At 43.6% G+C, this 144179-nt stretch overlaps 1 long non-coding RNA gene across 2 annotated transcripts; it reads right to left on the bottom strand.

The window, feature by feature from the left end:
- Positions 1–32936: 32936 nt before the first annotated feature.
- On the bottom strand, positions 32937–109670 carry LOC134943474 (uncharacterized). 2 transcript variants are annotated; one of them, XR_010181559.1, is made up of 5 exons: positions 109482–109670; positions 89209–89280; positions 40368–40459; positions 34642–34744; positions 32937–34284 (listed from the first exon to the last, which is right to left on the bottom strand). It is a non-coding gene; the product is annotated as an uncharacterized LOC134943474 (long non-coding RNA). The 2 variants fall into 2 exon arrangements; XR_010181560.1 differs by having other exon boundaries at positions 32937–34162.
- Positions 109671–144179: the final 34509 nt, after the last annotated feature.

The raw sequence follows: 144179 nt of genomic DNA, 5'->3' as shown, positions 1-144179 counted from the left end.
CATTTCTCATTGTTATTGTAAATCAGGCTCTTATGTTAAAGGAACAAGGTATATTTGCTTTAAAAAAAATATAACAAAAATTTGCTGTAAAATCCCCCTCTTCCCACACTCACCCCGCCTGAGCCACGGCTGGACAAAAGGGGGTGTGATCTAATTTAAAGGGTGTGTGGCCTCGTGGGTCTCCTCTTCTTCACTCCAGGGGGTGTATCCAGCTTCCTCTGAAATGCTGGCTGCCCCCGGAGACTGGGCAGCGTGCAGTGCCGGTTTCTTTTCTGTGACAGGAGCCGAGTGCTTCAGAGGATTATCACACTGCAGCACTCAGCTCCTGTCACTGCAGAAGAGCCAGCCCTTGGTGTCACCCCTTCCGTGGGTGATACCTGGGTGCGGGCCGCACCCCCCGCACCCGCCTTCTGACGCCACTGACAACTGCTATCGGCATTTTGCCTTTCAGTTGGTGCATTCCCAGACAGTATCTGAAATATTTGAAAGAAATCTTGTTTATGTTACCTAAGAGGCATTGAGGAATCATCATAGTAGCATATCTGGGGCGCTAAAGCACTTCAAATACATTGAAGAAAAATGTCTGACTGGATGCAAGCTTAGATGCGCCAAGAGAAAAATGATTCAAATCTTTTTTTTTTTTAAAGCTGTAAATAGAAATATGTTTAGTGCAGCTTTAAGTATCTTTGGTATAGCCTTTAAAAAGTTACACCACAGTTCGAAACACTTACGGAACCAATAACATTGAAATGCACGTTAACCCCATTCAGTGCAAAGGGTGAGTGTAACTCATCCACTGAATATGCATGAAAAGTGTGAAAAAGGGTAGAAGGTTACATCACCGAAGTCACCCCCCGCTGCTTGAGGGGGTGGGTAATGTTATGGCGCCATTACGCTCCACTTCCTTAAACCACTACACTACACTACACTACACACTATTGTAAAAACTCAGGATTGAGTGTAAGTCACTGAAATCTGCCCCTCTTTGTAGCAGGCACATCACTACTTTGTAGTTATTGTCTGCTGGTCAATGTGACATAAATCTTTATGAAGTCCAGGAATTGGGAGGATCTTCCTCATCCTGGATTGAAAAAACTCAAGTGCAACCTCATTTCAAAGAAGGGTGTCCCTTTTTTCAACTGATGTTGCCCTTAGTAGTTATTGTGTGGTGATCACATGTGACTTATTGCTTCATTACATACATTTATAAACTTCTTATTATAAAGCAGAGAAAAAGACTGAATGGGAGCATTTAGTTTCTGTGCCATGTGACCTCCTATGCACATTGCACAACAGATTGAACAGAGGAAGATGGAGTGCATTACCATAAATGGGGAGATGTAAGTGACGTGCAGTACATATGGGGATAAAAAATGCAGATTGTTTTAAATATGCCCTTTAGGATTATTGTTTTTGTCGCAAAGGAGTAAAGCATAGGGTCTATTCATGAAGCAGTGAAAGTGTGGAGAAGTGAGCAAGTGGAGAAGATGCCCATGGCAACCAATCAGCATTGAAGTAACATTTATAATTTGCATACCATAAAATTATACAGAGCAACTGATTGGTTGCCATGGACATCTTCTCCACTGGCTTACTTCTCCGCTCTATTCACTGCTTCATGAATAGGCCCCACAGTCACAGATTGCCGCATGACATGGCTAAGTAGCAAAGTACGTGGCTGACAAATGGGGCTATTTCATGTGACATGTGGATAGATGTATGTGAACACATCTGTATATTATAGGTAACTGAATTTACCAAGTATTGAGGGGGTTCAAATGCAGCTAATAAAAACAGCTATACAGTAGATATGGACGTGACTAATAAACATTGAAATTAATATGGCTCTTTTTTGTCGATGATTGATTTTTGGGTGAATAAGAGAGATCCTGATCATGAGACACTCCAGGGCTTAAAATAGTTGCTGTGCTTACTCTACATGCTGTCCCTAAGGAGTGACGGTGTTGCTAGCCATTTGATGTCCTTTCCTTCTGTGGTCTGATTGCTGGGTGTCTCCTCTGTCAGTCAGCAGTAATTATGGAAGAACATTGGCAGGTCTTTGTTACATTTGATGCCACAAAGGCTATGTACTGTACAGTGAATGCAAAGTATAGCTCAACCAGCATGTTTCATCTTTTTATTGCCAACACAGGAATCAGACACAAGAATTTTACTCATGGCGTATAATACTTCCACTGATAAAGAGGTACAATAGGATGTTTTGCATCTCTATTTTTTTATCATAATTGATGCTGCAGTTATTTTTACTTCCTGTTCTTAACATTTACTGACAGCCTTCTTTGAAGAATGTTATTGTTTTGGCTTTGTTATAGCATTGTTATATTTTATTTTTATTTATAATATCAGCCTGCCAATAGATTTACTATAACAATAATTCCATGCACTTAAAAAAATGGAAAAATATGTGCAAAGTTACACATGTACAGAGTCACCTACTGACACTTACCGACACGCTACAGTATTGTTTCATTGTTTAATAGACCGATATTATTTGTGCAATGCATCCACAGTTTGGATAACCTAAAAATACAGGCCAAAAGAAATGACCCCTGGCAAATATCTTTTCCTCCAGGCTATTATTGTAGCCAGTGAATACATGTCACTGTGAGGCAAATTCTTTGTGTCTGTAAAAATGATCCACAATTGAAGATGGCAGGATTAAAGTGATGGCGACACACGGTCAACTCCATTGCCTAGGTGACCAGCTATGGATGTTTGTGTGTGTAGTGCTGTTGAAGTGACCAGCTGCCGTGTGTTTTAAAAGTGTGGAAGATTAGGCTGGAAACTCTGAGTCCTCTGTGCCTTATCTGTGAAGGCAACAGAAGAATAGTGTCCAGAAAGTCGCAAAATTGAAAGAATGAATGTGGAGGAGGTAAACGATGACATAAAAAAACATGGCAATCCAGCAACACTCCATGATCTGATGGATGCAGTTCTCACTAAAGGGCATATTAATAATCCATGACATTATGGGCCCGTTAAACTAGCATTTCTGCATGTTTTCTGTTACCGGCCCATTCATTATTAGAAGCCTGATGACAGCGGCATAGCCAGAACTTTGTGTGCCCCATAGCAACATTTTGAAAGGGCCCCTGTCCCAATGATTCTAGAGAGACACCTCTACACAGCAGTTTATGCCCCATAATTGTGCCCTAGTTAATTTTCTGTACCATAGTAGTGCCTTAGTTTTCCAGTACACATTATGCAACACAGTACCCCCAATTCACATTATGACATACAGTGTACCCAGTTCATATTATGTAAGATGATAATGTCATCTAGTTTATTTTAAACCACATTACTGTGAGCAGGTCCAGGGGCATCACCATATATACAGTATTGTAGACCCCAAGGCAAAAGTATGTAAGGGCTCATATGTAACACCCAATGGTGAAAGATGCATAGAACACATGTCACTGTGACAAGGAAGCTGGGCCCCTTTCAGCTCTGGGCCCCATAGCAGCTGCACTCCCTGCACCTATAGTAGCTACGCCCTTGCGTGATGGGGCTGCCTAGTATTCAGTAAACTCGGATTCAGAAAGTTTTAAGAGTTTTCTTGGAAGAATAAACACCATCCGGCCCCTGTTAATGAATAATCAGGATGCAGTTACCAGGTCAGTAGTCATAATATCAACAGCATAATGTCGACTGTTATGATGCAGACATTGTTGCATATCCACTTGTGACTGGAGGGGTGTATCTGGGTTGTAGCAGGGTAGTCTCACATAAGTAACGTTCAGTGTTGGTCAACACAACTACGGGCTATGCAGAGTTATGTAAGAGTCTTTATGATGAGTAGTAACCAGCCATATGGATACGGGGTGTTTTGTACACCAAAGATGGATGCAACTCTACATATAGGTGAATATGCATGTCTTTTATTGTGCACATAATGTGGGATCATCTACGGCCTATTCTCATTCATACCTGTGTCAGGCACAATATGAGGCCCAATACTTGTATTACATAAGACCACACAGATTGTTCACTAATACTGCTATATTTACCTTTCTTGACCAGAAAGATTAATTGAAGTCCTTCCCCCAACTCCCCAGGGACAGACCTATGTCATATGAAAGGCCGCAACCAGGGGCATAGCTGGAACTTTGTGAGCCCCATAGCAACATTTTGAAGGGGCCCCTGTCCCAATGCTTCTAGCTAGACACCCCTCTGCAGCAGTTGTTCACTGTTTGCCCCATAATAGTGCCCTAATTTATTTACTGAACTATAGTAGTGCCTTAATTAATGTTACCTCCATAGTACTGGCCTTGTTTATTTTATAGACCATAGTATATCACATTATAGTACTGCCAATACACATTATGCAATACAGTACCACTAAGTCACATTATTATATACAGTGTCATCAGTTCATGTTATGCCACACTATAGTGCCACCACTTCATGTTGTGCCAAATTACGGTGCCCCAGTTCATATTACTGTGCATAACATTATAATGCCCTCCAGTTCATTTTATACCACAGAACTGTACAATGAGTAGTTCCAAGGGTATAACTATATATATTGTAGGCTGATAGGCAAAAGTTTGTAAGGGCCCCTATGTACCACCTAATGGAGGGAAATGTGTATAACGCATGTAACTATGACAGGGAAGGTTGGCTTCTCTCAGCTGTGGGCACCATAGCAGCTGCTCTCCCTGCACCTATGGTAGCTACCTATGCCCTTGGCAGCAACATCATGCTTATAGTAGTTTTAGCTGAACATGATGGCAGTTCCAGGCAGAACAGAAAGAAAAGTAAGGGTGAGTACACTGTACACATCAGGCTGATATCAGGCTGAAATTGAGCATATCATCTTATGTGTATGCTCAATTGTGCGCTTTCCGTGGGTCGCATGTGACATCTTCTAGTCAGCCGTACTCCATGGCCATTCAGATGATATTGCATTAGGTACTGTGCATATAAATAAAGGATAGGATGTCATATCAGTCAGTCGTTCATTAAATTGTCTGATGTGTACGGCTGATTGGGGATAGTCCGGGACAAAGGAAAATTGTCCTGACTATCTGCCCGATTGGCGGCTGTTCTGATGTGTACCCAAGCTTAGAGTAGGAAATGCAAACTGCCAATGTGAGTCTGTGGGGTTGATCTATCAAGCAGTGAAGAAAGTAGAGAAGTGGACGAGTGTAGTTGTTCATTGCAACCAATCAGCATCTACTTATAATCTTTTGGAATGTACTTGATAAATGCTACCTCGATGGTGATTGGTTGCTATAGGCACTTCTCCACTGCCGGAAACATCAACCAGTGTGTTCCAGACACTGTCATTGTGACTCTATGGGGAAATGTAATAGACTGTGAATTACTTGGCTGTCATTGTGAGTCTATGGGGTATATGCAATTAGCGGCAAATTATCGGCCGTTTTTCAATTCGACATAATTCGACAGTCTAATTTCGGCAAGTGGGTGCCGAAATTGACCATATGCAATAAAAAACGGATTCGACAGTACCGCTGCCGAAAAACGGCCGATTTGACGGATTTGTTCCGTTTTTTTAAAAACGGGTAAAAACGGGAAAAATCCCGGAAAAAAATGGCGTGGGGTCCCCCCTCCAAAGCATAACCAGCCTCGGGCTCTTCGAGCCGGTCCTGGTTCTAAAAATCCGGAGAAAAAATGGACAGGGGATCCCCCGTATTTTTAAAACCAGCACCGGGCTCTGCGCCTGGTGCTGGTGCAAAAAATACGGGGGACAAAAAGAGTAGGGGTCCCCCATATTTTTTACACCAGCATCGGGCTCCACTAGCTGGACAGATAATGCCACAGCCGGGGGTCACTTTTATACAGTGCCCTGCTGCCGTTTCATTAAATATCCAACTAGTCACCCCTGGCCGGGGTACCCTGGGGTAGTGGGGACCCCTTCAATCAAGGGGTCCCCCCCAGCCACCCAAGGGCCAGGGGTGAAGCCCGAGGCTGTCCCCCCCATCCAAGGGCTGTGGATGGGAGGCTGATAGCCTTGAGAAAATGTAAAGAATATTGTTTTTCCTGTAGTACTACAAGTCCCAGCAAGCCTCCCCGCAAGCTGGTACTTGGAGAACCACAAGTACCAGCATGCGGGAGAAAAACGGGCCCGCTGGTACCTGTAGTACTACTGAAAAAAAATACCCAAATAAATACAGGAGACACACACCTTGAGAGTAAAACTTTATTGCACACCTGCCGACACACACATACTTACCTATGTTGACCAGCCGACTGCCACGTCTCCTGATCCGACGATCCGGGGTACCTGTGAATCAAATTATACTCACCTCAATCCAGTGTCCAGATATAAATCCTCGTACTTGGCAAAAAAAGAAAACGAACAGCCGAACCAGCGGACTGAAAGGGGTCCCATGTTTACACATGAGACCCCTTTCCCCGAATGCCGGGACACCACGTGACTCCTGTCACCGAGGTCCCTTCAGCCAATCAGGAAGCGCTACTTCGTTGCACTCACCTGATTGGCTGTATGCGCGTGTGACCTCAGACAGCGCATCGCAAAGCCTTTCCATTACTTTCAATGGTAGGAACTTTGCGGGTAGCGGTGGGGTTACCCGCGGTCAGCCGCTGACCGCGGGTGAACTCACCGCTGACGCAAAGTTCCCACCATTGAGTATAATGGAGAGGCTTTGCGAGGCGCTGTCTGACAGCTCAGACGTGCAGCCAATCAGCAGAGTGCCAGGACGTTGCGCTCGCTGATTGGCTGAAGGGACCTCGGTGACAGCAGTCACGTGGGGTCCCGGCATTCGGGGAAAGGGGTCTCATGTGTAAACATGGGACCCCTTTCAGTCCGTGGTCCGGGTATGCGGTTTGTTTTTTTGCCAAGTACGAGGATTTATATCTGGACACTGGATTGAGGTGAGTATAATTTGATTCACAGGTACCCCGGATCGTCGGATCAGGAGACGTGGCAGTCGGCGGGTCAACATAGGTAAGTATGTGTGTGTCGGCAGGTGTGCAATAAAGTTTTACTCTCAAGGTGTGTTTCTCCTGTTTTTATTTGGGTATTTTTTTCCCAGTAGTACTACAGGTACCAGCGGGCCCGTTTTTCTCCCGCATGCTGGTACTTGTGGTTCTCCAAGTACCAGCTTGTGGGGGAGGCTTGCTGGGACTTGTAGTACTACAGGAAAAAACAATATTCTTCACATTTTCTCAAGGCTATCAGCCTCCCATCTGCTGCCCTTGGATGGGGGGGACAGCCTCGGGCTTCACCCCTGGCCCTTGGGTGGCTGGGGGGGGGACCCCTTGATCGAAGGGGTCCCCACTCCCCCAGGGTACCCCGGCCAGGGGTGACTAGTTGGATATTTAATGCCACGGCCGCAGGGCGCTGTATAAAAGTGACCCCCGGCTGTGGCATTATCTGTCCAGCTAGTGGAGCCCGATGCTGGTGTAAAAAATACGGGGGACCCCTACTCTTTTTTTCCCCTGTATTTTTTGCACCAGGCGCAGAGCCCGGTGCTGGTTTTAAAAATACGGGGGATCCCCTGTCCATTTTTCCCCCGGATTTTTAGAACCAGGACCGGCTCGAAGAGCCCGAGGCTGGTTATGCTTTGGAGGGGGGACCCCACGCCATTTTTTTCCGGGATTTTACTATTCCATCTAAAAAAAAATAAAAAAATATATATATATTTTTTAAAATATATAAATAATACTTGTGCCTCCCAAAAAGACAAACCAAGTACCTAATCCCTTCTAATATAAATAGATGTGCTATTACCAATAAAAAAAACACCCAAAAAAACATGTTTTACATTTTTTTTATTAGATTCACCCACCAAAGTGTGGCGGATTGAAAATGATGAATTTACTGTCTAAAAGCACTGTTGTCGAATTTCCAAACTTCAATTGAATATACTTTTGTCGAATTGCCGCATTTGTACCATTGCAGAAAAGTCGAATTTGACAAATGTCGAATTTCAAAAAGTCGAATTTTGAAAGTCCGTTTTTTTGACGGAAAGTACTGAATTGCATTGTCGATTTTTTTTATTTGGCGAAAAAGTCCAGTTTTTCGACAATTTCGGGAATTCGACCGCAATTGCATATACCCCATAGTGTGTTTCAGTAACTGTTAATGTGAGTCTGTGGAGCTGATTCTGCGTTGCATGCTGCTGCAACCATTTTAGTGTAGTTTGCTGTAGTCGTTTCTGTGACTGTATGCTAATGTGACTGTATGCTAATGCTAGTAAAAGCACTTTCCCTGGTATCTACTTGTACCAGCCCTTTTGTACTCCTTGTCACCACACAGCAATGCCCAATATATTTTCAATACACTTCTGCTTGTGTGCATATAAAGGTCCTGATTCAGAGGGATATGCAGAAACTCACCTCACCTCAGACTCTACGGCTGTGCGAGGTCTCTTCTGCATTTGCAGAATGATCCTTGCTATGTGGCCCATAGTTCTCCTCTGCCACTGCCTGACTGATGGGCAGTGGCATTGAGGGGGAGGGGATGGGGGTGAGGGGAAGCCTGCATTCCTGGAAACGGGGGGGTGTTACCCCGTTTTATGGGAGGGTGAGCCAAGGGCCTGCGTGACCCCTCGCAGACCCTCTTTCTGTTGGTCAGCTTACTCTGCTGGCCATCTGTGTGAACATTGTGACTGATGGTTGTGATGTTGGATCCCAGCTTGCGACATCAGTTAAATGCTGTGATCGTTGCTACGTGCAGAAGGCGTCTCTGCTACTAAGATGTCTCCTGCATGATCCTCCGTCAAATCAGATGGAAATTGAAAGTTGCTTATAAACAGCTTAGCATTTCCATCCATCTCTGAATCAGACTCCGTCTCTACTGCTACTGTGAACGAACACATGGGGTCATTCAGACCTGATTGCTCGCTAGCGTGTTTGCAGCACTGCGATCAGGTCAGAACTGCGCATGCACCGCAATGCCGCATTGCGCGGGTACAAAGTGGATCGTTGCTGTGCGATGTGTTTCACGAAGAATCTATTTGCACAGCCGATCACAAGGAGATTGACAGGAAGAAGGCGTTTGTGGGTGTCAACTGACCGTTTTCAGGGAGTGGTTGGAAAAAACACAGGCGTGTTCAAGCATTTGCAGGGCGGGTATCTGACGTCAATTCCAGCCCCGGACAGGCTGAAGTGATCGCAGCGGTTGAGTAAGTCCTGGGCAACTCAGAAACTGCACAAAGTTTTTTTGTACCGCTCGGCTGCACATGCGATCGTACACTTGCACAGCTAAAATACACTCCCCGGTGTGCAGCGACTATGCGAATGCAGGACTGCAAAAACCAGCTAGCAAGTGATCAGGTCTAAATGACCCCCCACAGTCTGGATATATGCACGATGTGACTTAGACGCTTGCTTAGTGAAAAAACTAAAATGCTCAACTGCATCCAATATCATCATAGTGTGAAACTCCCCTGTGTGTCACTCATTATGGGGAAGATGCATCAAACCTTGGAGAGAGATGATGTGGAAAGAGATAAAGTACCAACCAATTAGCTCCTGGTACTTTTCACGCACAGCCTGTAAAATGACAGAAGCTGATTGGTTGGCACTTTTTCTCTCTCCACTTTATCTCTATCCAAGCTTTGATAAATCTTCCTGCAAGTCTTGAAACATCTCCCCCCATTGTGCATCTGTGTGTAAATCTCCAACATTTTATCCGAGTTTGTTTTTCTAGATCCATCAATGGTTATTTGTACTTTTACACTTTTTTGGTATATAACCCCAAGTGAACCTTAGTGTTATGGACCTAGTCATTGATGTTTAGATATTATTCAATATTTTGTCTTTAAATAATAAAAAATTTAGCCAAAAAGGTGGTTTCCCGCAGGACAAGTGACATTTTGTACTTTGTTTTTCAGTAAAGAAAATAATCTCCTAAAAAGAAGCGAGTCTTTAATGCAATTTTCTCACGTCTTTTCAGTGCAGAGGTTAAAAGCATGCAAATGACCTGAATTATAATTTTAAATCAGCAATTACTCCCTGTATTATCTTGTGCAGTGAAGACGTGTGTCCTAAACTACTTCTGTTTCAAAGTTGCTTCCCAATTACCGGTATCCAGCCGTCCAGACGAGCAGACAACATGGAGACTAAACAAAAATAGCGCATTTTTATACCCTTTAAACTTTGATGTGGTAATAAAACACTTGCAAAGCGGTTTGTGGATATAGAACTCTCTAATTATGGGTCAGTGCACTGGACAGGATACAAAGTCTTCTCAGTCTCCTTGGCTACAACTTGCCATTTTCTTATCACAAGTTATTACTAACACTGAGCTGCAGGTGACATTAATCTAGAAACCACGGTGGTGACATCACATTTAATCAAACCACAGCAGCAAATAAAGCACCTTACGGATACGTATAGATCATATCGTATGGGCCAATATTAATGATTAGCTGATATGGTGGAGAGCGAAAGAAAAGAAAAATACATTTCTGATAACTTGAGGTTGGCGGATATCATTTAGTACAGTAATTAAAAATGTTATTCATCTTGCCAAATTTGTTATTATGTGATTGAAGCAAACTGTTTCTGAAAATGATTCATATGGCAGGTGATTATTGATATTTCATTTTTTTTTTAACACATTAAGGCACAGCGTTATCAAGCCTTAAGGCGATCCGCCGCCGGGCTGCCCAACGGGCGACCCGGTAGTGGGGGGGCAGTGACGGGGGGATTGAAGTTTCTTCACTCCCCCCCCCCCCGTCCGTCACCCAGCTCCATAGCAGTGCAGACAAATATGGACGAGATCGTACATACTGGCCTGCATGCACAAGCAACGGGGCACTGACGATGAACGGGCGCAGGGTCGCGCATCGTTCATCGCTGGTGCCTCCGCACTGAAAGATATGAACGGTATCTTGTTCATTAATGAATGAGATCGTTCATATCTTTCAGTAATATCTCCGAGTGTGTAGGGCCTATTAGAGAGTGATAAATTGCAGAGTGCTAAAGTTCCAACCAATCAGCTCCTAACTGTCATTTTTCAAACACAGCCTGTAACTTGGAAATTAAAAGCTGGTTGGTTGGTGCTTTATCACCGTGTAATTTATCACTCTCCAAGGCTTGATAAATCTGGGCCTAAGTGTAAAAGAATGGTTAGCCAAGTTTTCAACACACAATATTTCTTTCTCATGTTTTCCTTAAATTGTATCCATGGGGAAATTTCATACAAATATAGTATTGCAGCAGACTAGGCCATTTTGTAGAGATGTGAAGCTCAGCAGTTACTGTACAATTACTTATTCTGAGTTGGGATCAAAGCAAAATACATTAAGTACCTGTACACATTGGCCTTGGCAAAACATGCTGCAGGTGGGGCAGATGTAACGTGCAGGAAGATTTAGATTTGGGCAGAGGCGTAGAGAGGGAGGCCAGGCCTGGGTAATATAGGATACTTGGCCTAATCACTGGAGCCTGGCCATGTCCCTTTAAAAAAAATAATACAGGGGGCACCATTTGCTCCTCAGCCAGCAGCCAATCAGTGCGATTGCATCCCTCCACCCCCCTCTCTCAGGAAGAAGATTGCTGTTGCTGAGCTGCAGCAGCCTCCCCAGACCCATGCAGCCCAGCACACAGCAGTACTGCAACCAGGGGAGTGTTGTGGTTGGGCGATGTCCATGGGTCCGGTTAATTAGTATCCCCACTATCAGCGCCTCTGGATTTTGGAGGGGCGTCTAAATTGCATTGTAAAAGTCCTGCATTTGTTGGGTACATACATGCAAAATCAGTCAGTATTAACCTGTAAGCATAACAATAAATGTATTGCATTGCAACATGGTTTGATTTAACATATCTTGGAGAGAGAGATAAAGTAAGTCTTGAAGTAATGAGATAAAAAGGGACAGATTTAACAATGCGTGATATTCTTGTTGTCACTCGTTCCGAATGATAAATGTTGCTACAGCCAATCAGTTCCTGTCATTTTTAAAACACATGACAGTTAGGAGCTGATTGCCGGGAGCACCCTTTAACATTCGTAATGAGTGATAAAAGGAATATCACTTGTTGTTAAATCTGCCCCAAAGTACCAACCACTCAGCCCCTTAACTGCCATGTTACAGGCTGTGTTTGAATAATGACAGTTAAGAGCTGATTAGTTGGATAACTATCTCTACATCTCCCCATGTGTGTCCTTGGGAAACATATCCTAAGAAATAATACATATTTACATGCTTATAAATAGGAGAATATGGCCAATAAAGACTAGTGACGTGCGGTGTGGTAAATGGCTGGGGGGCACTGACTAGTATCAGAGCCAGACTTGCACACACATATATGAACCCGAGGGTTCATGTGGTCATTATGCAAAGGTACAGCAGCATATACTGCTTGAAATTTGGTGAGTTTTGACAGAGATGTACAGAAAAGTCAGGCAGGTGAGGCATTGCCTCACTTGTCATAGACCAGTATACTGGAGTATGACCGGAGAGGCTCTGCCTCGCCTGCCTCACTGGACCACATGTCGCATGTTGCCTTTTTCTGGCGATTTTCTCTAAAACAAATGGGTTAAATGTGGAGCAAGTATGTCGGGGGAGGGGAGGAGGGAGTTGTACTGATGATAGGAAAGAGTTTTTTTCAAATTGTCACTGGGACTTGCAAGTGTTTTTTACATATTTTAGACAGACTTGTATATACCCTAGAGATGTACATAGACCTCCATGTTTTGTTTTTGGCTCTGAATCATCGTCATGTTTTGGTTTTGTCAAAACCACCCTTAAGTGTTTTGGTTTTGGATATAGATTTCTTTAAAATTGATTAAAACAGCTAAAATCATGTGATTTGGACCTGTTTTTGTTTCTATGGTATTACTGACATAAATTACATTCATACCAATGTGAATATATATGAGAGGGACAAAGTGTAAGGGGAAGGGTCCGGTATTCTAGTACATATATGAGTCTGAGTCAGGCGCAAATTGAAATGTGGGCAAATCTTTCAGGTATCTGCATACAGTACATGCACCACATGCAGGTAGCGTATGTCCATTGAGAAGCTTCTGTAGAATAAGGGGCTATTTTCTTAATCTAGAAGCCTGTTGGAGACATGCCTTAAAAAGGCTTGCAGGAATGATGATGCACTGGTCTGTGCCCAGTGCTCTTATCTCCTCATCTAACAAGCTGAGCACAGGTACAGTACCATGTTGGCAGCAGCCATTCAGTCCCATTGGCCTTGTGCCTTGGGTGGCCCTGCCTGCATTTCCATGAAATCTCCTAAACAAGATTTTCCCAAACAGTCCTCAAGGTACCCTAGCAGTCCAGGTTTTAAGGCTATCCAGGAATTGAGTACATTTAGTTATATCAAAGTAACTCAGGTACTAAGTAAGGACCTTATTCAGTAAGGATTGCAGATTCTACTTTTCAACAGAATCTGCAATCCTTGCAATCGCATGCTGGGGCTTCCCATCACAGGGCAAGGCCACCCAGCATGCAACCCGCTGCCCGCCCACTGTCATCACACTGTAATTGCGATTGCAATGTAATTTCAGCGTGGTTGTGGAAATTGTGTATGCCACCTGCCAGCGCAGCCTGTCTGCGACGGCAGGAGTCCCGCCGCTATTTTCTCGATCGAAGCGCCTGCGTGTGATAACACGCAGCCACCCCTATAATGCTGCCGACATGCCCCCGTTTCCCCCGACACTATCCCAAAAACGCTCGTTCACCATCCCCAGCCCGCCCTGCGATCGCATCTGCCTGTCAAATCAGGCAGGGTTGTTCGCAGTTAATGCAGGCTGACCGCTATAACTGCGGGCGCATGCGCAGGATGGGACCTATGCATGCGTACGTGGGTCCCATCGCTGATTTAGTGGCGTTTGCGATGCGTCTTGAATTAGCCCCTAAGTTACAAGTGCATATGCAGCGTGGATAACCTTAAAAGCTGGACTGTTAAGGTGCTTGAGGACCGAGTTTGGAATTCATTGTCCTAAGCAACACATACAGTAATTCTTGCTATTTTTGTTTTATTTTATGTTACTACAGAAATTGTGAAAACAGTTTGCAGCATTTATTTGCATCAGATTTAGTTAGGCTAATTGGCAGCATTTGACTAATTTATATGCTAATTTAGAGGGAATAAAACATTTTAGTGACCACACTACATTCCAAGAGTGATTAATTCATGTGATTCCAAAATTCCAATATATTTTTTACCTGGAATTTCAGAAAAATAAAATGTATATTATTTTGCAGATTAGAAACAATAAAATAACTAAGTCTAGTTTTTTTTTTTACATTTTCAGTTGAGATTTTCTTTGTGAATATTTAATCAAGTGTTTGATTCAGTTTGAGGCAACAACTCAGATTTATTATTATTCATTCATGTCCGATAAATGGCCAGAATTGACATTTCAGATGTTGAGACAATTAGTAACATATCATCAGCAAATACAGTAATGGCAGTTTATTTTTGCAGTTTACTACTTGAAGCCCAGAATAGAGCTTAATACCCTTCAGGACTTTGTAAGTGTGTTTGTTACTTCACAGAAATCCTCAAAAATTTAATTGGGTACCAGAAATGTGCTCAAGGCAACTCTAACTGATCTAAATTCCCAAATGGTATCACCACACCAAAAACAATATATCCAAACAAAAAAAAAATAGGGAAACAAGTTCTGTATAAGCGCCATATTAATACAATTTAAACAAGGAAATGATTATATACTGTACATTCCTTATATTCTCCTATAAGCTCTTCTTATCCAAACGTTCTGATGTCTTGATCAGATGTATTCCAGTCTCAAGCGATTTGTATGCAAAGACATATATAAAAGGAAATAATGTGTAGTAATGTTTCAGAGAAATCCGACCTCTACTTCCACCAATTGAAACTGGAGAAGTGAATGTGACTAGATGACTAAATTGTATCAGAAGGGAGCATACCCCAACTCACAATAAAGCCTCAATTTTGACGTACAGTATGTAAAGGTATCTTTTATTCTTCTATTCCTTATGTGACCACCACCAACATACTGGAAGAACAAGATAAGTACCAAAGGGCAGGATGCGTACCCAACTCACTTTAAGAACTCTATAAGTAGTGCCTATCAAGGTTTCTTTACTTTTACATCTGTGGTTCTTATAGGGATATGCTTACCACACTCACGAGTTCAGTGGGGACAGGACTCCTTTCTGGGTGGATTAACCCTTGCACAAACAGTGGATTGAAAGAAACCAAGACCAAAACTTGTTTCCCTACTTTTTTTTATTTTCATAGAAACCCTGTTTGGTTACTATTTATGAGAATTATTTTCAATCTCTACATTAGAATCTTAGCAAGTATTTCATAATCAATATCTATGAGCAATTTTTAGGCATATTCTGGCTTTAGGCAAAATTTATATTATTACCATATTGAAGTGCCTTGGAATTACAGCATATTTCTGAATGGAGTTAAAAATAAAAAATAAAAAAATGTTTTACTTTCTTATATTTCTGTTATATATGTCTGGCCCTTGAGAGTCAAAGGATTTTGTATGTTTCCTCATCACGTACACAGTAAGTTTTTGTGATATGTGCAGGGCTGGATTATGGGAGGGTCGACAGGTGTGAGTGTCCTGGGGCACCCACACATTAGGGATCCCCACACACTGCTTTTTGAATTGGAGAATTCTCTCTTTCGGCGGCTCAGCTGTTCATTAACAGTGGCCGCTGAGGAGATCCTCTATGCACAGTCCGTCTCCTGGGATAGTGACGGGAAATCCCATAAGACACTGACTGTGAGCCGCCTGCATCTGCTGCTCCAGTGCGTTGCCCTCCGTGAAGTCCAGGTAATGGAGAGTGTGTGTGGGTGTTGCGGGCGGGGTGGTGGTGGGGATTTTGTAACAGTTTTTAGTAGTGTGGCACCCAAACATTTGTTGCCCTGGGCCCCCACCAGCCTTTATCCGGCCCTGGATATCTGTATATAGAATAGTAATTCTATAGTTGTCTTCTGAATTGGAGTATAGTACTCACACTCTTAAATCTTCTTGCATTGTTTAAATTAAGTCTTTTTATATATACTGTAAAGTTCTGTAAAATGTCACTGTATAATATAGTTTCCTTTAATATTTTAATTTCTCTCTCTTTCATTTTTTAAATCTGCAATATCAGTATTTACTTTGTCTCCCATTAAAAAATTACAGTAACCTGACAGATTTATTTCTATATTGGTAAAATTGAAACCTACAGTTGTGTATTATTTTATTTCCCTTCTGAAATACACCACTGTCCAATGACGGATTTTACATATGGGCTGGACTGCAGTCCCAACCCCTTAGTAAAATCTGCCACCTCCAGTGAGCTGGTTGCAGTACATGTGCACTGGCTACACTGGTAGTGACTTCCCATGGGAAACACTATCTGCTAATCACACACAGGATAGGCAGTCGAAGGTGGAAGTGTTTTGTTTTACTGGGTTTGCCAATCCAGAATGCATTACATAGAGAGCATGCTTCCAGTGGGAAGCCACTCCCCTATCTTGCTGCCAGGCTTACCCAGCTCCTACGGACTGCAGCTGATGCAGATATATCTATCTGTACAGGGTGTGTGCCCAGTGCGTGTTCTAGGTGGCACTTTAGCAGCGATACTGACTGCAGTTACAGACACCCTGCTAGCCCGATGCTGGGGTCATGGGGCAGTGATGGTGAAATCCCCAGAGCCCTGGGCAACAGCACCACTTGCACACCCCTGGTACCAGGGTTGGACTGGCCCACAGGGGTACAGGGGAAACCCCCAGTGGGCCCCACTGCCTGAGGAAAGGGGGGGCGGAAGCACCCCCTTTTTTTCTAGGGTTCAGGTTTGGGACTGTATGCTTGAACTATGCATTATAAATATGTTATATTATACTGCACAAGACTATGGTGAATTTTATACAGTGCATTGCTGTTATTAATCTGGTAGGTTATCATGCATGGACCAGCAGTATTTACTATATACAGTATATTTATCAGGGAGCCCAGACCATGCACTCTGTAATGGTTAGCCAAACTTCTGTGGCAGCTGACCACACACCCCTGGAGACTGGTAACACCCCTAAACATGGGCCCCTACCACTGCATACCCCTTGTGGACCCTTCATGCCCCATTTGACACTGCCTGAAACCTGCCCTGTTAGTCAGCGTCTCTGGCAGAAGCATGTCCCGGTGAAGCAGTCTTCCGCAATGTTATAGTGGTTGCTATTACTTTACTGCCAGTACAAAACAAATCTATAATAACCAGGACAGGAGGAGATTGGAGTGTACTGGGGAAGGATCACAACATCTAGGTGATCCTTTCTCTATTACTTTGTATTATTAGTTGCGGAAATGTATTTGAAGTGTAGCGCTATTGGGTTTCTCAATTACTGAACCGTATGTTTTATATCTGTGGTTGTTCAATAATACAATTTATTCCTATCTTACAATGACATTTGTGATTATGCAACCAGGCACGGACTGGGGCTGTGAGGCAGTACTGGCTGATCCCTATGCACAACAAGAGGGCATGGCCATGGCTGAGGGTGGTGTGCCAGGAGTCAGCTGGGCCTGGCCTCGCGGCATGCCCCCATCTATGTGTATTTGCCGGCTACAGACAAGTGGGTGGGCGGGCAAAAGGCGTGCCGGGAGTCTCTGGCCCAGCAGACATTTGTCAGAAATGCTAGATGACCAGTCCAGCCATGCATACAACCCTACATAAAAAGATCTTCCTGCACTTTATCAAGCAAATAAAAGCTTGAGATGACATTACCCTATACCCTATGTGGGGGCTTGTGAAGCAAAATCTTCTTAGGGTCAAAGCACTGCAGGGTTCTTGCACGGGGAAACAAAAGAAGCCCCAGTTTGGTAAATACAACACAACTTAAATATGTACTGTATTGATGTGAACAGAGGTAAATATTTTAAGTCTGCACGAGGTCTTCAACACATACATCCCAACCCCTCATTAAGTCGGGGCCTGGTGCATGTGTCCAAAAAAGGGGTGTGGCCTCAGATCGGAAGGCAGTCCCCTGGCTCACCTCCATGTACTGTTTAGATGCGCTCAGCATCTATTCGGGTATCACCCACTGCTTTACAGAGCAGCAGTGATTAAATACTCCCCCAACCTCTCCCCCCATTTTGGAACACTGTAGACCACGGGAGGGAAAGCGGGACAGTGTCCGAATTACGGGACTGCCCCTCTGGAATCGGTCTGTAAATAGACCCTTTAGAATTACAGTACAAGAGGCATGTGCTTATTATAACTTGCTCTGAACACTAGATGATTTCCTAAAAAAAGAAGTATAGAGGTCTTCACCTATCGTAGGCTGTCTTTCCCTTATAACATTTTATGTACATAGATTTCTTGAAGACTTCAGGCTCAGAGCTGCAGAGAGATATCGGTGCTAGCTAATGCAGGAATATATAGTCCAGCAAAAGATACAGGAGATGGCAAAAGTGTGTACTATATCTTAGAAAATGTAGCCATAGGTCATGAGATGTAGCAAGTAGCAGATATTCAGTAACATTACATAACCAAGGTCAGGATAGGCTGCAGTCAGAGAATTTGTAATAATGTAGCCGATGACAGTACAGGCGGGTGGTCTTCAGTATGCCGGCTGTCGGGATCCCGGCGCACAGTATACCGGCGCCGGGATCCCGACAGCCGGCATACCGACACTTATTCTCCCTCGTGGGGGTCCACGACCCCCCTGGAGGGAGAATAAAATAGTGTGGCGCGCGTAGTGCGCCACTGTGCCCGTAGCGTGGCGAGCGCAGCGAGCCCGCAAGGGGCTCATTTGCGCTCGCCACACTGTCGGTAAGCCTGTGGTCGGGCTCCCGGCGCCGGTATGCTGGGCGCCGGGAGCCCGACTGCCGGCATATCGTAGTGAACCCGTACAGGCAGCCGACAGAGAAAATCCAGTCATGTAGCTGAGGTCAGGATAAGCAGCACACACCACACAGAATTTTCCCAGTGTGTTGGGAGCAACACTGAAAAAACACATTCACCAACAGGGAGGTTATGCATTCTATACACTTTAATTGTGAATACACCAATCAGAATTGCAAAAAGAGTGTGGTCATGTGACCACTAGTTATTCGTCAGCTGTGTCCCGGATGTTAGGCAACACCAAATTAATCTACAGACTTTCACAGCGCTAACATTTTTTTCATAGCATATTCAGTTTCTCATGTTCTCTCTTTAGTAAGTGTATCTCTCGCAAACTAGTGAATCAGCCTGCATTTTTATAATATATGTGATCATTTTCCAGTTTTTTTCATAAGTGAATTATGCCCCCTACCTTCCAAGAAGAAAAATTCAGTCTGCTCATCTCAAGTTTAACTATAGTCAAATTGTCTGTGAGGATTTTAATTATTTAATGATAATATGCATATTTATACATTTCTGTCTTCCTCAAAACCTCCCATGCCACTCCCCGTAGTCTCATTCCAAAAATGTTTGAAAAAGGACTCTGTTAGACTCTGCTGGCGGTGGACGTCTCTTTTGGCAAAATTGCATCTTAGTCACAATTAAGATATGACTGGGACGCACCAGGAGACTGTGCTGATTAATTTGCTGTATGACACATATCTGTGTGCGATTGGGTCTCTGATTCTGCATATGAAGAGCTATGATGCAGCTGCCATGGCTTTTTTCCATGCCTAGTTCTGTTGTGTTTCGTATGCAGACTCAGCTGCACTCAACTGCTCAATGTCATGATTTGCAGCATTGGACAGCGGGAGGCAGGGCCCCAAAGATGCAACTCAACGCAAATCTAGTCATCAAGACTGCATTGTTGAGTCTGGTCTGTGCTCTTGGGAATCTGGGAGACCTCCCAGTCTCCCAGGAGAATAGACAAATATGGGTTAGGTTTTTTAATTTAACAAAGAGAATCAATCATACTTGCCTACTTTGCTGCCCCCTCCTCCGGAAGGTGGCAGTGTGGTAGGTGCATGGGGGTTTGGCTGGAGGCAAGGTGGGCTGTCCGGGGGTGTGCCTGGTGACAAGATGGGCTGTATGGGGGCATGGCTGGTAGGGAGGTGGGCAGTTCAGGGGTGTGGCATCATGATCGCGTTATCGTGGCTCTGCAATGTATAGCGGGGGGCTTTACAGTAAAACAGGCATTGTAGAGCAGGGGGCAGAGCTACGATGACGCAAGTCGGCGCCAATTGCGTCATCGGATCTCCTCGGACCGCCCATTTGTTCTCTGCTGTGGGCAGCAGAGTGGGGGTGTGGGGGGCAGGCAGGGAAAGCAGTAGACTTTCCCACCTTTCCGGGGGGCCGGGAGGGCCACCCGATTTTCGGAAGCCTCCCAGCCATTCCAGGAGAGTAGCCAAGTATGAAATCGATGGATCCAGAAGTCTGATAAGATCTATCCAAACTATTATATACAATAAAATATAGAACTAGCTGGAGGTGGAGGGGTCAATACTTGGCTGTCCCTGTCCCAATGCCCCTTCTTTCTGGAGGCCATTCACTATGCTCCTATTATAGCACATAAGAGGCCTTGCTTTGTTCCTGTGAGATCAGAGTGAGGGGCCTGGGAGGCTAGGGAGGCTAGAGCAGCATAAGTCCCTACCACCATTTTCCATAGAGTTTGGCAGTGTACTGTCCCACCCCTGTTTACGACTATATATTTTGTTTTTGTGCTGTATGGCTGCATTGTTTATGAGTGCAGTGCTTTGTATTTGCATTAGGAAAATGCATGGCACAGCATTTGTATTACTATTTTAATGTAATGTCACACATAATACAATGTTACTCAGACTTCTGGGAATATTGCAATCTGTTATCTCGCACTACTCACTACAGTGAAAGACGCCATTACTTTAGTAATGATGGGAAATAAAATTTTGATTAATCTTTTCCTTTTCCCAGCACCGTTTGGCACAGTGTGTTCATGTCACTGTTTAGTTTCAAAGTCCTGTGTGTGCTGTCTAGGGAATTTCCTATAAATATTGTGGATTGTAACACGTGGTAGAGCGAGTCCCTCGGAACTCATACACTGCTGCTGAAAGGCATATATCACTCAATCACTCATGAGCCTGTAAGTACAGATTTGTTATTGCGTTTCACTATGCTGTGTATAAATATTAGTGGATTGTGCAAGATTTTTTCAATGCTTTATTTATGGGTTCTGTTTACTAGATTGTTACTTTACATTGAAACATTCAGAATTTTGTTAAAATATAAAGAACAGTAAAAAAAATGGTTTTGCATTTAAACATATTTGCAGAACTGTATAAAATGGGGCCATTGTACTGTATATATCACAGTGCATACCACCCAACTGTCCAGATTTAGGTGGGACAGTCCCAGTACAGTTAGGAGATGAATCATGGAAATGGGCTTTGTTGATGCACGTGGTATTAAAAGAGCCTTCTGCTAAAATAGCATGCAGTGCTTTATAGTTAGGATGGCTACATACAGGAATTGCACTTGGCGGCTATTTATTTATTCATTAACAGTTTCTTATATAGTGCATCATATCCCAATTCATTTTACAATTGGAACAACAGTAATAGAACAAAATTGGGTAATAACAGACAAACACAGAGGTAGGAACTTGAGTAAAACCGAGTAAAACCGAATCCGCTCATCTCTAGGGAAGGCCCTGCTCACAAGCTTACAATCTATAGCTACAAACTGTAAGTGAAATGTAATGATGTTCAAGGCACTACATTTAATAGTTTTTGGAATGCTTCTCACCATGGACTTTGGAATTGAACTTTGAATACAGTATTATTTGCTGTTCAAAAAATTGAAAAATACTGTACAGTGTAGCCATTAAAGTTCAAATAGGCAAAATTTAATAATTCAGTGCCTTTTATTTTAACAATAAGCTACAACTTAAAACTTTAAATGCAAACTTTGAACTGTGAATGGTGGTGACTTTCAATCCCAAATCAAGGCAGATCAAAAATCACGATTGTACTGCAGTATCATACCTCCCAACATTCTCGGTTCAAAAAGAGGGACTCCTGCGCGCGCAAAAGGTGAGTGGCCTAACCGAGAGGGGGCATGGCCTCGCGGTACTGCCATGATTGCGAGTCACGCCCCCGTTTTTCAGCACTAAAGGGGGCATGACCAGCGCTTTGTGAGCTGCTGGCATGCCCCCCCTCCCTCTCTTCACTGAATGCGTCGGTGTCTATTCACTGCTGCTTAGCAGAGCAGCGATGACGGGAGCCTCCCAACTGCCCCTCCCCTACCGCGGGACACTGCGGCCCGCGGGTGGGACAGCGGTACAGTCCCTTAAAACCGGGACTGTCCCGCGAAAATCGGGACAGTTGGGAGTTATGCAATATAAATTTGTTCTTAAATGGTCCACATTGCACCAAATTTAAATCTAATTTGAATCTAATCCTTAGTATGGTTGTATGCAGTGTGTTTTGAAGTAAGACCCATTACTGGACAGTATTTAATAACAATTGCATTTCCGTGATCATTGGGGGTAATTCAGACCTGATCATAGCAGCAGATTTGTTAGCAGTTGGGCAAAACCATGGGGGTCATTCCGACCCATTCGCACGCAGCGGTTCTTCGCTGCGTTGCGAACGGGTTGGAAATGTGCATGCGCGGAGGTCACATTGCGCATGCGCGATGCTGCCTAGCGACGATCGTCACCGGGCAACGACGCCACCAGCGACAAATGTGATTGCAGTGGCGATCACAAGAAGATGGACAGGCGCGAGGCGTTCCGGGGCGTAACGCAGATGTGTCGAGGCATTTGGAGGGTGGAAGTCTGACGTCAGGACTGGACCTTCATCGCTGCGTCCGTCGCACAGGGTAAGTAACTCTTACCGTGGTCTTGTTTTGCAGGAAACCTTTTTTAGCATAGCAGGGCTGCACAAGCGTTTGCAGCCCTGCTATGCTAAAATACACTCCCCCATAGGCAAAGATTAGTTGATCGCACCAGCAGCAATAAGTTGCTTTGTGCGATCAACTCAGAATGAGGACCCATGTGCACTGCAGGTGTGGCAGATATAACATTTGCAGAGAGAGTTAGATTTTGGTGGGTTATTTTGTTTCTGTGTAGAGTAAATACTGGCTGCTTTATTTTTACACTGCAGTTTAGATTTCAGTTTGAACACCCCCCACCCAAATCTAACTCTCTCTGCACATGTTATATCTGCCCCCCCTGCAGTGCACATGGTATTGCCCAACTGCTAACAAATTTACTGCTACGATCAGGTCTGAATTAGGCCCTATGGGGGTCATTCCGACCTGATCGCATGCTGACATTTTTCGCAGCGCAGCGATCAGGTCACTACTGCGCATGCATATGCACTGCAATGCACAGTCGCTTCGTACGGGTACAAAACGGATTGTTGCTGGGTGATGGATTTAACAAAGAATCCATTCGCACAGCCGATCGCAAGAAGATTGACAGGAAGAAGGCGTATATGGGTGTCAACTGACCGTTTTCAGGGAGTGGTTGGAAAAACGCAGGCGTGTCCAAGCGTTTACAGGGCGGGTGTCTGACGTCAATTCCGGGACCGGACAGGCTGAAGTGATCGCAATGGCTGAGTAAGTTCAGAACTACTCAGAAACTGCACAAACTGTATTTGTAGTGCTCGGCTGTTCAGGTGTTCGCACACTTGCAAAGCTAAAAATCACTCCCCTGTGGGCGGCGACTATGCGTTTGCACGGCTGCAAAAAGTAGCTAGCGAGCGATCAACTCGGAATGACCCCCCATGTTTCTTGACTCATTAGCAATCAGCCCTTGCGTATCATGGTTATAATTATTAGTGACTCACTATGCACATAGCTCAACAACAGCAGCAGACTACACACGTAGGTGATAGGAGAAAAGTCGGGATGGAAAGGTTTTGATAGGGGAGCATGATGCAAGCAACAGCCAGTAAGTTTCAGCCCTCAAAAATTGGAAGATTATAGACAGTTATTCTTTGATGCACAGTACAAATGTATTATAGAAAACACTTTAATATTTTGAGTTTATTCCCGATACATTTATACCCCATTCACACTGCTCAAAAAACCCGGTATTTTGCCGGGTCGACACGGGTCACTGTGCAGTGTGAATGGGTCCCTGTGAATTCCAGGGTCGCTTGACCCGGTAATTCAACCTGGGAATAAAGAAGGGTTATTCCCGAGTAATTACCATGTCATATCTGCCCCCCCTGCAGTGCACATGGATTTGCCCAACAAACTTGCTGCTGTGATCAGGTCTGAATTAGGCCCATAGTCTCATCTCTTTTAGCAGCTTTTATTTTCTGAGAGTTCTCTGTACAGTGCACTACTTAAACGATCTGCCCTTTTATCACCCTGATGATTACACATGGACAGATATTAGTTACACTGGGCAGAATTGATGCTTAGCAATCAGTGGAGTCTTTGTTTTTTATGCATAATACTCACTTCTTGAAAACTTTATTCTGAAATTAAACAACTCACAATTTTTATCCTCTCTTGTTACACACTGACATAGTTGATGTGTGCTTAATTTTCAAGGGGTTGTCCACTTTTGGGAAATCATCTGTTAATTTAACATGTCCCCCTACCTTCCTATAGCAAATAGGGGTCTTTTTACTTCAGACAAAACAGAGGATTTGCATGGGGGTCTCCAGCTTCACACTTGGTAATGTAATTAAAATGTAGTTATAGAAATTCTCTCTACAAATAATCCTACTTGGCAATTGTTTTCCATGAGATGCTGGTGGGGGAGGTCCATGGTCTGTGGCCCTGTGTATCACACCACTATGCAGCAGATAAGCTACAATGACATGATTTGCTGCAAATTGCGTCATTGATCCCCAGACCACCCACTTCTCTGAGGAAGTCCATGGAGCGGGGTGGCTGGTCTAGTGTCTTGCAAATCTGAGAGTGTAGGCAGGTATGCAGTCAGTGCAGTGGGACATAGCCGTGTTAGGGGCATGGCCGTATCCCACTGCACTAATTGCATACCTGGTCAGACTAGTAGGGGTAAATCTAGTGCTTTAAATGTATGAGCCCCACCCCTTACCCAAGCCCCTGCAAAACGTACTTTAATTGCCACCTTCAGCAGAGGTCTTGACAGCCACATATCGTTGTGTAGGGACCTATTGCCTACTTTCCATTGTGACAGTACAAAAGCGCCAACCTCGGAACCGAGGAGCAGTTCCCTCAAATCTGGACTGCTCCATCAAAATCAGGACATTTGGAAGGTATGGGTTGTTGGTACTCCCTGCAGTGGAAATTCATATTAACTGGTCTACCCAGCATTAGGTTTTTGTGCAAATGCTTCATATACTGTAATAATGCTGTAATAATCCTGTAACATTCCCGTGCCCTTGCCTATGTAGTTGGTAGTTTACAGTTTTGCATAAGGAGGACCAACACTTAATTAAATCGGGGACATTTTTTGACATAAAAAGCAAGCATAACAGGAATATTAAAACAAAATAAGTTAGGTTTAAGTATTTCCCCACAGCAAAGTAGCGTTTCATCTGGTAATACAATTTTTAAGATCCATCAAGTAAACTTGATATAAGGCTGTTTTTTTCAGTCAGTAATAAGATTTTACGGAAAGCAGCAACAGCTCAGTGCAAGGAAGCAGCGTTAAGTTTACAATCTCCATGTTTGGGAAAAGAACAAGTGTGAGACATAATAAATGTTGGGTGCATGTGCCAGGCGGGTTTTGCGAGCCATTCAGCAAGCTTAATGCATGCATTTGTTTTTCTGTGAGAAAACACTGGGGAATATTAAAGTGGCATACTTTGCTAAGGAATGGTGGCTTTTTATTCTGGTTGCAGGCTAAGTAATCAATCTTTGCATAATTGAAAATAATTTGTTACTGGATAGAGTTGGGGAATAATGGGAATAGCTGGGGTCGGGAGATCATATTGAGTTCAATGTTAATCTAAGAGATTAATAAAATAACTTTTGGTGATCTCAGAACTTTTAATGGTTTCACTTAAACAATTACCGTATATACTCGAGTATAAGCCGACTTTTTCAGCACTTTTTTTTGTGCTGAAAAAGCCACCTCGGCTTATACTCGAGTCAGCTTTAGTGCCAGATATGCCCCACAGTGCCAGGTGTGCCAGATATGCCCCACAGTGCTAGATACTTACCCTCCGTCGCTCCCGCACTGTCTTCTGAAGGAGGGACACAGAGAGCGCAGCGCGCGGCTCTCTTGTGTCCCTCCTGCATCTCCAGCGGCAGCGGCGTCTGAGTGGTAAAGGAAGTGCATGAACCGGCACTTCCTTTAACAAACGCCGCTGCTGCCGGAGATGCAGGAGGGACACAGGAGAGCCGCGCGCTGCGCTCTCCGTGTCCCTCCTTCAGAAGACAGCACGGGAGCGACGGAGGGTAAGTATCTAGCACTGTGGGGCATATCTGGCACACCTGGCACTGTGGGGCATATCTGGCACACCTGGCACTGTGGGGCATATCTGGCAGACCTGGCACTGTGGGGCATATCTGGCACACCTGGCACTGTGGGGCATATCTGGCACACCTGGCACTGTGGGGCATATCTGGCACTGTGGGGCATATCTGGCACTGTGGGGCACATCTGGCACACCTGGCACTGTGGGGCATATCTGGCACACCTGGCACTGTGGGGCATATCTGGCACTGTGAGGCACATCTGGCACTGTGGGGCATATCTGGCACATCTGGCACTGTGGGGCACATCTGGCACTGTGGGGCATATCTGGCACTGTGGGGCATGTCTGGCACATCTGGCACTGTGGGACATATCTGGCACTGTGGGGCATATCTGGCACATCTGGAACTGTGGGGCATATCTGGCACTGTGTGGCATATCTGGCACTGTGGGGCATATCTGGCACATCTGGCACTGTGGGGCATATCTGGCACATCTGGCACTGTGGGGCATATCTGGCACTGTGGGGCATATCTGGCACTATGAGGTCTGTGTAAGGGTAGAGCTGCATTTCCCACCCTAGGCTTATACTCGAGTCAATAAGTTTTCCCAGGTTTTTGTGGTAAAATTAGGTGCCTCAATTTATATTTGGGTCGACTTATACTCGAGTATATACGGTAGATTTTTTTTCCTCTTTAAAAAATACTCTTTGCAAAGGATACATTTATAGTCAGTTTTTTAGATTAACAGAAATACATTAAATTAAACTTTTTCAGGTTTTCAAACACTGATATTGGCACCAGAGGCACAGAGAATGTGAGCGTGGGTACTAATTACCTGATACAAGACTTGATTGGAGGGGCCCAGGTCATGCCCCCTTCTGGTATCTGTCCCTGTCTGAGGAGCACACATCGTAATGACCATTACGCATTAGGCCACACATTGTAATGCCCATTCCACATTCTTCCACATACTGTAATGCCCGTTCCCCATTATTCCACACACCGTAATGCATATTACACATTATGCGACATGCCATACTGCCCATTACAAATTATGCCACACACCGTAATGCCCAGTAGACGTTATGCCACACACTGTAACGCCTATTATAACTTATGCCACACACCTTATTGCCCATTACATGTTATGCCACAAACCACAACGCCTATTACATATTATGCCACACACCGTAATGCCCATTACACGTTATGCCACATACTGTAGCGCCTATTACAATTTATGCCACACACAGTAATGCCCATTACATGTTATGCCACACACTATAACGCCTATTACAACTTATGCCACACACTGTAATGCCCATTACACATTATGCCAAACACCATAAAGCCTATTACAACTTATGCTACACACATTAATGCCCATTACATGTTATACCACACACCGTTATGCCCATTTCATATTATGCCACACACTGTAATGCCCATTACACGTTATGCCACACACCATAATGCCGCACATTATGCCATACACTGTAATGCCCATTACATGCTATGCTACATTCAGTTATGCCCCTGACACAATTTTATGCCCCACACACAATAATGTCCCTTACAAATTATGCCCCACAGTAAGGATTCTAATTACTTTTAAACTACCTGCTCGTTGCCAGGATTCTGATGCTTTTTGCCAGGGGTCTCATGCTCGTTGTCAGGGGTTTTATGCTTTGGATCCATGCTTGTTGCCAGGGGTCTCATGTTCATTGCCAGGGGTCTCATGTTCATTGCCAGGGGTCTCATGCCTATTGCCAGGGGTCTCATACCCTTGCATTGGGTTTCATGCTCTTTGTTTACTGCTCATTGCCAGGGGTTTCCTGCTAGTTGCCAGGGGTTTTTGCTCATTGCCATGGGTTTCCTGTTCATTGCCAGGGGTCCCGCCTCCCCCATCACCTCAGCTACAGTAGGTGCCATGGGCTACATGGGTGCCCGCTGCAGACAACACCATTGACAGAGACACTCAGAACCTAGATGCTCCACTTGACCTCTAGCATCTGGAGGAGAACAGGGAGACAGACGCTAGAGGTCAAGTTGGACCTCTATGTCTGACTGTTTCCCTCAATGCAGTCGACTGGTGCGGGCGACCATGCAGCCCATGGTGCCTGCTGTAGTGGGGGGTTGGGAGGTGGTAGGGTGACTGTGGCCATGCCCTCTGACCGCAGCACCCACCCTGATTTCCCATATTTAGAACCGCTCCTGCTCCCATTCTCTGTCTAGGAATGTCCCTGACATTTCAGCATCCAAATCTGTACTTGGGGCTCTGTATGTTCAAAATCAGGATGCGTGTTGCTACTCAGACACATGTGCAGACATAAACATTGGCTAGGTGCGTGAATATCGGATTAGCGGCCAACTCAGACTCAGGCCCTATGTGAGCTAAATTACATGTTTTCCTTTTTTTTTTATTCTTAATGCATTTATAAAAATAAAAAAAAACCTTTTGAAGTTACTTAATTTACCCCGTCAGTGCATCTACTGCAATTTCCATTATTCCATTTGTATATCTATCATTTCAACTCGGTTTCTTTTCTTTCATGTAAATATTTAAGAATATGTCCCTGCTGTGTTTGAGAGCTTTTTCTACAATGTGACCTGTCAGACATGCTGAAGTACTTAGTGACTCTGTTTGTGTTCTTGATTCCTTTATTTCCATTTTTGCCCTAACTAAATGGCCTTTTATTTAGACATTTAGCATGCTTTATGATTATGATTGGTATATCGTAGAAATCTTTTAGAGTAGTGCTTTTTGTTAGCAAACTTTGACATGAATGATTTAACAAAAACAACAGTTACCTATTAAATTATTTTGTATATTTTTTCAAATATATACAAAATGCACTTTAATACTTACATTGCACATACACTTATTTACTTGCTTACCTCCTTTCTCATTGTCAAATGGTTAATGGCTTTATCTGTTAAATAAGGGGACACTTAACATGTATTGAATTGTGGTCAAGATGAAGAAAGTGAGGATAAATGAATCAGAACAGCTGATTCTGCCAAGTCTATGTTAAAGTGTAAATTGAATATTCAAATAAACTTGGAAACATGACTGTTCAGAGTCTCCATAGACTGTACAGTTTCCTGAATGCTGGGCACTTAGATGTCAAGTAACAAATACATTTTTATTCTTGAAGAGTAATTGGATTTAAAATGATGCCTTTCCACAAAGGTCGTAGGAAGATAACTGTATAACAATTGCTAAATCTTTACTCTGCTGCTATACAATGGATAGTACATTGTTACTAAAATCATACTATTTGTTTATTATCAGCTATAATTTCTGTTAAATGTAGGAAATATCTGTTTATCTAAATAAAGGGATACGCATGATTTTTTTATTTATTTAATTAAATAAAACAATCCTGTAGATGTGTTTAAACTGCACAGTTGTACTTTATCCACAAGATAATAATGTAATGATAGAAAGGCTGCATAGACCGGACCTACACCCTGATTACTTTACAGATATAGGGTTTCAATAATAATTATTTACTGTACACGTCAGAAACTAAATGATTGCAGAATAATTTACACTTATTTTATATAACTGGGATCAGGGAAGTTGAGGGGTGAGCACATACAAAGTACCCAGCTCCTGAGCTGCCATGTAGGGCACATAAAGTGGAACCTAGTAGTCACAATGGAGAATGGATACACCCCACATTTGGCCCAAGCCCCTGGATAGGATACAATGGTTATTTGGACTATGAAGACGTACAGGAAAAAGGATTTAAATTAGTGCCTTTTAGTGTCATAAAGGTTGAGGCATGTTTTGTAGACACTGCTTAAGGGCGATTGCCCCCACCACACCCCCACCGAAACACACACAGACATTGTAACAGTAAACCATTTCTTTTGTAACTGATAGCAACCACAAATATACCTACACTAGACTTCTAGGAGGCTTTGTGTGGAGTATGGACTTTGTGCCCTTCCATGCTCCCACCAGTGGTGCTGCTGTGTGTTCTATTTATACCTTTCCACCACAGTAATAAATAATTGAATCATCCAGCAAGTGCACAACAACAATAATATTGATGATAATCATAATACAATTATTATTATTTGTAGTAGTAGTATTATGATTATTACTATTGCAAAACTTTTTTTTTTAAAGAATTATTTTTATTGGAGAAATGTCACACAAGCCATTACAGACAAGAAAATATTGATGTTACAGAACATTTCGAAATAAAGCCCCAGGTGTCACTTGGGATACAGAGAAAGAAGTACATCAACTGCACAAATTTTGACATTAATTTTTTAGAGACATAATTCTACAGAAATGGTTTACCATTGTAATTTATTAGTTTCCAAATTTTATCGGGGTTACATTTTCATGCGTTTTTCTGATACATAATCTGGAGATGTGTTTGGCTTTTAAAACTCTAGCTCTCCCAGCAGTCTGGCATTCCTCAGTAGTCATGCTAAATATTTGGTTTCAATGGATTAATATTTCATCCTTACTCACTATGTAAGTTTTAAATAATGCAATTGCATGGTGACATTTTATTTCCACTCAAATGTTACAATTCTGTGAGCAGAGTGGCTTCATCCACTACTCTAGTGACTCAGATGACATGTAGCCCTAATAGCGCTACACACTTTCATCTTGCTGTACTGTCTATAGTGTAACGGATACAAGGTAGACCAATCCTTCAAACACTTCTACCTACTGCTGCTTTTCTAGTGATCTTAATTTTAGGACTGTCATGTGTGAGCTATATGACACATGACTAGATATCATATTTATCTGTACAGTGAGCATTGTCTCTTTATCCTGTAATTCACCCTCATATGTTTCTATTATTTAGTACATCTCACAAGCCTGACAGGTCATGATTTTCCACTCTTAGGAAAAGATTTCACATAGTCTGACTTATTAGACGTTTTATTTACAGCCCTTCACAAACATCTAAATGATCTGTCTGTCTTATTCCTGTTTCCTGATGTGTCCTTGTTTTAAACTTCAACATTGTAATGTTACTATGGCAACCTAGACAGTACCTGTTAAATTATCTCGTATTATCTATCTATCTATCTATCTATCTATCTATCTATCTATCTATCTATCTATCTATCTATCTATCTATCTATCTATCTTTCTGTCTGTCTGTCTGTCTGTCTGTCTGTCTGTCTGTCTATCTATCTATCTATCTATCATTATGATTATTATTATTATGATTATTATTAGTATTCTTAATAAACTTTACTTATATGGAGCCACAAGTGGTTCACAGCAGTGTACAGAGGCCAAGACAATAAGACTGTGCAGGATAAACAGTATAATACATAGCACTACACCTACTTAATTTGACACTTGTATGTGGTGGACAGATAACTGTTTATGAATAGGTGGATTTTCAGTGCCCACTTGAAACACCGCAGGCTTGGAGAATAGCCTGATGGAATGAGCGAGACCACTCCAATGGTGGGAGGCAACACAGAAGAATACTTGGATTCTGGAGTGCGATGCAGTAACCAGAGGGGAGGAAAGGCTGCAGTGATTGGCTGAACTGATCTTTATCTGTCTATCTATCTATCTATCTATCTATCTATCTATCTATCTATCTATACACAGTATCTATCTTAATAAAAATAAACACTTTAATTGTCCATAATTAAAGTGTGAAGGGTTTTTAGAAACCAAAAATATGTATTACAGTATTTGTATTTCATTCAAAGGCTACTAGCATTTTGGGCATTTTTCCCATTTGCCTTGGAATCTATTAGTTTATCTTACCCTGGGGCCCACTTTTATTTTAATGCAATCCTGCCAACAAAAAACGAGAGATTTAAAATCTATTATCAAATAGTTTAATGTGAGCAATGTTTGCCAACTTATAAACAAGTGGAGCATTATAAACCTGCTGACGCCATTTGAAAGGTTGTAACTGACCTTCCTTAGCACATTTGTAGTCATGTTGATAGTCCATACAGTTTGTTTCCATTGTTACGTATGTTGTTAACATAGGACAGTTATTCACAAGTTTCCAACAGGCAATTCAAGAGGAACTTCTATTTCAGGTACATGGAGTTATTCCAAAATGCTGTAATACATAGAATAATTATAAGTGATGGGCTTTGTAAAATGTACTTCTGTGCTGTTTTTACACAACCTTCATCCCAATTCAATGTACAGATCATTATGATATGTGAATGTAGTTTCAAGAAGATAAAAGTATTCAAGATGCACTGGAAAGCTGTATAACCAATTATGTCTTAAAAAGGGAGCTTTAATCTCAGTGGCAACGTTCTAGAATATTCTCAAACATTGCAATATAATTCACATTGGGGGTAATTCCAAGTTGATTGCAGCAGGAATTTTGTTAACAGTTGTTCAAAACCATGTGCACTGCAGGGGGAGGCAGATTTAACATGTGCAGAGAGAGTTAGATTTGGGTGTGGTGTGTTCAATCTGAAATCTAATTTGCAGTGTAAAAATAAAGCAGCCAGTATTTACCCTGCACAGAAATAAAATAACCCACCCAAATCTAACTCTTTCTGCACATGTTATATCTGCCTCCCCTGCAGTGCACATGGTTTTGCCCAACTGCTAACAAAATTCCTGCTGCGATCAACTTGGAATTACCCCCATTGGCCACTAATGTGTCCAAAGATTTATAAATGAGAAAAATATCATTAAAAATTCAGTAGACTTTTATTTTGATTTTATGGTAATAACTGTTGGTGTTTAATTTTACTTCTTTCTTTCTTTCTTTCTTTCTTTCTTTCTTTCTTTCTTTCTTTCCTTCTTTCTTGTTTTATCATACTTTAATGATGGATATATAAAAACAGAAATGGCAAAAATATAGAAGTAAGAAAGCAATTGATGCTGTAATACACTTGCCCTCCATTTAAAAAAATTGTATTGTAAAAAGCAAACTGCAAAGTATTATAATTTTTGCCTAAATGCAAATTCCAGATCATACGAATAGCAGTTCCTCGCTGATTTACAAGATATCTTCCTTTTCTCTGACACACACTGAACCAAGTGTTTCAGATCACAAAAGTAATGTGTAATAAATGTATGATTTATGAGAAATGCAAACAAAATAACATGTGTTTACTCCCTTCTTTGCAGAACAGAAATTATTATTAATACAAAAAACTACAGATGCATAGAATAGGTCGACCAGAGATGGTAGAGGATGCTCATGGTTCTTTCGGTAACTTCCAAATCTTCAGTGGTGTTAATTAGACACAATTTCTTTATAAGGATCATTGTCTTTAGTGGCTGATGGCTGAGGGTTCCTCAGAGAGCAAGAGTATCTCTGCTGATCTAAAAAATTAAACCTATTAATTTCCCTTGGTTTATGAAAGACAAAAAAATGTCATTGCTGTAGGGAAAATACGGTCAACTGGGATCATTTGTGTTCTAGATTTAAAGACTGTTTTAGAAATTTTACAAAAAAGACATTTGCATAAAATGAATTATTAGACTTTGTAAAAGAGCTGATGACTTCCCAACCAAGAAATATGTTAGAATACATAGCATTGTGCGCTATATTACTGGTCATACTCATCCCATCATACTCCCGCAATTTACTGTAGCTACAGTTTGAGCTATAAACTCATATCCTACCTTTGAGTACACACCTTGAACAGTATTATTCAACCTGGAGCTATATGTAATGACTTCCATAGAGAGCCTGCTGGAATAGAAATTAGACTAACTGGACTATTGGTGGATTGTGTTAGGCAAGGAACTACTCTTTAAAAAGAAAACACAATTGTGTATTTTAAGTAGGGCAATAAATGTAGAGTTTACAAATATCATTCCTATCCTACCTGTAATTTTACCTGTCCTTCAGCTTCTCTGATCTTGATGGGGTCCAGTTGTGATGAGTTGTAAAGAGTTTGCATTTGTACGGCCAGATCCTTCCCAGCTGAATCACAAACTCTGTGTTATCAATGAGTTGCGCTCATTATTCATATCTCTCACCACTCGCTTTGAAGCTTATGACAGAGGGTACCAGAAATACAAAGAGGACTTTCTGCAGCCCTCCACCTACATTAAGATAACAGTAGTTGCAGAAAGGTGACTAGATAGTGCTGCTAGTAGTCATCATCATTACTGCACATTCAGGGCTGGTGCAATGTTTTGTGCACCCTTTTCAGAGGGCCGACATTTCTGTATTTAAAATCCTTTATTTAATTGATTTTATGTAATATGCTAATTTTCTGAGATTTTGAATTTGGGGTTTTCTTAAGCTGTAAGCCACAATCATCAAAATTATAACAAATAAAGGCTTGAACTATTTCACTTTGCATGTAAAGAGTCTATATAATATATTAGTTTCACCTTTTAAGTTGAATTACTGAAATAAATGAAGTTTTGCACGATATTCTAATTTTTGAGTTTCACCTGTATAATATCATCAAGGTTTTGCAATTTCTACCGCCAAAAACTTTTTTAATGCCTTGTTTCCTGGTAATACTGGTACGGATCTGATCAGGTGTGACAAGTACTGTATGAGTGAAAGAAAAAAAACAATGGAAAATCAGCGACATTGTCATTACATTTTATTAAATATGAAAAGAGGGATACAATATTTCAGTGATGAGGGTTAATTAGTTAGGGCTGGTGTAAATTGAAACAACATGCTATTGCCAACCTACAGTAACTGCATATACATGCCATCTATTATAATGATATGTATATGCAGTTGTTGATTATAATATTATCAAGTTTTTTCTTTTCTATCACCAAAATGTTTTTCATACAGTATCTTAACAAAAAATATCAACATATCAGCTGAGCAATGCTCAGTTTCTCAATGATACTGGCTTGGAGAAGTTAACAGCAACTTAGTGCATTGCTAGCCAGTCGTGAATTCTTTGGTGTATGCTTACTTTTATTATTATTATTGTTGGTAAACCAGGTGATTTGGGTGCAGTTTATATGCAGCTCTATTAATTTTCAACTCCTGTCAGAGACATCCTTCATTTTAGTTTTAGGTGGCTGCCTAAGGGTAGCTCTGGCCCTGTGCATGTTGTATACCAACCCTCAAATGCCCACAAGAGATGAACTTCCTAAAAGATGTGCAGTATCTTTAGATGTGTATTCATATAAGTTTAAATAAACATGTCCTTATACTACAAAGCCTGGGCTTACCTGCAACTGTCCATCTCTGTTTCCCAATGGAAAAGGAGATGCACGTAAATGTTACTGCAAAAACTACAGGGTGATTCAAAAGTCGAAGTACACCCTTTTGTTTCAAAAACTGTGCAGGAAATTAGAAAACTGAATACTCCAGTAAGATATGGGTGATGTGGGCTATATTTTAGGGTATATAAATCTTTTTTTTTTTCAAATGGAAAGGGGGTCGTGTAACATATCAAACAACATCAGAATTTACTGAAAAGATTATTGCTGCAAACAGTTTTGAAATAGCAGTTATGTTTCAAAAGTTACAACACTTTTTTTGTTGGATATACAGGCTAAGCTGTTCTCCATAAAGGGCAGTCATTTAATGTGTGGGCGTTGTGCTCCGGTGTGGGCTTTTCATGAAGGATGCCAAAACCATTGTTGAGGTTGTCTCGTCAGTAGCACTTTTTGGACGACCATTCTGTGACTTGTCAGCCACAGTCCCAGTTTCTCGGAATTTGGAAATTAGGCACCTGACAGTGTTATGTGAAATTGAAGGTCTTTATGGGTGCCAGTTGTAAAAATCTGCAGCTATGACACAGAAACTTTGTTCTCCAGACATCAAAATGACCTAAACCCTCTCCTCTTTTGTCAAAGCCATCTTCAGTTACCTGCAACAAAAAAAGTGTTGTAACTTTTGAAACAACTGCTATTTCAAATCTGTTTGCAGCAATAAACTTTTCAGCAAATTCTGATATTGTGTGACATGTTACACGACCCACATTCCATTTGAAAAAATGGACTTAGATTCAAGATGGCCAATTTCAAGATGGCGCTCATGTCCAGTACATACCATAAAAGATAGCCCACCTCTCCCATGCCTTACTGGAAAATTCAGTTTTCCCATTTCCTGCACAGTTTTTGAAACAAAAGGGTGTACTGCGACTTTTGAATCACCCTGTATATATGGGCACATGCATTTTTGGTGCTTGTGCATATTTTGGAAATACATATACAGGGAGGAATTAAATTCCAGCGAAGGGTGCAACTTACTATTGCTGCAGTGTTTAAACGCCGGCAACAGCACCCTGTCTTGTACCCTTTGCCAAACACGTTTGTGTAAGATCCCACTGTTGTAAAGTGCAGTGGGTGCCATGCTGATTCGGCTAGGCAAAGGAATTTACTGACAATTGAATCCCCCCCTCCGCAGTCTGGAAACAAATGCACTTTTAACTGTAAATGAGCTCTTGATACCTTTGAAATGTAGCCTTTACTGAGCTGGAATACAACATATATTGCATATTTCCTCTTTTAGTACTGAAAACACATCTCCAACAAATAAGTAATTCCATTTTTGCTTTGTCTCATGGATCGTCTCATTTTAATATATTTACTTGTTTACAAGATTATGACTGTGTCTTACTTCAGCAATGAAAAATTGAAAGGGCACGCAGAATAATATGGAAAAAATGGATTTGTGCCTTGTACTTTTTCTAAAAGCTTCTATATTCAATGTGAAGCAAGACAGGCGGATGTGGATTGCATAAGAATTCAATTAATTTGTACATGAAAGAGACAATTTTTAGTATGCCATTAGCCTCTATAACAGTCTCATATACCAGAAGCCAATCATTTGTAACCTCGCCAGAAGAATTACAAACTGCCTGTTACAAATCTTACTAAAGCTAAACTGTTTTATAAATTACTTTGTTAACCCATTTTTGACACTAGTGCAATTAGCTACAATAATGCAAATTAATATTTAAAAGCATTAACTGAGCTCAACAACATATCGAAAATACAAATCAATCACAAGAAAGGCTGAGTAATTGCCAGAGTGAAACATTTGTGACAGCTATAAATATTTGCAGCCTTTCTTTCATGTTATATGCAAAGTTGACAAAACAACTACCAAATTCTAAAAAAAAATCCCACATTTAATTAGGTGAGTAAAAATATGGTGAAGTATTTACAGAGAGCAAGTCTGATGATGTGTATCAGGGCCGGTTCTAGCCCTTGTGGCGCCCCGGGCAAAAATAGGGATGTATTGCCCCCGTTTGTGCCCCCATTAGTATTGCCCCCATTTGTGTCCCCAGTAGTATTGCTCCTGTTTGTGCCGCTTTAAAAAAAAATTGAATACTTACCATCCCCGCTCCTGATTCCCGACCGCTTCTGCCCTCCGTCTCGGGCCGCTGACGCCGCTCCTCTGATCTATAGACACTAGAGGTCAATCATGACCCCTAGTGTCTAAGTGCCGCTCTCACAATGCAGTGCGATGCGCGATGACTTCATCGCGCACCGCACAGCAGTACTGGCATGGGGGTGGGGGCACCACCAGTAGCGGATCTTGCCACGGCAGCGGCGCACTCCGGATGGCGCCGGCGCCTTCTGGAAGGCAGAGCCCCGGGCAAAAATCCTGTGTGCCTGTAGCAAGATCCGCTACTGATGTGTATAGTAATATTTTAAGATATGATAATAATATGCCTTAATGCACCTTTTTAGAGACCTGAATTTGGAGACAAATCTGCTATATTTCTCATTACACCTTGTGAATTCAGATTTTTAAATGTTTCTTTCAAAATGTCTCTACGCTGTATCTCATCCTTTGTCTAACTCCTGAAAGTAATTAATGGTAAAACATTTTGATTTCCATTTGCTCAATTATGTTGTTTAGCAATTAAGCATTTTGAAGTTAAACATTCAGAGTGATACGGCGACCAAGAAAGCAAATTATTTGACCAAAGCACAGTAATCCTATTTACCCCACAGCTCTCCAGTAATAATGGGACTTACTCATGGATGGTGTAACCTAGGGCCCGATTCAGACCCGATCGCAGTTGTGCATTTCTCAGGGCGGCTGATTATCAATTGATTGTGCATGCATATGGATCGCCATGTGCATCATAAGGCCAAACTGCAAAAGAATTCTGCGTCTTTTTTGATCGCTAGGTGTACGCAAGTTGATTGACAGGAAGCGGACGTTTTTGGGGTTTTAACTGGACATTTTCTGGGAGTGTCCGTAAAAATGCAGGTGTTTCCAAGTGTTTTTAGGGATGGTGTGTGACATCAGTTCCAGCCCCAAACAGCCTGGAAAAATCATTTGATGGTGAGTGAGTTGCGAACAGATTTGTAGCTGACCGGCGTATGCAAAGCTTTTCGTACGGTGGATGCAGACTTGCATGTGGTAGGTACTCACTCTGTTTGGGTGGCGACTGCAAATTTGCAGAGATGCAATCAGGTCTGAAACGAGCCCTTAGACACCATGTGATGAGTTCTTGATCATGCTACTTGTCTTGCTTGAATCTACTCTGTACTTGTGCATTACGCAATTTGCATTTTTTACTACATGTAAAATATTGTTGTGTAAATATATTATGATATTTATGCCATGCTTGATGTGCTATCAACACATGTCCACACATGTAGCATGGCACTTGACATAGGAACCAATGGATCACATATTCAACATACTGTATACAGTATCTGGTGTGTACTCATGTGGTATTCTCTTTGTATTGTGAGTTAAGTGGGTCAGGACAAATGTTCATGCAGATGAAGATTGTTTATTTAAAGCATATTTATTAATTATTGGGATTTTTTTCCAAACATCATTTCTTTTCACAGCTTATTGTGGCAATATGAAATTGAGGATTGTCTGGATGTATGAATAATCAATAATCACATCCAGGCACATTGGCCCCAGCAAGTGCACATCCCTGCAATGTGTTTGTAGTAAAGTGATTGATGACACTTCCAGAATTGGAGGCCACAGGGCCAAATTAAGGATAGTGGCGCCCTGGGGCAAAAAGGGTATTGGGGCCCCACCAATAAAATTGACTCTGCCCCCGCCGCTGTCATTACTATGCCTTAGGGGAGCAGAAGAGAGAGTGGAGTGAGAGACAAAAAGACTATCAGGGAGAGAGAGAGAGAAAGCGGAGGGAGGGGTAGAGGGGTGACACTAGCAAGAGATGGTATCACGGAGAAAGAGAGGATTGAGAGAAAGAGGGTGTAAGAGACAAAGGGTGTCAGGGAGAGAGAGGAGTGAGAGAGAAGGAGATTGAGGATGTCAGGAAAAGAGAGAGGCATGAGAAAGAGAGGGAGAGAGAAAAGGGAGAAAGAGGCATGTCAGGGCAAGAGGGTGTAGTAGAGAGAGAGAGTGTCAGGGAAAGAGAATGAGAGAGAAAGGAAAGATAGAGGGTATCAATTAGAGAAAGAGAGAGGGGAGAGAGAAAGTGGCACAAAAGAGAGTTGGGGGGAGAGAAAGAGAGGGTGCCAGGTAGAGCGCAAGAGAGACACAGGGTGTCAGGGAAAGAGAGGGGGAGAGAGGGGAGCAAGAGAGGAAGAAAGACATGGTGTCAGAGGAGTGAGACAGGGAGAGAGAAGGGGAGCAAGAGAGAAAAAGCATGTCAGGGAGAGAGAGAAGAGAGAGAGACAGTGAGAGGGAGGGGGAGGTAGTGGGAAAGAAAGAGGGTGTCAGGGAGAGAAAATGGGAGAGCCAAATCCCCAAATGTTAGGAAGCTGAAATTTAACATCAGTAATCTTCAAGTGGGAAATAGGAAAACTACGTAATCAGAATTTTAATAAACTTGCCCTAAGGGGATGAAAAGGGGGTTGTCATAATGACGTCATTACCGTGGCTTGCAACACATGAACAATAATGCACTTATTATGACAATGGGATACAAATTTGGATTGCACCTCTAGTATGTAGAATTTAATAAAGTACTAAAATGGTCCTGGCCATTTTTAACGTATCTACTACGGGTGCTCCTCAGGTAACGCCAAGAACCATGGATTGATATTTACTGTACTTACATTAACACATGTCAAATTTACATATCTATAGATTTACCAAATTATTAACACTCATGTATATGTACAACTGTGAAATTCAAAAACTTCCATGCAAAGAACAGATAGAACAGCTTGTACATACTGCAAATAAATGACATGGTAAGGTAATAAACCTTTACATAATTAAAAAAAAACTTTTATAAACTTACTGTACTGTCCCATTTGGTTTTGACAAGCCTCAAAATCAGTAACGGTCCATGATTGGCTTCCATTTTAGCCCCATAGAACTTTGGTTTTCCTCCTACAATATATAGTATTTCATAAATTATGTTTTCAATGTCCTGGCTATTCCCACTCATTTTGTTTCTAATTATTTTCAACAATGTAGTTGTACTTTGTTTATTATTATCAAATATAATCTAGCTGAGGATCTGCAGTAGTTATATGTGGTTTGGTATCATCTAATCTCATGTCAGTTTTTCATGTACAGTTGTGATAAAAGCACTGATAAAGTTATAAATGGGAGATATGTTTGTCCCGAATTTCTGACCTGATGATTTAAACCCCCAGGAAAGTGTCGGTTTCTGCAAAACAGACTTGGTTAGTATTTAGGCTTTAGTAAAAGCTGGTTAAAGGTTCCTGGGGGTATAGATGAAGAGAGAGGACAGATGCCATCCATTACGCCCCAATTCGGGTCTTCAGCCTAAGAGCAGGCTAATTAGTATCTGCACCTGTAAGAGGCTGATATAAGGGAAACAAGCAGCAGGCTTGTTATAAGACACTGTGATTTACTGACCGTGAGTACTGAGCATGTGCCTGTGTTTGTGGTAGACATTAGGTCCTACAGCTCTGGGAAAGGGAATATGTATTGTTTAGTCAGTGCCCAGATAGGTTAGGATTTATTTTTATGTTTTATATTTTCTGTACTGTACAATAAAACTAGCTTCGGCAAGATTGCACGAAAACCCTGGACAGGCGTACTGTTTCCTGGACGCTGTGTGTTTGGAAGTCCCCATCTACCCCAGGAAAGGGCATCCCTATCCTGATCTCACAATTATAAGGGCCTACTTGCAGTAGCTGCTCTTGCCACGGGCAAGCAGTACTTTTGCCCGGAGTGCCGCTGTCCCGGGGGCGCCACCGCCGTGGCAAGAGCCGCTACTAACTAGGATGGCGGCAGCGGTTATGAAAAGATCCTCTCCGCGAAGGGAATCTAGATGCAGTAGCGTCTAGATTCCCTTCGCGGGGAGGACCTTTCTGTGCAGTGCTATGAGAGAGACGTCATGACGTCTCTCCCATAGATCAGAGGAGCGGCGGCGGAGATGTAGTGAAGTGGTCGGGAAGCAGGAATGGGGCTGGTAAGTATTATTTTTTTAAATTGGTGCACAGCAACTGGTGGCCACAACTAATGGGGGCACAGCTGCAGGGGGCACACTAAGGGGGCACAACTTCTGGGGCCACAACTAAAGGGAGCACAGCTGCAGGGGGCACACTAAGGGGGGCACAGCTGCAGGGGGCACAACTACTGGGGGCACAACTAATAGGGGCACAGCTGCAGGGGGCACAACTACTGGGGGCACAGCTGCAGGGGGCATAAAAGCTACAGGGTGCACAACTACTGGGAGCACAACTACTGTGGGCATAACAGCTACTGGGGCACAGCTGCAGGGGGCACAACTACTAGGGGCACAGCTGCAGGGGGCACAACTACTGGGGGCACAGCTGCAGGGGGCATAACAGCTACCAGGGGCACAGCTGCAGGAGGCACAACAGCTGCGGGGGGAACAACTACTGGGGGCACAGCTGCAGGGGGCATAACAGCTACTGGGGGCACAGCTGCAGGGGGCACAACAGCTACTGTGGCACAGCTCTACAGGGTGCACAGCTCTACAGGGGGCAAAACTGACCACGTCCCTTTCCTTTGAAGCCACGCTCCCATTTTTCATGCGCGCCTATGGCGCGCACTAACCCTGTTTCACCGCCTGGGGGGCGGGGGCGCGCCAAAGGAAACTTCCGCCCTGGGCACCACAAGGTCTAGAACCGGCCATGCCTACTTGCAATAAACAGTCATGATCACTGACGTACAGTACTGTATGTCAATTACAACCTTATTTAAAACTAAAAAATATTTAAAGTGGGACTAATTAAAATAGAGCCAAGGATTATGATGAAAGAAATAAAACTATGGTCAGAAAATACACTTACAAATAATGTGGTTTTGAGTTGAGTTACAAGCTGACTTAATCCATTGGTCTGACTACTGTCATTAATTTAATGAAATAATGAAAATTAAAAAAAATTCAAGCAACACTTAACATAATTAGGAAGACAGTTAGTGGTTTAAAGGTCAACATTACTGCCAAATTAGACTGCTGCAAACATAAAAGCAAAGCAGAAGTTGCAATATTTAAATATTAATATTATAAACTGTATCTAATATTTCATTTATGATTTGTGTGCATAATTTTGCCTGTAGGGACATTACATTTGTATCACTGGCAATTTCTTCCTTGCATTGGTTTACTCTGATTCTCCTCATTTTAAACATTCTACAATGTATCTTCAAATTCAATCATGCAACCCGTAGATCTGCAATTTACCTCACATCAATAAAGTTGTAAATGTCCAACGCTCAAAGAGAAAGTTCTCTGGAATGAGATGGACAGAAACCAGAGACAATACATTAAGAGATGTATTGATTGTAGCAGTCTTGTTTCTCAGTTGGTATTGTGTTAAAGGTTCTTGCAGAAATTGTGTTGCTATAACTGTCAGCCTTGTTAAATTGTCACAAAACACTGCAAAATAGAGAAAACTGAACTGGTGTGTTGCCAAATATAATTGAGATTGAATGTTGAATATAGTAGCAATGCATTTGATTGCAAATGTTGTTAGCTTTTTACTGTAAAGTAAGTGGATTTAAATTATGAAGAAGTTAAAGATAGCATTAAAAAATGAGGCCTGCATTACACAGAAAATAAAAAACTTAGGGGAAGGATTAAATGCACTTATTTCTGAGCATTATGGGGACGATTCAAGTGTGGCGCATGCCCCCTGCTGGCCATCTAAATAAATGGGCATCTATCAGAGCTATTCAATTGTTGCTTTGATCAGATACTCATAAGTATTTAATGCAACTGACAGCTCTGTGTTTAGCCACACAAAGCGACTAAAGGCATGTGTGAAGATACCGGGTTTCAAATCACTCAGGCACGGTGGTAGATGAAAAAATAACTGTGGTTTATTGAACAAAATTGGTTACAAACAGCTCAGCACACCTCTGTAATCTGTCAAAGTCAGAAAAATATCCCTATACACGCTGCCATATTTGCACCTCACGCTGGTCCGCGCTGCGCATGCGTGCGCTTTCCCGTGATAGCGCATACCCGCTGATGCGTGCACCCGCTCGCATCGGTATGCGTATTTACGGTAAAGAGTATGTAGTCGTAGCGTGCGACCCAATCGTTACATATTTCCACAATTAATGTAGTTTGTAGACCATGGTCCCTTTGATAGATTCTGAAAGTTTGGTTAATATGGAATGTCCCTGAACGGAGGAATCCCTCTTTGTATTGTGCTAGGGGTCTAACAGGAATCATACAGCAGTGTTTGGTACCCATCGGAAGAGTATTTTAATTAACAATATTCCGGTGTTGGTTTGGAGCGTATTAATCGCTCGTGCGGATAGTTATGGACATAAGAAGTTTATGTCCATTTCTATTATTTACTCATACTCAGGTATGCGGCGGGAAACCTAGTTTCCCACCCACCCGAGCTGTTTGAAATCGTCACAGCTCACCTGTATGAATCACCCTATGACCTTTTGTTATAATGCAAAGCCGAATTCCTGCGTCCAATGGACAATGAGGTTGTAGGGACCATTAGATTGCATTGTGTGAGTAGCATAAAAGACGGGCCTGTGGCATCCAGCCTTCACTTCTCATCAAACGGTTCTCATTGCTGATAATCGGGAAGCTGGATGTCCAGAGGCGCATGCGATCATACCCTTTGTGCGTAAGTTTTTCTCCGTAATCATATTGTCTTACTGTGAGCCAATCTCTCTCTCTCTCCCTTCTCTTTCTCTCGTATCTCCCATTGACTAATATTGTATTGTATTAGATCAGCATAGTATTGTATTGTATTTCTTGTATAGTTATTCGGTTAGGAAGTCTCTGTTATATTGTAGTGTATCATTTGTACTGTGATTCTTTTTGCAAGTATAATAGTTATAATACAGATAATAGGCTTTGGACCCTAATCCAGTATCCGTGTATTTCCTATAGTTTTAAGTGTTCACTTGAGCGTCGGTGACGCTCAAGCAGCTTTGTAGTTAGTCAGGTTACACAAGGTTGCACTTACACCCTGTATTCACATTAAGGTATTCTGTGTATTACATTGATAAAAGGTTTAGACATAAAGGTATAGCGTTGTGAGCGTCTGCGCCGCTGGTGATCTCCTCGTGGTCTCGAGCGTCCGCTACGCCATAGCGAATCATTACTCTAGTCATCACCAATAACGTGCTGTCCTGTGATCACTGGGCCGTGAGCGAACGTGACGCTTGAGCGTCTCGCCTACGGCTAAGCGATCGTTACGCAACTAGCGTACCCTTACGGTACTTCTTAAGTAAACAGCGTACTGTGTTCTTAGACTTCATTAAGGGTTGTTTATACGACAAAGGAATTTAGCATTGTCAATTGGGGGACTCGTCCTGTCCTTCTCATATCTGCACTAGGTAGATCAGCAGACATTATCCCCCAGCAAAGGGTGGGAGGTTGTCTCGCAGTGCTGACGGGATAAGCGTCTGCTTCACTTAGATAAAGAGTGCTGAAGGAATCCGGGAACCGGAAGTAAGAACAAAACGCTTGTGTCTTTTAAAACTGTTTATTTCTCTTCTGTCTTGCGTATACACGCACGCATACATATATATCTGCATTTCTTTTTCAATTTCGTATATCACTATTCCTGTTTGCCAATTTTTATAGTTGATAGAAAGTACTAAAAGAGACTTGCTGTTATTTCATAGTTTAAGAATAGAGGTAATAGTTAAAAGTATAGACCAACACACGGCTTGTCTGGGAGATAAGGCAGTCAGTGTGGTGTGCGGTAGATGATCAGGGATCATCCACATTGATAAAAGTAGAAATTGTGTTACGGTGGATCTTTTGTTTTGCGTACACGTGTCTCTAACAAAGACTAGCGTACGCAATCCAAAGGCAGACGCACGCAGCGTACATTACGCAACGTAGCGTCCGGTTACGCCCACGTAGCTCAAGTTGTGATAAGGCGATAAGTAACGCACAGCGGTAGATAACGCGATGCGGTAAATAACGCAAATCTATTTTTGGAAAATTTGAAATTTAGTTTAACAGATCCTGCTCCTAATTGGTAACACAGCTGGGCTAAAGAAAATTTCTGCGCAGAAATAGATATAGAAACGAAAGTGTACATGTGTTGAGTGAGTGTGTTTTTATTACATAAGTTTATATAACTTAGAGGTTGAACCAAAAAGAAATCGGGTAGGACATACGTGTAAGTGACATATACGGTGGCTAAGGAGGCATCCTTGGTTAAATAAAATATGAGCATTAGAGTATAGCGGACCAGTATACAAGACCAGGAGGTCAGACCAGGAGGTCGTACAGAACAAGACCAGGAGGTCATAAGGAGACAAAGAAGGTCCGCTATAAAGGTACAAGAAGCACAACCCCGGGGGTTGGTGCTAAAACCCATATAGGCCATTGGAAGCTCTGGCTGAAGGAATTCGCAGCCGCAATTTTCGATTCCATTGATCTCTCAGTACATAACAGGTAGTGCTTATGTACTGAACGATTGTACCGCACGTAATTGTGTGCAGTAGTTAGTAATCTGACCTAATACCATTAGAGTAAAGTGGTCACAAACGCTATTTGTACATTCTGACGTGATTTGTGTAATTTTTTATTTTTAAAGGGAAGTTCGCTGGTCACTCAGGAACTATCTAACAACCCCACCTTTACTGGAAAGAGTAAGTGTCCTGCGGGTAACCCTCGTATGTTCCAGTAAACAGAAGGTTTCTGGTAGGGCCCTGTATCGAGTACGCCAGCACCATATCGGTGTGATCAGGTCGTATTGGTCGAGGTGGGCGAGTGAGTGGGGTACTCGGTAAACCGCCACCGCCGGCCTATTTTGAATAATTTGGTTTGCTGTAAGGGTTCGCTGAAGACCGTGATATAAAGATCAAAGGAGTAGTAAGCAACACCTGCAGATTATGGGGGCCAATTGTTCAGGTAGGGGGCGATCAACCTCGGTTCGGGTTGATTCAGAGAACCGACCAGTCGGGTCGGCAAGATACATCATGTGTGAAAAATACGGAAGTCACACAGAGGTTTTATGTGATGAATGGGAGAGAATGACTGTACAAGACAGGGAGAAATTCCCAAGAATAGGTAGCTTCAGTCCAGAAGTGTTACAAAATTTAAGGAGGAGGATATGTCTCATAAAATCAACAAAGAGACGAATTCAGCATCATGATTATTTACAGTTGTGGCAACAGGAAGGTGAGATACAGAGAGGTTTGGCTCTGGCGGCGGGATCTGGGGCGGTCAGGAAACTGATAGCCACAGCCCCGCCACCACCATACATAGCAGGAGAGAAGTTGGTTACGGAGAGAAACGCACTGGGTTGTAAAACACAAACACTTAGTAACCCTGTAAATGTTAATGATGTTAACCAAGTAACTCATGCAAGTATTAACCCGTGCAAGTTGTACCCTGTTTTGAACTTTCCTCAGGAGTGTGATCAAGAAGACGATCCAGCAACAATTTCAGCTCTCTCTCTAGCGGCCACCATAGCAGAGACCACAGTAGGCACAGCAACACCCACGAGATTAGCGAAAGCCCCTAGCGGAGGGATAGGTGAGGTCGTGTCAACGGGTAAGTACGGCACCATGCATTATACTGAAACAATTTCACCACAAGTTGTAGAATCTACACAGAATGAGGTTGTTAGAGTTAACCCTGTTAGAGTAATAGCAGTTCCCAATGGGAAAACAGATGTATCAGGAGCCACTCCCATAAGGAACATTGCCATGTACACTCCATTTTCCCGAATGGAATTAAGAACAATAGTGTCTGAATTTCCTGACCCCAGGAAAGACTTAGTTGCTAGCCAAAAATACATCAGGGATCTAGGTAACACTGTAGAACCCAACAACAAGGATTGGCAGATACTGCTAAGAGCTTGTTTACCTTCAAATGTCGACTCAGTTCAATTCTTAGCTGATTGTGGACTAGATAAAGATGTACCACTTTCAGATGTGTACAACAAAGATAACGTAAAAAGGATAAATTTACAGCTAAAGGAGTATTTCCCAGCCGTTGTTAAATGGAACAAAATATTCTCCATTAGACAAAAAGAGTCCGAAACGGCAACAGAATATTTTCATCGGGCACTATTAGAAATGGCAAAGTACACTGGAATAGAAGACATTAGGACCAACCCAAACCACCAAGAAGTAGCAGTATCTGTACTGATGGATGGTTTAAAGGAAACATTAAAGACTAGGGTTCAGACCACGCAACCATGTTGGCGAGGTCTGTCGGTGTCCACATTGAGAGAGGCTGCTATTGATCACGACAGAAACATCACTAGACACAGGGAGTCGCAAAGTGATAAGTTGATGTCAGTAAGTATACAGGCGCTGACCACAAGGCAGCCTGCGTATGTACCACCGAATCCTGTGGGTAAGTCAAGTGTAATAACATGTTTTTCTTGTAACAAACAGGGACACTATGCACGAGACTGTAGAACAAAGAGTGTACAAAGATCTTTTCAACCCCCTAGACAACGACACGACACACGACATTGGGATCAGGGTCCACAGAGGCGGAGTTTTGAGCCACATACAGGGGAAACAAAAAGATACCCCCCGAACAGAGATTGGCATGCCTCTGGTAGTTCCCAGCTAACTCCCCCACAAGTAGTTGCTGCCAACAGGATTCAGGGAGGTCAGCATACCCAATAGGGGTGTGGCCATACCTGTAATCTGCAGCCAGTGAAATTGATTGCCAGTCTTGGAAGTGAACCAGAGATTGCAATCAATGTAGCTGGTAAAACCTTAAACTTTCTTGTAGACACAGGGGCGGCCAAGTCAGTGATAAATTCGACAGTGGGCATGAGAACCACTGGTAGGACAGTTCCAGCCATGGGAATAACAGGAGTAGTCCAGCACTACCCTGTTAGCAAACCAGCCGAGATTACAATAGGGCCTTTGCATACCAAGCATTCGTTTTTGCTAGCTGCATCGGCACCAACCAATCTCCTGGGAAGAGACTTACTATGTAAAATGGGTTGCGTCATTTATTGTACTCCTGAAGGTGTATTCTTGGACATTCCTGAGAATCACGCTCAGGAAGTACGAGACATGTTAGACTCCCCATCAAAATTAATGTCACATCCCATTATGACAAATAGGAATCCATCCCAAATAGAAGAGATGACATCTCAGATACCAGAGTCACTTTGGACAAAAGATGGACAGGACACTGGATTAATGGCAAACGTAGCTCCAGTAGTTGTACAAGTAAAAGATGGTAGGATAGCTCCAAAAATCCCACAGTATCCTCTGAAGCCAGAGGTGGAGTTAGGAGTTTTCCCAGTAATAGAGCGCTTGCTACAACAGGGCATTCTAGTAAGAACGTCCAGCACAGCAAATAGTCCCATCTTCCCTGTTAAAAAGAGTGGGGGGAGGGGTTACAGGCTAGTGCAGGATCTAAGGGGGATTAACAAAATAGTTGAGAGTCAGTTCCCCGTAGTGCCAAATCCAGCTGTCATCCTAATGCAAATTCCTCCCACTGCCAAATTTTTCACTGTTATTGACCTCTGCTCCGCATTCTTTTCGGTACCTCTGCACCCTGACAGCCAATATTTGTTTGCATTCACATACAGAGGAGTCCAATACACGTGGACTCGGTTACCCCAAGGTTTCATAGACAGTCCAAGTATATTTTCTCAGGCTTTGCATGATTGTTTACAGTCTTTCCAACCGGAGGGTGGATCAGTATTAATACAGTATGTAGATGATTTACTACTGTGTTCAGATTCGCTGGAAGCTTCCCTGAAGGATACGAAACAGCTCCTGTTTCATCTTTCAGACACAGGACATAAGGTTTCCAAAGACAAGTTGCAATTATGCCAACCTAAGGTAAAATATTTGGGACACTGTCTAACACAAGGACTGAGACACCTGACCGCTGATAGAATCCAAGCCATTAGAGACATGACACTGCCACAAACCCAGCAACAGATCAGGACGTTTTTAGGGATGTGTGGGTATTGCCGTAATTGGATCCCAGGGTTTTCCATATTGGCGTTACCTTTGCAGGAAATGGTCTCCTCAAACAAACCTGATAGGATCTCGCATACAGACGAATCCGAAACAGCATTTGAGAGACTCAAACAGTGCCTAACGCAGGCACCAGCACTAGGTATGCCAGACTATGGGAAACCCTTTGAACTATATGGAACAGAAAGTGCTGGTTGCGCAGCAGGTGTACTAACCCAAAAACACGGTGATGCCAGCAGGCCAGTTGCATACTACAGCGCTCAGCTAGACACGGTAGCGCGATCCCTCCCCACATGCTTGCGTAGCGTTGCGGCGCTAGCATTGCTAGTGACAAAAAGCGAAGATGTCGTGCTAGGCCACAACCTCACAATCCATACACCACATGCAGTATCTGCCTTATTGAATTCTGCCCAAACCAGACACGTCTCATCAGCAAGGTTTACAAGATGGGAATTGGCATTAATGGCCCCAGTAAACATCACCATAAGGAGATGCAGCGCATTAAATCCTGCAACATTTCTCCCAGGAGTGCCTGGTCAGACACAAAGGGTGGAAGGTGAGAGTGATGGGGAAGGAGGATTTAATACAAAGGAAGATGCACATGATTGTATGGAATATTTGACCCAAAATTTTACCGCAAGGCCTGACATCAGTGACAATCCACTGGAAGATGCAGAACTCACGTTCTACACTGACGGTAGTTGTCATAGACAGTCAGACTCGGGAGACTTGTGTACTGGATACGCAGTCGTAGATGACCAAGACACCATAGAAGCGGAACCGCTAGGTCCACCTCACTCAGCCCAGGTTGCTGAACTGGTCGCCCTAACCAGAGCATGTGAATTGGCTAAGGGTAAGTCAGCCAATATCTACACCGATTCTAGATACGCCTTCGGGGTAGTACATGATTTCGGAGCCCTATGGCGCCTCAGAAATTTCATGACGGCAGCTGGTACACCGATAGCGCATGCAGCTTATATAAAAAGGCTTCTAACAGCGATACAGGAACCCGACAGAGTGGCTGTTATCAAATGTAAAGCACATACATATAGTCAAGACCCAGTGTCACTTGGTAACAGCCGAGCAGACGAAGCAGCTAAGCTTGCAGCTGCTACCCCCATACAGACAGACACCACACAACTGATGGTATTTAATACCATCAACACACAGAAGTTGTGTGAGATGCAGAATTTGTGTTCCACACAGGAAAGAGCAGTCTGGAAGGCAAAGGGATATGGCCAGGAGTCCTCAGGGCTCTGGACGGATGGACATGGTAAACCAGTGGCCCCCAGAGCATATCTTCCATGTCTGGCTGAAGCAGCTCATGGGTTGACTCATCTAGGCAAGGAGGGAATGTGCAAATTGGTAAGAGCATACTGGTGCGCCCCAGGATTCTCCTCTCATGCGGGTAAAAGAGCAATGTCATGCCTTACCTGTCTGAGAAAGAATATTGGAAAAGCAATACCTACAGAACCATCCCATATCCCACCTGCCGGCGGCCCTTTCCAGGTAATACAAATTGACTTCATTCAATTACCCCCATGTCGAAATTTGAAATATGTACTTGTTTGTATAGATGTTTTCTCGAATTGGGTCGAAGCATTTCCAGCAGCTACAAATACCGCTATGTTTACAGCTAAGAAAATTGTGCAGGAATTTGTATGTAGATATGGTATCCGTAGAATCATTGAAAGTGATAGGGGTACCCATTTTACCGGTGATGTCTTTCAAGGAATGTGTAAATTAATGGGTATTGATAGCAAGCTGCACACTCCGTACCGTCCACAGGCGAGTGCGAAGGTCGAAAGAGTGAACAGCACTATTAAAAATAAATTGAGTAAAGTAATGGCAGAGACAGGATTGACGTGGCCAGAAGCTTTACCCATTGTTTTGTATAGCATCAGAACCACTCCCAGGTCCCCTCTTAACCTGTCCCCTTTTGAAATTCTGTTTGGTCGACAACCGCATGTCATGATTAACCCTCAGGATGATTTGAAATGTAACAATGAAGTAACTGTAAAATACTTGATTAACATGAGTAAGCAGTTGAGGAATCAAAATGATAATCTGAAGTTGGTGATTCCTGATTTACCAGATAGTAATTGTCATGACATTGAACCTGGGGATTATGTAATGATACGAAATTTTCTACGCTCAGGTTGTCTTATTGATAGATGGGAAGGACCATACCAGGTCTTATTGACTAGCACCACAGCATTGAAGGTTGCTGAGAGAGAGACTTGGGTCCATTCATCCCACTGCAAAAAGGTTGCTGATCCAGAGAGGTCCCGTGATAAGGAACAGACGGTAGAGGTTGTATCACAGGAGTGTCTGTTCCAGGAGGACTGAGGCGGCACCTGAGCCTTGAAGACCGAAAGCAGTTGTTGACTCCCTTCCCCCTTTTATTGTTTTTCTCCACTTCCCATCCCCTCTCCCTTAAAATTTCTTTTTCCCCCTTCTCATTCTTCTCTATTTACTCCTCAAAGATGGACTTGCCCCAAGAGACTGTGATCCGGATTTTGATGTTAACCATGATGTTGACCAGAGCAGTCTGTTCCGGCGAGAGTACCATAGAGGTCGAGAGAGGTTCTGGAATGGGTTCCGATTATGATGATGGAGGCGTAGTTTTCCAAGATCAACCAAACCAACAAGCAAAGGCGAGTATCAGAAAACGATCCGATAGAAGAAATTGTGATGGATTGTTAGCTGAAGAAAACTGTATCTGTAGGCTCTGTGACAATTTGATTGAGGATGGGTGCATAAAGAAATGCCAATCCAGTTTTAATATCCATATGGACCGGCATCCATTGAGTGACTATCACTCCTTAGTGGGTAACGTATTAAACCAAACAGATTGTTGGGTATGCTCTCAAGTACCTCAGGGTCATAGCAAATCAGGGCTAGTACCATTTCCTTTAACGTTAGGGGAGGTACTTGAGCTAAGTGGTGGGAGACCGGTGGACCGGAGGTTTAACATCTCCAGCCCTCCTAGTTTGAAGCTCCACCAATACCATGTGGATAGGTCCCTCTTATGTTTTAATATCTCCAATCCCCGTAAGCCGGGAAATTGGGAAGTGTCATGGAGCAACCTTACCATGACCTTTTCACACAGAGCAGATAGAATGCCTACAGATACAGAGCTTGTACGCCACATAGCCAGTAGAGGAAAATCTTTCCGGTATAGATACACCCTAGGAAATAGAATTACTAGAGTTGGAGAAGTATCACCAGGATACTGTGCACATATCGTACAGTCTGATACGTGCATTAAGCAGATGGAAGAATTAGGGTCAGGAGATTTCACCTGGAAGGTTTGTAATATGGTAATGTCCTTCTCCGTCCCATATGTTCTCCCCGATGATGCATATTTCATATGCGGGAGAAAGGCGTACAAGTGGCTTGCCCCAAACTCTGAAGGATTGTGTTATATTGGAAAGGTATTGCCTGAAGTGATGACTGTTACACATGACAAAATGAAGGACATACACCGTGGTGCCCAAGCTCCTTATACTCACACTCATTACGAGCACCGAGTTAAAAGACAACTGTCAGAAAGGTTAGAGCATCCGGCCTCTGATCTTATCCATGAATCCACCGGGATTCAGGTTCTGGTAGCGTTAGATTTCACTCGCACCGCTCGGGGAGTGATGAATTATAGATACATTTCCGCACTCGCCAATTTGTTAGATAATATCACTGAAATGTATGATGACACGTTCAGATACACTGGAAGAGAACTTCAAGCTTATAAAACAGAACTAGTTCAGCATAGGATGGTTCTTAATTATCTTACAGCAGTGACAGGCGGATATTGTGTTACATTGGCAACACAGTACGGCATAAAGTGTTGCACGTATATCACAAATAGCACCGAGGATCCGGTAGAGGTCATAGACCAAAAGATGGACGATATTCTCCAATTGAAGTGGGAATTTCGTCGAAAACACAATCTCACCCTTGCTGCTGTAGGTAATGAGCTGACTGGTTGGGTGTCATGGTTGAACCCGCGAAATTGGTTCTCCGGTTTAGGAGACTGGGCTCAAGGAGTCATAATGGATGTTGGAAAGTTTCTCCTATGTATTTTAGGTGTTGTTATATCTATTGGATTGATATTTAGATGCGGGCAGGCTTTAATGAGGTGCAAACAAAGTACAAAAGTGATGAGCTTGAGGAGTGAGGAAACTATAATTAACCTGGATTTGATTTATGACCCAATGATAGAAACCAGGATGTGATGAAAAATGCGATTATACGGTCCGTTTCTTTCACCTGTTTTTCTGCTTTTCTCCAAGATACAAAGACCCCCTTGGACGAGGAAGTTGACGAGACGCTATACAGACAACAGACAAGCACCAAAGATGAAGTTTTGACTACCTATGATATGGACACTTGATGAACTTTGCCATGGATCCCCAGTTTCCCTAGTATTTTTAAACTCACGCTAGCCCAACATTTTTTGTAAATCTGATGGCACTGACAAAGCTATTTGCTCATGCCCAAGGAGCAATACAGCGCAAAGAAGACGACTCTCAACAGATACCGAACAAAACTTCAACGACAGATGTACATTTACCTGACATAGAATATCACTGCATTTTCCATAAGTGTTCTTCATCCTCATCTCTACAACCCTCAGGTAATAACACACATAGTATAGGGAATACAGGCACAGATATCAGCAATCACATATTCCCCCATTCATGTATCATCAACTAAAATGTGCTCCCCATTTTGTTCAAAAGCCGAAAAGAGCTCGGTAAAGTTTGACAGCCCATCCACAGACCTGTACCACGGGATAAGAAGGAATTCAAATGTATACTTCGCAATACCTCGAAGCTTGATTTACCACACGTTCGGCACGATGAAACATGACCCTCCAAACATGGACTCATACACACATGCTTCTGCTTTCTCACTAGGTCATACCCTCTTCACACCTACTCCTCTCTTCTTCCTTACCCAACCATGGAAATGAATTAACCCCTGACTTATATTTTTCTCCTTTTTTTTGTTTTGAAGGTGGCAGTTATTATTGACTGCCAAAGGGTGGACTGTCAAAGTCAGAAAAATATCCCTATACACGCTGCCATATTTGCACCTCACGCTGGTCCGCGCTGCGCATGCGTGCGCTTTCCCGTGATAGCGCATACCCGCTGATGCGTGCACCCGCTCGCATCGGTATGCGTATTTACGGTAAAGAGTATGTAGTCGTAGCGTGCGACCCAATCGTTACATATTTCCACAATTAATGTAGTTTGTAGACCATGGTCCCTTTGATAGATTCTGAAAGTTTGGTTAATATGGAATGTCCCTGAACGGAGGAATCCCTCTTTGTATTGTGCTAGGGGTCTAACAGGAATCATACAGCAGTGTTTGGTACCCATCGGAAGAGTATTTTAATTAACAATATTCCGGTGTTGGTTTGGAGCGTATTAATCGCTCGTGCGGATAGTTATGGACATAAGAAGTTTATGTCCATTTCTATTATTTACTCATACTCAGGTATGCGGCGGGAAACCTAGTTTCCCACCCACCCGAGCTGTTTGAAATCGTCACAGCTCACCTGTATGAATCACCCTATGACCTTTTGTTATAATGCGAAGCCGAATTCCTGCGTCCAATGGACAATGAGGTTGTAGGGACCATTAGATTGCATTGTGTGAGTAGCATAAAAGACGGGCCTGTGGCATCCAGCCTTCACTTCTCATCAAACGGTTCTCATTGCTGATAATCGGGAAGCTGGATGTCCAGAGGCGCATGCGATCATACCCTTTGTGCGTAAGTTTTTCTCCGTAATCATATTGTCTTACTGTGAGCCAATCTCTCTCTCTCTCCCTTCTCTTTCTCTCGTATCTCCCATTGACTAATATTGTATTGTATTAGATCAGCATAGTATTGTATTGTATTTCTTGTATAGTTATTCGGTTAGGAAGTCTCTGTTATATTGTAGTGTATCATTTGTACTGTGATTCTTTTTGCAAGTATAATAGTTATAATACAGATAATAGGCTTTGGACCCTAAACCAGTATCCGTGTATTTCCTATAGTTTTAAGTGTTCACTTGAGCGTCGGTGACGCTCAAGCAGCTTTGTAGTTAGTCAGGTTACACAAGGTTGCACTTACACCCTGTATTCACATTAAGGTATTCTGTGTATTACATTGATAAAAGGTTTAGACATAAAGGTATAGCGTTGTGAGCGTCTGCGCCGCTGGTGATCTCCTCGTGGTCTCGAGCGTCCGCTACGCCATAGCGAATCATTACTCTAGTCATCACCAATAACGTGCTGTCCTGTGATCACTGGGCCGTGAGCGAACGTGACGCTTGAGCGTCTCGCCTACGGCTAAGCGATCGTTACGCAACTAGCGTACCCTTACGGTACTTCTTAAGTAAACAGCGTACTGTGTTCTTAGACTTCATTAAGGGTTGTTTATACGACAAAGGAATTTAGCATTGTCAAATCCAATTCCACATAACAATTCCCACCACAGACTCCTGACAGAAAATTACTTCTTAGTCAAGGAGCAAAGAATTCTCTCAGCTCTCTGGGTAGCTCTACTTATACCCCCAGGAGCTTCATATTGCAGGGGTGTGTTTGATTTCTTTGTCTTAGGATCTTAAAGCATTGGAATACAATACATATTCTAATCAAGGTGATTACATCAGCCAGAGAGCCACCCAGTCTGGTTAGCTCACTGTTGGACAATAGGTAGTAAACCAAAAGGGACAATATTACCTTATATGACTCACCCTCTGAGTGTCCACTGTGGTGTTAGTAAACAATAGGAAACTGGGTCTAACATAAATACATTACCTAAATGGTAACAGATAACATAATACAATTGCATATATTAATAATATTAAGGTTGATTTAAACACAGTATTGGGTGAGCAGAATGAACAAACAGATGAATTGAATGTATACGGATATGGGTATAAAAAGTACATGTTTGACATTGGAAATGAGGCATAGCTATATTAATTGTCACAGATCTAATTTCCTCACACCAAGTAAAGTTCTCATTTGGTTGTCTTAAAGACCGGGTTTGGGCACTTTGGGCACCCAAACTATGGACTGTACGCACATTTGTGCTCACACTTCCAGACGTAGAGAGAAGAAATGTGTGTGCCGTGGCTATTGGGCGTCTGATCGGTGCAACAATTGAATAGTTCTGATAGACGCATTTTTGGTCAGATGGCCAGCAGGGGGCATGAGACACAATTGAATCCCTCCTAAACCCCTTGAACTAAAACAGGGTCGTCACACAACAAAGTGAAGTGAGGCTCCTGTCAGTCTCATTCAGAAAGATTATTATGTTTAGTTTATGGGATGCAAAGGGCCTGAAAAGGGTGAGCTATTTGCAAAGTGTATGCAACTATGGGACTGATTTAGAGATTTACGTATATTCAGTATTTACGTACAGCCGTAGGCATTGGAAGGAGGTGTGGGTGCCTCTGGGGCCCAGCCCACATTCTCCTCTGGCACCTACTATTTTAACGCCTCATTCCCATGTGCCCCATGGAGGCCCGTGGCTTCTATTGGAGCAGTGTTCTGCTGCAGGCACATCTGATGTTGTTACCACTGCAGTTGTAGTTCTGCCTCTCTGTCCTCAGTGATGCTGGGAGGAGGCGTAGTATTGTATAGCCTGGCTCCTCCCAGCATCAGTGTGGATGGTGCTCACTGTTCCGATATGATCCGATTCTGGATCTTCCAACATAGCAGAGGGTCAGAGAAGGAAGCAGGAGGCATCCGTTTGCACAAGATGTTTGCATATTTTCTCACAGCTGCTGCATACAAAGACACAGCAGAGGCGAACATAGCGTCCACCTCTGACTCAGACCCTATTGGGGATTTTCCTTTGTATCTGCATTATGGCTGAAAAGGTATACATAGTCTGTAAGGGAGGGGAGGGGGTGCACTGGCCCTAAAAAATACTTATTTTAGGTGAACTTAAGCTGTTTACTCCAAGTGGCTCCTTTGAAGAAGTATAGTACATCGACTCAAATGTAGGGTAAGAGATAGATAGTAATGTGTCTGATATTCTCTTTCCTAAGCTGCATGATGCAAGCATTCTACCTTATGTGCAATGAGGTGTCGGTATTGAAAAGAAAATAATAACAATATACAGACCTACAGATGAGCAGATTTAGATTTAATGGTTTTATTTTTTACTTTACTTATGAATTAATTGAGTACTGTTGTTAAGCAATAAAATGTATACTTTTAAAGTATGCAAATTATAAATGTTATGTCAATGCTGATTGGTTGCAATGGGCAACTTCTCCACTGGCTCACTTTTCCACTTTTATCGCTGCTTAATACATCTTCCTCTAAGTCACATGACTGCGCGACAAGGAGGAGGTGGAAGGGGGATTAATCCCTATGGAGCTGGTCTCATGACTGCACAGTGTACCTTTGTCTATCTATATTTACATCATATCTATCTAATTATCATCCATCATTTATCTGTCTGTCTTTCTTTAAATCGTATCTCATTTTCATCTATCTATAGTCAATATCTATCATATATAGTATTTATATAATTATCTATCTATCTATCTATCTATCTATCTATCTATCTATCTATCTATCTATCTATCTATCTATCTATCTATCTATCTATCTATCTATCTGTCCAGGGGTGCCAGAGGAGGGGAATGGGTACTTATTAGCTGTGTCTGGACTTGGTCGATGGGCCCAGGCCAGCCTTTGAGGGGGACAAATGTGATGGTGCAAATAATACTTTTTTATTCTTACCACAGTTCCTGGACTTAGCCATGCCTTCTCAGTATCACCCGAACCTGCCATATGTGTGGATGGCACTGCATCTATCTAATTTTAATGTATTTCTCTACCTGCCTACCTATCTGTCTATGGAAATTACATTTAAGTCCTCATTTTAGCCAACATATTGCCAATATTGTCCCTGGTAAATGCATTCTCAGTACAGCTTGTTGTGCTCACTAGTCTGTGTCAGGGAATAGTGAATGACATCCTCTGAGTCTGGAGTGCACCTGACAAGAGTGTATCTCCATCTAGATGGTTGGATGTTTCTCCATCTTACCTCAGACATGTCATTTTTATGATTCTGAAAAAAACAGCATTCACTTCATAGATTTGTGTAAATGTGCGGTATTTATGTTCTACAGAGCATTGACAATAAATTATTGATCGGCTGTACATTGTATTGCTGTAATTAGACTCACACAGGTGAAGCTGAGAAAACAAATTTCTTCACAGTTCACTGTTAAACTGAAAGTCATATTCAACCAGACGGTACATTATCCCGCTCTGCCGTCACTTGTCTAATTGCTGTGTTCTAATGTTTATACTGTGTACATGCCAGTAGCTGGTGCCTCTTTACCTGGCTCTATAGCATATTATGGAGGGTGACTGGACATTCATGTATTATATAGAGGTGTATAAAATCACAAATGTACCAGATTCTTTGTCAAAGCTAGACTGAAAAATACTTAAAAAACTGAGACATAGCATCAATCTACAGGTGACAGCTCACATCGGCTCCTCTCCTGGTCATACCTTCTAAATGATACATGAAGATGCATTATCATTGTAGGCATATTTCGTGTAAATGTTGAGAGAGAGAGGACCAATCAGAAGTAACAATGTGTGTGATTGTTGCTTCTGTTTAATCCTCCTGTTCATAGCATCATGCAGATGTGTCCACATCAGTGGCGACTCCAGAGGTGGGCTGCAGTGCAGTCCAACTTTCAATTTGGGAAGTCACACCACTGCAGTGAGTCAGTTTGGGATGACAGTTGGTGGCAGTTGGTGTGGCTCTCCTATTTAAAATTTGGACTGCACTGCAGTCCCACTTCTGGAGCTGCCACTAGTCCGCATACACCTTTCCCGATTTAAGCCGTATGACCAAATTAGCCATGCAGTGGAATCTGCGACATAGCCACGCCTTGTGATTTTTCTTAAAATATGCTACTTTTATCTACTAGTTTATACAAATGGTTTTGCAGCAAAAAATACTGTATTGTAAATCCATCCATTCACTACTCGTGATGGAGCGTCTCAGCCATGCTAAGCATTTTGTGCCAAATTAAGCAAAAAGGGAAAGGTGTATGAGGACACATCTGTAGAATCCCACTTTTCAACCAGGACTTACTTAGCCACTGAGATGATCGCTGACGTCAGGAATCCTCCCTTCAAACGGCTGGGCACACCTGCGTTTTTCCGGACACTCCCTAGAAATGGTAAGTTGACACCCACAAACGGCCTTTTCCTGTCAATCTTCTTGCGATCGCCGGTGTGATCACTTTCTTGTTTACATCCGACGCTGTCCGGCGATCCCCGTCGCCGGCGACTGACGCGCCTGCGCATTGCGGAGCATACGCATGCGCAGTTCAGACCCAATCGCACCGCTGCAAAAAAAAAAAGCTAGCGTGCGATCGGGTCTGAATGACCCCCTAAATCCTGATTAAGGAACACAAAGAATTGACAAGCCTCCATACAGTTTGCAAAGCGATCCACAGTATAACAACCAAAAAACCATCCCAATCAACCAGGATGGTCATCGATACATCATTCAGATCATTGTAGGACAAACTTGCAGAAGTGCTGAAGTTTCTGGATAAACAATGGAGGTATATGTTTGGTTATGAACTGCAGCAACCAATCACATGCTGTCTCCTCTGAGTCATAACCAATCATAAACTGATCTCTCTAGCTCATAACCCCTCTTACACTTCCAAGCACCTAGGGCAATCTGTAAATACTAATATAAAACATGTTTGCCTGATAGCTTAAGATGACCAGTGCAATGCCTTTAAGATGTTGCTACAAGTGAAAGTCATATTAACAAATTCCCAACAAAACACTCCCAAGACATTAATATTAGTGAAAACTCACCATTCATTACAATCTTCCTGTGTATAATTTATGGTTTTGACCTTCGGATTTTAGCTGTTTAACCAAAACATGTTCGACAAATGTCACACAAAACTAATAAAGGAGTTAACTATTCTGTAAAAGTTTCACAACTCAGTGTTTTATAAATACATTAGTGATCAGCTGCTCGTTTAGTATCAATGTGTTCGGTTTAGATTTTGCCAATATTTAGTTTTTCATGTACAGAAAGTACGACACATTTTACAATGACAAGCAAGCCAAATAATGGCACTTACTGTATGTTTTAATTAAACACAAATATATAAATATAATCCTTTATGGTAAATTATAAGTCAATACTTGCTTTAGAATTCTTGCATTGTAGAAATACTAATAATATATTTTCCAAAATAAAGCGATTGTTCTTTTTTTGTGGTCTTTTACGTCCCAACTAAAGAACAAACTCATAAGTGCACTTTTGTGACCAGTTTAGATAGTCATTTCAAATAATCAACTGAACCTACTTAACGTTAAATCAGTCCATTTTGTGTTCTTTCAGAAATTTCCTACAAGCCATTTACAGATTGAGTGAACATACAGGCCGCTTGTAATCGGAGGTTTCAATAGCACAAAAGCATCATGCTCTTTGCAGAAATGTAATCTCTGCTGATTACATCTACATTATATTGTGCACATCTGTATTACAATTTCCTACATTTATAGAAGAGTACTTACTTATAAACCCATTTCACTGTCCTTTTTTCAGCAACTGAAGACATTTAATTTACAAAAACGACCTCATTTGAAAATCGACAACTGTGAATAACCATTTACAATTGTATGGTTTCCTCTTGTAGAACCTAATGTTTGCTGTGCCTGCATTTGCCTCTGTTGCTTTCTGCATTTCCTAAAACTGAACTTCCTACTAAACTCGTAATTAGCTTCTTGTGCTTTAATAAAACAGCTGAGGCTTAATTTGTTTCATTATTGTTTCCACCACTAGATTTTTATTTATTTTTTTATGTTAAAATTGATCATTGACTGGAGAACAAAAATAATGTTATTATAGTATGTTTTCTGGGGTGTTTTTCAATTCTAATATTGGCATCCAATTAGGTGCGAGGATGAAACCCAGAAAACAACCTTGCAGACCTTGCGCCAATTTTGGATTACCGCGAGTATGCACCCTACTGATACACGTGGTATCCAATTTATAAAAATTGGTTGCAGGTTTTTTGTGGGCAAAATCCTCATGGGGTGAGAAAAAAAAGTCAGGTTGCTTACTTGAGCGTTCCAGTAGGTCCAGTGGTCTCTGCGGCTTCCGGTCATCTCCCCTCTATCTGTGGAGGAGCATGCTGGGAGGGAAGGTTGCTGCTGGGAGGTTAGGGGGCTGCTTGGAGATGAGGTTCTTTCTGCTGCTACCTCCGGACACACATGGGGATGGGGGGGGGGTGGGGGATTGTCACAAAATCAGACACCAAGGGTCACACACCTGACAGGGATCTCACACATACTTACACACACCACTTCTGCAGAAGAGCAGCCTGTCGGGATCCAGATGAAGAAGACAGTGCTGCAGAAGGTGAGTAATTAAAGACTCATTATGCTCATTGGAAACTTCCATTTGTTTAATTAGTCATTAGTGGGGGTGCTGCTTGGGTTCCAGAGCATGTCCCATCAGTTTTTTCTTAAAAAAAAAAAATTTTTAGGAAATATCAGCTTTGCTCTGGGGCTGCGAGAAAAAAAGATTCAGTGATTTCCATCGAAATAGGAAAAACCCGGTGTCGGCGGGACAAAAAACAGTGCTGCAGTATTTAAAAAAATATATATGTGCACACTTGGACACCCCCTTAAGTTTAAAGACTGGTGAAATCTCTAAAGTGTACCAAAATGCTAAATCAGAATTTTTAATTACCGTCAAAAATTGTTAGGACTATGAATATTGGGGGTCATTCCGAGTTGTTCGCTCGCTGGCAGATTTTTGCAGCATTGCACACGCTAGGCCGCTGCCCTCTGGGAGTGTATCTTAGCTTAGCAGAATTGCGAACGAAAGATTAGCAGAATCGCAAATAGAAAATTCTTAGCAGTTTCTGAGTAGCTTGAGACTTACTCCTACACTGCGATCAGCTCAGCCCGTTTCGTTCCTGGTTTGACGTCACAAACACGCCCTGCGTTCGCCCAGACACTCCCCCGTTTCTCCAGACACTCCCGCGTTTTATCCTGGCACGCCTGCGTTTTTCCGCACACTCCCAGAAAACGGTCAGTTTCCGCCCAGAAACACCCACTTCCTGTCAATCACATTCCGATCACTTCAACGATGGAAAATCTTCATTCGGACGTGAGTAAATCTACAAAGTTTTGTGCTAAAATACTTAGCGCATGCGCACTGTGTACCATGCGCATGTGCATTTTCGCCTTAATCGCTCCGTTGCGAAAATCGGCAACGAGCGAACAACTCGGAATGACCCCCATTGTATTAAACCTTCCTTCACAAGGCCACATCAGATGTACGGTATCAGGGTACCATTACTCTCTGAGTAGAAAGGGTTATGTACAGTTCTCTGTGCACTACATTGACTTTTAAGGCAGAAGAAAAGAACATCACTCACTCGCTAAATATCTGCAATGTAAACTCATAGGATTAGTAGGTTAAGTGCAGGGACAGGATCTTGAGCATTCTGCAAAAGATTACATTTCTCTTGGTAGCTGCAAATAAGAGCAAATCTGGTACCAGCAGGATGTAATCAACCGATAAAAGCTTAGCAGGCTGGGGAGGTTCATTTATTTGTGATAATGGAGGATTAGCATTTTAGCAGTCAATAAAGTAATATGGATTTGAAGCTTAGGAAATGGTTCAGAGTCATATTCAATGCTGGTGGTCATATAGTTTAGTGATATTTGCAACTGTGCATGCATAAAAAGTTGTGAATAACCCCTACGGCATATGCATTACACAGAATGTGTGCAGGCAGTGCAAAATCAATTGCAATAATAGGGGTATCCAATTAGGTGCGAGGTTTAAATCGCAAAACATATTACGATCAATAGAGATGGTAAAAGAAATATGGAAAAGTGATGGACTTTCCTGGGCAGTGACTGGGCGGTGGCTAATATGCGCTCACAAAAATATGACTTTTAGTGGGGTTTTTTATGGGAGTGTCATGGGTGTGTCAATGCAAGCCCAAGCATAGGAGGCCATGGTCAGATGGAGAAACTACACCTGACATACAGTAGATGCAATTTCTGATGGTGGAAACGATGGTAGCTGTGCCAGATTAAGGGCCTGGGGCTGAAAATAATCAACGGTCTGTTATAAGTATCAGAGAAGCAGTGACCAGTGTTGTGTGGGTGTGACCAGTATACTGTGGGTGTGGCCAGTGCCATGTGGGTAGGTACACCCCTTACACTATCAGCCATTATGTCTTCCTAAATATGTAAAAGTATAAAAATGTGCAACATGTGTTTTCATTTATATGCTGTATAGCTGGGCATGTGACCAACTGGTGGCTGATTATCATAATGCTGTCATGTCGATGGGCCTATTTTTATGTGGAGGCCTGGGGCTGTAGCTCCATCCGCCCCATTGTTATTCTGGCCCTGAACGTTGGTCTCTAAGGATGCATCAAACTGTTTTACAGCACCCTCGGGTGATAAAAGTGGGCATCTCTACCCTTGTACATTTGGTCACACAGGTGTACACAAGGTAAGGATTTTCTATATAATTTGCATAAACTCAGATGCTACTCAGAATCAACCACTTAGGCTCACAAAGAAAATCCAGGTCAGTACAAATTTAAGGCAATCAGACCTCCATCTTTTGAAGTTACTACTTGCCTACATAACTATAGTATTTAGGGAGATGCCTAAATCCCACCCTTTTATTTTGTATTATTATTATTATTATTATTATTATTATTATTATCCTTTATTTATATAATGCCACAAGAGATCTGCAGTGCCCATTACACAGTACATAATCAAATGAGCAAACAAGAAAAAAGCACTTACAGTTCAAGGCAATATAGGACAGGTATAGAAAACCAGGGGTTAGGTGCCATCAAAGGGAGTATGGAGTATAAGATAGTGTAAGTAAGAAAAGGAAAGGCACATGAGGAAAGAAGTCCCTGCTCTTGTGAGCTTACAATCTAAAAGGTGAAGGGCTGACAGACCGGAGTGACACAGAAGGGGTAGACAGTGAGCATAGACAAGAGGGTTGGGAGGAGAGTTGGCTGGGTTAGGTGAAGTGGGTCTTGAGAGCCCGTTTGAAGTTTTGTAGAGAGGTGGAAAATCGGATGGGGAGGGGTAGAGAATTCCAGAGATAGGGAGCAGCACGTGCAAAATGTTGTAGGTAGGATAGGTATATAGTAGTTTGGAGGAGAGAAGGGAAAGGGGGGACATGATAGAAACTTTCAAATATATGAAGGATCTTAACAAAGTTCAAGAGGGAAACATTCTTCAAAGGAAGAGAAGTATTAGAACTCGAGGACATACACTGAGACTGGAGGGGGGGGGGGTTCAGGGGAAATTTAAGGAAAAATTACTTCACAGAAAGGGTAGTGGATAAGTGGAATAGCCTCCCATCCTCCCATCAGAGGTAGAAGAGGCTAAGACTGTAGAGCAATTTAAACATGCTTGGGATAGGCATATGAATATCCTTACAAAGAATTAAGGTTCAAAAAGGGTTGAGATTACCTAAACTTTAAAGGATAAAAAAAACCGTGCAGACTTCATGGGCCAAGTGGTTCTTATCTGCCGTCAAATTCTATGTTTCTATGTTTCTATGAGTGTGAGGAGGTAATCATTTGGCAGGAAAGATAAGGCCTAATTCAGACCTGATCAGTGCTGTGCATTTTCGCACAGCAGCGATCAGGTCTGAACTGCGCATCCGACGGCTGTCTCAGCCCTGCAATCACCTCTGCCTGATTGACAGGCAGAGGTGGTCGCTGGGCGGGAGGGGGCGGACCGGTGGTGTTTGGCCGCCATATAGGGGACGCGGTCCGGCAATGCAGGCGTGCCCAGACCGTTGGGGGGGGGGGGGGGGGCAGGCCCCGCCGGCTGCGTGACGTCACATGCAGCTGCTGCGACCCGGGCAGCGATGAGTAGCTCCCTGCCAGCGCGCAGGAACTGTGCGCTGGTGGGAAGCTACTCTTCAAGTACAAAAGCATCACCGCTGTGCGATGCTTTTGTACTTGTGCGATGAGGCAGGGACTGACATGCAGGGCGGACTAGCCCTGTGCTGGGCATCCCCCGCATGTCAGGGAAGCTGATTGTAGATGTGCTAAATTTAGCCCATCTACGATCAGGTCTGAATCACTCCCATAGTGTGCATAACCATTTATGATAATCAAACAGTTGATTAGTAAGCGCACCTCACATCCTCCAATGAAAGCTCAGGTCTTCCACATGTGAATTAGCTCCAAATGAGTTCAACTTAATGTAAAATAGATCTTATGATAAGCAGAGCCGGATTAAGTCCATGGGGGGCCCGGGGTACCTAAGACAGTGGGGCCCCTATTCAAGAGAGGAGGAGGAGGAGGACTGGGGGAGGGAGGGTGTCACATACCATCTAACGATCGACCTGCGCTCCCGTCCCTGCCAACCACACAGACAGCTGAGCGACGGCTCAGCACTCCAATCATGTATGAATGAAGCAGCCTGCCGCTCAGCCATTGGGGCAGCCTACATCACTCATACGTTATTGGACAGCTGAGCCGTCACTCAGCTGTGCTGTCTGTACGGCCGCTGCTGCAGTGCGGATGGGAGCAAAGCACCACAGATCGGATCGGAAGAGAGATCCGATCTGTGGAGTGGCAGCAGGGGCAAACGCAGGATTTTCTTGGGGGGGGGGGGTTTCCGTACATGCATGCATGTTTGTTTTATATATATATATATATATATATATATATATATACACGAACACATAAAGGTATGTTTTATGCACTGTTTGGTTTTGTTTACTTCACCGCATACAGCCTTGAAAAAAGCGCCCTGCGTGGTGCTGAAACATCGGCAAGCTATGCCCTTTATGATTGAAAATTGATTTGCAAGTACATTCTACTCTTTTTCACAGTCTTTTGAGTGCCACCTGGTTTTTACACATTGGGAGTGGGCCGTTGTTAACCCCTCTCTAGAGGACCACAGTTTCCTATACTTTGCATAAGGAAGGCACCGGGGCAAGTTACTCTATTTGAAAGGAGTGCCAACCATCCCAGTATAAATATATATATATATATAAATAAATAATACATACACATATACACACTTCTGTACATATACACAGCATGCATATATACATACATACACGCATAGCATCCTTACAAAAGCTTATATACATAAATACACAGATCCAACATACATACTGCAGACACACACTCAGGGCATGCATACATACACACACACACACAGCACACATGTACACACAAACAGAGCATACATACATACATGCATACACCAAGAGAGCATAAATACACACAACATGCACACATACAGCATATACACACATAGCATTTACACACACACACACACACACACACACACACACACACACACTATACACATATAGTATCCATACACACAGCATATACACATACGGTAAACATGCACACAACATATACACACAGCATACATATACACACTGCATATATACATACAAACATAGTGGATACATACACACAGCATATAGAGACACATAGGATACATACACAAAGCATACACAGACACACAGGATAACTACACACATCATATACAGACACACAGGATACAAACACACAGCATATACAGACACACAGGATACCTACACACAGCATATACAGACACACAGGATACCTACACACAGCATATACAGACACACAGGATACCTACACACAGCATATACAGACACATAGGATACATACACACAGCATACACAGACACACAGGATAACTACACACATCATATACAGACACACAGGATACCTACACACAGCATATACAGACACACAGGATACCTACACACAGCATATACAGACACACAGGATACCTACACACAGCATATACAGACACACAGGATACCTACACACAGCATATACAGACACATAGGATACCTATACACAGCATATACAGACACATAGGATACCTACACACAGCATATACAGACACACATGATACCTACACACAGCATATACAGACACACAGGATACCTACACACAGCATATACAGACACACAGGATACCTACACACATCATATACAGACACACAGGATACCTACACACAGCATATACAGACACACAGGATACCTACACACAGCATATACAGACATATAGGATACCTACATACAGCATATACAGACACACAGGATACCTACACACAGCATATACAGACACACAGGATACCTACACACAGCATATACAGACACACAGGATACATACACACAGCATATACAGACACACAGGATACAAACACACAGCATATACAGACACACAGGATACCTACACACAGCATATACAGACACACAGGATACCTACACACAGCATATACAGACACACTGGATACCTATACACAGCATATACAGACACATAGGATACCTATACACAGCATATACAGACACATAGGATACCTACACACAGCATATACAGACACATAGGATACCTACATACAGCATATACAGACACACAGGATACCTACACACAGCATATACAGACACATAGGATACCTATACACAGCATATACAGACACATAGGATACCTACACAGCATATACAGACACATAGGATACCTACACACAGCATATACAGACACATAGGATACCTACATACAGCGTATACAGACACACAGGATACCTACACACAGCATATACAGACACACTGGATACCTATACACAGCATATACAGACACATAGGATACCTATACACAGCATATACAGACACATAGGATACCTACACAGCATATACAGACACATAGGATACCTACACACAGCATATACAGACACATAGGATACCTAAATACAGCATATACAGACACACAGGATACCTACACACAGCATATACAGACACATAGGATACCTACACACAGCATATACAGACACATAGGATACCTACATACAGCGTATACAGACACACAGGATACCTACACACAGCATATACAGACACACAGGATACCTATACACAGCATATACAGACACATAGGATACCTATACACAGCATATACAGACACATAGGATACCTATACACAGCATATACAGACACATAGGATACCTACACAGCATATACAGACACATAGGATACCTACACACAGCATATACAGACACATAGGATACCTACATACAGCGTATACAGACACACAGGATACCTACACACAGCATATACAGACACATAGGATACCTACACACAGCATATACAGACACATAGGATACCTACATTCAGCATATACAGACACACAGGATACCTACACACAGCATATACAGACACATAGGATACCTACACACAGCATATACAGACACATTGGATACCTACACACAGCATATACAGACACATTGGATACCTACACACAGCATATACAGACATAGGATACATATACTGTGCACAGCATATACAGACACATAGGATACATATACAGACACATAGGATACATACACATAAGATATATACACATACATAGGATACACACATACAGCATATAAACACATCGCATACTCCTCTCCCTCCCCCTCAAGCACCAGGATAGTGGGTGCCTCACCTGTCCAGCATAACTAATCCCACCTTGCACTTGCACATGAAATACACAGCTGCCGTGCACTGCACAGATGTACTGCCTCACCCGGCCAGCCAGACTGGTCACATGGGAGAACTTCCTGGGAGGAGCTGCTGCTTCCTCTGCAGCTAGCTCCCCCTACACTCAGCCAGCCTGCCTCCGAGTCCGTCCCCATTCAGTCAGTGAAGGCAGCTCAGCTGCCAGCAGCCGCACAGTCTCTCTGCGGCTCTAAAATAAGAAAAAAATTTAGTCAGCTGCTACGATGGATCAACATGCAGGGGGGGTTTCTAGGTACTCGGAACCCCCCCCCCCCCCTGCGTGTGCGTATGGGCAGGGGGCCCTTTTGGAAAGGGGGGCCCGGGGGGTACGTATCCCCGGGACCCCCCCCCCCCCCTTAATCCGGCTCTGATGATAAGTAAAGTCCTCATAACAAGGTGTCTGTAAGACACAGACACAACACAAAATGTATAAGTAAAGTATATGATCTATCTGTCTTAAAAATGATGTTTTTAAGAAAGAAATCCCACTAACATGATTGGACACACTAGATCACATGACCATGCATTAGTTCCCAACAACCACACATCTCCAGCATAACCACATGCCAGAGCTACTTCCAACTGTCACCAAAACCTCATCATACAGCCACAGCACAATGAATCCAGCAGTGCAAAAACAATACCAGAGACACTGTTCACTGACAGTGGCACATCCCTGCCTTACTGATAGCAGCATATCCCCATTTCACTTACAGCAGCACATCCCCACTTCACTAATAGCAGCACATCACTGCCCTCTTGACAGCAGCACATCCCCACCTCACTCACAGCAGCACATCCCCACCCAGGGGCGTTTCTACAGAGGAGGGGGCCCGTGTGCACCTCCGGGGGGCCCCCCCTCCTCTGCACGGTGCTGTAGACTCTGGCATTGTGCTGGAGTCTACTGCGCATGCGCAGGTCTCCGGAAACATGGCGCCCGCCGTGATCCGGAGACCAATTTGGCTACCACACACGCGCGGCGGCCATTTTGGCTGCGATTTCTGGCACGATCACAGCTCCCGGCGCTGGACTCTTGAAAGGTAAGTATTAAAATATAGAAACTCCAATGTCCCCACCTCACTGATAACAGCACATTCCTGCTAGAGATGAGCGCCTGAAATTTTTCGGGTTTTGTGTTTTGGTTTTGGGTTTGGTTCCGCGGCCGTGTTTTGGGTTCGAACGCGTTTTGGCAAAACCTCACCGAATTTTTTTTGTCGGATTCGGGTGTGTTTTGGATTCGGGTGTTTTTTTCAAAAAACACTAAAAAACAGCTTAAATCATTTGGGGGTCATTTTGATCCCAAAGTATTATTAACCTCAAAAACCATAATTTACACTCATTTTCAGTCTATTCTGAATACCTCACACCTCACAATATTATTTTTAGTCCTAAAATTTGCACCGAGGTCGCTGTGTGAGTAAGATAAGCGACCCTAGTGGCCGACACAAACACCGGGCCCATCTAGGAGTGGCACTGCAGTGTCACGCAGGATGTCCCTTCCAAAAAACCCTCCCCAAACAGCACATGACGCAAAGAAAAAAAGAGGCGCAATGAGGTAGCTGTGTGAGTAAGATTAGCGACCCTAGTGGCCGACACAAACACCGGGCCCATCTAGGAGTGGCACTGCAGTGTCACGCAGGATGGCCCTTCCAAAAAACCCTCCCCAAACAGCACATGACGCAAAGAAAAAAAGAGGCGCAATGAGGTAGCTGTGTGAGTAAGATTAGCGACCCTAGTGGCCGACACAAACACCGGGCCCATCTAGGAGTGGCACTGCAGTGTCACGCAGGATGTCCCTTCCAAAAAACCCTCCCCAATCAGCACATGATGCAAAGAAAAAGAAAAGAAAAAAGAGGTGCAAGATGGAATTGTCCTTGGGCCCTCCCACCCACCCTTATGTTGTATAAACAAAACAGGACATGCACACTTTAACCAACCCATCATTTCAGTGACAGGGTCTGCCACACGACTGTGACTGATATGACGGGTTGGTTTGGACCCCCCCCCAAAAAAGAAGCAATTAATCTCTCCTTGCACAAACTGGCTCTACAGAGGCAAGATGTCCACCTCATCTTCACCCTCCGATATATCACCGTGTACATCCCCCTCCTCACAGATTATCAATTCGTCCCCACTGGAATCCACCATCTCAGCTCCCTGTGTACTTTGTGGAGGCAATTGCTGCTGGTCAATGTCTCCGCGGAGGAATTGATTATAATTCATTTTAATGAACATCATCTTCTCCACATTTTCTGGATGTAACCTCGTACGCCGATTGCTGACAAGGTGAGCGGCGGCACTAAACACTCTTTCGGAGTACACACTTGTGGGAGGGCAACTTAGGTAGAATAAAGCCAGTTTGTGCAAGGGCCTCCAAATTGCCTCTTTTTCCTGCCAGTATAAGTACGGACTGTGTGACGTGCCTACTTGGATGCGGTCACTCATATAATCCTCCACCATTCTATCAATGTTGAGAGAATCATATGCAGTGACAGTAGACGACATGTCCGTAATCGTTGTCAGGTCCTTCAGTCCGGACCAGATGTCAGCATCAGCAGTCGCTCCAGACTGCCCTGCATCACCGCCAGCGGGTGGGCTCGGAATTCTGAGCCTTTTCCTCGCACCCCCAGTTGCGGGAGAATGTGAAGGAGGAGATGTTGACAGGTCGCGTTCCGCTTGACTTGACAATTTTGTCACCAGCAGGTCTTTCAACCCCAGCAGACTTGTGTCTGCCGGAAAGAGAGATCCAAGGTAGGCTTTAAATCTAGGATCGAGCACGGTGGCCAAAATGTAGTGCTCTGATTTCAACAGATTGACCACCCGTGAATCCTTGTTAAGCGAATTAAGGGCTGCATCCACAAGTCCCACATGCCTAGCGGAATCGCTCCCTTTTAGCTCCTTCTTCAATGCCCCCAGCTTCTTCTGCAAAAGCCTGATGAGGGGAATGACCTGACTCAGGCTGGCAGTGTCTGAACTGACTTCACGTGTGGCAAGTTCAAAGGGCATCAGAACTAGAGATGAGCGCCGGAAATTTTTCGGGTTTTGTGTTTTGGTTTTGGGTTCGGTTCCGCGGCCGTGTTTTGGGTTCGACCGCGTTTTGGCAAAACCTCACCGAATTTTTTTTGTCGGATTCGGGTGTGTTTTGGATTCGGGTGTTTTTTTAAAAAAACCCTAAAAAACAGCTTAAATCATAGAATTTGGGGGTAATTTTGATCCCAAAGTATTATTAACCTCAAAAAACATAATTTACACTCATTTTCAGCCTATTCTGAACACATCACACGTCACAATATTATTTTTAGTCCTAAAATTTGCACCGAGGTCGCTGTGTGAGTAAGATAAGCGACCCTAGTGGCCGACACAAACACCGGGCCCATCTAGGAGTGGCACTGCAGTGTCACGCAGGATGGCCCTTCCAAAAAACCCTCCCCAAACAGCACATGACGCAAAGAAAAAAAGAGGCGCAATGAGGTAGCTGACTGTGTGAGTAAGATTAGCGACCCTAGTGGCCGACACAAACACCGGGCACATCTAGGAGTGGCACTGCAGTGTCACGCAGGATGTCCCTTCCAAAAAACCCTCCCCAAACAGCACATGACGCAAAGAAAAAAAGAGGCGCAATGAGGTAGCTGTGTGAGTAAGATTAGCGACCCTAGTGGCCGACACAAACACCGGGCCCATCTAGGAGTGGCACTGCAGTGTCACGCAGGATGTCCCTTCCAAAAAACCCTCCCCAATCAGCACATGATGCAAAGAAAAAGAAAAGAAAAAAGAGGTGCAAGATGGAATTATCCTTGGGCCCTCCCACCCACCCTTATGTTGTATAAACAAAACAGGACATGCACACTTTAACCAACCCATCATTTCAGTGACAGGGTCTGCCACACGACTGTGACTGATATGACGGGTTGGTTTGGACCCCCCCCAAAAAAGAAGCAATTAATCTCTCCTTGCACAAACTGGCTCTACAGAGGCAAGATGTCCACCTCATCTTCACCCTCCGATATATCACCGTGTACATCCCCCTCCTCACAGATTATCAATTCGTCCCCACTGGAATCCACCATCTCAGCTCCCTGTGTACTTTGTGGAGGCAATTGCTGCTGGTCAATGTCTCCGCGGAGGAATTGATTATAATTCATTTTAATGAACATCATCTTCTCCACATTTTCTGGATGTAACCTCGTACGCCGATTGCTGACAAGGTGAGCGGCGGCACTAAACACTCTTTCGGAGTACACACTTGTGGGAGGGCAACTTAGGTAGAATAAAGCCAGTTTGTGCAAGGGCCTCCAAATTGCCTCTTTTTCCTGCCAGTATAAGTACGGACTGTGTGACGTGCCTACTTGGATGCGGTCACTCATATAATCCTCCACCATTCTATCAATGTTGAGAGAATCATATGCAGTGACAGTAGACGACATGTCCGTAATCGTTGTCAGGTCCTTCAGTCCGGACCAGATGTCAGCATCAGCAGTCGCTCCAGACTGCCCTGCATCACCGCCAGCGGGTGGGCTCGGAATTCTGAGCCTTTTCCTCGCACCCCCAGTTGCGGGAGAATGTGAAGGAGGAGATGTTGACAGGTCGCGTTCCGCTTGACTTGACAATTTTGTCACCAGCAGGTCTTTCAACCCCAGCAGACCTGTGTCTGCCGGAAAGAGAGATCCAAGGTAGGCTTTAAATCTAGGATCGAGCACGGTGGCCAAAATGTAGTGCTCTGATTTCAACAGATTGACCACCCGTGAATCCTTGTTAAGCGAATTAAGGGCTGCATCCACAAGTCCCACATGCCTAGCGGAATCGCTCCGTGTTAGCTCCTTCTTCAATGCCTCCAGCTTCTTCTGCAAAAGCCTGATGAGGGGAATGACCTGACTCAGGCTGGCAGTGTCTGAACTGACTTCACGTGTGGCAAGTTCAAAGGGCATCAGAACCTTGCACAACGTTGAAATCATTCTCCACTGCACTTGAGACAGGTGCATTCCACCTACTATATCGTGCTCAATTGTATAGGCTTGAATGGCCTTTTGCTGCTCCTCCAACCTCTGAAGCATATAGAGGGTTGAATTCCACCTCGTTACCACTTCTTGCTTCAGATGATGGCAGGGCAGGTTCAGTAGTTTTTGGTGGTGCTCCAGTTTTCTGTACGTGGTGCCTGTACGCCGAAAGTGTCCCGCAATTCTTCTGGCCACCGACAGCATCTCTTGCACGCCCCTGTCGTTTTTTAAAAAATTCTGCACCACCAAATTCAAGGTATGTGCAAAACATGGGACGTGCTGGAATTGGCCCAGATTTAATGCACACACAATATTGCTGGCGTTGTCCGATGCCACAAATCCACAGGAGAGTCCAATTGGGGTAAGCCATTCCGCGATGATCTTCCTCAGTTGCCGTAAGAGGTTTTCAGCTGTGTGCGTATTCTGGAAAGCGGTGATACAAAGCGTAGCCTGCCTAGGAAAGAGTTGGCGTTTGCGAGATGCTGCTACTGGTGCCGCCGCTGCTGTTCTTGCGGCGGGAGTCCATACATCTACCCAGTGGGCTGTCACAGTCATATAGTCCTGACCCTGCCCTGCTCCACTTGTCCACATGTCCGTGGTTAAGTGGACATTGGGTACAGCTGCATTTTTTAGGACACTGGTGACTCTTTTTCTGAGGTCTGTGTACATTTTCGGTATCGCCTGCCTAGAGAAATGGAACCTAGATGGTATTTGGTACCGGGGACACAGTACCTCCAACAAGTCTCTAGTTGGCTCTGCAGTAATGATGGATACCGGAACCACGTTTCTCACCACCCAGGATGCCAAGGCCTCAGTTATCCGCTTTGCAGTAGGATGACTGCTGTGATATTTCATCTTCCTCGCAAAGGACTGTTGAACAGTCAATTGCTTACTGGAAGTAGTACAAGTGGGCTTACGACTTCCCCTCTGGGATGACCATCGACTCCCAGCGGCAACAACAGCAGCGCCAGCAGCAGTAGGCGTTACACGCAAGGATGCATCGGAGGAATCCCAGGCAGGAGAGGACTCGTCAGACTTGCCAGTGACATGGCCTGCAGGACTATTGGCATTCCTGGGGAAGGAGGAAATTGACACTGAGGGAGTTGGTGGGGTGGTTTGCGTGAGCTTGGTTACAAGAGGAAGGGATTTACTGGTCAGTGGACTGCTTCCGCTGTCACCCAAAGTTTTTGAACTTGTCACTGACTTATTATGAATGCGCTGCATGTGACGTATAAGGGAGGATGTTCCGAGGTGGTTAACGTCCTTACCCCTACTTATTACAGCTTGACAAAGGGAACACACGGCTTGACACCTGTTGTCCGCATTTCTGGTGAAATACCTCCACACCGAAGAGCTGATTTTTTTGGTATTTTCACCTGGCATGTCAACGGCCATATTCCTCCCACGGACAACAGGTGTCTCCCCGGGTGCCTGACTTAAACAAACCACCTCACCATCAGAATCCTCCTGGTCAATTTCCTCCCCAGCGCCAGCAACACCCATATCCTCCTCATCCTGGTGTACTTCAACACTGACATCTTCAATCTGACTATCAGGAACTGGACTGCGGGTGCTCCTTCCAGCACTTGCAGGGGGCATGCAAATAGTGGAAGGCGCATGCTCTTCACGTCCAGTGTTGGGAAGGTCAGGCATCGCAAACGACACAATTGGACTCTCCTTGTGGATTTGGGATTTCAAAGAACGCACAGTTCTTTGCGGTGCTTTTGCCAGCTTGAGTCTTTTCAGTTTTCTAGCGAGAGGCTGAGTGCTTCCATCCTCATGTGAAGCTGAACCACTAGCCATGAACATAGGCCAGGGCCTCAGCCGTTCCTTGCCACTCCGTGTGGTAAATGGCATATTGGCAAGTTTACGCTTCTCCTCCGACAATTTTATTTTAGGTTTTGGAGTCCTTTTTTTTCTGATATTTGGTGTTTTGGATTTGACATGCTCTGTACTATGACATTGGGCATCGGCCTTGGCAGACGACGTTGCTGGCATTTCATCGTCTCGGCCATGACTAGTGGCAGCAGCTTCAGCACGAGGTGGAAGTGGATCTTGATCTTTCCCTAATTTTGGAACCTCAACTTTTTTGTTCTCCATATTTTATAGGCAGAACTAAAAGGCACCTCAGGTAAACAATGGAGATGGATGGATTGGATACTAGTATACAATTATGGACGGACTGCCACGGTTAGGTGGTATAAAAAAACCACGGTTAGGTGGTATATATTATAATAATAATACAATTATGGATGGACGGACTGCCTGCCGACTGCCGACACAGAGGTAGCCACAGCCGTGAACTACCGCACTGTACACTGGTTGATAAAGAGATAGTAGTATACTCGTAACAACTAGTATGACACTATGACGACGGTATAAAGAATGAAAAAAAAACCACGGTTAGGTGGTATATATTATAATAATAATACAATTATGGATGGACGGACTGCCTGCCGACTGCCGACACAGAGGTAGCCACAGCCGTGAACTACCGCACTGTACACTGGTTGATAAAGAGATAGTAGTATACTCGTAACAACTAGTATGACACTATGACGACGGTATAAAGAATGAAAAAAAAACCACGGTTAGGTGGTATATATTATAATAATAATACAATTATGGATGGACGGACTGCCTGCCGACTGCCGACACAGAGGTAGCCACAGCCGTGAACTACCGCACTGTACACTGGTTGATAAAGAGATAGTAGTATACTCGTAACAACTAGTATGACACTATGACGACGGTATAAAGAATGAAAATAAAACCACGGTTAGGTGGTATATATTATAATAATAATACAATTATGGATGGACGGACTGCCTGCCGACTGCCGACACAGAGGTAGCCACAGCCGTGAACTACCGCACTGTACACTGGTTGATAAAGAGATAGTAGTATACTCGTAACAACTAGTATGACACTATGACGACGGTATAAAGAATGAAAAAAAAACCACGGTTAGGTGGTATATATTATAATAATAATACAATTATGGATGGACGGACTGCCTGCCGACTGCCGACACAGAGGTAGCCACAGCCGTGAACTACCGCACTGTACACTGGTTGATAAAGAGATAGTAGTATACTCGTAACAACTAGTATGACACTATGACGACGGTATAAAGAATGAAAAAAAAACCACGGTTAGGTGGTATATATTATAATAATAATACAATTATGGATGGACGGACTGCCTGCCGACTGCCGACACAGAGGTAGCCACAGCCGTGAACTACCGCACTGTACACTGGTTGATAAAGAGATAGTAGTATACTCGTAACAATTAGGATGACACTATGACGGTATAAAGAATGAAAAAAAAACCACGGTTAGGTGGTAGGTATATAATAATAAATAATACAATTCTGGTCGGACGGACTGCCTGCCGTGTGCCGACACAGAGGTAGCCACAGCCGTGAACTACCGCACTGTACACTGGTTGATAAAGAGATAGTAGTATACTCGTAACAATTAGGATGACACTATGACGGTATAAAGAATGAAAAAAAAACCACGGTTAGGTGGTAGGTATATAATAATAAATAATACAATTCTGGTCGGACGGACTGCCTGCCGTGTGCCGACACAGAGGTAGCCACAGCCGTGAACTACCGCACTGTACACTGGTTGATAAAGAGATAGTAGTATACTCGTAACAATTAGGATGACACTATGACGGTATAAAGAATGAAAAAAAAACCACGGTTAGGTGGTAGGTATATAATAATAAATAATACAATTCTGGTCGGACGGACTGCCTGCCGTGTGCCGACACAGAGGTAGCCACAGCCGTGAACTACCGCACTGTACACTGGTTGATAAAGAGATAGTAGTATACTCGTAACAATTAGGATGACACTATGACGGTATAAAGAATGAAAAAAAAACCACGGTTAGGTGGTAGGTATATAATAATAAATAATACAATTCTGGTCGGACGGACTGCCTGCCGTGTGCCGACACAGAGGTAGCCACAGCCGTGAACTACCGCACTGTACACTGGTTGATAAAGAGATAGTAGTATACTCGTAACAATTAGGATGACACTATGACGGTATAAAGAATGAAAAAAAAACCACGGTTAGGTGGTAGGTATATAATAATAAATAATACAATTCTGGTCGGACGGACTGCCTGCCGTGTGCCGACACAGAGGTAGCCACAGCCGTGAACTACCGCACTGTACACTGGTTGATAAAGAGATAGTAGTATACTCGTAACAATTAGGATGACACTATGACGGTATAAAGAATGAAAAAAAAAACACGGTTAGGTGGTAGGTATATAATAATAAATAATACAATTCTGGTCGGACGGACTGCCTGCCGTGTGCCGACACAGAGGTAGCCACAGCCGTGAACTACCGCACTGTACACTGGTTGATAAAGAGATAGTAGTATACTCGTAACAATTAGGATGACACTATGACGGTATAAAGAATGAAAAAAAAACCACGGTTAGGTGGTAGGTATATAATAATAAATAATACAATTCTGGTCGGACGGACTGCCTGCCGTGTGCCGACACAGAGGTAGCCACAGCCGTGAACTACCGCACTGTACTGTGTCTGCTGCTAATATAGACTGGTTGATATTTAAAGAGATATTAGTAGTATACAACAATACTATACTGGTGGTCAGGCACTGGTCACCACTCCTGCAGCAAAAGTGTGCACTGTTAATTAATATAATTGTACTCCTGGCTCCTGCTAACAACCTGCAGTGCTCCCCAGTCTCCCCCACAATTAATTATAAGCTTTTAATTTATACATTGATGACTGTGCAGCACACTGGGCTGAGCTGAGTGCACACAGACTGAGTCACACTGTGTGACTGACTGTGCTGTGTATCGTTTTTTTTTTCAGGCAGAGAACGGATATAGCAGAGAGAAGTGAACGGATATATTATATTAAATAAAAGTTAACTAGCTGCTGCACTGGTCACTGACTGTGGTAAACTAACTCTGTCTGCGACTCTGCACAATCTCTCTCTATCTAATCTATCTATCTCTATTCTAATGGAGAGGACGCCAGACACGTCCTCTCCCTATCAATCTCAATGCACGAGTGAAAATGGCGGCGACGCGCGGCTCCTTATATAGAATCCGAGTCTCGCGATAGAATCCGAGCCTCGCGAGAATCCGACAGCGTCATGATGACGTTCGGGCGCGCTCGGGTTAACCGAGCAAGGCGGGAAGATCCGAGTCGCTCGGACCCGTGGAAAAAAAAGTGAAGTTCGTGCGGGTTCGGATTCAAAGAAACCGAACCCGCTCATCTCTAATCAGAACCTTGCACAACGTTGAAATCATTCTCCACTGCACTTGAGACAGGTGCATTCCACCTCCTATATCGTGCTCAATTGTATAGGCTTGAATGGCCTTTTGCTGCTCCTCCAACCTCTGAAGCATATAGAGGGTTGAATTCCACCTCGTTACCACTTCTTGCTTCAGATGATGGCAGGGCAGGTTCAGTAGTTTTTGGTGGTGCTCCAGTCTTCTGTACGTGGTGCCTGTACGCCGAAAGTGTCCCGCAATTCTTCTGGCCACCGACAGCATCTCTTGCACGCCCCTGTCGTTTTTTAAAAAATTCTGCACCACCAAATTCAAGGTATGTGCAAAACATGGGACATGCTGGAATTTGCCCATATTTAATGCACACACAATATTGCTGGCGTTGTCCGATGCCACAAATCCACAGGAGAGTCCAATTGGGGTAAGCCATTCCGCGATGATCTTCCTCAGTTGCCGTAAGAGGTTTTCAGCTGTGTGCGTATTCTGGAAAGCGGTGATACAAAGCGTAGCCTGCCTAGGAAAGAGTTGGCGTTTGCGAGATGCTGCTACTGGTGCCGCCGCTGCTGTTCTTGCGGCGGGAGTCCATACATCTACCCAGTGGGCTGTCACAGTCATATAGTCCTGACCCTGCCCTGCTCCACTTGTCCACATGTCCGTGGTTAAGTGGACATTGGGTACAACTGCATTTTTTAGGACACTGGTGAGTTTTTTTCAGACGTCCGTGTACATTCTCGGTATCGCCTGCCTAGAGAAGTGGAACCTAGATGGTATTTGGTAACGGGGGCACACTGCCTCAATAAATTGTCTAGTTCCCTGTGAACTAACGGCGGATACCGGACGCACGTCTAACACCAACATAGTTGTCAAGGACTCAGTTATCCGCTTTGCAGTAGGATGACTGCTGTGATATTTCATCTTCCTCGCAAAGGACTGTTGAACAGTCAATTGCTTACTGGAAGTAGTACAAGTGGGCTTACGACTTCCCCTCTGGGATGACCATCGACTCCCAGCGGCAACAACAGCAGCGCCAGCAGCAGTAGGCGTTACACGCAAGGATGCATCGGAGGAATCCCAGGCAGGAGAGGACTCGTCAGAATTGCCAGTGACATGGCCTGCAGGACTATTGGCATTCCTGGGGAAGGAGGAAATTGACACTGAGGGAGTTGGTGGGGTGGTTTGCGTGAGCTTGGTTACAAGAGGAAGGGATTTACTGGTCAGTGGACTGCTTCCGCTGTCACCCAAAGTTTTTGAACTTGTCACTGACTTATTATGAATGCGCTGCAGGTGACGTATAAGGGAGGATGTTCCGAGGTGGTTAACGTCCTTACCCCTACTTATTACAGCTTGACAAAGGGAACACACGGCTTGACACCTGTTGTCCGCATTTCTGGTGAAATACCTCCACACCGAAGAGCTGATTTTTTTGGTATTTTCACCTGGCATGTCAACGGCCATATTCCTCCCACGGACAACAGGTGTCTCCCCGGGTGCCTGACTTAAACAAACCACCTCACCATCAGAATCCTCCTGGTCAATTTCCTCCCCAGCGCCAGCAACACCCATATCCTCCTCATCCTGGTGTACTTCAACACTGACATCTTCAATCTGACTATCAGGAACTGGACTGCGGGTGCTCCTTCCAGCACTTGCAGGGGGCGTGCAAATGGTGGAAGGCGCATGCTCTTCACGTCCAGTGTTGGGAAGGTCAGGCATCGCAACCGACACAATTGGACTCTCCTTGTGGATTTGGGATTTCGAAGAATGCACAGTTCTTTGCTGTGCTGCTTTTGCCAGCTTGAGTCTTTTCATTTTTCTAGCGAGAGGCTGAGTGCTTCCATCCTCATGTGAAGCTGAACCACTAGCCATGAACATAGGCCAGGGCCTCAGCCGTTCCTTGCCACTCCGTGTGGTAAATGGCATATTGGCAAGTTTACGCTTCTCCTCCGACAATTTTATTTTAGGTTTTGGAGTCCTTTTTTTTCTGATATTTGGTGTTTTGGATTTGACATGCTCTGTACTATGACATTGGGCATCGGCCTTGGCAGACGACGTTGCTGGCATTTCATCGTCTCGGCCATGACTAGTGGCAGCAGCTTCAGCACGAGGTGGAAGTGGATCTTGATCTTTCCCTAATTTTGGAACCTCAACATTTTTGTTCTCCATATTTTAATAGGCACAACTAAAAGGCACCTCAGGTAAACAATGGAGATGGATACTAGTATACAATTATGGACTGCCTGCCGACTGCAGACACAGAGGTAGCCACAGCCGTGAACTACCGTACTGTACTGTGTCTGCAGCTAATATAGACTGGTTGATAAAGAGAAGATGTCTATGTAACTATGTATGTATAAAGAAGACTGAAAAAAATCCACGGTTAGGTGGTATACAATTATGGACGGACTGCCTGCCGAGTGCAGACACAGAGGTAGCCACAGCCGTGAACTACCGTACTGTACTGTGTCTGCAGCTAATATAGACTGGTTGATAAAGAGAAGATGTCTATGTAACTATGTATGTATAAAGAAGAATGAAAAAAATCCACGGTTAGGTGGTATTACAATTATGGACGGACTGCCTGCCGAGTGCAGAGACACAGAGGTAGCCACAGCCGTGAACTACCGTACTGTGTCTGCTGCGACTGGATGATAAATGGTATAAAAAATATATATATATCACTACTGCAGCCGGACAGGTATATATTATATATTATATAATGACGGACCTGCTGGACACTGTCTGTCAGCAGAATGAGTTTTATTTTTATAGAATAAAAAAAAAAAAAACACACAAGTGAAGTCACACGACGAGTGTTTAACTTTTTCAGGCAATCACAATATAAGTATACTACGAACTATACTGGTGGTCAGTGTGGTCAGGTCACTGGTCAGTCACACTGGCAGTGGCACTCCTGCAGCAAAAGTGTGCACTGTTTAATTTTAATATAATATGTACTCCTGGCTCCTGCTATAACCTATAACTGGCACTGCAGTAGTGCTCCCCAGTCTCCCCCACAATTATAAGCTGTGTGAGCTGAGCAGTCAGACAAATATATAATATATATAGATGATGCAGCACACTGGCCTGAGCCTGAGCAGTGCACACAGATATGGTATGTGACTGACTGAGTCACTGTGTGTATCGCTTTTTTCAGGCAGAGAACGGATATATTAAATAAACTGCACTGTGTGTCTGGTGGTCACTCACTATATAATATATTATGTACTCCTGGCTCCTGCTATAACCTATAACTGGCACTGCAGTAGTGCTCCCCAGTCTCCCCCACAATTATAAGCTGTGTGAGCTGAGCAGTCAGACAGATATATATAATATTATATATAGATAATAGATGATGCAGCACACTGGCCTGAGCCTGAGCAGTGCACACAGATATGGTATGTGACTGACTGAGTCACTGTGTGTATCGCTTTTTTCAGGCAGAGAACGGATATATTAAATAAACTGCACTGTGTGTCTGGTGGTCACTCACTATATAATATATTATGTACTCCTGGCTCCTGCTATAACCTATAACTGGCACTGCAGTAGTGCTCCCCAGTCTCCCCCACAATTATAAGCTGTGTGAGCTGAGCAGTCAGACAGATATATATAATATTATATATAGATAATAGATGATGCAGCACACTGGCCTGAGCCTGAGCAGTGCACACAGATATGGTATGTGACTGACTGAGTCACTGTGTGTATCGCTTTTTTCAGGCAGAGAACGGATATATTAAATAAACTGCACTGTGTGTCTGGTGGTCACTCACTATATAATATATTATGTACTCCTGGCTCCTGCTATAACCTATAACTGGCACTGCAGTAGTGCTCCCCAGTCTCCCCCACAATTATAAGCTGTGTGAGCTGAGCAGTCAGACAGATATATATAATATTATATATAGATAATAGATGATGCAGCACACTGGCCTGAGCCTGAGCAGTGCACACAGATATGGTATGTGACTGACTGAGTCACTGTGTGTATCGCTTTTTTCAGGCAGAGAACGGATATATTAAATAAACTGCACTGTGTGTCTGGTGGTCACTCACTATATAATATATTATGTACTCCTGGCTCCTGCTATAACCTATAACTGGCACTGCAGTAGTGCTCCCCAGTCTCCCCCACAATTATAAGCTGTGTGAGCTGAGCAGTCAGACAGATATATATAATATTATATATAGATAATAGATGATGCAGCACACTGGCCTGAGCCTGAGCAGTGCACACAGATATGGTATGTGACTGAGTCACTGTGTGCTGTGTATCGCTTTTTTCAGGCAGAGAACGGATTATAAAGTAAACTGCACTGTCCTCACTAGTAAACTCTCTCCACTCAGTCTCTACACTTCTACAGTAACAGTACTCCTCCTAGTCAGCTCCAGTAAATCTCTCTCAGTCTCTTATAATCTAAATGGAGAGGACGCCAGCCACGTCCTCTCCCTATCAATCTCAATGCACGTGTGAAAATGGCGGCGACGCGCGGCTCCTTATATAGAATCCGAGTCTCGCTATAGAATCCGAGCCTCGCGAGAATCCGACAGCGTCATGATGACGTTCGGGCGCGCTCGGGTTAACCGAGCAAGGCGGGAAGATCCGAGTCGCTCGGACCCGTGAAAAAAAACATGAAGTTCTGGCGGGTTCGGATTCAGAGAAACCGAACCCGCTCATCTCTAATTCCTGCCTCACTTACAGACATACTGTACAAATTTAAAAAAAAAATAAAAAAATAAACATCCTCTTCCAAACTATTTTTTTCATCCTATTCTGTATCTGTTAATATAGTTTGAATCTTTATATTCTTAAAACAATTATTTGGTTGTAAGTCAAATATGTGTCCATATATAATATTGCATTGTACTTTTTTCTGGCCTGTCCTCCCATTTGCTTTTTTGACAATGTGTTACTGTTAAGGAATTTAAGAGACAAAATAACTTAATACATGAGACTTGGTCATAGGCAATACTATGAGGTTCAAATCTCCGTCCTTTGCAGGCTTTAGAGAGTTTTTTTTTTTAAATGAAGATATAGGGGCTTATGTAATAGCCTGCAAGATACCTACTCTGCACAAATTCCGAGAAGTCTGCCGTATTAACGCCCACGCAGAGTGGGTAGCTCGCAGGCTATTACTAAAGCCCCATGGTTTTTCTTTGTGTATAGTCCATTTTGAGATGTCACCTCAAAAAGGAGCAATTTTAGTATCTCTTTCTGAAAATCAATCTTTAGTCCTTTAGCTTTTTTTATGACTATGTTGTAGCAATAGATCAATTTGAATTATTTTGTTTTGTTTATATGTCAATAGTCGTTTCTCAATTAATGTTATATCTAGGCTTCTTATGCCTTGCTGCTAGCGTTTGAATTGGGGTAGTGAGCAATAGTGACATAATGATATACATGGTTTGTTCATTCAATATTTATTAAGCCCAAATAAATAAATATCTGGGACGATGAAGACCCACCAGGTTAAAAAGAAAATAGATGGCACCATTACCTGTGTGTAGAGCATTGGCAAAATGGATGCGCCCACAACTATACCAAAAGTGATCCATTTGTAGTGAGATGTTCCATAATACCCATAATACTGTACATTACTGTTTTGTGTTAGTAATTTGTTTATCCGTTCACAGCTTTGTAACCTGTAAAGTATAATTTGGTATTTAAGGGCCAGATGTACTAAGCCTTGAAAAGTGATACATTTCAAAGTGATAAAGTACCAACCAACTAGCTCCTGTCATTTTTCAAACCTCAGTCTGTAACATGGCAGTTAGGAGCTGATTGGATGGTACTTTATCACCGTGAAATATATCGCTTTTCAAGGCTTAGTACATCTCCCCCTAAGTCTCTTATTGGATGGTCAGAAAACTGGTGGCATACATCGGCAGCTAAGCAAATTTGCCTGAATCTGACAATCACGACTGCTTTAGAGGCGGAACTACACTTGGTGCAGCAGATGCATTGCACCAGGGCCCCTGAGAACTAAGGGGCCCGCTGCTGCCCAGACCAGCAATGACTTATATCCTGCCCCTACCAAAGTACAAGCCCCCTGTCACCCTCTGCCTTTCCCTGTCACCCTCTGCCTTTCCCTGTTACCCATTGTCGTGTGGCATATTGTGAAGTTGAGATGGGGTGGAGGAGCCGGGGCACAAATTATATTTTTGCAGCTAGGCCTTCCACTCACAAATTCTGCCACTGGATTGTTCATACCTGAGGAGGTGGGATAAATGCAGACTGGTAAAATGACACATATGACATTGACTGTAAAAGCAGTATCTTTTGCATGTGACTAAGGAGGTGCAAATAAACGCTGATAATGGTCGCTAGCAAAGCACTTCTGATTTCAGACATACTAATCAAGTTTATAGTGTTTTTCCATCTTCTTTGTGCCTAGGTTATGATCTTGTGAGTATATTTTTGGGAAAAAATATTTTTACATTCGTCCATAAGAAGGGCAGCTATATGTTCTGTATTTGTGAGGTTTATTTTATTCACATTTAACAATGAATTTATTTTGATTATGCTTGTTGTAAACTAGGCACTGAGGTTACTGACGTAGACCTACATGTATCATAATGTTTCAATGTATACACTTCAGCATATGGCCATAAATACGTTTTGTATGCACGCCTTTTTTATCATCCAACTTAGCATCAAGATCTTGGTAGCCAGAGGTTGCTGTATTATAGATGCAGGTTTGTTCAGACTGCTGCAGCCTGCGAGTATTCACAAATACAGTGTCCAGTAAACTTCAAACAGAACATCACATATTAATTACATATGGTGAGTGTTTGCAGATGAATTGCGAGTGAAAATAAATGGCTGTTTTCACACTGCCATGAAAGCTACACTTCCAGGAACCAATTTTCATGTGTCTGAAAGGCAATAAAAGCTTGGAATACAAGCTTGAATAGATTATGAAGAATGGTGCTGAGTATTATGCAAACGCATGTGAAGAAATTAAGCCAATTGCATACAACATCTGTTAATTGTTTTAGATATATATTAGGTTTCCAAAAATATTGCATAAGTAGTATTCTGGTTCAAAATAACTATTCTCAGTGGGGACTCATATAATGCTACAAATTCTGCAGCATGACCCAAGCCAGTGAGTTTCTGCTGCACGATATCAAGCTGTTAATGTTACACTGATCTGCCTATTTTTATGGAATCCTATTCAGATTAGCACAGCAAGATTGTAATAGCATCATTCATTTGCAGAAACATGATTAACAGTCCTAGTCTGACATGGGAACATCATAGAGTTCCATATGGAATATAGCATGTCCTCAGTAGTACTATACCTTTTGAAGAGAGCCAGCTGATGACTGCACATACATAATGACCATTGTCACTTGCTGACTGCAGTTTCAGTCAAGAAACACTTTAAGCATTCACAGCCATCACTGAAGGTCAGCGAAAGCCATTTTGGGCACATTCAATGTAATTTGTCGAGAATGGCCGACACAATTGCCAAGTGTGTTGCAAGCTTAAAATAAAGACACTTTTAACACAGACTTCTAATTGGCGATAAATGTACTTTTAAATGCTCCTGAAAATCATTGAAATTCAAGAGAAAAACAAACAAAATGCATTGTTGTTTTATGTGCTGTGACGCAGATTTACTGCATACGAAACGCTGTAATTATTTACTTGAATGAGCTGTCCATTTTACATAGAGTATAAAACACTTCAGAATAACAGTCATTCACATTCAATAGCTGATATTATTCTAACAACTAAGATTGAAAATGTGTACTTAAACTGTCATTTTCTAATTAGCATGTCTTTTTCTGCTCAATACTCTGCAGAAAGTGGAAGAAGCCACTTTATTGACTGTGCCAATGTTGGTAGAAAATGCAGTCTTTCATTTCCCTGAGTTTCAGTTCAAAAAGACACAACAATGAGGCAGAGGCACGAGGTACAAAGGCAACTGTGTGCACTGCTGAAGAAATATTTGTGAGAAAAGGAATTATGCCTCAGTGATCTCATTAATTCCTCTGACAAATGTGGGATTATTGTGATGCAATGATCGCAAATTGTGGGACTAATTCAGCATTGAACACTGAAGTGCAGATATCGCTGTTCAGTGATTTCTGCACTTCTGTGCATGCACGCATGCCGCTGTGCGAGGACTTGAACTGCGTCCACATGCGATCACAGTTTGAGAGCGGCAGGGCGGTGGCAGCGCAGCGTTTTGGAGGTGGCGATGTGGCATTGGTGGGCCGCGGTCCGGACAATGGAGGAGCATCTGGACCATTTGAGGGGTTAGCCGTGGCACCTGTGTGACATCATACGCAGCCGCTGCAACCCAAAACATGGTGGCCCGGCGATTGCCTTTGCAGATAGGTTACAAAGGCAGGAGGCTACCTTTCAGATGCAAGTGCATTGCTGTTTAGCGGGGACGGAGTAGCTGGAATGCGGGGTGGCCTTGCCCTGTGCTGGGCAGCCCACTGCATGCTAGAGAAAGGGGTATAAGGATGCTAGGCTTATAGCTGAGGGTCTCCTCTTTCCAGGGGTACCAGATTTTTTAAAATCGGCCCTGGGGAAAAGGAGATATCCAACTTGAAAGCAGTGGTCCCCATCCAAGAGTGGTCACTGCTCTTCCCAGCCAGATATCCCGGGTTCTCTCTGACTTAGAGTTTTTCTGAGGGTGTAATCCTAAAGCTATGACTTCCCCCTTTTGGTGGATACTGGCAGCTTGTCTCTACTATGCGCAGAACCAGAGATATCAGTCTTAAAGCAGCTGGTCCCTGCTCCAGCTCCACACGCCTAATATGCAGTTTTAGGTTTTCATTGGTGAATTGCTCTGGCTCCTGAACTCTGATCCCCAAGTACCCAGAACCGTCTGAAAGGTGGGACTCTCTATTTTTTTTATTCCATTCAAAGCTAAGAAATATATTATCAGGATCTTTAGATATCTGCAGTCAAGCAACCTGCCCTCCCTCCGGAAAATGATAAATATTAAGCCCATTCCACTATCCACCCCTCCCCTACATATTAAACACCCCCTACCACACTGGAAGTCATGTACCAGGGTTTCTTCATTCAGCCCAATGCCCCCTTCTACAGTTTAGCCCCATCTGTGCAGTAAAGGAGTAATTAGCAGAAATTACTGCTCCAGGTCCTACATGCTGAGCGGAAGATAGAACACCCCTACCGCCCGTGGAACGTCAAAGCTGCTGCTGATAGCACCTCCCACCCCTACTCCTGGAAGATGGGTAGGGGGGTCCAGTGCATTGCTGTGCCAAGGGGCCTACACTGCTGTTAAGACAGCCCTGACCCCGACCACTCATTAAGAAAGGTAGGGCCAAATGTAATGGCTTGCGAGATGTATGTTTTTTTAAAACAGCAAACGTATACAAGGCAAAACCAAGAAGGTTTTGCCTTATAAACGTTTGCTGCTTTAAAAAAACTTACAAGTTCATCCGGAGTCTCGGAGCTCCAGCTGTCTCACAAGCCATTACATCCAGTCCGTAGAGTCTGGGAGGGAGGTCTTCTCTCACTGCCGTAAGGGACAGCTTCCCAAAATGTGAGAGCCTTCCAAACATTCAGAGAGACTAGTCAAATTGTAGGGTTAAATGGCTATCTGGATATTTACATAAAAACAAAATAACCATATATTATACGTTGACATGACTGGATGCAGTTCTTTGTTGCCAGTTGTCTTTAAAAATTAATTCAGTGAAAATATGTTATATTAGGCTTTTAAAGTCAACATGATAGCACAAAAGTTTTGTGTCCGTACTCAGCAAGTATTAGTGGTCATCAGCAAAACATTTATAAACTGCTGGTTAAACATATTAAAGCATTTCCTAACCTGATTCAGTCTTATACTTGAAAACAATTCCTTTTGCTTTGTCTTCAGTTGTTGGCTAGGCTTTGATGGTCTCTAAGATGGAAATAAAACGCCAAGGCTGCATTATTAATAGTTCTTTGATGGGGATGTCATATATCAACGAGTTTGCCATGATAGTTAGATAGGAAACAGATGAGCTGTGTTTTTGTAATTGCACGTTCATCAGTAAATTACCCCATAGAATTAAAGTGTTTTATTATGCAGAACCAGCCTTAGTGAAGTGTTCTCTTCTGCATGGCTCCATAGGGAATCTTATAGTGTGAAAGCTACACTATTGGTCAATCAGCCACAAAATCAATTAAGGTATCACTAGCATTAATTTGCTTGCTAACTAAGCTGTCTCTCCTTTTAATGTACCTGGGACAAAACATGCCAACAGATATCTATCTACCTGTCTGTCTGTCTGTCTGTCTATCTATCTATCTATCTATCTATCTATCTATCTATCTATCTATCTATCTATCTATCTATCTAATAGATCAATCATTCTATTCACTGTTCTTTACATCCAGGAAGTATTACCTTACCTGCTGCCACAGAAACATCTACTGTTTGTATGGCAGGAGAGTAACAGAACGACAAACCATTAGTATTCTCTCACATACACCACATATTATGTAAGGTTGCATGGATAAAGGGATATTTGAACATTTACAAATGCAAATGATTCTGGAAATTCTTGACTATGCATAGGTGGAGGATACTGTAGTTAGTGATATTTAAATAAACATGGGAACTGAATCACTATTCACACAGTTGTTGCATCTATGTACGCAGCAGCTGTGCAAAATTATGCAAATAACACAGGAGGCGTTTTGTGTAAATAGACGCATGCCCATAGCATTAGCAACTAATATTATCAAGTACATTCTGTAAAATGATAGGTAGAAGCTTGTTGCTTGCTATGGGCAAAATCTCCACTTGATATACTTCCCCCTAAATTGTGGTGCAGTGTTGGTCATATCGTGGAATAAGCACCTGAGTGCTCATTGCTGAAAATTACACTACACTAACGTCACAGATTTATTATGGGCTGCAAATCATTTGAAGAATAAGTTTGAATTGCAGATAAACACAATTATTACTTGCTAGAAGTACACAGATTTGTAAAAGTGCTGAAACTCACTAGCAACAGCTGCCTTTTTGGTTTGTATCCAAATAGGGCAGTTATATAGGCCATACAGCTGGTGCCATATATAATATGGAGTTGTCCAAGTTTTGCTTCATTAAATTGTTAGGCTACTTAAAAATGACAGATTCAGCTTCACTTGTATATTATAAAGTTATTGTGACAAGAAACATATATATGATATTGTCATAATTGTTGCCTATTTGTAGGGCCAGATTAAGGGTGGTGGAGGCAACAAAGCTGTGAGGGCTCCCACTACTATACACCTGACACACACACACACACACACACACACACACACACACACACACACACACACACACACACACACTCAACCAACCACCACCACCCTATCTGTGCATCACACAACCTGGGCAGCCCAAAACAGCAGCCATGGCCGGCTCAGCCTCAGTGGCCACGGTTAATGAATAGCTGAGCTGCTGAACAGAAACGCCTCAGATTCAAACAGCAGTGTGTGTGTGCCCCTAATGTGTGGGGGCCCTTAGACCACTGCTCCTGTCAGCCCTGCTTTAATCCAGCCCTGCTTTTTTTATAATTAGTTCCCCATATCATGCAGTGTCTTCATAGGCTATTGAATAATTTGCATCAGTGCCTCCCACAATGGAGCTTACAGTCTAAAGCCAGGTACACACTAAACAATGCGTGTACCTGGCCAATAGCATGACTAATATAATGATATATATTGGCAGTGCCATACACGCTGAACAATAAATCAAGCGTTATATTGTTCACAGCCACATTTCCCTGTGTCTGGTCATTTCCCCATTGGTCGTGAAACATGCGCGATGGGACAACCCAGCAAACAACCTGCACACACTAGACGATGTTCCAAACATGTCAATCTGATCCACCGAATCAGACAACATACTGTATTGCCTAATGTGTACCCAGCTTTAGGGGTCTATGCAGTGCCGTAACTAGACATTTTAGCGCTGTGTGAAAAAAATACCATCAGCGCCCCCCCTTATGTAATATAAGGGCAGAGCGCGCCGCAGGTGCGCGGAAAAGATATAGGGGCGTGGCTTCATGGGGAAGGGGTGTGGCCACAAAATAATACCAATTCATATTGCAGTGCACAGTAGTCTCCATTATTCACATTACACCACATAGTAGCCCCACTACACCATGTAGAGCCCCTTTTACACATTATGGCGGACAGATTCCCCTTTTTACACATTACGGCAGACAATGTCCCCTTTTTACACATTACAGCAGACAGTTCCCCTTTTTACACATTACAGCAGACAGTTCCCCTTTTTACACATTACAGCAGACAGTGTCCCCTTTTTACACATTACAGCAGACAGCGTCCCCTTTTTACACATTACAGCAGACAGCGTCCTCTTTTTACACATTACGGCAGAGAGCGTCCCTTTATTACACATTACAGCAGACAGTCCCCCTTTTTACACATTAAGGTAGACAGCGTCCCCTTTTTACACATTACGGCAGACAGCGTCCCCCTTTTTACACATTACGGCAGACAGCGTCCCCATTTTACACATTATGGCAGACAGTCCCCCTTTTTACACATTACGGCAGACAGCGTCCCCTTTTTACACATTACGGCAGACAGCGTCCCCCTTTTTACACATTACGGCAGACAGCGTCCCCATTTTACACATTATGGCAGACAGTCCCCCTTTTTACACATTACGGCAGACAGAGTCCCCTTTTTACACATTACGACAGACAGCGTCCCCCTTTTTACACATTACAGCAGCCAGTCCCCCTTTTACACATTAGGTAGACAGTATACTTAGCGAGAGAGAGAGAGAGAGAGAGAGAGAGAGAGATAGATAGATAGACAGACAGACAGAATAGATGATACTTACCATCTTTCTGCTGACTCAGGCAGTCAGACTCGAGAGGAAGGGAGGGGGACTCGGGAGCCGCAGCAGCACACTTTAATTGGTAGCGGCGCCGCTGCAGCTGTTCCTCTCCGTCCGCATTGGCTGTCCGCTGCAGCTGTGAATGCTTGGATGCTGCGCCGCTACCAATTACAGCATGCTGCTGCGGCTCCCGAGTCCCTCTCCCTCCTCCTCCTCCTCCTCCCCTGCCCCCGGCGCTGCTCCTCTCCTCTCCGGCAGCAGCACACGCACACAGGCAGCTTTTAATGAGTCAGTTTGACTCATTACAATGCAGCTGATGACTTTAGGGAATGCGGGCAGTTGTGCCCTCAGGGCGACTGCGCTGTGTGCCAGGCACACCTGGCACACATGTAGTTACATCTCTGGGTCAATGTAATAAACCTTGAAGAGATATAAAGTGGACGAAGATAAAGTACCAACCAACCAGCTCCTAATTGTCATTTTTCAAACTCAACCTGTAACATGATAGTTAGGAACTGATTGGCTGGGACTTTATTTTTGCGCCACTTGTGTTTTATAGGTGTATTGTCAATATGTATTATGGTGCATATATTGTATATAAAAGAACACAGTATTCCCAAAGTAGTTAATGATAGCAGCAAAAAAATTATTATGTCTACAGTAGTCCACTTCTCTTTTCCCTCTGACATAACCATCATCTAACATGCTCGGTCAGTGTTACACACACAACTGATCTTCTGTTCAGTGTCACTGAATAGTGATCTGCACAAAAGTCGCACAGAGATTCCAGGAAGCTGTACAAATCTGAGACGTAGGTCAGATGCATTCAAGTAAAAAATGTTAATATGGGGCTAAAGGGATCACTAATTTACATAAAAACTTAAAAAGTAGAATAATTGTTGCAACATTTCAATTAAGGAACTGTGCAGACATCACTAAACTTCAATATCATAATATAATATTATATAAAGAAATTATACAAGACCTTTTACGCATTTTAAAATTTCATGTTCATAAAAAATATGTTAAACAGATCTTGATTAATGGATTAAAACGTATGAGTATTGTGTAGCAGTCAGGTTAACGGACTTTAACCCATGGATTTGTCTGTATAGGTACAAAATATAATATGCCTTGAGTTAGAAAAAAAACCTTAATGTATTATTTCTCCAATTGAGGCAAATGAATAAGTACAGACCAGAAGGTGAAAGCTAAAAACACAATGATGTCAGGAGGTAAAAAAAACTTGATCACTAAGGTAATAATTATGGAACAAAAGTGCATTTTATGTGATGATAGGTTATAAGACATGTACATTCCAGTCTGCAATTTTAATACCAATTTATTGGATAATAACATATTTTAATGTTGAAACTTCTGAGTGTAGACTCTACTCTCTGATCATTTCTGATTGATGAAATACAAGTAAAAACGAGTAAAATATTTAAACCAAGGCAATGCGATATACCATTCATGATTTTCTAAGTACAATCTCCTGGGACCTCCACTGTTAACCATAAGCTGACCCTGAAGTTGGCATTCTCTAGGCATTTTTACTTTGAGGTTTTTCTCAGGGGCTACAGATTTGAGAGATTTCGGTTCCTGCTGACACCAATTTTGGTGGCTGCGTCTCAGTAATGGTATATTTCATTTACCTACAAAAAGACAGAGCTTAATATTTTTATTTACATGTAGGCAACTATTGTAATTGCTTCATTGCCCCACATAGGGAAATATGAAATTATGGCATGCTTGGAAATACTTTACGAAAATAGTCTACTGTACGTGAGCGATATATGAAACCTTCTAAAGAAGACGTGGAGAAGTTGCCCATTGCAACCAATCACCTTATAGCCAGGGTCACACTGGTTCACAGAGGTACAGGAGGAATCCCCAGGTGAGTCCCAATGCCTGAGAGGCCAACCCCTCCTCTAGTGGTTAGGTTCCAGACTATGCACTCAAGGGTGAGTAACCTTGTACAGCAGGACCACTGATGACCATGAGTGTTTGGTTCGCTTCTGTAGGATCTACACCAAGATTCATAGTCTTGTCAGTTAAAGTGGGTGGTCATGAAACAATCCAGTTCCCTCCTCTTGTTGGCTGTGGGCTTTAGCATGATGAACACCGTTCCTGCCATTGTTTAGAATGGCATTGTAGCATGCAATCATTCACTAACCTACAATTAAAATATCCCAGTGGTAAGAGCTTTGATAGTTGGGTTTTAATTACAGTGGTATGTGTTTCACCTGTTCTAGACAGACAGACAGTACCAGAGTCCCCTATCACATGTACATTGCATTAACTTGGTATACATAGACAGGATCACCATCATGTGCATAATTATTATCTCTATTGGTTAGCCAAGCCTCTGTGGTGGCTAGCCACACTCCCTCTGGTGGCTGACCACACCCCTTAAACATGGGCCCCTACAACTGCATTCACTGGTGGTACCTTCATGCCCCAATTCAGCAGTGCTTTTAGCTATCATTTTATAGAATGTGCTTGATAAAAGATTGGAAGAAGCTGATTGGTTGATACAGTATGTGCCACTTCTCCACTTTTCACTTTAGAAGGTTTGATACATTTACCCCTAAGACCCAGATCCCAAACTTGGCCCTTTCTTGCAACAGAAGTCCTGATTTAAGGGATATTATATGTAATGTTCATGTAATGTCTTTGGTACATATAACTCTCTTCTCCTATTACAGCACTGTTACTGTTGTCCCCTTTGTCCCAAGCTCAAAGTATTTCACAGACATCAAAGTACAACTTTTTTTTATCAGCTACCTTCCATTCCACTTAATTTCCACGATGTGTCTCAATTAAAATATATTCAAGGCTCTGCTACCTGGACCCCTGCCCTCACCAGTGGGGATGCAGTTATTTTGCCGGCAGTCAGGATACCGACACTGGAATTCTGACAGCTGGCAATGCTGACAGTCATAATCCTGGTGCTCAAGGTCTATTCCTACTCGCTATGTCGATGAGATGTATTATGCATCGTGGTTTGAATGTGATACATTCCTCCCCTATTTACATGCATACTGGCATTCTTTAACAACTGTATGTGTGAATACTCTTTAGATATAGAGCGGTCTTAGCGAGGAAGTGACTCCGGGTTTATGTCCTTGGAGCCCTAATATATACTAGAGATGAGCGCCTGAAATTTTTCGGGTTTTGTGTTTTGGTTTTGGGTTCGGTTCCGCGGCCGTGTTTTGGGTTCGACCGCGTTTTGACAAAACCTCACCGAATTTTTTTTGTCGGATTCGGGTGTGTTTTGGATTCGGGTGTTTTTTTCAAAAAACCCTAAAAAACAGCTTAAATCATAGAATTTGGGGGTAATTTTGATCCCAAAGTATTATTAACCTCAAAAAACATAATTTACACTCATTTTCAGCCTATTCTGAACACATCACACCTCACAATATTATTTTTAGTCCTAAAATTTGCACCGAGGTCGCTGTGTGAGTAAGATAAGCGACCCTAGTCGCCGACACAAACACCGGGCCCATCTAGGAGTGGCACTGCAGTGTCACGCAGGATGTCCCTTCCAAAAAACCCTCCCCAAACAGCACATGACGCAAAGAAAAAAAGAGGCGCAATGAGGTAGCTGACTGTGTGAGAAAGATAAGCGACCCTAGTGGCCGACACAAACACCGGGCCCATCTAGGAGTGGCACTGCAGTGTCACGCAGGATGTCCCTTCCAAAAAACCCTCCCCAATCAGCACATGATGCAAAGAAAAAGAAAAGAAAAAAGAGGTGCAAGATGGAATTATCCTTGGGCCCTCCCACCCACCCTTATGTTGTATAAACAAAACAGGACATGCACACTTTAACCAACCCATCATTTCAGTGACAGGGTCTGCCACACGACTGTGACTGATATGACGGGTTGGTTTGGACCCCCCCCCAAAAAGGAAGCAATTAATCTCTCCTTGCACAAACTGGCTCTACAGAGGCAAGATGTCCACCTCATCTTCACCCTCCGATATATCACCGTGTACATCCCCCTCCTCACAGATTATCAATTCGTCCCCACTGGAATCCACCATCTCAGCTCCCTGTGTACTTTGTGGAGGCAATTGCTGCTGGTCAATGTCTCCGCGGAGGAATTGATTATAATTCATTTTAATGAACATCATCTTCTCCACATTTTCTGGATGTAACCTCGTACGCCGATTGCTGACAAGGTGAGCGGCGGCACTAAACACTCTTTCGGAGTACACACTTGTGGGAGGGCAACTTAGGTAGAATAAAGCCAGTTTGTGCAAGGGCCTCCAAATTGCCTCTTTTTCCTGCCAGTATAAGTACGGACTGTGTGACGTGCCTACTTGGATGCGGTCACTCATATAATCCTCCACCATTCTATCAATGTTGAGAGAATCATATGCAGTGACAGTAGACGACATGTCCGTAATCGTTGTCAGGTCCTTCAGTCCGGACCAGATGTCAGCATCAGCAGTCGCTCCAGACTGCCCTGCATCACCGCCAGCGGGTGGGCTCGGAATTCTGAGCCTTTTCCTCGCACCCCCAGTTGCGGGAGAATGTGAAGGAGGAGATGTTGACAGGTCGCGTTCCGCTTGACTTGACAATTTTGTCACCAGCAGGTCTTTCAACCCCAGCAGACCTGTGTCTGCCGGAAAGAGAGATCCAAGGTAGGCTTTAAATCTAGGATCGAGCACGGTGGCCAAAATGTAGTGCTCTGATTTCAACAGATTGACCACCCGTGAATCCTTGTTAAGCGAATTAAGGGCTGCATCCACAAGTCCCACATGCCTAGCGGAATCGCTCCGTGTTAGCTCCTTCTTCAATGCCTCCAGCTTCTTCTGCAAAAGCCTGATGAGGGGAATGACCTGACTCAGGCTGGCAGTGTCTGAACTGACTTCACGTGTGGCAAGTTCAAAGGGCATCAGAACCTTGCACAACGTTGAAATCATTCTCCACTGCACTTGAGACAGGTGCATTCCATCTCCTATATCGTGCTCAATTGTATAGGCTTGAATGGCCTTTTGCTGCTCCTCCAACCTCTGAAGCATATAGAGGGTTGAATTCCACCTCGTTACCACTTCTTGCTTCAGATGATGGCAGGGCAGGTTCAGTAGTTTTTGGTGGTGCTCCAGTCTTCTGTACGTGGTGCCTGTACGCCGAAAGTGTCCCGCAATTTTTCTGGCCACCGACAGCATCTCTTGCACGCCCCTGTCGTTTTTTAAAAAATTCTGCACCACCAAATTCAAGGTATGTGCAAAACATGGGACGTGCTGGAATTTGCCCATATTTAATGCACACACAATATTGCTGGCGTTGTCCGATGCCACAAATCCACAGGAGAGTCCAATTGGGGTAAGCCATTCCGCGATGATCTTCCTCAGTTGCCGTAAGAGGTTTTCAGCTGTGTGCGTATTCTGGAAAGCGGTGATACAAAGCGTAGCCTGCCTAGGAAAGAGTTGGCGTTTGCGAGATGCTGCTACTGGTGCCGCCGCTGCTGTTCTTGCGGCGGGAGTCCATACATCTACCCAGTGGGCTGTCACAGTCATATAGTCCTGACCCTGCCCTGCTCCACTTGTCCACATGTCCGTGGTTAAGTGGACATTGGGTACAACTGCATTTTTTAGGACACTGGTGAGTCTTTTTCTGACGTCCGTGTACATTCTCGGTATCGCCTGCCTAGAGAAATGGAACCTAGATGGTATTTGGTAACGGGGGCACACTGCCTCAATAAATTGTCTAGTTCCCTGTGAACTAACGGCGGATACCGGACGCACGTCTAACACCAACATAGTTGTCAAGGACTCAGTTATCCGCTTTGCAGTAGGATGACTGCTGTGATATTTCATCTTCCTCGCAAAGGACTGTTGAACAGTCAATTGCTTACTGGAAGTAGTACAAGTGGGCTTACGACTTCCCCTCTGGGATGACCATCGACTCCCAGCGGCAACAACAGCAGCGCCAGCAGCAGTAGGCGTTACACGCAAGGATGCATCGGAGGAATCACAGGCAGGAGAGGACTCGTCAGACTTGCCAGTGACATGGCCTGCAGGACTATTGGCATTCCTGGGGAAGGAGGAAATTGACACTGAGGGAGTTGGTGGGGTGGTTTGCGTGAGCTTGGTTACAAGAGGAAGGGATTTACTGGTCAGTGGACTGCTTCCGCTGTCACCCAAAGTTTTTGAACTTGTCACTGACTTATTATGAATGCGCTGCAGGTGACGTATAAGGGAGGATGTTCCAAGGTGGTTAACGTCCTTACCCCTACTTATTACAGCTTGACAAAGGGAACACACGGCTTGACACCTGTTGTCCGCATTTCTGGTGAAATACCTCCACACCGAAGAGCTGATTTTTTTGGTATTTTCACCTGGCATGTCAACGGCCATATTCCTCCCACGGACAACAGGTGTCTCCCCGGGTGCCTGACTTAAACAAACCACCTCACCATCAGAATCCTCCTGGTCAATTTCCTCCCCAGCGCCAGCAACACCCATATCCTCCTCATCCTGGTGTACTTCAACACTGACATCTTCAATCTGACTATCAGGAACTGGACTGCGGGTGCTCCTTCCAGCACTTGCAGGGGGCATGCAAATAGTGGAAGGCGCATGCTCTTCACGTCCAGTGTTGGGAAGGTCAGGCATCGCAAACGACACAATTGGACTCTCCTTGTGGATTTGGGATTTCAAAGAACGCACAGTTCTTTGCGGTGCTTTTGCCAGCTTGAGTCTTTTCAGTTTTCTAGCGAGAGGCTGAGTGCTTCCATCCTCATGTGAAGCTGAACCACTAGCCATGAACATAGGCCAGGGCCTCAGCCGTTCCTTGCCACTCCGTGTGGTAAATGGCATATTGGCAAGTTTACGCTTCTCCTCCGACAATTTTATTTTAGGTTTTGGAGTCCTTTTTTTTCTGATATTTGGTGTTTTGGATTTGACATGCTCTGTACTATGACATTGGGCATCGGCCTTGGCAGACGACGTTGCTGGCATTTCATCGTCTCGGCCATGACTAGTGGCAGCAGCTTCAGCACGAGGTGGAAGTGGATCTTGATCTTTCCCTAATTTTGGAACCTCAACTTTTTTGTTCTCCATATTTTATAGGCAGAACTAAAAGGCACCTCAGGTAAACAATGGAGATGGATGGATTGGATACTAGTATACAATTATGGACGGACTGCCACGGTTAGGTGGTATAAAAAAACCACGGTTAGGTGGTATATATTATAATAATAATACAATTATGGATGGACGGACTGCCTGCCGACTGCCGACACAGAGGTAGCCACAGCCGTGAACTACCGCACTGTACACTGGTTGATAAAGAGATAGTAGTATACTCGTAACAACTAGTATGACACTATGACGACGGTATAAAGAATGAAAAAAAAACCACGGTTAGGTGGTATATATTATAATAATAATACAATTATGGATGGACGGACTGCCTGCCGAGTGCCGACACAGAGGTAGCCACAGCCGTGAACTACCGCACTGTACACTGGTTGATAAAGAGATAGTAGTATACTCGTAACAACTAGTATGACACTATGACGGTATAAAGAATGAAAAAAAAACCACGGTTAGGTGGTATATATTATAATAATAATACAATTATGGATGGACGGACTGCCTGCCGACTGCCGACACAGAGGTAGCCACAGCCGTGAACTACCGCACTGTACACTGGTTGATAAAGAGATAGTAGTATACTCGTAACAACTAGTATGACACTATGACGACGGTATAAAGAAAGAAAAAAAAATACCACAGTTAGGTGGTATATATTATAATAATAATACAATTATGGATGGACGGACTGCCTGCCGACTGCCGACACAGAGGTAGCCACAGCCGTGAACTACCGCACTGTACACTGGTTGATAAAGAGATAGTAGTATACTCGTAACAACTAGTATGACACTATGACGACGGTATAAAGAATGAAAAAAAAACCACGGTTAGGTGGTATATATTATAATAATAATACAATTATGGATGGACGGACTGCCTGCCGACTGCCGACACAGAGGTAGCCACAGCCGTGAACTACCGCACTGTACACTGGTTGATAAAGAGATAGTAGTATACTCGTAACAACTAGTATGACACTATGACGACGGTATAAAGAATGAAAAAAAAACCACGGTTAGGTGGTATATATTATAATATAATACAATTATGGATGGACGGACTGCCTGCCGACTGCCGACACAGAGGTAGCCACAGCCGTGAACTACCGCACTGTACACTGGTTGATAAAGAGATAGTAGTATACTCGTAACAACTAGTATGACACTATGACGACGGTATAAAGAAAGAAAAAAAATACCACAGTTAGGTGGTATATATTATAATAATAATACAATTATGGATGGACGGACTGCCTGCCGACTGCCGACACAGAGGTAGCCACAGCCGTGAACTACCGCACTGTACACTGGTTGATAAAGAGATAGTAGTATACTCGTAACAACTAGTATGACACTATGACGACGGTATAAAGAATGAAAAAAAAACCACGGTTAGGTGGTATATATTATAATAATAATACAATTATGGATGGACGGACTGCCTGCCGACTGCCGACACAGAGGTAGCCACAGCCGTGAACTACCGCACTGTACACTGGTTGATAAAGAGATAGTAGTATACTCGTAACAACTAGTATGACACTATGACGACGGTATAAAGAATGAAAAAAAAAACCACGGTTAGGTGGTATATATTATAATAATAATACAATTATGGATGGACGGACTGCCTGCCGACTGCCGACACAGAGGTAGCCACAGCCGTGAACTACCGCACTGTACACTGGTTGATAAAGAGATAGTAGTATACTCGTAACAACTAGTATGACACTATGACGGTATAAAGAATGAAAAAAAAACCACGGTTAGGTGGTATATATTATAATAATAATACAATTATGGATGGACGGACTGCCTGCCGACTGCCGACACAGAGGTAGCCACAGCCGTGAACTACCGCACTGTACACTGGTTGATAAAGAGATAGTAGTATACTCGTAACAACTAGTATGACACTATGACGACGGTATAAAGAAAGAAAAAAAAATACCACGGTTAGGTGGTATATATTGTAATACAATTATGGATGGACGGACTGCCTGCCGAGTTCCGACTGCCGACACAGAGGTAGCCACAGCCGTGAACTACCGCACTGTACTGTGTCTGCTGCTAATATAGACTGGTTGATAAAGAGATAGTATACAATACATACAACAATATACTACTATACTGGTGGTCAGGCACTGGTCACCACTAGTCACACTGGCAGTGGCACTCCTGCAGCAAAAGTGTGCACTGTTTAATTTTAAATTAATATAATATTATGTACTCCTGGGGGCTCCTGCTATAACAACCTGCAGTGCTCCCCAGTCTCCCCCACAATTATTATAAGCTTTGCCTTTTATACATTGATGTGCAGCACACTGGGCTGAGCTGAGTGCACACAGACTGAGTCACACTGTGTGACTGGCTGCTGCTGTGTATCGTTTTTTTTCAGGCAGAGAACGGATATAGCAGAGAACGGATATATTATATTAAAATAAATAAAAGTTAACTAACAACAACTGCACTGGTCACTGTGGTAAACTCTGTCTGACTCTGCACAATCTCTCTCTCTCTTCTAATCTAATTTCTAATGGAGAGGACGCCAGCCACGTCCTCTCCCTATCAATCTCAATGCACGTGTGAAAATGGCGGCGACGCGCGGCTCCTTATATAGAATCCGAGTCTCGCGAGAATCCGACAGCGTCATGATGACGTTCGGGCGCGCTCGGGTTAACCGAGCAAGGCGGGAGGATCCGAGTCTGCTCGGACCCGTAAAAAAAACATGAAGTTCGTGCGGGTTCGGTTTCAGAGAAACCGAACCCGCTCATCTCTAATATATACTAGTGGCCACTTGATACAGAAAGCTTATAAAAAGAAGCATATTGACTTTTACGCTGAACACCATCTATCGGTTGCATCAGGGCAGTTTCTGTATAATATGGCTCCCAGTACAAACAGTGCACCTGCTGGCTCCAGAGCAAACAGCTGGCTCCACAGCAGCTCCCACCAGCTGACTGGCTCTGGTAACTAAGGGCCTAATTCAGACCTATTTGCTCGCTAGGGTTTTTTGCAGTCCTGCGTTCACATAGTCACCGCCTACAGGTGGAGTGTATTTTCGCTTTACAAGTGTGCGAACGCATGTGTAGCAGAGCTGTACAAACAGATTTTGTGCAGTCTCTGCACAGCCCAGGACTTACTCAGCCACTGCGATCACATCAGCCTGTCTGGAACCGGAATTGACGTCAGACACCCGCCCTGCAAACGCTTGGACATGCCTGCGTTCTTCCAACCACTCCCAGAAAATGGTCAGTTGACGCCCACAAACGCCTTCTCCCTGTCAATCTCCTTGCGATCGCCCATGCAAATGGATTCTTTGCAGAAACCCATTGCTGAGCAGCGATCCGCTTTGTACCCGTATGACGCGCCTGCGCATTGCGGTGCATACACAGGTGCAGTTTAGACCTGATCGCCCACTGTACTAAAACACACAGCAGCGATCAGGTCTGAATTAGGCCCTAAGTCCGGTCAGGCTGCAAACAGCCAGCACACTTACACCGGTTTTAACTTGGTGACAAAAACCAGACAAAAGTCAAACTAAGGGGGACATTTACTAAGCAGTGATAAGAGCGGAGAAATGAGCCATTGGAGAAGTTGCCCATGGCAACCAATCAGCACTGAAGTAACATCTAAAATTTGCATACTATAAAATGATACAGAGCTGCTGATTGGTTGATGGGGCCACTTCTCCACTGGCTCACTTCTCTGCTCTTATCATTGCTTAGTAAATGTCACCCTAATTTTGGCGTCCACAGTGCCTTTCACATGTAACAGCTTTTAGCCATTTTTAATGTTGTGCTTTGTTTGCTGGATGTAGTAGGCATGTGCAGCAGCAGCATTATACAGTGGGTGGGTGACAGAGCACCATTATCACATTATTATTCTCACATTATCCTTGTCTACAAGCATATTGTAATTTTCTTTCAATTTACAGCAAACCTCTTGCCACGCCTTTCGAGTGGCATTTCGGACTTTATCAGTAGTGCAGTATACAGTGGGGCGGATTCAGTTATTAAGTTATTTTCTATAGCGCATACATATCCAGCAGCATTTTCCAAAAAATATTTGGCTATTCACATCGGTACCTACCACATGTATATGCACTAGGGTTCATTTTTGTAGGGAGCCAATTAACCTACCAGTAATTTTTGCATTGTGAGAGGAAACACTCGCAAACTCAGGGAGAATATACAAACTCCTCACAGTTAGGGCTGTGATGGGAATCAAACCGAAGACCTCAGTGCTGTGAGTCACTATGCATCAGTTAAGCACAATGATCTCCTGGAGCCCCGTGACTTACGCAGCTGTGTCCATTTCCATATTTTATGATAAAGTAAAACAATATTAGTTTGTAAAAATATGATTTCTGTGATGAATAGCCATGGGATCCCCAGCATGTCATGCACGGCTCAGCTCTACAGCTTGGCTCCGCCCCATTTACGGGACCTCCGGGGACTGTCAGGGCAGCTCATCAGGAGCCCACACACTGAGAAGAGGGAGCTGGGGTGCACAGATAGTGACATCACCAGCTATGCACCCTGCCAAGAGATTCCCTGACAGCACTATATGGTTATATCTCAGCTAGTGGCATCATCGGCTTCCTCCTTCAGCCAGGTAGGCTGAAGGGTTCAGGAGACCCCTGAGAGGAGATTGGGGATGGAGCACCTCATGCAGTTGTACGGTTTACCCGCCCCTAAAGTCCACTGGATAGCATTACCTGTTGGTTAGCAGCTCCAGAAGATTACACTTTACGGAGCTTGCCGCATATGGGCACATTGCAGCCTCATAGAATTTTATTGGGCTTGCAGTGCCGTGGGTCTCCAGCAGATACAGAGGTATATTTACTAAGAATCGAATTTCTGCTGATTTCAGCCAAGATCAATCTCGGCTGACATCGGCAGTGTGAGATTGCAACTTTTTGAGAAATAACATGGTAATTTACTAAATTACCGTGTTTTTTCAATTTGCACTCACCGATGTTGATGAAATTCGTATTGTCCGGCAGTGTTTTACGGTAGAGAATAGTAAAACACTGCCGGACTTAACACAATGGGGGATATCCAATTATCCCCGGTAAAACATCGGGGATGTTTTTCCGATGTTTCACCGATTTTTTTTTTACAGGCTATCCAGGGCTTTATTGTGTACAGTATTGAAATAGTTAAAAGTAAAAAATACTGGGAAAAGATTGCGTAGGGTTCCCTGTATTTATACAACCAGCACCGGACTTTTGGTCCGGTCCTGGTTCCAAAAATATGGGGGACAAAAGACATAGGGGTCCCCCGTATTTTTGAAACCAGCCCCAGGCTCCACTAGCCAAGAAGATAATGCCACAGTCAGGGGACACATTTATATTGGTCCCTGCGGCCGTGGCATTACCCCCCAACTAGTCACCCCTGACTGAGGTTACCCGGGGGAGTGGGGACCCTTTAAATCAAGGGGTCCCCCCCCTCCAGGCACCCAAGGGCCAGGGGTGAAGCCCGAGGCTGTCCCCCTCCATTCCTCGGCAGTGGATGGAGGGCTGATAGCCTTTAAAAGTGTAAAAGTAAGAATATTGGCCCTCATTCCGAGTTGGTCGGTCGCAAGGCGAATTTAGCAGAGTTGCTCACGCTAAGCCGCCGCCTACTGGGAGTGAATCTTAGCTTCTTAAAATTGCGACCAATGTATTCGCAATATTGCTATTACAAACTACTTCGCAGTTTCAGAGTAGCTCCAGACTTACTCTGCCTGTGCGATCAGTTCAGTGCTTGTCGTTCCTGGTTGACGTCACAAACACACCCAGCGTTCGCCCAGGCACTCCCACCGTTTCTCCAGCCACTCCTGCGTTTTTTCCGGAAACGGTAGCGTTTTCAGCCACACGCCCCTAAAACGCCGTGTTTCCGCCCAGTAACACCCATTTCCTGTCAATCACATTACGTTCGCCGGAGCGAAGAAAAAGCCGTGAGTAAAAATACTTTCTTCATAGTAAAGTTACTTGGCGCAGTCGCAGTGCGAACTTTGCGCATGCGTACTAAGCGGATTTTCACTGCGATGCGATGAAAAAGAACGAGCGAACAACTCGGAATGAGGGCCATTGTCTGTTGCTGTGGAACTACAAGTTCCAGCAATCCTTCCCAGCATGCTGGTTCTTGGAGAACCACAAGTACCAGCATGCAGGGAATTAACAGGCCCACTGGTACCCAGGGCCGGTGCTAGGGTGTTCGGCGCCCTCCTGCAAACAATAAAATTGCGCCCTCCCTCTCTTAACTCATAAAGGGTCAGTGTGCGTCACAAATGAGGGGGATTTACCGGGAGAGTGAAGGCAGGGGCAGTGACAGGGAGTTACAGGGAGGGTGAGGGCAGGGACGCTGAGGGAGAGTTACAGGGAGGGTGAGGGCAGGGACGCTGAGGGAGAGTTACAGGGAGGGTGAGGGCAGGGACGCTGAGGGAGAGTTACAGGGAGGGTGAGGTCAGGGATGCTGAGGGGGAGTTACAGGGAGGGTGAGGGCAGGGACGTTGAGGGGGAGTTACAGGGAGGGTGAGGGCAGGGACGTTGAGGGGGAGTTAGAGAGGGTGAGGGCAGGGATGCATGCGGTGGTCTTCCTGGGCAGACAGGCGCAGTGGCGGAACTAGAAATAGTGGGTCCAGGTGCAACAATATGCATTGGGAATAGGGAAATAGGTGCAACAAAATAGGGAAATAGCATCCCCCAAAATATTGTTTGTCTCACTAATAAGGGGTGTCGCCACACAATAGTACTCCCAATTCACGTTACACTACACAGTAGAGAGCCTTATACACCGTATGCCACAACAGTAGAGAAGCTTGAACACGGTACGCCACACAGTAGAGAGCCTTATACACGTAGCGCCATACAGTAGAGAGCATTATACAGGGTATGCCAGACAGCAGAGAAGCTTATACATGGTACACCACACAGTAGAGAGCCTTATACATGTTGCGCCACAGTTTAGAGCCCTATACAGAGTACGCCACACAATAGAGAAGATTATACATGTTAACACATAGGGGGTATTCAATTATTGCCAGATTTTTCGACCAGTCGAAAAATCGGCAAATTATCGTCTGTTTTTAGGGCGAATTAGATTCACCCTATTCAATGCCTGTGCCATTTTTCTGACTTGTTAAAAAGTCCGGCACTGGCAAAAATCACGTGAATCTGCAAATTTGCAGCCGATCTACGAGTTGTCGAATTTGGGGGCGTTTTCGCCCATGCCGATTCGACATAAAAAGGGGGAAAATTCATGGGTGAAAAGAGATTTAAAATCTGGCTCAAAACGCCCGCAATTGAATACCCATGGTCAAATTTGGCACATAATTGAATACCCCCTATAGTAGAGAAGCTTATACACGTTACGCCACACAGTTGAGAGGTTTATACACGGTATGCCACACAGTACAGAAGCTTATACACGGTACGCCACACAGTACAAAAGCTTATACACGGTACGCCGCACAGTACAGACGCTTATACACAGTACCCCGCACAGTACAGAAGCTTATACACGGTACCCCGCACAGTACAGACGCTTATACGCAGTACGCCACACAGTACAGACGCTTATACACGGTACCCTGCACAGTACAGAAGCTTATACACGGTACGCCACACAGTACAGACGCTTATACGCAGTACGCCGCACAGTACAAAAGCTTATACACGGTACCCCGCACAGTACAGAAGCTTATACACGGTACCCCGCACAGTACAGACGCTTATACGCGGTACGCCGCACAGTACAAAAGCTTATACACGGTACCCCGCACAGTACAGAAGCTTATACACGGTACCCTGCACAGTACAGAAGCTTATACACGGTACGCCACACAGTACAAAAGCTTATACACGGTACCCCGCACAGTACAGACGCTTATACACGGTACCCTGCACAGTACAGAAGCTTATACACGGTACGCCGCACAGTACAGAAGCTTATACGCGGTACCCCGCACAGTACAAAAGCTTATACACGGTACCCCGCACAGTACAGAAGCTTATACACGGTACCCCGCACAGTACAGACGCTTATACGCGGTACGCCGCACAGTACAAAAGCTTATACACGGTACCCCGCAAAGTACAGAAGCTTATACACGGTACCCTGCACAGTACAGAAGCTTATACACGGTACGCCACACAGTACAAAAGCTTATACACGGTACGCCACACAGTACAAAAGCTTATACACGGTACCCCGCACAGTACAGACGCTTATACACGGTACCCCGCACAGTACAGAAGCTTATACACGGTACGCCGCACAGTACAGAAGCTTATACGCGGTACCCTGCACAGTACAGAAGCTTATACACGGTACGCCGCACAGTACAGAAGCTTATACACGGTACGCCACACAGTACAGAAGCTTATACACGGTACGCCGCACAGTACATAAGCTTATACGCGGTACGCCACACAGTACAGACGCTTATACACGGTACGCCGCACAGTACAAAAGCTTATACACGGTACCCCGCACAGTACAGACGCTTATACACGGTACCCCGCACAGTACAGAAGCTTATACACGGTACGCCACACAGTACAGAAGCTTATACGCGGTACCCTGCGCAGTACAGAAGCTTATACACGGTACGCCATACAGTACAAAAGCTTATACACGGTACCCCGCACAGTACAGACGCTTATACACGGTACCCCGCACAGTACAGAAGCTTATACACGGTACGCCGCACAGTACAGAAGCTTATACGCGGTACGCCACACAGTACAGACGCTTATACACGGTACGCCGCACAGTACAAAAGCTTATACACGGTACCCCGCACAGTACAGAAGCTTATACGCGGTACCCTGCACAGTACAGAAGCTTATACACGGTACCCCGCACAGTACAGAAGCTTATACACGGTACGCCACACAGTACAGAAGCTTATACGCGGTACCCTGCACAGTACAGAAGCTTATACACGGTACGCCACACAGTACAAAAGCTTATACACGGTACGCCGCACAGTACAGACGCTTATACACGGTACCCCGCACAGTACAGAAGCTTATACACGGTACGCCACACAGTACAGAAGCTTATACACGGTACCCCGCACAGTACAGACGCTTATACACGGTACCCCGCACAGTACAGAAGCTTATACACGGTACGCCACACAGTACAGAAGCTTATACGCGGTACCCTGCACAGTACAGAAGCTTATACACGGTACGCCACACAGTACAGAAGCTTATACACGGTACGCCGCACAGTACAGAAGCTTATACGCGGTACGCCACACAGTACAGACGCTTATACACGGTACGCCGCACAGTACAAAAGCTTATACACGGTACCCCGCACAGTACAGACGCTTATACACGGTACCCCGCACAGTACAGAAGCTTATACACGGTACGCCACACAGTACAGAAGCTTATACGCGGTACCCTGCACAGTACAGAAGCTTATACACGGTACGCCACACAGTACAAATGCTTATACACGGTACCCCGCACAGTACAGACGCTTATACACGGTACCCCGCACAGTACAGAAGCTTATACACGGTACGCCGCACAGTACAGAAGCTTATACGCGGTACGCCGCACAGTACAGAAGCTTATACACGGTACGCCACACAGTACAGAAGCTTATACGCGGTACGCCACACAGTACAGAAGCTTATACGCGGTACGCCACACAGTACAGACGCTAGATAGAGATAGATAGAGATGTGGCCAGCCTCATTGTTGCTGCAATGTGTAGGAACCGGCATACGCATCATGGCAAGCAGACAGTGAACGCCGTGCTGTGGCTATTCGCAGCCTCCGTTCACTCCATAGAAGTACACATGCGCGACTCATAGACATGGGCACACCAGTGGCGTCATCCATGCCGCGATGCGTACGCATCATGGGATGGATAAGTGTGGCTACATCTGTAGATATTGATATACACACATATAGTAAAACACACACAGCAAAACACATATACACAGACACACCCACAGAAAAGACACACATACATACTGTACATACATACAGCTAAACACCTAGCAAAATACATATACAGTATACACAAAAAATACACATAGCTAAACAGACATAGGAAAATACATATACAGTATATGCAGAAACACACACAGCCATAGCTAAACACACAGTCTTTACTTTACATGTGTTTTCTTTTTCCACAAGTTCCACACTCTGCACCTCCTGGCTCTGGCTCCAGCAAGGCTCCTCACTGCAGGGCCTGTGACTCACTCTTCTGTACACACACCACGGACTGCTGCCGAGACTCCCCCTCCTCCCTCCCCCGTATGTCCCAGCATGCAGTGAGGGCCAACACAGAGTCCAGGAAGCAGAGAGCTGCAGCAGCAGTGCGGAGCAGAGAAGAAGGGTGATGTGACTGTGACTGATCACCCTCTCACTGGCGTCGGGGACCAGCGCCAGTGAGGTTTTTTCTGTTAGAAAATGCAGCTCAGTGGCGGCAGCGTGTAATGAGTCAGTGTGACTCACTACACTGCTGCGGGCTCCTACACAGCGCTGGGCGGCTTCATAAGTGAAGAGGCAGGGAGAGGGGCGGCCCCATCAGTGAGGTGCCGCTGCTGTCGTCTGTCAGAGTGACAGGCGCTGGCAGCCGGCATCAACAGCGCACATCACAGCAAGGTCGCAGAGCGGGGAGAGCGCCTCTCTGACCCAGCACCTCCCTGCTTTGCAGGACCTTGCTGAGCGGGTAGCGCCGGCCCTGCCCAGCGCCTCCCTGCTTTGCAGGACCTTGCTGAGCGGGTAGCGCCGGCCCTGCTGGTACCTGTAGTTCCACAACAAAAAAAATACCCCAAAAAACAGGACACACACCGTGAAAGAACAAGTTTAATACACATATATGCACACTTACACACTCACACATACTTACCTAGTGTAGTGTCCCATGGAGCCCATCGGTCCCCTTGTCACCATAGCATCCAATTGGTGTACCTGTAAAAAAAAAAAAAAATACTCACCTACAGTTTACTCCAGTGAAGATCGATCCTCTTCTGTCCATGTAGACATCCACAGGGTTAAAAAGAAAAAAAAACGCAAAAAAACGAGTCTACGCCACTAAAGGGGATCCATGTTTACACATGGATCCTCTTTCCCCGAATGCCGAGACCCCCGTGACTGCTGTCACTAGAGGACCCGGCAGCCAATCAGGGAGTGCCACATCATAGTGCTCTCCTGATTTCCGGCACAGTTTGTGGAAGTTGTGAAACCTGCTGTCCTAGCCAGCAGGAACAGAGACGGTCAGACATTCCAGATTTGCTTTTGTTGGACAGGACGTGTACAGTACATGTTACTGCAGACATCGGCCCTGATCCAGAGATGTAGGTAAATACCATCGCAGCTGCAAATGCTTATGCAGAGGCTGGGCACAAAATATGCAAATGTTGCAGGAATTGTATGAAGGTGTCTCAAATCCGCCAGTTATGCCCAAAGACGCAACCGCTGGACGCACATTGTTCAAACATCGACCTTCTAAGTAACTTTATGTCCATGCAGTATAACTACTGGAAGTAAGAAGCCGAAGCCATTGCAATTGTATATGATATCATAGGCGCAAGCTGTGGACATTACCAGAAATGGTCAGAAATCGCTACTCACCCATTACCAGCTTCCACAAGGAGCCCCTTTCTGTCAATCACTTTTTCGTGCTAACATTGACTTGGCTACCTAGTATATTCCTGTTGTATACAGTATATGCGGTTTTCCCTACTGTCCTGAGGCTTCGAGCTCTACACCACTGTACAGATCATCAACAATAATAAAAGTAATAATAACTATCATACAGTACATACAGTACATAGGAAATAAATGTAAGAAATTAAATGTGACTGGAAAAAAGTCTAATGTATCTGAATACAAGTTTGTAGCATTAATTATTAAAAATAAACAGACAGAAGAGGTTGAAAAAGGCACATTGTTATTTGTCCTAGTTTTTGGAGGGATGAGAGAATTTGATGCAAGGGCATTAAGTAGGTATCAGTCTTGTCAGGATCCTTCTATCATTTCCTGCATTTTTCATACCTAAGAATAAGTCAACCTGTAAGGGCTCCAGTGCGCTCCACTTGGTTGATTTTTAACTTAGTTCAAGCAAAGCTGAGATTTAGAAAACAGACAGACAGCTGTCCAAAGGAAATAATGCTGAACTGAACTGCTCATATAGAGGTTTCAAGTGCTTCCCATTCACAGGCTATATATATATATATATGTATATATATATATATATATATATATATATACATGCATTATCTATCCTATCTATCTATCTATTTATCTATCTATCTATCTATCTATCTATCTATCTATCTATCTATCTATCTATCTATCTATCTATCTATCTATCTATCTATCTATCTATCTATCTATCCACCCACACTAATCTGTTATTTCTTATTCCTGTAATATGTGGTTAGAACTGTTTAAAATGCTGCATAATTGCCCAGAGCTTTTAGCTTTAAATTATTCATTGTAAATTATATGTATTTTCATATGCAAATGTGCACCCAGTATAGTTCAATGTGTTATTCACTTAGCACACATCAGCATAAGTCCCTGTGCTATTTGCACAAGACAATTTAGATTAATTTTCAAATGGAAATTTTATCCATCAAGTTCCTTTGCATATATACAGGTGCAGAAAATTATATTTCAAGATCAACCGCAATCGCACACCCCACTTTAGTCACCCTACATACGTACATACATTGTGGTCTGAGCAGGGCTAGTGTGGAGTGTGTTGATGTGGATGTGTTCAGCTACAGTAAATTTACATGCTTTATATATGATATTCAGACCAGCCAAGACACTACTAGATATACTCTTGTTAAAGTCGCCAACTATGAAGTACCGTAATAGGAGTTTAAGCAGCATTAAAGTCTGTGCTGTCCTGGGCCTGCCCATGTGTGAAAAGCTTAGGGCGCAATCAATGATAAGAAAGAACATGTAATATTTGAATATTTTAAAACAATAGAGTGCAGTATACAGTGGGGCAGATTTAGTTATTAACATTATATTTTCTGGAATTCTTTACCTCTCCCCCTCAGACTCTCCACCTCTCTACAAAACTTCAAACGGGCTCTTAAGACCCATTTCTTTACCAAACCCAGCCAAATCTCATCCTAACCCTCTGTTCCACGCTCTCTATGTACCCCATCTGTGTCACCCCTGTCTGTCTACCCCTCCCCTTAGAATGTAAGCTCTCACGAGTAGGGCCCTCTTCCCTCATGTGCTTATCCTTTTCTTACTTTAATAATCCTCAACTGCCCAAATCTCGCAGTTTTTGGCCACCTGGAACTTATCTCTGTCATTCACTGGTGTAGTTATGCTTAGTTACCCTGTACTTGTCCTATATTGTCTTCAACTGTAAATCACAGTTTTCCTGTTTTGATTATGTGCTTATGTACTCTGTAATTGGGTGCTGCGGGACCCTTGTGGCGCCATATAAATAAAGGATAATAATAATAATAATAATAATAATATAGCGCACACATATCCAGCAGCATTTTCCAGAAAATATTTGGCTATTCACCTCAGTCTCTGCCCCAGTGGAGCTTACAATCTATATTCCCTACCACATGTACTGTATAAACATTATGGTTCATTTTTGTTGGGAGCCAATTAACCTACCAGTATAGTTTTGGATTGTGAGAGGAAACCCTTGCAATCTCTGCGAGAATATACAATCTCCACACAGTTAGAGCTGTGATGGGAATCAAACCAAAGACCTCAGTGCTGTAAGGCACTATGCATCATTTAAGCACAACGATCTCATGGGGCCCCGTGATTTACGCAGCTGTGTCCATTTCCATATTTTACAATAATCAAAAACAATATTAGCTTGTAAAAATATGATTTCTGTGATTAATAGCCATGGGGGACATTTATGAAATGTTATACAAAGGAAAAGAATTGTGTTGCCTATTAACAACTGATTAGATTTTTGCTTCCATTTCTTAAGCACTGTGCCTATAGTGGTCAGACTTTTGGAAACAGTGACCTGCTCTAAAGCCAGAAAATGTTTTGCAATCTGCCATAGAACATAAACAAGGCTTACAACATGCGTCTGAACTATGGGCGATCGCAGTCTGAAGCCTTTGCTGGAGTGTGCGTGCGCAATGGCCGCACTGCGCATGCGCACCCCAGAAGCCCAGTGAGATGATATCAGCATCTCAGGGCTGCGAATGCCTCTGCCTGATTGACAGGCAGAGGCGGTCGTAGAGCAGGAGGGGGCGTGCCAACATGGCGCAGTCCGGATAACGCAGGTGTGTCCGGATCGTTATGGGGGCAGGCCGTGGTGGCTGCGTGACATCAAACTCAGCTGCTGCGACCTGGGATGCGGTGAGTAGGGGTCTGAAAGCGCGCAGCAGTTGTGCTGGCAGGTAGCTACTCAGCGGGTGCAAAAGCATCACGTTGTGCGATGCTTTTGCAACCGGTGAGGGGGGGTAGGGTCAGACATGCAGGGCGGACTAGCCCTGTGCTGGGCGTCCCCCCCGCATGTCTGAGAAACTGATCGTAGATGTGCTAAATGTAACATATCTACGATCAGATCTGAATTACCCCTATGTATCCAGCTTTAGATTGCTGATGTAGCATCTCTTGTTTGCTTGTTGCTTATGGTTTCTTCATGCAACAGATCCCAAGTTGTTAAATGTGACCATTAATATATGTAGGATGATCATAATAATGTGTGAATATATATGGTATTATCACTAAGTCAACTTCTACAACAGACTCCCAACAACATGTCAGGTTGTGGTTACTGTCCAGCATGGGAGTCGCCATGTGAGACATCTGCAGAATCATGAATACTGAACACAAGTACACGACAATTTTTGTTCCATGTTGTGTTAATAGAACATTTGTTGAGTTATTTTGTAGAGAAATGTTTTCAAATCTATTTGATAATTCCAGTATAAATGTAATCCTTTTTGAGATAGTAAATGCATGCACTGAGTAATGTTATAGGCACATAGTAATATACAGTATATTTCACTAGGTTTGGATAAGGGCTAGACACATACATCATTTGAAAGTACCAAATCTACTGTATGCATAGTTATTTACTCCACCTCCTATTCCGTGCACCTGTGGTCCAGCATCTTCTTGTGACTCTAATATATCATCTTGTACATTTCATCTTCTAACTTTTACTAAGTGAAATGCCTAATTTTTACTTTATTCTGTTCTTATTAGTCATATTTTTATATCATTCAGACATGCTCTTTTTATTTATTCAATTCAATATGTGTACCTAGCTAAAAAGATCAATGCATTTAGTAAAAGGTGCACATAGAGCTGTAGAGACAGGTCTGTGATCGGTGCCGTTGCTCAGTGCCCCAGCTGTAGTAAAGTAGATGTGTAATGAGGAATAGCTGTAGTAAAGTAGATGTGTAATGAGGAATAGTTGTAGTAATTACAGTAGATGTGCAGCGAGGAACAGATGTAACAAAGAAGTGTAGTGAGCACCATCTTAACATATGGGTACACTGGGCAGCTGTCCAGGGCCCCATGATTCTAGGGACCTTGGAGCAGGTGGTCTAGGCCAGGAGGCATTTGCGCCCTGAGCTGGTGTCTACCAGGCTACTTGGGAAGCAGGTAGATAATGCTACTTAGATACTCTGAGTGTGAATCACAGACAATCAGAATGGAAAAGCAACATTCTCTACCTGCCTCCCAGCCTGCAGCCAGACTGTGAATGGCTGCCAGCATGCTTATTGGTGGATGGCTGCCAGCATGCTGCTTGGTGGATGTCTGAAGCTATCCACCAATCAGAATGCTAACAGCAGTTGACTTTATGGAAACTTTTGGAAAGACGAGGAGTAAGTTATGAATTCTTTTTTTATTTATTCCCTTGAATGGGTTGATAGGGGCCCCAATGCATTGCTTTGCCAAGGCTCTACAGGTTCGAGACTAATGGCCCCCATACATCAGCCTCTGCAATTCCCGACCCGCTGGCACTGCTGATCTGCTGACTGGATGCGCCGATTGGTAGCCAGCGAGGATCAGTCATCCATCGAGGAATCAGGGAAATTAAACATATTAAAAATGCCCTATTCCTCTATATTTAATATTCCAGATTCTCCGATCTGGGATCGGGACATTGCTCCAATACATCTCTGATGAATGAGGGCTTTAAATTAAGTGGAATTTGGTAACCTGAAGAGATGATATTTTAAGGAGTGTTTCAATGTTTGAGAGACCAGTGCTATCCACATACAGTATTTCTATAAAGTGGGTCTTTTCCAAGTTGAACGTACAAAGGGCCTGATTCAGAGATGGATGGAAATTCAAAACCGCTTGCAAGCAGTTTTGCATTTCCGTCCAATTCTAAGGAGGGACATGCAGGAGACTTCTCAGTAGAAGAGATGCCTCCTGCACGTAGCTGCAATCCCGGCACTGTGACGAATGTCACAAGCTGGGATCCAACATTGCGATGTTCCACGCAGAGGGCCAGCTGAGTAAGCTCCAGTTTATTCACGATGGAAGTGAGGCCAGGAATCCTGTGTGATAAGATACATATGTATGAGTGCTCAGTTTTCAAACCTTTTATTTGTTTGCGCCCGATAACGAAACATATTTAAACTGATAAAACGCAGACCCCGGACTCTCCCCTCACAGAAAATGGGGTGAGACACCCCAGTTTCTGGTAACACAGGTCTCTCCATGCCCCGCCCACCCCCTCAATGTCTATCAATGACAGCGGAAGTGGGGAATGCGGGCAACAACACAAGGCCCATTCTGCCCATACCCGATACGCCTCCCACTCTGAATTAGGCCAAAAATGCATTCTAGAATGTGGGAGTAGCAGGGTGATAGTTGTCTGATATACAGAAGGCTAATTATAGCACACAACACAGAAAATAGTAAAAATCTATAGGGTGGTGCAGCATTGTTTTAGAGGGCTCTGGGGCAGATGTATTAACCTGGAGAAGGCATAAGGAAGTGATAAACCAGTGATATGTGCAAGGTGATAAAGGCAGCAGCCAATCAGATCCTAACTGTTAATTTACATATTAGAGCTGTTTGTCTGATGCCTTTATCACCTTGCACATATCACTGGTTTATCACTTCCTTATGCCTTCTCCAGGTTAGTACATCTGCCCCTTTGTACTGTAGGTGATAACAAGGAACTTAAGTTTTATCCGGCAGTAGATGAGTGACAGATACCTTGACTGGCAGCATTACATCCTATTCTCTCTGAGGATGCTTTATCTAAGGTCATTAATCATGTCAATACATTTGGCATTTCTGTGTACCCAGCATAATTTCATTAACTGCTTTTTGTGAAGCATAATGTACATTCAGAAGAATAAGCCTGTGGGGTTACTAACAAGACAGACATTAGAATAAATATATATTTTTTTTGCTTTGCGAAGTTCAAGACATTTATGTCTGGAAAAAAATAATCACGATAATAGCTCATTTATAGATTCATTTAACCATTTGTGATCGCTCACATTGTGATCGCTGATATACTGTAGCTTATACAGTGACATGCATTTAACACTTGTAACATACATTGAGAAAGCTGGTCGCTATAGAGATGATTGGTTTAATCTATTGTCAGGAAGACATATATGATATCATGACATATCATGAATACCAATACAGTAACAATACATGAATAGTAGTGAGTGAGGTCAGATTTATACCCTCTACAGCAGGCCTGGCCAACCTGTGGCTCTCCAGATGTTGTGAAACTACACATCCCAGCATGCCCTGCCAGAGTTTTAGCATTCCCTAATAGAAAAACTGTGGCAAAGCATGATGGGACTTGTAGTTTTACAACAGCTGGAGAGCCACAGGTTGGCCAGGCCTGCTCTACAGTAATAAGACATAAAACTCACTGTATATCTACAAGTATAATAGCAAACTCAAAAATACAATATGAAACTAAATAAAATTGAAACTCTATAATACAATATATGCAATTGATCTCATAGCTGGTTTCCAGCAAGATGAGAAACAAAGTGGATCAAATATTAATGTAAGAAATCAGAATCACAGGAGGGTAGAGTAGGAGTGATATAAACACAGAGTAATGACATTTTAAGTGAGAGGGGTGTAGGTGGTGGAGAGTGAATGAGAATGCCTAGTGCATTATAAGGAGCAAACCATGCCTTCAGCCCCATCTATGAGATCTAACCTCTCTCATATTTTACTAATCATGTGTGCGCTTAAGTTTAAAAAAAATCATTGCTTCATCCCTAATGTTGAACACCCACATTGGATAGGCACCAATAACATACTGTACTGTTGCTGGATTCTAAATTCATCTGACCGGATTTACCGTCCATTCCAACCTACATCTTATAGCTTCAGGTCAGATGGTGATCTGGATTGCCCGTTGACAAAATGAAAAATATTTGTGATAAAGCCTAAAATCCTCATTGGTTATGTTATGTGCTTTAGTCAGTGCGAGTATGTCATAATATCTTACAAATTAGCCTTTATTTTCAGAGCAAGATGACGGTGTAATTGGTTGAGCAGACGTTTGCACTGGCCACTGACATGGGTCAGGCACCAGCACCCCCGCTTTTGTGGTAACATGCAAATCTGAGATTTGCAATGATTAATGCAAAGACAGTCTGCAAAAGGACTTGCAGGAACTCCGACAAGGCAATTAGTGTCTTGCATTTTGTGGCTTTCAGTTGTACTTTGATGGTACGTATGTTTCCAAGAGCACATTTGTAAAGGCTGTCCCAATATTACCGCTTTCTCATTAACCACTTAACTATTTTTTTCCTCCCACAAAACTGCTCAGAAATAGTTTTTTTTTTTTTAATTACTTAATAAAGTCTAAAATGTTTTGGTGAAGACATATAAAAATATTTTATTTAAAAAAAAATATATAGGGGGTGTTTTGTACACCCTCATCCACCCCGTGTCTGTAGATCCCCTTCATAAAATAACTTCCCATCCCCCATTGGCAGTAGACCCCCCAATGGTGTAAAATAATAATAATAGTACCCCCACACCCTCTTAGCAGTAAAAAAAAAAAAAAAGAAAATCCATGTTTTGTAAACCAAACACCCTTTAAAACTCCCCCTTTTGCAAACCCTCTCCCTCGTACCCTGTGACCAATGTACCAATGTCTGATTTTTTATTATTTTACCCCCTCCAGCATCATTTAACTTAATTTTACCCCTTTCCCACCCCCACTAGTGATAGATCCCCCCAGTGGGTTACCCCTCCACCACACACACACACACACACACACACACACACTGTGATCCCCAGCACATATGCTACAGAATGCATGGCATTCTTCAGGGACATGATTCTGGCAGTGATATCGGTGGTCACAGACCGCTGCATCACTACAGGGAGTCTGGGGAGCCAGAGGAGATCTGTTCTGCACTTGTGCAGAATGGACCTCCTAATCTAAAGCCAAGCACACAGCAGGGCAATGCACTCGCATGTGATGTGACCTGCCCAAGTAACGTACTCCTGGTTCCAGTCACATCCCAGGCAAGTGGTTAACTTAAGCCACAGAGTAGGCTAAACCAGCAGTATTTTAGGAGAAAACTGAATAGGTTAATCTAATCAAAAAGGGTGTTTCACTTTATACAATAGAAGGAGGTCAGACTTTGGCATCACATCTAATTTTTTGCATACTGTGCCTCTTCAGATATGTCTACCCCTTACTAGGTTTGCAGAGGCAATGGGTCTTAAATATAAATGCAGCTTTTGTGACAATATTTCATCTTAAATGCAAAGTGACAGGCAAATAAGAATTAGTGCATTGGAATAATGAAAACTCTCTTCAAAGAAAAATGACTACAGTAGTACTAAGATTTTTAAAACCAGCCCAGGGTCAGATTATGGTTAAAAAGGGTGTGGTATAGCAGATCGACAATGTTAAGGTTGAAGGTCAATAGGTCAAATCATCCACATGCATTAGGTTAAAAGGTACAGAAGGTTGACAGGTACAGAAGGCTGACACATGAAAGGTCAACAGCATTTAAGGTCGACTGGTACAAACGGTCAACACAGTCAAAAGGTCAACATGGCCATGGTCAACACAAGTTTTTTTTTGTTTTTTTGGTCACATCTTATATATTTCTTGTTCTGAGACCAACATCAGTACAAAAATAGACTCTCCTAGGCAAGGTGGCTTGCTCCGCTGCATTTGCCACTAGTTACTATTCCCAGTAAATGTCCACGTGTATAGTAAGTTAAACAAATGTTAGTAACACACGTGATAAACCCAAAAATGATGTGTCAGCCATATGTGTGTCGACATTTGTCAGATTACCCTTTAGTACCTGTTGACCGTTAAAACCTGTCAACATTAAAGACTATCAATCTTTCATCTGTTGACCTTTTGTACTTCTCTACCTAATGCATGTTGACCATATGGTGTCAATGTATTGATTGTCTACCTAGATACTGTAGATCTAACATCTGGATACCAGTTAAAAAGTGGCCTTAGCATCCCAAACTGTGTTCTTATACACTATGCTCCAAAAACTAAAAGTATAAATGTATACAGCTGAATGGTGACCCAAGATGCTCAGTAATGCAGTATCTACTGGTATACCACTGACCCGGTACAGTCATGGGGGCCAAAGGCAGAATGTGGCTTTGGCTGCAATAATGTATTAAATGCAAGTCTGCAGGCTGACTGGGTCAGAGTTATCCATTTTGACAAACATTTGGGAGCCCATTTATAATGTTTTTACCAAAAGTGATGAAAATGCAAAGACATCCCCTTCCCATTCCTAAACTGCTAACTTGATCAAGAAATGTACGGGCCTAATTCAGATCCGATCGTAGATGTGCGAAAAAATGCACATCTATGATCAAAATCTTTGTCATGCGGGGGGATGCCCAGCACAGGGCAGACATGTGGGGGAATGCCCCCCTGCAGACATGCAAAAGCATCGCACAGCAGCGATGCTTTCGTACCTGACGAGTAGCTCTCTGCCTATTCAACCTAGCTGTGAGGGCAGGTGGCTACCCACCATGTTTAGAGTCGCATTGGCTGGTGTGATGTCACGCAGCTGCTGTGGCCCGCCCCGCATCAGTTTGGACACGCCTGTGTTGTCCGGTCCGCACCCCCCAAATGCCACCTCAACACCACCGACACATCCTGCGGCCGCCTCTGCCTGTAAATCAGGCAGAGGTAATCGCACAAGTGAGATGCCGTCGCATCTCACTGTGTGCACAAATGCAGTGCGGCTGCTGTGCATGCACACACTTCTCTGGGCTTCAGCCTGGGTATGCTGCTGCTGCATAAAACGTGCATAGAATTTTGGATTTTATCCCCCCCCCCCCCCAACAAAAAAAAGTATTAACATATGGAATTATTTGGAAGGCGGAACAAGAGGTTTTTCTTTCACCAACCCCCTCATTTTAGGAAGAAAAAAAATGCTTGTATATTCTATTTATGTGATACGCGACTATAATAATGCTGCACATTTCACTTCTAGCCTTTATGGAAGGCAGCCAAACCCTGTAGTGTTGATTACAAGGTGCATGCTTAAGTAGTTCTTTCACTGATTTATGACCAAAGAATTATATTTCACTGAGTGGCAGAGCAAGCTACTAGATTTGTTAATTGGACAGTAAACTACATTTCGCCCTTCTGTTATGGTATTTTTAAATGCTCCAAACCAGGCAACCTGAAAACTAGGGAATAATTACATTACATAAAATGAGAAATCTTTTGATCTTGAAGCAAAAGCACTGGTATGAAGTTTGTTCAGCACTGCATATATTTCTAATTAGTTTATAAAACTGTGATGAATAAAATGTTGTACAGTAGAATCGAAGACAATTTCCTGTAACTTATAAACAGAATTATGCAGGAAAATATTTTAGAATATATTGAATATATGCTGCAAATTTGTCTATTTATTACATGCTATGCCAAGTCGTATTTGGGCCTGTAAAAACACACAAACACTCAAATAATAAGGCTTTGGTTCATTTTTACTGTAGAAACGTCAGACTCTCCCCCGACCTCCTGTATCCTGTATTGGTACTGCCACTGCAACGAGATTCTGCTTCTCCCTATAAAGTGCTGTAGATCCGAAGGTTCTCAAGTTTTTTAAAATATATACGGTAATCGATTTAAAAAAAATAATTACATTATTTCTTTGGAAAATATAATAATATGAAGAAATATTTGGTACAGTAGCTTTATAGTTACCAAATATTTGGTAGATACAGTAGACATTCTTTAGACTTATCTCCCAAGAACTGCAGAATCTCTACTTCTCTCATGCAATATGTAATTTAAACATATAAAGAATTCAGACATCAGGAATGTGGGCTATACAGAATTGTAGGTTGGCGGAATTGCGCTTGCATTCAGACAGATATTTGTGCCAGGAATAGTACTGGTGCAAGGGTACATTGATAATTATCGTGTCTTAAGGGCCGTGCACACGTATTAATGTGTACAGAGATGTGTGCTGAGCAATTTAGCACAGATCGTTCAGCACACATTTCTCCCCCGCTCAGCACACAGCGCGATGTGTGCTGAGCGAGGGTGGGGGGGTCGCTCACTTCATCCAGCGGTGAAGTGAGCGATCTGACTAGATTGTGCCTGCATGCACAATCAAGAGTCAGCGATAGCAATGCGCTATTGCTACTATGGGGCATACACACGGAGAGATCCGTGCTTCATTTCGAAGCAATCTAGCCAGATTGCTTAGAAATTATGCACGCATCTCTCCATGTGTACCCTCCTTGAGAAACTATCCAATTCCCTGCAAAGGGTGCGAGGTGCCGTTGCCACAGCATGCAAATGCCTGCCACGGCACCTGAACTCTCCCTGGCAAATAAACTGTATTCCACGCACTTTTAGATTATGCACTAAAATTGTGAATAGCGTTTATCATGCCTTTTTTGTTAACCTTTAAAATCTGGGAGTTTTTTTTGCCTCGCCCTGTGTGAAGAATGACGCCTAGATGATTGCAGACATTTGCGCTTGATCCGAATACATTTAAATAAAATATGTTGTACAAGAGAATCTATGGCGCTCATTGTGAATTTCGGAGGCCATATGAAAAGTTTTGAAGGGCAACGTCCTGCTCTTGGGCCCACAATTGGACAGCTTTGCAATAAATAATTCCTCATTATAGAACACAGAATCCATAATTATTTTAACCTTAAAAGCTGCAGCAGTAATTCCTAAATAGATGTTTTGCCCAAACCCTTTGAGGAAAATATAGTTTTCGCAGCGGATGTGAATACAGAGCTCCTACTTTATATAAAGCACATATCTTTTCTGTATCCTCCTCAATATTTTAAATACTGTTTGAGAGCTGCTTTTATTTGTGCAGCTGGGAGAAATCTGGATCTATGCAAAATTGAGTTCAAGCAGTCTCCCTGCTGAGTTGTATTTACTTTCTCGTAGCCGCTTAACTTAAAACGAATGGACTCTATCTCACTTTGCATAAGAACTGTAAGTTGGCGATTGAATATTTTGCTGATTTAAATGAATCATCAAGCTTTCCTCAAATTTCTTGTGCAGAGGTCCAGAGGTTTAAGATGCATATTCCCATATACATAAAGCTCTGAGATATACTGCAATTCTGCAAGTATGAACAGATTTTTACATTAATTCATCTAAACAGTGCAATTAACTTCCTGCTAATGAAAATGTTGCTATGGCAGTTGATTTTTTGTCTCTTTAGCTCAACCCCAGCCATATCCATTACTGATTAATCTATTGCAGGAGTTTTGGGATTATACATGCTGACTGTGCTGAATTATCTGCCAATCTCCAGCAGCAAGGGACTGTGGCACACCAACATGATTATTACCATAGTGGCCCTCTCACCTCTGTGGGATGAGGTAAAACATGTAATTGCTCAGTGGTGGAGGTCTGCAGTCATGACACTGTGTAATCTTGCCATAACCACCAATGCATGATGATGTGAATTGTGTTATCATGGATAGGTAGGTGGCAAGCTATGCAGTTGTGGATGGGCTATGATGGTGAATACTGGAGAACCCTAGTACAGTGATCTCCAACCCGTAGCTCGCGAGCTACCGGTAGTTCGCCATAGTATTTTCGGTAGCTCACAGAGCGCACGGGCTTGGGCAGTCACTGGCACTCCTCCTCTGTTTATTTTTAATATGGTACCGGCCGTCAGCCAGTCAGAGCTCGTGGACCGTCAGTGACGGCACCTGATTGGCTGCCAGACCGCGAGTTTTGATTGGCTCACTTACCGGCAACATAGTTTAAATGCCTGCCGCCGCCGGAGACTCTGTCACCCTCATCGCAGCTGCTCTCTGGACTTCACAGGAGAGGCGCACGCTGTGCTCTACTCCCCTTCCGCCTCTCATACAGGAGGAGCAGCACCGGCGGCAGTAGAAGAAGCCAGCAAGGGTTAGCACTGTGTGGGGCACTGTATCGGACACTGCTGGGGGAAGATTTTATCTGGCGCTGCAGGGGGAATTGTATCTGGCACTATTGGGGGCATTGTCTGTGGCACTGCTGGGGGGAATTATTTGTGTATGTGGCACTGCTGGGGGCATTATTTGTGTATCTGGCACTATGGGGGGGCATTACTTGTAGTTTTGAGGCCACACCAACTGTCGCAGGAATGCACGCGCATTGGGGGGAGGGGTTAGCTCCTTCAGAGGTTTTATTTTCCAAAAGTAGCTCACACCCCAATTAAGGTTGGAGATCACTGCCCTAGTAAACCCAACCATGTCTTTTAAGACCTAACTTCTGCAATTCTGAGACAGCAATTCTGCAATGATTCCAAGAATGGTAAGGACAGAAGAATCTGGGCAGAGTCACTTTTTAAAGATTAGTGTTTGATAAAACTTTAACAAACAAGATTAAGAATATACACCAGTGCTGGACTGTTGTAAGGCAATAAACAGATATACTGTATATACTGCGTCTACCACATAGTGGAGGGTGCACTCTCGCACAAACAAGTCCCTGAGAGATGTCTCAATATACAAGGATTTGTTATATATTTTATTCAAATAGTGCCGTCATAGTCGACGTTTCGGTCCGTTCATGAACCTTTATCAAGACAGGCAGTTCAAAGCATCTACAAAAACATTAAAAAATACTTAATTATAATATACATGAAATATTAGACACCGGATAACATGCACCATCACCACCACTGCCTCCCAGGCCCCTATAGCAAACGTGTGGTATTAATCATAAAAGAAGATACCTATGTGTACTATTTACAAAGAGTGAGCCATCACCTTATCCAGTATCATACTAGTGACCACTATAAACCTAACACCGCTTACACCAGAAGCGCATAAACAAACAATACACAAAAGTAGTTACCTGTAGCTATAATGGATAGCAGTCTTAAAAGAGTATAGGATCAATTACACACGACTCCATTAGGGCATGCCACTGAGGTTAAAACAAACACCACCAATCAGAAAAAAACAATAATATAAACGCACCCACTTCCGGCCGTTGGAACGCAGTGGCTTCCGGCCAGGCAGTAGTGAGTGGCGTTTTCTGCTTGTTTGTACGAGTTTTACATTTAGCACACACTTTTTGAGCAGCGTTACCAGGGGGGCAGATATAACATGTGCAGAGAAAGTTAGATTTGGGTGGGTTATATTGTTGGTAAATACTGGCTGCTTTATTTTTACACTGCAATTTACATTTCAGTTTGAACACACCCCACCCAAATCTAACTCTCTCTGCACATGTTATATCTGCCCCCCCTCCTGTAGTGCACATGGTTTTGCCCATTAGCTAACACATTTGCTGCTGCGATCAGATCTGAATTAGGCCCAAAGGGGGTCATTCTGAGTTGTTCGCTCGTTGCTAATTTTCGCAATGGAGCGATTAAGGCAAAAATGTGCATGCGCATGGTACGCAGTGCGCATGCAGTAAGTATGTTAGCACAAAACTTAGTAGATTTACTCACGTCCGAACAAAGAATTTTCATAGTTGAAGTGATCGGAGTGTGATGGACAGGAAGTGGGTGTTTCTGGGCGGAAACTGGCCGTTTTCTGGGAGTGTGCGGAAAAACGCAAGCGTGCCAGGAAAAAACGCGGAAGTGTCTGGAGAAATGGGGGGAGTGGCTGGCCGAACGCAGGGCGTATTTGTGACGTCAAACCAGGAATGAAACGGCCTGAACTGATCGCAATCTGTGAGTAGGTCTGGAGCTACTCAGAAACTGCTAAGAATTTTCTATTCGCAATTCTGCTAACCTTTCGTTCGCTATTCTGCTAAGCTAAGATACACTCCCAGAGGGCGGCGGCCTAGCGTGTGCAATGCTGCTAAAATCTGCTAGCGAGCGAACAACTCGGAATGACCCTCAAAGACCGAGTATGGCAGTTGTGTGCTACTGCTTATGCAATTGTAAACGGATTCAGGCCAGGACACAGAGGCAAATGCGCCTGAGAAAGCTGTATTAATTGCAGGTGATCATGGGCAGGTGTAAGTAGCAGATGACAATTATCATGGGGCCTGATTCAGTTGTAGGCAATGCTGATATTTACGCAGCTGATGCGAGTATCGATAAATGCATACATCTAAGTCGCACTGTGCACACACCAAGGTACAGTACCTTAGCGATCTTGCTCGCAGTGAGGATTTATTGAAAGAGTGATTGACAGTTGGCAAGCATTTGGGGGAGGAAACAGGGAGTGCCATATCATATATATATATATATATATATATATATATATATATATATATTTATTATTATTATTATTATTATTATTAGTTGAATAGCCGTGCTTGGCTACGGAATTTCAAGAAAAATCACAAAGATTTTATTGTATGGGAATCTGTAGTCTCTGTGTCTAATTTTCTGTACAACGGGATATACCTAAAGTTACCTGATTAGTTTATCACAGAAGAGCAGCAATTAAACTTACAATAGGACATATTTGGTCCGCCGCTGCCAATCTTTGTCATGCTGCACCTCTGGGTGGGCCTTCCCTGGATTGATGCTGTCAAAAGGCTGGCGCTAAAGAGAATAATCCACCTCCTTTTCTGCCCCATCGGGCCTCTGATGCTGCCCTGCTCAGTGCTGTATATGCTGGGATGATAGGCCAAGCTCCCGTCCACTGTATGTTAAATATATAAGGTTTGCAGGGATAGGCTGACTTTATTCCAAAGGGCCCTATGTCTCCTTGCTTAGCTTCTCGCACTCCTTAGGGCTCCTCCTTTGATATAAAAAGGTAAAGATTTTTGCACAACACTTAAGGAGAGCAGTTGGTAACCTTTAAACAGCAGATAAGCAATTGCTAACTGTCAAGCTTAGTTTAGTTTAAGTGACAGGTTAACCTCTGATAATTGAGACACTATCCTTTCCTGACTGGAAATAGGTTGGTTAGGTACTTATATCTGAAATATATATATATATATATATATATACACTCACTTTTTCAGCAATTTAGAAAAATAAATTACCAGCACTCACTGTTTAGATGAACATGAAAAGAGTTTTATTCTTCAAGAAAAATCCATGTGAAGCACAATCTGGTAGCCGTGGCCAAACAGCTGTTTCAAACAAAACGGTTTTCCTCATCCCCCTATTATCTTTTACCCTGAACCACCACCTTGCCAATGATTTACAGTAGCTTTGAGTGCTGTCTTTTTCCAGAACTATATATATATATATATATATATATATATATAGCAAATACCACTGACATGTCACAAAATCTCCTGAACCATGAGGCTGGACCGCCTTGTCAGTGGCATTTGCAGAGCAGTCTATTATTCACATAAGAGAGCAACACCCAGCAATGTTTGACAGTGTTTAGGGGTTGCAGTTGATGTGGCTCTCCTATTTGATAATGTACTGCTCTGCAACTGCCACTGGCAAGGAAGTCCAGGAACAGAGCATTGCGTCCTCCCCACTCTGCGACTTTGTATAGCCGGCACCATGCATTCTCTATAGCCCCGGCTGGGTGGGCTGTCTGAACTCTCCTCTGTGAGGGGGGAAATTGCCAATAATCATCTCACCCCTTTTAACCCCTTTATTGGTGGAATTTTAAAAACTCCCTTTTGGGTGCCTACGTCACAAAAGCAAACTACTGTCCAAATGTCAAGTTCCTAGTCCTTATGGTTCAAGAGATTTTGTGATGAGTCAGTGGTATTTGCCGTTTATATATATAGATTTATTGTGTAATGGTTAGCATTATTGCCTCACAGCGCTGAAGTCATGGGTTCGATTCACACTATTCCCACCATGCCCTAACTGTGTGGAGTTTGTATAGTAACCCTGTTGTGTGTTTGTGGTAAGGAATATAGATTGTAAGCTCCCATGGGGCAGGGAGTGATATGATTGGCAAAATATTCTCTGTAAAGCTGTGCAGAGTATGTGTGTGCTATATAAATAACTGGTAACATACTGTATATATAATATTCTGATAGTTGCAGCTTTGACTGTACACACAATGTCAACTGTTTTAGTGAGTGCAGATTACAGATGCATTTGAGACACAACCACAGCCCTATATGTATAGTTGGAGATGAGTATTTAACATTACCAATGTATATGTAAATTTACATAAATATTCTGTTTTACCACATGTGCTACAAAATAACAAGAGAAAAGTAGAAGTTGTTTGATTACGCCGACTCACTTAGGAACAGCGCCATAAGACCGGGCTAATTCCAAAACTGATGCTTAGATCATTCAACAAAAATTGGCCTTGTAAATTTTCATTTGCATCAACAAGTTGATGAAGAATGGAATCTGACAAAAGAGACATCATTCTAATGAGCAAGTGAAACAGAATTTACATTTTCAGTTGATACCACATTTAAGCTTTATGATTTGTACATGCACGAAGCCTTTTAAGCTAATCATGCAGACAATGGCTTCTTAGGCTTCAGTAGTAATTGTGTTCTAGAACTTGATACAATTCTATGAAGGCTATTAAGAAAATTATCTTTTATTTAATCTTTCTTTGTTTTATAAAATGAGTATTCTGCAATTTCACCACTAATATTTTACAAGATTAGCATTTTGTGTGTTTTTTGTTAATTTTTATATGGATTACATCTTCAAACTGTTTATGCTTTTCTAAACGCAAGGGAAAGCTCATATCAAATGCAAAAACTTGGGGATGAATTGATACGGCGTATGGAATAAACTGTTATTGCTCATGAAAAATAGGCTGTCATTTTGTGAGTTATATAAATATATAGCATACGTCCGTGAAACTCAAACGTGGTCCTAAACGTGGTCCTAAAACATGGACTGTTGGGGTGCCTCGAGGACATAGGAACATAATTTTGTGTCCTGCACCAAGACAGAGGGCAGGGAACTAGTGACATCAGAATGGTATAAAGAGTCTGATTTAGAGTTGGTGCAATTTGAGTCTAAGCGTAATTTGCACCAGTAAACCTCATTTTGATACCTAAGAAGATTTGTCTGTAATCGCGTGATGCAACCAACCCCTGTATACGTAGCAAGTGTGTATCACTCCCTATCATACTTACCTTGCAAACTGACACACATTGGGGGTGATTCAGACCTGATCGTAGATGTGCTAAATGTAGCGCATCTACGATCAGTTTTTCTGACATGCGAGGGGACGCCCAGCATAGGCTAGTCTGTCCCGTATGTCAGGCCCTGCCCCCCCCCCCTCCGCACAGGTGGTGAAAGCATCGCCCGGCGGTGATACTTTTGCATCCGCCAAGTGGCTCCCTACCTGTGCAGCCTAGCTGCACTGGCAGGCGACTACCTGCCATGTTCTGGGCCGCCACGGGCCACCCCCGCAACGGTCCGGACTTGCCTGCGTTGTCCGGACCAGGCCCCACCAACGGCGTTTTAACGCCATTGGCACACCTCCTCCCACCCTGCGACTGCCTCTGCCAGTCAATCAGGCAGTGGCGATCGCAGCAGTGAGATGCTTTCGCATCTCACTGGGTGTGCAGTGCTCCCGCTGCGTGGGTGCACTCCCCAAAGGGCATTAGGCTGCGATCGCTACAGCGATCGGGTCTGAATTAGGCCCTTTGTGCGCTTTAAGAAAACTGAGAAAATTGTGGATAGAGAAGCCACAACTTGCATTATCCATCTGTGAATGAGATCCAAAGCATGCTTGGCAACACACCCTGAATGTCAGAGAAACTCCCAGGAAATAGTAGCAATCACCCTGACTCCCTGAAGAGTCTAGCAATCTCCCTGATTAGACCTTACCACCATTATTAAGATGTTGCATACTGGGGGAAAAAAAGACAATTATTGAAATGGGATCATCAGGGCAATTTCCCTGCAATGGTTATAATGATGCCCGTGGCCACTGGCATAAGTACAGAGTAGCTAGACTTGCAAATTTCCAGGGGCTCAGAAGGTGAGGGGGGGCCACCCTGAAATCAGTCACTAAATGCTGTAGACTAAATACGTAATTTGCCAATTCATCTCTGCGTACACCGTATTATTAAGTTACTGTTCAGTTCAATAAACAAATATATTAAATTAAAATCATATGATGGCCCCACGGATCGGCAGCGCTATAGTATGTGTTACAGCCATGGCCGCATTCGGGACGCAGCAGCATTCAGCTTCTCCTTCCTATATGAGCCCGCCCCCAGACTCCTGTGCAACTAGCCAATGGGAGTCTGGGGGCCAGCTTATACAGGAAGGAAAACTAAAGCGGAGTGCTGTGTCCCGAGAGCAACAGCTGTGAAGCACAGTGCTGCCGATCCTAGGGGTCAGACAGCCATCATACATATTACATGTAACACTAAAGGTAGGTTTATATGTTTTAACTGACACCCCCCAACACACACACACACACACACACACACACACACACACACACACACACACACACACACACACACACACACAATGCTCTGTGTGGCCTCCGCTGCAGCCCAGGGGCAACAGCTGCCATTGATAACACTAGCAACTGGGTAAGCAAAGCCGATGCACACACAGAGCTTTGTCACTATCTTGCCTGTCTGCTTCAAGTATTTCAAATATGCGTGATACAGAAATTATTTGTAATGTACTGTATAATAATGTATATGATAAAATGTATAGACCTAAGGGTTTATCAAATCTAATACTAGGCACACCTTAAGAATTTGCCAGGGGCCTCCAAGCCTCTAGTTACGCCACAGCCCATGGCTACAAGCATTTTCAAATAACATTTCCTGTGGCCACTTATATGGAATATGAAACCACTTGTACGTAAAACACAATACACGAACACGCCATGAAATGCATCTGTATTTTCATCAACAAGTAGATCAGTTTTGACTTGGTCTTCTTGCCATGTTTTTATTTGAAAATTAGACAAAACATCATCTTTCCTCAAAAGATGTCCGTGAAAGATCTATCTATGTGCCAAACTATGTAACTGCTTTGGGGCTGATTTGCATTTGATGACGTCTCTCAGACTGACCAATACACATACACTTCAACACTGTGCTCATGGATGTTGCTTTCATAATCTTCCTGAAATGCTTTGTCAAAAGTAGGCAAGTATGTTCCAAAGTGTAGACCTGTAATTGTGCTGTATGTGTGTGTGCACATGTAAATTGCAGATGCATGTATTTACTTAGCATGTATCAAGCAAGCCATGTATACAGGAACACTAAGGTGTATTTTACAAAAAGCACTATTAGAAGGGATTCTATAACCACATACTGTATCACAGCCACAGAAAATAGTGTATCACTGATAGACCTTATATTCTGCTGGCCTGGGAGAGGTCAGCAGTGCACACTGGGTCACACCAGGTCACACATGCACAGTGCACTGAAAGCTCGATTTTGGTATTCCAGTGAAGGTTCTACAAAAATTATAAATAGAAGTGAATAAAAAGTGTTTAAATTCATGGGAAAATACTTTACTTAATTAAACAAAGCATTTTTTCCTGTGTCACACCCAGGGTGAGGATTGCAACAGTATATGTAGTCAGGGCCGGCCCGAGCCTCATTTTTTTGGTAAGCGAAAATATATTTTGGCACCCCTTAGTGGAATATAGGGGTGTAGTTTCATGGGGAAGAGGCGTGGCCACAGAATAGTACCAATTCACATTACACCTCACAGTATCGTCAGCTACTCACATTACATCGTACAGTAGCATCCATTACTCACATTATACCACACAGTAGTGTCTGCTAGTCACATTACACAGCACAGTAGCGTCCGTTAGTCACATTACACCACACAGTAGCGTCCGTTCACTTACATGTTACACTACAGTAGAGCTTCTTTTACACATAATGCCATGGTGTAGCCCCTTATACACATTACTCGTTGCCCACCCCTAGAACTGGATAAACTAGACTTATTTATAAATGGCATAACTATTGACAAGAACACTGGGGGTGGAGGGGAAGGGGGAAGATGGGAGAGAGAAAAGGGGAAGAGAGAAAGGCGCGAAAGAAGGGGTGTGAGAGTGAAGGGGGGTTAGAGAGAGAAGGGGGGTGAGAGAGACCTTCTCTAACATGGTAGCTCAGACCTTCTCTGACTTCTAGACATGGTGCCCGCTGTGATCACGGTAACTGCAGCCCGGCCAGCATTGTGAGCCTGGCGGTACGGCTAGAGAGGGCATGAGGGCAGCCTGTATCCAGGCAGGCGGGTGGCAATGTACTTTACAGTGAGTGACAGTGACTTACTGTCAGCAATGGCGCCTTCCACTGTCCGGCGCTCTACGCGGCTGTGTAGCCTGTGTATGCGTTGGGTCGGCGATGTATGTAGTGTAACGATCATTGTTAAATATGCTTCTTTGTTATGCATGTGGAAGTTATCTAAGGAGGTGGCTGATAAAGGTTATCTCTGGTGATGGCTTTTGACGGCTTCAGAGGTTGCTAAATGCACAGAAGCCCTATCTCCAGTGACACCACCAGTTTTAGATGCATTTATGGAGTCCTCTCCTTTTTGACAAATAAATCCTAAACCTAAAATATAAAATGAATTATACAAGAAAGACCATAATACGTTTAGTGTCCCACTTTGGAGCCCAGTATGACGTATGGTGGTGGCCCTAATGAAACAATATGTGTCATCAGGCTACCAACTCTGCTCCAGAAAAAAAATTGATTTGCCCCAAGGACCTCACCTCTGGGATCTCATGCTCTATGGCATACGCAAACTTTGTGGTTATCTGGGAAGATATTTTCCTACATAATGCTATTGCTATCAGTAATCCCATTGAAGGACACTGCAGTCAGCCTTATTTGGCTGGCTTTACCATTTATTCCAATAGATGTCTTGTTACCTGCACTGATATCAATAACAAAATCCCAATTCTTGTGAAATTCCTGAAACATAATTGAAGATGCATACTATCCCATTTTGGTGACTCCCATGCCATGCCTACTTCTATCCATAAACCCAAGTGCCTTTTAGAGATGAGCGCCGGAAATTTTTCGGGTTTTGTGTTTTGGTTTTGGGTTCGGTTCCGCGGCCGTGTTTTGGGTTCGACCGCGTTTTGGCAAAACCTCACCGAATTTTTTTTGTCGGATTCGGGTGTGTTTTGGATTCGGGTGTTTTTTTAAAAAAACCCTAAAAAACAGCTTAAATCATAGAATTTGGGGGTAATTTTGATCCCAAAGTATTATTAACCTCAAAAAACATAATTTACACTCATTTTCAGCCTATTCTGAACACATCACACCTCACAATATTATTTTTAGTCCTAAAATTTGCACCGAGGTCGCTGTGTGAGTAAGATAAGCGACCCTAGTGGCCGACACAAACACCGGGCCCATCTAGGAGTGGCACTGCAGTGTCACGCAGGATGGCCCTTCCAAAAAACCCTCCCCAAACACCACATGACGCAAAGAAAAAAAGAGGCGCAATGAGGTAGCTGACTGTGTGAGTAAGATTAGCGACCCTAGTGGCCGACACAAACACCGGGCACATCTAGGAGTGGCACTGCAGTGTCACGCAGGATGTCCCTTCCAAAAAACCCTCCCCAAACAGCACATGACGCAAAGAAAAAAAGAGGCGCAATGAGGTAGCTGTGTGAGTAAGATTAGCGACCCTAGTGGCCGACACAAACACCGGGCCCATCTAGGAGTGGCACTGCAGTGTCACGCAGGATGTCCCTTCCAAAAAACCCTCCCCAATCAGCACATGATGCAAAGAAAAAGAAAAGAAAAAAGAGGTGCAAGATGGAATTATCCTTGGGCCCTCCCACCCACCCTTATGTTGTATAAACAAAACAGGACATGCACACTTTAACCAACCCATCATTTCAGTGACAGGGTCTGCCACACGACTGTGACTGATATGACGGGTTGGTTTGGACCCCCCCCAAAAAAGAAGCAATTAATCTCTCCTTGCACAAACTGGCTCTACAGAGGCAAGATGTCCACCTCATCTTCACCCTCCGATATATCACCGTGTACATCCCCCTCCTCACAGATTATCAATTCGTCCCCACTGGAATCCACCATCTCAGCTCCCTGTGTACTTTGTGGAGGCAATTGCTGCTGGTCAATGTCTCCGCGGAGGAATTGATTATAATTCATTTTAATGAACATCATCTTCTCCACATTTTCTGGATGTAACCTCGTACGCCGATTGCTGACAAGGTGAGCGGCGGCACTAAACACTCTTTCGGAGTACACACTTGTGGGAGGGCAACTTAGGTAGAATAAAGCCAGTTTGTGCAAGGGCCTCCAAATTGCCTCTTTTTCCTGCCAGTATAAGTACGGACTGTGTGACGTGCCTACTTGGATGCGGTCACTCATATAATCCTCCACCATTCTATCAATGTTGAGAGAATCATATGCAGTGACAGTAGACGACATGTCCGTAATCGTTGTCAGGTCCTTCAGTCCGGACCAGATGTCAGCATCAGCAGTCGCTCCAGACTGCCCTGCATCACCGCCAGCGGGTGGGCTCGGAATTCTGAGCCTTTTCCTCGCACCCCCAGTTGCGGGAGAATGTGAAGGAGGAGATGTTGACAGGTCGCGTTCCGCTTGACTTGACAATTTTGTCACCAGCAGGTCTTTCAACCCCAGCAGACCTGTGTCTGCCGGAAAGAGAGATCCAAGGTAGGCTTTAAATCTAGGATCGAGCACGGTGGCCAAAATGTAGTGCTCTGATTTCAACAGATTGACCACCCGTGAATCCTTGTTAAGCGAATTAAGGGCTGCATCCACAAGTCCCACATGCCTAGCGGAATCGCTCCGTGTTAGCTCCTTCTTCAATGCCTCCAGCTTCTTCTGCAAAAGCCTGATGAGGGGAATGACCTGACTCAGGCTGGCAGTGTCTGAACTGACTTCACGTGTGGCAAGTTCAAAGGGCATCAGAACCTTGCACAACGTTGAAATCATTCTCCACTGCACTTGAGACAGGTGCATTCCATCTCCTATATCGTGCTCAATTGTATAGGCTTGAATGGCCTTTTGCTGCTCCTCCAACCTCTGAAGCATATAGAGGGTTGAATTCCACCTCGTTACCACTTCTTGCTTCAGATGATGGCAGGGCAGGTTCAGTAGTTTTTGGTGGTGCTCCAGTCTTCTGTACGTGGTGCCTGTACGCCGAAAGTGTCCCGCAATTTTTCTGGCCACCGACAGCATCTCTTGCACGCCCCTGTCGTTTTTTAAAAAATTCTGCACCACCAAATTCAAGGTATGTGCAAAACATGGGACGTGCTGGAATTTGCCCATATTTAATGCACACACAATATTGCTGGCGTTGTCCGATGCCACAAATCCACAGGAGAGTCCAATTGGGGTAAGCCATTCCGCGATGATCTTCCTCAGTTGCCGTAAGAGGTTTTCAGCTGTGTGCGTATTCTGGAAAGCGGTGATACAAAGCGTAGCCTGCCTAGGAAAGAGTTGGCGTTTGCGAGATGCTGCTACTGGTGCCGCCGCTGCTGTTCTTGCGGCGGGAGTCCATACATCTACCCAGTGGGCTGTCACAGTCATATAGTCCTGACCCTGCCCTGCTCCACTTGTCCACATGTCCGTGGTTAAGTGGACATTGGGTACAACTGCATTTTTTAGGACACTGGTGAGTCTTTTTCTGACGTCCGTGTACATTCTCGGTATCGCCTGCCTAGAGAAGTGGAACCTAGATGGTATTTGGTAACGGGGGCACACTGCCTCAATAAATTGTCTAGTTCCCTGTGAACTAACGGCGGATACCGGACGCACGTCTAACACCAACATAGTTGTCAAGGACTCAGTTATCCGCTTTGCAGTAGGATGACTGCTGTGATATTTCATCTTCCTCGCAAAGGACTGTTGAACAGTCAATTGCTTACTGGAAGTAGTACAAGTGGGCTTACGACTTCCCCTCTGGGATGACCATCGACTCCCAGCGGCAACAACAGCAGCGCCAGCAGCAGTAGGCGTTACACGCAAGGATGCATCGGAGGAATCCCAGGCAGGAGAGGACTCGTCAGACTTGCCAGTGACATGGCCTGCAGGACTATTGGCATTCCTGGGGAAGGAGGAAATTGACACTGAGGGAGTTGGTGGGGTGGTTTGCGTGAGCTTGGTTACAAGAGGAAGGGATTTACTGGTCAGTGGACTGCTTCCGCTGTCACCCAAAGTTTTTGAACTTGTCACTGACTTATTATGAATGCGCTGCAGGTGACGTATAAGGGAGGATGTTCCGAGGTGGTTAACGTCCTTACCCCTACTTATTACAGCTTGACAAAGGGAACACACGGCTTGACACCTGTTGTCCGCATTTCTGGTGAAATACCTCCACACCGAAGAGCTGATTTTTTTGGTATTTTCACCTGGCATGTCAACGGCCATATTCCTCCCACGGACAACAGGTGTCTCCCCGGGTGCCTGACTTAAACAAACCACCTCACCATCAGAATCCTCCTGGTCAATTTCCTCCCCAGCGCCAGCAACACCCATATCCTCCTCATCCTGGTGTACTTCAACACTGACATCTTCAATCTGACTATCAGGAACTGGACTGCGGGTGCTCCTTCCAGCACTTGCAGGGGGCATGCAAATAGTGGAAGGCGCATGCTCTTCACGTCCAGTGTTGGGAAGGTCAGGCATCGCAAACGACACAATTGGACTCTCCTTGTGGATTTGGGATTTCAAAGAACGCACAGTTCTTTGCGGTGCTTTTGCCAGCTTGAGTCTTTTCAGTTTTCTAGCGAGAGGCTGAGTGCTTCCATCCTCATGTGAAGCTGAACCACTAGCCATGAACATAGGCCAGGGCCTCAGCCGTTCCTTGCCACTCCGTGTGGTAAATGGCATATTGGCAAGTTTACGCTTCTCCTCCGACAATTTTATTTTAGGTTTTGGAGTCCTTTTTTTTCTGATATTTGGTGTTTTGGATTTGACATGCTCTGTACTATGACATTGGGCATCGGCCTTGGCAGACGACGTTGCTGGCATTTCATCGTCTCGGCCATGACTAGTGGCAGCAGCTTCAGCACGAGGTGGAAGTGGATCTTGATCTTTCCCTAATTTTGGAACCTCAACTTTTTTGTTCTCCATATTTTATAGGCAGAACTAAAAGGCACCTCAGGTAAACAATGGAGATGGATGGATTGGATACTAGTATACAATTATGGACGGACTGCCACGGTTAGGTGGTATAAAAAAACCACGGTTAGGTGGTATATATTATAATAATAATACAATTATGGATGGACGGACTGCCTGCCGACTGCCGACACAGAGGTAGCCACAGCCGTGAACTACCGCACTGTACACTGGTTGATAAAGAGATAGTAGTATACTCGTAACAACTAGTATGACACTATGACGACGGTATAAAGAATGAAAAAAAAACCACGGTTAGGTGGTATATATTATAATAATAATACAATTATGGATGGACGGACTGCCTGCCGACTGCCGACACAGAGGTAGCCACAGCCGTGAACTACCGCACTGTACACTGGTTGATAAAGAGATAGTAGTATACTCGTAACAACTAGTATGACACTATGACGACGGTATAAAGAATGAAAAAAAAACCACGGTTAGGTGGTATATATTATAATAATAATACAATTATGGATGGACGGACTGCCTGCCGACTGCCGACACAGAGGTAGCCACAGCCGTGAACTACCGCACTGTACACTGGTTGATAAAGAGATAGTAGTATACTCGTAACAACTAGTATGACACTATGACGACGGTATAAAGAATGAAAAAAAAACCACGGTTAGGTGGTATATATTATAATAATAATACAATTATGGATGGACGGACTGCCTGCCGACTGCCGACACAGAGGTAGCCACAGCCGTGAACTACCGCACTGTACACTGGTTGATAAAGAGATAGTAGTATACTCGTAACAATTAGGATGACACTATGACGGTATAAAGAATGAAAAAAAAACCACGGTTAGGTGGTAGGTATATAATAATAAATAATACAATTCTGGTCGGACGGACTGCCTGCCGTGTGCCGACACAGAGGTAGCCACAGCCGTGAACTACCGCACTGTACACTGGTTGATAAAGAGATAGTAGTATACTCGTAACAATTAGGATGACACTATGACGGTATAAAGAATGAAAAAAAAACCACGGTTAGGTGGTAGGTATATAATAATAAATAATACAATTCTGGTCGGACGGACTGCCTGCCGTGTGCCGACACAGAGGTAGCCACAGCCGTGAACTACCGCACTGTACTGTGTCTGCTGCTAATATAGACTGGTTGATATTTAAAGAGATATTAGTAGTATACATCAATACTATACTGGTGGTCAGGCACTGGTCACCACTCCTGCAGCAAAAGTGTGCACTGTTAATTAATATAATTGTACTCCTGGCTCCTGCTAACAACCTGCAGTGCTCCCCAGTCTCCCCCACAATTAATTATAAGCTTTTAATTTATACATTGATGACTGTGCAGCACACTGGGCTGAGCTGAGTGCACACAGACTGAGTCACACTGTGTGACTGACTGTGCTGTGTATCGTTTTTTTTTTCAGGCAGAGAACGGATATAGCAGAGAGAAGTGAACGGATATATTATATTAAATAAAAGTTAACTAGCAACTGCACTGGTCACTGACTGTGGTAAACTAACTCTGTCTGCGACTCTGCACAATCTCTCTCTATCTAATCTATCTATCTCTATTCTAATGGAGAGGACGCCAGACACGTCCTCTCCCTATCAATCTCAATGCACGAGTGAAAATGGCGGCGACGCGCGGCTCCTTATATAGAATCCGAGTCTCGCGATAGAATCCGAGCCTCGCGAGAATCCGACAGCGTCATGATGACGTTCGGGCGCGCTCGGGTTAACCGAGCAAGGCGGGAAGATCCGAGTCGCTCGGACCCGTGAAAAAAAACATGAAGTTCTGGCGGGTTCGGATTCAGAGAAACCGAACCCGCTCATCTCTAGTGCCTTTGAATGTCATTGGTTCCTGGAAACCGATATGAAATTATAGCCTGTGGACTCGGATACAGAATGGGAGTTTTTCTTCCACATATAAATATAAGTTTTGGTCTGCTTGAGTATCCATTATGAAAACCATTTAACTTTATACAATTATGTTTCATTATAGTTTGTAATTGTTATTTATTTTCCTGTTACAGTTTTATTGCTGACATATATAATCTCCATAACATTTGGACTGGGATTTCCTGATTGCTGCCAGACAGGCAGATACATAGTATGGATAAGAGGGGATTATGTTTAAGAATCCATTAGGCTATTAAAAGATGAATCATCATCTACAATTCTAAAGGTGAAACAACATAATCTGCGTCTTTGGGGTGACATTCAGTTAAAACATTATTTGTATTATGCTTCTGTGTTAGCTTTCTTAGATCTTTATTATGTGACTTAGGGACCTATTTACCAACACTTTTTCCTACAAAATGTTTGTATGTTAGGAATTTATTAAAGGAGATTTTGCAGATATTGTCATGAGCCACTGCTGTGGCTCATTCCTGTTTTATGTTTCTATGTTGTGAGTCTGTTGTATTTCTGTTAGTATTCCAGGTTTTCTTATGTACTTGTTTGGGGTACTGTTGCAGGCCGCCTTTGGTGTGTCTGTGTAACTGCAGCCTGTCTCCTGTATGTGTTGCCTGTGCAGTCTCACCTCTCAGATAATTAGGCCATTACCTTGTGTCTGGTTTACTGCAGCCTTCTCCTGTATGTGCACCCTGTGCAGTTTCACCTGTCAGATAATTAGGCCATTACCTTGTGTCTGACTTCCAGCCATCCTGATTGGGGCTTGCTTTCTTTATTACCCAGCCTGTCCCTCACCTGAGGTCGGTTATAGCTTGAAGCTTATTGCTCCTGATAGTACCTGTGTCCGGTCCCTGTTCCTTGGTGGAATCTAGAATCTGTACAGTCATGCTATTATATCACTGATGATACCCAGTCCTGTTTGTATTCTGTGTATCCTGTCCAGCCAGAATCCTGAGTACTTTACCTGTATCACCTGAGTTTCTGGTCTAAGTGAGAACCTGTCAGCCTGTGAAACACCCGTGATTCTGAGACCCTGTCTGACTGATTTCCTGATCAGATCCATCTAGCCTTGTGTTCAGGTTTTGTGTGGAACTCCACACATATTCTTGCCTTTGCATTTATTTATTATTCATACCATCCTGTGCATTGTTGCATGTATATACGGTCTTGTTGCTAATAACACCCTGTGCATTGTTACATGTATACACGGTCTTATTGCTAATAACATCCTGTGCATTGTAGAATGTATATATTGATTGTGTTAAGATTATATTCCAACCTCTGCATTTTTGCACTCAATTCTCTCTGCCTGTGTCTAGTGCAGTGGTACCTAGGTGGTGTTCAGTGAATGTCTCACCATCTGCAATTTACTCTTGCCCAGCCTCCAATAGTCGCCTTGTCCATACATAAAACCTGGGGGCATCTGAGTATGGGGTGGACCTAATTCACCCTGGAAAGGCGGCTGCTATAGGAGAAACCTAGCATTGCAGGAGGCTAGAAGACTGCGCGGGCAAGTGTAACTGCATGAGCATCACCAAGAGCCACCAGGTAACCCATAGCACACTGTAGTCCACATAACAGATATCTCTTTTATAGCAAAGGAACTGACTGGCTTCTATAGCTGTAGGTAAATGGCATTAGAAGCAAAGATATGCAATATAAAATCCAAACTGGAGAGAAGAAAGCATGTGTACAGGGCCAGTTCTAGACCAAGTGCAGCCCAGGATGAGTATTCCCTTTGGCACCCCTGCCTCCCCCACTCACACACATTCTGCCATCATAACCTCACACTCAAGCTGCCCCCATAGCCTCATATATACACTGCCCCCTCCTCGCCAGTCTAAGCCTCCCCTCACCTGCCTCACCAAACATGCCACTTTCCTCACCAGTCAGTGCCTCACATGCCTCCTTTTCACCAACCTTTGACTCTCCTTACCTGCCTGACACCACGTGACACTTTCCTCACCAGTCAGTGCCTCACATGCCTCATTTTCACCAACCTGTGACTCTCCTCACCTGCCTGACCCCACATGGCACTTTACTCACCAGCCTGTGCCCCACAGCTTGTCCATATCCTGAGATGAGCTGCTTCTCTCTCTCTCTCTCTCTCTTACCGCACTTCTGGAAAATGTTTTCCATGTACTGTACTACACAGAGTAGAGTGCCCACAGTAGTGCAGGTGTGTTTTTAGGAGAGCACATAGTGGTTGGGGGGTAACTACTGTATGCATGGTATAACATAATCCTCCCACAGTGTTGCATGACCATGACCACTCCCCTTTACATTTCACCTATCACAAGACTCCATGGATTTTCTGTAGTATAGGGGATAGTGTAACCAAGCAATATTTTGTAAGGGGTCATTTTGCTTGAAAAAAGTTAAGTAGCAAACATTTCTGAAACATAGGACTGTCCAGACTTGTGTACAGTATTTTTTATGCATTATTAAATTAGAAAACTTCAGGTTAAACTAAATGTGAATACAATTTTATATGGATGTCTACTTTCCTCTATGGTCCGGAAAGAAGATAATTTCAGCTACCAGTGACTCAAAAAAGAAATCCCCAAATTGTGATTAGACAGTTATGGTAAAAGGTTGAATAAGACGCATGAAAGATGCTGACAGTCTGCCCTCTCTTTAATATTGACATCTGAAATATATTTAACATTCTCTGATCTTTTTTCGTTTTATCATTTTTCCCCGGGCAGGAACAGGACATTTTGTAGTGATTTATAAAATACCAGACTGAAGTGTTATGCAGTTATAGCTCTCTACTGCAGCTCATCTACCTCATAGTGACTTTCTACTACAATGCCCAAACTTACTAATCACAAGGTCATCCATCAGTATGCGTTCTCTTTTACTGTTTGTTGAAACTGTCTCCGGATTCTGCTTTGCCTTTCAGGAAATATCTGAAGCTTCAAAACTTTATAGTCTAAACAAAGATTAGTTCCGTGAATGTGTTCCGTGTTGGTGTTTTAATTCGTTTTGCAATATTGATGGTTAACTTACTGTAGGAGCGAGAATAATGGAAGATGTTAAACAGAAAAGAATGGCAAAAACACACAGCTAATAAAGAGAACGGAGGACATTTTATATGGCTGTAGTGACATAAAATTCTGAATAGCAGGCTGAATGAAGCAGCTGTGATAAGTGGAGGTATCCATGGCACCAGTGGGCCCATGAGTTGACTGAGGAATCTGGTGATGGGAGGGGCTTAGCCCTTATAAGGAGAGGACTGAATAGGTCTCCCTCTTTTCCTCAGTGAAAATTGACCCACCCACCCGCCCTGGATGAGTTTATTATTGGTGTCGGCTTGACGGGTTGAGACGGCCTGAAATTGTGGCTGTAATTTAAAGAGTTTTATAGGTGCTCAGGAGATGTGAAGGTGGTGGAGTTTGATACATTACGGGGCCGGAGTTCCATCGGACCAGGTGGGCTTCGGTCTCCGGTGGAGTTGGTACACACCTGAGCACCTTTTGGTTGGGAGTTGGGGAATACCTTGAGTGGAGAGTTGGCCACGGTATTCCCGATAAAGAGCAAGTAACACAAGGGGTGGCAAATGGCCCATTATGGCCCTTTGTGATGAGTGAGGGGCTGGGCTGAAATTGGGCCCCTTTAAAGCATCCCCTTGTGATGTGATGGGGGCTGGGCTGAAATTGGGCCCTTAAACCCCCCCCCCTTGTTATGCGATGGAGGCCGGGCTGAAGTTGGGCCCCTGCCTCCTCTTGTGTTTTGGTCAGCCACAGTTAAAAGGAAAGGTTAGAATAAATAGGGACATTTAAATAGGCCGTCCCTCCTTGCCACCATACCATTTGTTTTAATAAAAGCTGACAATTCTATTGGCAAACATTATTCTGGTGTCAGTGTCAGTTATTTCTTTATGGATGTTGGTGTATGCGCATGAATGAAGAACAGTCTATGATAGACATTTTATAAATAACACTCTTAAAAAGAAGAACAATTTGTCAGCAAACAATTAACCTGTCCGTCAGTAAGTTTTTGGAGTGTGGGAGGAAACCAGAGAAAAATCATACAAATGCGGAGAAAACCATACCATCTATTGCCCTGTACACATACTGTACCTGTATGTAGGGCCCTGGTTGAAACTGAACTCATGAACTGAACCCTATGGGAAAACAGTGCTAGCCTCTGTAGTATTTTGCTGCTGTTTACTGAAACACCTTTTCTACTCACTCCAAAATCCCGGGTTATTACTCAACAGCTCCACCCGGGTCCAGTCACCTGAGAATCCTTCTAGGGTTTTACTCGGGAAGGGCTTGGGAGAGCTGCAGTGCAAATGGGTTCCCCGGGCTTGTCCAACCCTGGGTCGTTTCCAGGATGAGGAGAGACACATTCTGGTGCAAGAAGATGATGGCACTACACCTGTGGGCAGAGTGAACGGCGCCGATCTGGGAATAACCCAGATCAGTGCCACGGTGGAACAGTGATATGTCTTGGGTCTGACGCGGTTTTTAAAATTGGTATTAGCAAGCTATTTTGTATGCTTACCAATTACTGACAATGAATCTAACATTAACATGCTAAATTCACATACTGTAGTACAACAAATAATTTGCTTAAAAAACTGTAATCTGCCTCAATTGTAATTGTTTTTTAAATGACTAGTATACCCTAAAATTCTAATCTGCAGGTATACTGTAAACTATGAATATATAATACATTATTTTAAGTATTAACCTGACTGTCCCCTGCATATCTGTTCCCAACTATATTACAGGGAGCTGAAGCTTCTCCCACATCCACGTTGTGAATGAGCTGCTGTGACAACACTAGTGTTATTCCTGTGTTTGAATCAGTGGCAGTACTGGGGTCAGTGACACTCGATGTTGCCAAGATCCTCCCATCTAAAAGGGGCGTGGCTTTATGAGTAGTAGGCATGGTTTCACAGAAGCCCTCCATTTATGTCACTATAGGGGTGTGGCCTCACAGGAAGCCACCCCTCCCCCCGGTTACATCACTCTAGGGGCATGCTCTCCTTGTGCCGCAACTGGTTTGAATCAACCAATTAGCACAATGAAAATTTGGACAAAAGTCTGTGGAACTAGGCCTGATTCAGAGGACACATTTAAAACATCAGGCACTTTTTAAAATCTTTAAATCTGTGCATGCATCTGAAACACATTGAGCATGCACACCAATGGTTGCTACTAGATGCCTGGTGGCCATCTAACATCTGACAATCATAAGGTTGCTCTAATGTCCGATGGTGCGGCAGATGTATGCTCAGTGGTGCAACTCTTCGGGCACTGCTGCATATCGGTGCTGCAACTGCTGGGCAACTCTGTAGACAGCCCTTTGGTTACTGCATTAGCATACACATCTGAATCAGGTCCACTGTCATTCAAACTTCTCAGTTATCAAAGCATCTAATAAACCTTACATCAGAGAGGGCCTTAGCTATAGGCAGGCTAGGCATTTGTCTAGGGCATCCAAGCATGTTCCTGCCGTATCTCATGCTGGGAGGGACAGTCTGCAAACTATCTGTTACTTTCTAA

The sequence above is a fragment of the Pseudophryne corroboree genome, chromosome 7, assembly GCF_028390025.1.
Source record: "Pseudophryne corroboree isolate aPseCor3 chromosome 7, aPseCor3.hap2, whole genome shotgun sequence".
Classification (NCBI taxonomy): domain Eukaryota; kingdom Metazoa; phylum Chordata; class Amphibia; order Anura; family Myobatrachidae; genus Pseudophryne; species Pseudophryne corroboree.
This window is presented reverse-complemented; position numbering and strand designations above follow the sequence as displayed.